General features: G+C 45.9%; 22 protein-coding genes, 1 long non-coding RNA gene and 1 pseudogene across 38 annotated transcripts; 16 read left to right on the top strand and 8 right to left on the bottom strand.

Moving 5' to 3' along the window:
• The first annotated feature begins 6976 nt into the window (after positions 1-6976).
• On the top strand, positions 6977-8140 carry LOC112893650. The gene is made up of 3 exons (XM_025961131.1): positions 6977-7162; positions 7285-7478; positions 7602-8140. Exons 1-3 carry the CDS (start codon positions 7067-7069, stop codon positions 7984-7986), a joined length of 675 nt encoding a protein of 224 aa, XP_025816916.1. The 5' UTR covers positions 6977-7066; the 3' UTR covers positions 7987-8140.
• Positions 8141-8809: 669 nt separating this feature from the next.
• On the top strand, positions 8810-10794 carry LOC112893577 (nucleolin 2-like). Its single transcript, XM_025961022.1, has one exon. It carries the CDS (start codon positions 8916-8918, stop codon positions 10167-10169), a length of 1254 nt encoding a protein of 417 aa, XP_025816807.1. The 5' UTR covers positions 8810-8915; the 3' UTR covers positions 10170-10794.
• A 710-nt stretch (positions 10795-11504) lies between these two features.
• Positions 11505-12883, top strand: LOC112900407. The gene is made up of 3 exons (XM_025969247.1): positions 11505-11850; positions 11978-12186; positions 12318-12883. Exons 1-3 carry the CDS (start codon positions 11755-11757, stop codon positions 12676-12678), a joined length of 666 nt encoding a protein of 221 aa, XP_025825032.1. The 5' UTR covers positions 11505-11754; the 3' UTR covers positions 12679-12883.
• Positions 12884-14326: 1443 nt separating this feature from the next.
• LOC112897970 lies at positions 14327-15192 on the top strand. The gene is made up of 3 exons (XM_025966380.1): positions 14327-14422; positions 14553-14752; positions 14832-15192. The coding sequence occupies exons 1-3, from the start codon at positions 14327-14329 to the stop codon at positions 15190-15192; spliced, it is 657 nt and encodes a 218-aa protein (XP_025822165.1).
• A 7053-nt stretch (positions 15193-22245) lies between these two features.
• Positions 22246-26752, top strand: LOC112903712 (protein FAR1-RELATED SEQUENCE 6-like). Its single transcript, XM_025972938.1, has 7 exons — positions 22246-22411; positions 23075-25099; positions 25204-25239; positions 25329-25442; positions 25796-25864; positions 25962-26115; positions 26202-26752. Exons 1-6 carry the CDS (start codon positions 22340-22342, stop codon positions 26088-26090), a joined length of 2445 nt encoding a protein of 814 aa, XP_025828723.1. The 5' UTR covers positions 22246-22339; the 3' UTR covers positions 26091-26115; positions 26202-26752.
• Positions 26753-27200: 448 nt separating this feature from the next.
• Positions 27201-35772, bottom strand: LOC112881737 (mitochondrial proton/calcium exchanger protein-like). 3 transcript variants are annotated; one of them, XM_025946575.1, is made up of 15 exons: positions 35575-35772; positions 33282-33924; positions 32871-33183; positions 32443-32589; positions 32260-32348; positions 32085-32177; positions 31468-31594; positions 30762-30826; positions 30511-30682; positions 29221-29439; positions 29037-29084; positions 28783-28929; positions 28293-28375; positions 27775-27890; positions 27201-27681 (listed from the first exon to the last, which is right to left on the bottom strand). In XM_025946575.1, the coding sequence occupies exons 2-15, from the start codon at positions 33872-33874 to the stop codon at positions 27599-27601; spliced, it is 2295 nt and encodes a 764-aa protein (XP_025802360.1). In that variant the 5' UTR covers positions 33875-33924; positions 35575-35772; the 3' UTR covers positions 27201-27598. The 3 variants fall into 3 exon arrangements, with proteins under 3 accessions (XP_025802360.1, XP_025802378.1, XP_025802370.1); XM_025946593.1 differs by having other exon boundaries at positions 33282-33965; XM_025946585.1 differs by lacking the exon at positions 35575-35772 and having other exon boundaries at positions 33282-35365.
• Positions 35773-36666: 894 nt separating this feature from the next.
• LOC112881752 (integrin-linked protein kinase 1-like) lies at positions 36667-41442 on the bottom strand. The gene is made up of 12 exons (XM_025946607.1): positions 40643-41442; positions 40185-40259; positions 39993-40097; positions 39623-39705; positions 39051-39171; positions 38814-38893; positions 38454-38516; positions 38236-38351; positions 37798-37883; positions 37524-37648; positions 37195-37326; positions 36667-36992 (listed from the first exon to the last, which is right to left on the bottom strand). Exons 1-12 carry the CDS (start codon positions 41087-41089, stop codon positions 36971-36973), a joined length of 1455 nt encoding a protein of 484 aa, XP_025802392.1. The 5' UTR covers positions 41090-41442; the 3' UTR covers positions 36667-36970.
• A 4885-nt stretch (positions 41443-46327) lies between these two features.
• LOC112897980 lies at positions 46328-47272 on the top strand. The gene is made up of 2 exons (XM_025966389.1): positions 46328-46621; positions 46700-47272. Exons 1-2 carry the CDS (start codon positions 46328-46330, stop codon positions 47270-47272), a joined length of 867 nt encoding a protein of 288 aa, XP_025822174.1.
• A 5933-nt stretch (positions 47273-53205) lies between these two features.
• On the top strand, positions 53206-58337 carry LOC112892295 (acetolactate synthase small subunit 2, chloroplastic-like). Its single transcript, XM_025959459.1, has 12 exons — positions 53206-53528; positions 53706-53919; positions 54770-54853; positions 54975-55043; positions 55143-55226; positions 55306-55461; positions 56236-56325; positions 56574-56678; positions 56757-56879; positions 56960-57112; positions 57408-57473; positions 57948-58337. Exons 1-12 carry the CDS (start codon positions 53302-53304, stop codon positions 58029-58031), a joined length of 1455 nt encoding a protein of 484 aa, XP_025815244.1. The 5' UTR covers positions 53206-53301; the 3' UTR covers positions 58032-58337.
• A 2736-nt stretch (positions 58338-61073) lies between these two features.
• LOC112888095 (outer envelope pore protein 37, chloroplastic-like) lies at positions 61074-64988 on the bottom strand. Its single transcript, XM_025954447.1, has 6 exons — positions 64204-64988; positions 63883-63972; positions 63407-63577; positions 63230-63324; positions 62317-62437; positions 61074-61632 (listed from the first exon to the last, which is right to left on the bottom strand). Exons 1-6 carry the CDS (start codon positions 64729-64731, stop codon positions 61501-61503), a joined length of 1137 nt encoding a protein of 378 aa, XP_025810232.1. The 5' UTR covers positions 64732-64988; the 3' UTR covers positions 61074-61500.
• A 2347-nt stretch (positions 64989-67335) lies between these two features.
• LOC112876768 lies at positions 67336-68472 on the top strand. The gene is made up of 3 exons (XM_025940948.1): positions 67336-67708; positions 67798-67955; positions 68090-68472. Exons 2-3 carry the CDS (start codon positions 67805-67807, stop codon positions 68236-68238), a joined length of 300 nt encoding a protein of 99 aa, XP_025796733.1. The 5' UTR covers positions 67336-67708; positions 67798-67804; the 3' UTR covers positions 68239-68472.
• A 1474-nt stretch (positions 68473-69946) lies between these two features.
• LOC112878821 lies at positions 69947-73700 on the top strand. 2 transcript variants are annotated; one of them, XM_025943050.1, is made up of 6 exons: positions 69947-70162; positions 71150-71181; positions 72083-72274; positions 72482-72532; positions 73163-73227; positions 73313-73700. In XM_025943050.1, exons 1-6 carry the CDS (start codon positions 70110-70112, stop codon positions 73331-73333), a joined length of 414 nt encoding a protein of 137 aa, XP_025798835.1. In that variant the 5' UTR covers positions 69947-70109; the 3' UTR covers positions 73334-73700. The 2 variants fall into 2 exon arrangements, with proteins under 2 accessions (XP_025798835.1, XP_025798834.1); XM_025943049.1 differs by having other exon boundaries at positions 69951-70162; positions 73320-73700.
• Positions 73701-74241: 541 nt separating this feature from the next.
• On the top strand, positions 74242-76680 carry LOC112890560. Its single transcript, XM_025957433.1, has 7 exons — positions 74242-74556; positions 74665-74759; positions 75017-75137; positions 75234-75352; positions 75437-75623; positions 75728-75874; positions 76206-76680. The coding sequence occupies exons 1-7, from the start codon at positions 74320-74322 to the stop codon at positions 76494-76496; spliced, it is 1197 nt and encodes a 398-aa protein (XP_025813218.1). The 5' UTR covers positions 74242-74319; the 3' UTR covers positions 76497-76680.
• A 2786-nt stretch (positions 76681-79466) lies between these two features.
• On the top strand, positions 79467-81214 carry LOC112890546 (LRR receptor-like serine/threonine-protein kinase FLS2). 2 transcript variants are annotated; one of them, XM_025957426.1, is made up of 2 exons: positions 79467-79583; positions 79705-81214. In XM_025957426.1, exons 1-2 carry the CDS (start codon positions 79581-79583, stop codon positions 80959-80961), a joined length of 1260 nt encoding a protein of 419 aa, XP_025813211.1. In that variant the 5' UTR covers positions 79467-79580; the 3' UTR covers positions 80962-81214. The 2 variants fall into 2 exon arrangements, with proteins under 2 accessions (XP_025813211.1, XP_025813208.1); XM_025957423.1 differs by having other exon boundaries at positions 79481-79558.
• Positions 81215-83931: 2717 nt separating this feature from the next.
• LOC112890569 (protein PIN-LIKES 2-like) lies at positions 83932-85010 on the bottom strand. Its single transcript, XM_025957440.1, has one exon. It carries the CDS (start codon positions 84993-84995, stop codon positions 84081-84083), a length of 915 nt encoding a protein of 304 aa, XP_025813225.1. The 5' UTR covers positions 84996-85010; the 3' UTR covers positions 83932-84080.
• A 2659-nt stretch (positions 85011-87669) lies between these two features.
• On the top strand, positions 87670-96207 carry LOC112890492 (receptor kinase-like protein Xa21). Of its 10 annotated transcripts, XR_003228313.1 has the most exons (4): positions 91960-92082; positions 93718-93979; positions 94054-94450; positions 94572-96207. XR_003228313.1 is itself a non-coding variant. In XM_025957399.1 (3 exons), exons 1-3 carry the CDS (start codon positions 87780-87782, stop codon positions 89739-89741), a joined length of 957 nt encoding a protein of 318 aa, XP_025813184.1. In that variant the 5' UTR covers positions 87670-87779; the 3' UTR covers positions 89742-89952. The 10 variants fall into 10 exon arrangements, 5 of the variants coding, with proteins under 5 accessions (XP_025813184.1, XP_025813163.1, XP_025813169.1 ...); XM_025957399.1 differs by lacking the exons at positions 91960-92082; positions 93718-93979; positions 94054-94450; positions 94572-96207 and adding exons at positions 87670-87824; positions 87960-88269; positions 89140-89952; XR_003228314.1 differs by lacking the exons at positions 93718-93979; positions 94054-94450 and adding an exon at positions 88133-88269 and having other exon boundaries at positions 90716-92082.
• Positions 96208-96278: 71 nt separating this feature from the next.
• LOC112890579 (protein PIN-LIKES 2-like) lies at positions 96279-97409 on the bottom strand. Its single transcript, XM_025957450.1, has one exon. It carries the CDS (start codon positions 97352-97354, stop codon positions 96515-96517), a length of 840 nt encoding a protein of 279 aa, XP_025813235.1. The 5' UTR covers positions 97355-97409; the 3' UTR covers positions 96279-96514.
• Positions 97410-101165: 3756 nt separating this feature from the next.
• On the top strand, positions 101166-104170 carry LOC112890590 (leucine-rich repeat receptor-like serine/threonine-protein kinase BAM2). The gene is made up of 3 exons (XM_025957456.1): positions 101166-101320; positions 101456-101765; positions 103511-104170. Exons 1-3 carry the CDS (start codon positions 101276-101278, stop codon positions 103720-103722), a joined length of 567 nt encoding a protein of 188 aa, XP_025813241.1. The 5' UTR covers positions 101166-101275; the 3' UTR covers positions 103723-104170.
• Positions 104171-104440: 270 nt separating this feature from the next.
• Positions 104441-106576, bottom strand: LOC112890536 (protein PIN-LIKES 2). The gene is made up of 2 exons (XM_025957415.1): positions 106434-106576; positions 104441-106169 (listed from the first exon to the last, which is right to left on the bottom strand). Exon 2 carries the CDS (start codon positions 106008-106010, stop codon positions 104655-104657), a length of 1356 nt encoding a protein of 451 aa, XP_025813200.1. The 5' UTR covers positions 106011-106169; positions 106434-106576; the 3' UTR covers positions 104441-104654.
• On the bottom strand, positions 106074-113077 carry LOC112897990 (wall-associated receptor kinase 2-like). Its single transcript, XM_025966397.1, has 5 exons — positions 111978-113077; positions 110317-110808; positions 109894-110049; positions 108414-109781; positions 106074-106210 (listed from the first exon to the last, which is right to left on the bottom strand). The coding sequence occupies exons 1-5, from the start codon at positions 112927-112929 to the stop codon at positions 106074-106076; spliced, it is 3105 nt and encodes a 1034-aa protein (XP_025822182.1). The 5' UTR covers positions 112930-113077.
• Positions 113078-115975: 2898 nt separating this feature from the next.
• Positions 115976-117797, bottom strand: LOC112897997 (annotated as a pseudogene).
• A 4195-nt stretch (positions 117798-121992) lies between these two features.
• LOC112895754 lies at positions 121993-122782 on the top strand. Its single transcript, XR_003229270.1, has 4 exons — positions 121993-122022; positions 122138-122200; positions 122300-122353; positions 122490-122782. It is a non-coding gene; the product is annotated as an uncharacterized LOC112895754 (long non-coding RNA).
• Positions 122783-125696: 2914 nt separating this feature from the next.
• On the top strand, positions 125697-128206 carry LOC112874702 (glutathione S-transferase T3-like). Of its 2 annotated transcripts, XM_025938195.1 has the most exons (4): positions 125697-126381; positions 126455-126777; positions 126950-127390; positions 127476-128206. In XM_025938195.1, the coding sequence occupies exons 2-4, from the start codon at positions 126769-126771 to the stop codon at positions 127752-127754; spliced, it is 729 nt and encodes a 242-aa protein (XP_025793980.1). In that variant the 5' UTR covers positions 125697-126381; positions 126455-126768; the 3' UTR covers positions 127755-128206. The 2 variants fall into 2 exon arrangements, with proteins under 2 accessions (XP_025793980.1, XP_025793971.1); XM_025938186.1 differs by having other exon boundaries at positions 125697-126777.
• Positions 128207-130453: 2247 nt separating this feature from the next.
• Positions 130454-133368, top strand: LOC112903070. 2 transcript variants are annotated; one of them, XM_025972291.1, is made up of 7 exons: positions 130454-130747; positions 130868-131182; positions 131320-131457; positions 131588-131674; positions 131751-131776; positions 131885-131959; positions 133027-133368. In XM_025972291.1, the coding sequence occupies exons 1-7, from the start codon at positions 130656-130658 to the stop codon at positions 133215-133217; spliced, it is 924 nt and encodes a 307-aa protein (XP_025828076.1). In that variant the 5' UTR covers positions 130454-130655; the 3' UTR covers positions 133218-133368. The 2 variants fall into 2 exon arrangements, with proteins under 2 accessions (XP_025828076.1, XP_025828069.1); XM_025972284.1 differs by having other exon boundaries at positions 130486-130747; positions 133024-133368.
• Positions 133369-134224: the final 856 nt, after the last annotated feature.

Consider the following 134224-nt stretch of genomic DNA (forward strand, 5'->3'; position numbering starts at 1 on the left):
ATAAAACCCAGGTGTTATAGTGAGAGGGGTGGGGGCCTTTATCCTTGGTCCAACATTCCCCCTACGGCATGCGAGCCCGGCGTAGCCCGCAGCAGGTCTCAGCACACGAGAGGCGCAGGGGAAATCGCGCAGCGGAAATGCGTGGCCGGGAGGGATCGAACCCAGGACCTCGGCTCTGGTACCAAGTTAGAACGCCCCATCTAGCCAACCCGACTGTAAAACCCAGGTGTTATAGTGGGAGGGGTGGGGGCCTTTATCCTTGGTCCAACAATTAGGAGTGATCAACCAAGGTTAACTCTTTATTTTTCCATGTTTCAATGAGGATATTACAGAGGAGTGAGCAGAATAGAAAATATATAACACTAATAATATCCTTAGTTCAGAATGATAGTGCATCTTGATTTTTTTACACCTATATTGACTGAAAACAATGGGTGGTACTTCTTTAAACATCATTGCATCTTGATCTTTTTTATACACCTTTATTGACTGAAACGATTGGACAGTACTACTTAAACATCATATCATCAATTGGGAATAGTCTTCAGGATAGCAAACTTTAGTATTATCTGTTTTTTAGAATTGATCCCATTTCTGCCCCTTATATGAGGTGTGCCTATCAACATTCTACATTGATCCAATTTTATCACATGTGAACTGTACAACTGAGGTTTTATTTATTCATTAAGTTCCTAATCGAATAAGTAGCACTGAGATTAGATGAATCGAGTCTGTAAACTTGTAATATGGCACTGCAACTGTGTGCCACTTAATGTTTATAATGCTGCAAAACAAGCAATGAACAGGACTAGAGGCTGCAGTGGAGGCAGCTATTGAGTTCTTGGAAAAGGTAGCAAAGACGTGACTACCCTGATCCCTCTGTCTATTAATGTATGGCTTGTGTAGTCATAAATAAGTTTGCAAGTAATTTTTGACATATAATTGCTCTTGCAATATATTGTGATTAGTTGCTAAAGATCAACATCATATTAAGAGAACTTCTATACAGGCAAGGAGGCAAGACAAGATACATGGCAAGGAGATGATCGATAGTTGATGGCAGCCATACCCAGCACACAACAGTGCCATGGGGAGCCATAAATAAACTTATATTTTTATTTTTTATAACTACTAGCATTAATTAAGGAACTAATTAAGGCATAGAGTACATCCATGAAGTCTAAGTCAACCCTGGTTACATTATGCAAGCCCTCTTTAACTGGGTAATTGTTGAGATGACTTACATGTGAGCATAAGGTACAATGTTAAAGGGTTTGTGTGGTTCCTTGTTCCTTGCTTGAGTGGATTCTGGATAGCCTATGAGTTTGTCTTGTACTTTGCTTGTACTGTCTACTGATTTTAGAGTGCTGGTATACTCTTTTACCTGAATTAAGTGAGAAGTACCTTGAGCCTCCACTTATATTTTACTTGAACATCCAATGGAAAGTATACTATAATCTTAAATTTGTATGCGTCTCACATTATAGCGAGGCTTTAGTTTGTGCCCACAATGAATTCAAGCCATGCTGACAGTCGTTTGTTCCAAAAGATATTGAAATAAAAGAATTGTTTTGGCTCCAAAAGATAAGATATTGAAAGAAAAGATTTATTTTAGCTTGTATATATGTACCAGAAAGTTCGTACATGATTTTAATTTGAATGTTGTTTTTTGGAAGAACTATTATCTTGCGTAAATATATGCCTGTTGCCACGCACGGGCCATTACCTAATAAGTAAGATAGTCATTTTATCCATCTCCTTAATTCTTGCGACCAACAAGGTTACATCAGGGGTAATATTCACTTTTTGACAAAAGAAATAAGAATTATTTTTTTCTCAGGAGAAATTAGATATCGTTGCATTAAAAGGTAGAAATATTTTGAAGAGTTTTCGGTTTAGTCTTGTATTATAGAACTCTCAAAGGAGAACACGCACGCCTCGCCCAAAAAAAAGAGAACACGCACAAAGAAAAAAAGAAGGCTGTTTTTTGTGCTGCCGACCTGGCGTTGTTCTTTTGCAGAAAAAAAAAGATAGATGGCTCCAGCATACGTTTTCTCATTGTTTCTTCCATACTGTACGACGGAGTTGCATACAATCTGGTCCTGCTCCAGAACGATGACTCGGATTCGCATCGCAGCCCTCGCTCCCCATCGGAGTATGGTATTCCCGTGTCAGGCCTGGCTCGTTTTCTTTTTGCGAAAAAGGCTCGCCGGCCCCAATCGTCTACACATACTGGGAACAAAATAAAAAATCATTGAAGCAGAAACGGTCGTGTCGTCGAGGCGGCGCTATGGGGCGCGGCGGTGGACACGCTGCCTCGCGTGCACGCGCTCGAGGATCGGAGGGTGATTTGCCCCTCGTCACCTCGGCGGCACACGGGTACGAACTCGCTTCCTTTTTTTTCTATTCGGGAAAGCTATAATTTTATTCGGGGGCTTCATTGGGCCGGTTGAGAACCCACCAGACCACCAGAGACCAGTAAGATTTAGCATAAAGTAACCAAAACTCAGCAGAATTGGAGATACAACTCCAAATACATCGTATCACAATCCAGTGTAAATACGCAAAGCTATTTTTTCTAGAGCGCGAGGAGTTTAAAAAAACAAATTAATGAACCTCGTTAAAAGGCTAGTCATTGTTCGGCAAAGTTCCATGTATTCAGATCGGCCGAGGCGATCTCGGCGTAATCAAGGACGACCGCAGCCATCAACCAACTTACCGTATGTGGCATTGATTACTGTTTTCTCTTTCCATTTTTGGTCAATGCATGCCTGCCGCATTCCATAAAAAATAGCTACCATTGGCTAGTATTTCCTACTGGTTTTCTCATAGAAGCCACAGAATGGCTATGTACCCTAGAATATCTATTAGTTTGTATGCAATGCCTCCATTGTGATTTCAAACAAACAACCTGTTCTGATCAGGGTTGAGGAGGTTGCCGCTGAGGTGAGCAGCAATGAGATTGGCCCTACAATTGCAGATATGTCGAAGTTGGAAACATTGTCGCTAAACGACTCATCCTCTACGCTCAACTCAACCGATGGGTAGGACACCATTACTATTTCTTTCATTCAAATCATGGCCTTTATGTTATTATAACTTCACGGCATCCTTGGATGTGGTTTGCACAAAGTTTACTCATCCAAGAGTTAGACTACTCTTGAAAACATAGTAGAGGAATCCATGTTCAGGAATTTTGGTTCCGCTGAATGCGTAATAGTGTGTTCGATTGTCCCCCCTTGAAAACTGTGGAAGTGCTCTCCTTTTTGCCTATCCCTCTAACCCTGGTCTGATGCTTAAGCTTTGTCTAGTAGTGTTGCCCTCTATTGGCCTAAATCCAGTTGTCACTGAGAAGTGCATTGCAAATTATAATTCATGAGCTTTATTTCCTGAAGGAACTATTCTGAGTTCTCTAGATGGACATGCAAATTGCTTCTTTTGTCTTGCCCACACTCATTTCCACTTGAGCACATCCCAACTCTTGTTTGCTATAATTATTTAGTGATAATTATTTGGTTTGATTGTTGGTTGGTTTGTTCTCTTAAGACCCCCCCCCCCCCCCCCAAAAAAACAAAAAACAAAAAATCTTCTACTCTGAATAGACATTGACTGACAGCGTGGTTGTAAATTGTTATGATTCAGGGTTGTGGTGTGTTTGGGTGACATGGGCAGCGCTGAGCATGAATCTACAACCAATGGACTGTGGGCATGTAAGAAAGCGTTGTCGCTGCTGCAAGTGTCGCGAAGCATGTCTTACTATGATGCTTGGTCATTTTTCTGTTCGGTTATTGCTTTGTTTGATTTCTTTAGAAATTCGTGCCTCTAGTGCTATCATTTAATAAGTATGTATCTCACTACCAGAAAGCTAGACTTCCTATTATTCATGTTTTGGGTGTTGTGCCTACTTGTTTATTTGTTTTAATTCTCATATAGTATCCTTCCGATCTTGTTTAGTGATAACATGACTGGATCACCCTGTCCCTCGTGACTATTTGCACCCTGACTTGTGGGAGGCCCTAGCTCTATTCAATAATATGCTTTTTGCAAAGCAAAAAAAATTGCACTTGCTTGGAAAAAGAAACTGACAAAGTAGGACTGTGAGGGTTAATTTGAGTTGAGGGCGAAACAAGGTGGAGTAATACCCTGAATTCCCCAAACCATTAACCAGCCACCATGAAAGCATGCACCTTCATCATTGTGATGGATGGTGGTGCTGGTGCTGACCGTGACCTGCCTAACCTAATAGAGGAATATTTGTTTGGGTACCGATAGAACCCATATAGTAAGTCTGTGCGTGTGCGTGGCATGAGTTGGAATCCTAGAAAAGATCGATTGAGATTCCCTCCCCAGTGCCACGCTCTCCACATCGTGCTCCATGCAACTAAGAAATAAAATGAAATGAATACGGAGAAGTGCATTATGATTGCATTTTACTAGCAATTCATGTTGAAAAAAACATTTCGAGATCTCTAGATTAACCAGCAAACTGCTACTTGAAAGCAATCGACGCTCGTAGTCTAAGAGGGGAGGGGGTGAATTAGGCAAACTTAAAACCTTATGACTCAAATTAAATTGCACAAAATATAATCTAGAACATGCTATCTAAATGTGCAACTACGGTTCATCTAGTGTGAAACCTTTATCCCAAAATAAGTTTTGCAACTTATCGCCAATCCTAACAAGATACTACGCTAAGAAAATAAAGATACACAAGTTGCAAGTATGAAATGCGGAGACTTAAAGGAGTGGATGAGAGGAAGCAAACTCTTGGCGTGAGGATTTATCCCGTGGTATTGGTAGGCACTAAGATATCCCTAGTTCACGTTGTTGAAGCACTCACGAAGAGTATTGCTTTCCGGTCACCAAATCTCTTCCGGGACAACTTTTGACTTGCCACAAAAGCTAGACCACTAAGGCTCACGTCAAGTTTCCTCATCACCTAGATGCTGCCTCACTACCGAGCTTCCCATGAAGGAGGGGTCTCCTCATCCCCGCACAAAATCGTCGTCGCCGTTCCACACCAAGCCGGAGGGTCGAAGACTTGCCGATGAATCACCAAGACTCCAAGGGGCCGGCATACCAAGATCACAACGGTGGTTCACTCTAGAACCAAACACAAGACAACTACGCCTTGCTTTCTCACTCTCTTGGTCTAATCTAGCACTAACACTCTCAAACCTTGTGCTAAAGCCTATGGATGTGATCGCTAAGCACTATGGTGGCTAGGATGTCCTCTTGAATGTATATGAGCTTCCTCTGGACTCCAGCAACCCCAAATGGGTGAGTAGAGAAGGTATAAATAGCCCAACAACTCAAAAGAGTCGTTGCTCCAACGGCTAGTAACGGCTAAGTAAAAGTACGATAGCACCGGTTTAAACTACGCTAGCGTCGGATCATCTGGTCCCTCCTATTTTGATTTCTACCGGTTTAAACTACGCTAGCGTCGGATCATCTGGTCCCTCCTATCTTGGTTTCTTCACGCAAACATGCTCTCTGGACGTTTGTCTGGCCAAAACACCAATGGTAGCGTCGGTTCAACTGACCCTTGTATTTTTTGCTGACCGGTTAAACATTTGAGTGCAGTTTAGTGTGCATCAACTTAAACTACGCAGGCGTCGGTTCAACCTACGTAGGCGTTGGATCAACCGGTCACTCACACGGATCAGCTTCATGATGCTTCGTATTTTGATCATAACTCTCTACTCCGAACTCCGATTTTGATGATCTTGTACTCTATAGAAAGCTTATAAGATGCTCTACAAGAATCTCCAGAAGCCCATCTCATTAGATCACATTTCGAGTACCGGTTAAATGCCAAAAGAATGACACTGTGTCGGTTGATCCGGTCACCTCTTTTCTCCCTTTAATGCTTTTGTGTTTTGATCATAACTTTTTACTCGGGACTTCGATTTTGATGATCTTGGACTCTATGGAAAACTTGTAAAGTGCTCTACAAGATTCTGCAGAAATATAACCTATTTGATCAGTCAAAATATAAATATCCATGGGACACTTCCAATTCATTCCTCTCATTGTTCCGGCTTTGGAGGTTTTCTTTGTGTTGCATCTTTGGAAGTTCTTGTATCTATACTTCTGTTTAAGTTCAAATTTTTATTAGATAAAGGAAGCTTTACACTATTATTAGTAGTTCGGTTTATAAAGTGTGATGGGACTACCTACCCACCATTACACTTTATTATACATGTACTTCCTCTGTTTTTATTTACATATCATATTAGGTGTGTACTAAATCAAAGTTAGCTAATTTTGACTAAATCTATAGAAAAATAGCAACAACTATACTACTCAACATATGCACTATTAACATATACGTCATGGCGGATTCAATGAAACCAATTTGGTATTGTAAATGTTATTAATTTTCTCTATAAATTTGATCAAAATTGTTCAAATTTAACTTAGGATAAATCTAATACTATATATAAATAAAAATAGAGGGAGTACTTGTGTTGCTAGTACTTACCTCCGTTTGGTTTTGTTTGCCATATTTGCTCTAACGAAGGAGCGCGCCCTCTGTTTTCTTTGAAACCAGGTTCCAGCTAAACTATCGTATCTTCATGTCCTATGTTCGCTGAAAATAAATATAATGGAATCCCGTGAAATTGACATGTCGTGTCTAGTCACATGTCGCTTAGTATTTTTACCCCTTGTATACAGTAATTTTCATTGTCAACTCTCAGGCCTCTGTTATTTGGTCGCAACTCAGCAAAGATACCCCCTTCCTTGACAAACTGGTTTGGAACACGTAAAGTTCAAAGAAACTTCATGCAGTTGACGAACGCCGGCCGTCTCCCATGCCGAGTCAAACTTAGCCGGAGAGATGGGCCCGTTCTCAATCTCGACAATAAATTAGTGTAGGGACACGCGTATGCTTCCGATGATGACGTGCCATGATGGCCACCCACCCTCCATTTGACTAGCTATAATTCCGGGTCTCGCCGTGGTACAAGTTGATTCCTGCCTGCAGATATTTCGTGGCCTCCCCCCTCCTTGTCTTCAAAAGCAGTTTCTTGGATAGGCACAACGGCCCGAGTGACATCGAAGGATGGAGAAACGCGTGGTGTTGGTAAGCGCGGCGGTGGCCGTGCTCGGCGTCGCCGCCGCCGTCTTGGGGTTCGTCGCGGAGGGCACCAAGTCCAAGGCAAGCGAAAGCTTCACGCTCCAATCCCGCCTCACCATCTCTGCTCTGCTTGGTGTTTGGACTAACTGTTCGTTCGTACCTGGCCCGATCGTGATCGATCGATCGATCCGCCGGATGCGCAGGCGTTCGTGAGCTTCGACGGGCAGCGCTGCGTGTACCGGCGCACGCCGGCGCTCGTCTTCGGCGTCGTCGCGGCGCTGCTCGCGCTGGCGGCGCTGGCCCTCGCCACCGCGGCCAGCGGCTGCTTCGGCCGCCGCGGCGCCCCCGCGACCGGCCGCAGGAGCGCCACCGCCTTCAGGCTGTCGACCGTCGCCTGGTACGTGCCTAGCTAGTCGCAGTCCGGAGGCGCCCGCCGTTCCGCGCGAGGCTTGTGCGCCGCTCAGTTCCATTCCATGTGGCTAGATAGACCATCTGATTGGCCGAGATGCCTGCTCGTCAGGGTGCTGGTGGCGGTGGCGGTGGTGATGTTCCTCTACGGCGCGGCGATGAACCGGGGCGGGACGCGGGGCCTCTCCACGAGCAGGCGGGGCCGGTACTACCGCCGCACCTACTACTACGGCTGCGCCGTGCTCAGGAACGGCATCTTCTCCACGGCGTCCATCCTGTCCGCCGCCGCCGCCGCGTGCGCGGTCACCGCCTACGTCTACCTCCAGCAGATGGACGCGCCGGCCGTGCCGGGCCAGTTCGCCGTGCCAGGAGTCGCGATGGGGCAGCCGCAGTGGGCGCAGCCGTACCCACCGCCGGCGTACCCGCCGCCCATGGGTTACCCTGCTCCTCCCCCGTACGGCGGCTACGGCGCCAAGCAACCTGCGGGGACAGCTTGAGCTTGACGTCAGTTCCAGCGCACCGTGTACGCTCACGGAATGTATGATCATATGTTGGAATCTATTACTCCCTTCATTTCGAAAGTATAAGGTATATATTTTGTTTATCAATACATGGCTTAATTACATTGCAATGCTGTTATGCTGGCTACAATTGGTGTTCATGTCATCTTCAGACAACACTTGGACAACCTCTCCAATCGATTAACTACTCTCCTAGTTTGATTCATGCATCTTGGGGAGCATGCTGTCAGCTAACTACTCCCTGCACTCACAATTAAGGATATTTCGGACATTGACAAAGTCTCCAACACACTTTTGAGCGGCACATTTTGTTACAGAAAATCTATAAAATATAGCAAAAGTATACTCGAATGAAACTACATTTACAGACGAATCAGCAACCTGTGCCATTTTTAAGTACCCAAACTTGACACTTAGAAATAATATGCAACCAAAATTTAGAATAGTTGACTTCGGACAACTTCTAAATTAAACTTTGCTTACTTGTGACTCCAAAGAGTAGTTAGTAGCTGTCATTCTTCTCTGCATTCTTAACTCTCCTCCATGTACGACAAATAAATAGCACGTACGACTTAGTACTTTGTTGGAAATATCCTAAGGACAAAATGTCGCCTCCTGGTGCTTGGAAAACAAGCAAGGCGCGCACCTGCTTCCTGTTTGTATTCTTGTCGGAAGCCGGAACCAACCGGGCGATCGGAAGCGCGTGATGGCGACCGTCTCCGACTCGAATCCCTTCCCCGGGGACGATTAATACCACTCCATGGCTCCATGCCGATCCCGTCTCGTTCCTCGATCCAGCATTCCAGATCCATCCTCCCACCCACCGGTCCTCCACTTCTCTCTCGCCCGGCGTTCGGTGAGACCCGAGAGAGTCTGCTCGCTCGATCGCCGTGCGGCGGCGAAACATGGGAGCCCTTCGTCGCGCCGCTCCCGTTCCCAGCGCCCGGCCGTCCTCCAAGCGTCCGCTGGGCGCCGCGCCCGCGGGTTGCGGCGCGGTGGCGCGGGAGACGTCGGCCCGCCGTGCCGTCGCCGACCAGAAGCCCTCCGCGCCCGGCGCGAAGCACACCAAGGTCGTCCGCAACGGCATCGTCGCTGAGATGGAGGTCACAGCTGTTGCCGGCGGCGCGATGCCACCCAACGGCCGCCGGTTCGCGAAGCGGCCGCAGGTCGTCGAACCTGCTGCTACTACCTGCTGCACGATGGCGCGGGAGAAGAAGTCGGCTCGCCGCGCCGGCGCTGGCGAGGAGTTCTCGGCGCCAAGTCCGAAGCGTGCCAAGGTGACCCGCAACGCCGTCAAGACGTCCGTCGACCCTGCACTGGGAACCCTCCGGAAGAGGATGGCCGCGGAGCTCGACGCCCTCCACGCGCTCCTGAGGAAGGCGGAGCTATTGTCCAGCGGCAAGAACGGCCGGTACATGGCCAACGCGGAACCACGATCTGAAGCGCCGGTGGAGGCTTCCATCAAGACGCCGCCGGCGAAGCGGACAAAGGTGTATGATCTTGCCAAGGTTGCTAAGATCGCGAGCCCTGAGGACGACAACGAGCTCATCGACATCTGCGGCGGCGTCTCACCCGTCGCCATCCTAAAAGCCTCCCCGATCGTTCCCCTTGAGAAGGAGGTCGAAACTGGCAACAGTGAGATCATGGATCCCCCGGAGGACGACAGCGAGATCATCGACATCTGCGGCGGCGTCTCCCCCGTCGCGATCCTGAAATCCTCCCCTGTTGTTTCCGTTGAGAAGGCCGGCGAAACCGGCAACAGTGAGAGCAAGGACATCCCGGAGGACGACAACGAGTTCGTCGACATCTGCGGCGGCGTCTCCCCTGTTGCTCCCGTCGAGAAGGCTTGCGAATCCGGCAACAGCACGAGCTCAAGCAGCGACTCCGGAAGCTCATCTTCGAGTGATTCAGATTCAGATAGCGACTCTGAGAGCGATCGCGACGAGACTGTCGACCTCCCAGTTCCACAGGCGGTCCTTCCCGAGGAGGACGGAACATCTGCGCAGCCAGCGCCGGAACCGGCATCGGAGGCGGCGCAGAGTACGGAACCAGAGAAGCTCCCAATGGCCACTCTGATCGCCAAGGCGAACGCCCGCCGGAAGCTGCTGGAGATGGAGAGGGCGCGGTGCCCGACGAGAGCATCCACCCACGAGACCTGAAGGATCTTTGCATCGCGGAGTATGGTCGTCCCGGCATCATGCGACAGCTCGGGCTCTTCCTCAAGGCCGACGCGTAGAGTGCTGCAGATGGAGCAGGAGTAGGATAGTTGTAGTTGTAGCCATGCAGTGATGGCTCCTCGGCTACGCATGTGTAACTGACATGTCTGAATTCTGATGTGGTATACTGCGTTGTTCTGTCAAGCATGTAACCTGAATCAAATGTCACCTGAGAGCAAATGTCTGGTCTGATTTATGTTGTGCCATGTAGCTTAGATCAGTTGTCACCTGACAGCAAATGTGCTTCAGGACTGAGCATGCCAAGTTATTTGTTTCAGCGCTGAACATGTCAGGTTCAGTTTTCTCTGGGCAAGTTTTGATGCTCTGTATCATCAAGTCATAGGCGGCATCTTTCGTTATGTATCGTCAGTTCATCACAGCGTCTCCGAATGTGTAATGGCATGTCTGATGTCACCAGACAGCAAATGTGTTTTCGGTATTCGATTATGGTTATAGGCCCGTGAACTTTACTAGTTTGTTTTTCTTTCAGTCCAAGACTTTTGGGCACGCTTTGATGGTTGTTCGGTGCTCTCATTGTCTAAACTTTTAGTTGTTCTTTCTTCATCCATATTCTCACACTGTACTTCTGTTTCAATTGAGGGAACAATGAGTCAACAGAATATGCTACCGTCACTTACCACAACGTATATTTTCGCAGCAGTTACCCAGGTCCAGCCTCTATCATGCCGTTGCTCCATTCAAGGTTTCAAATCCAAACTTCTGCTACAAGAACGAGCAGTCACTATTAGTCAGTCCCTTGAGGCCCTGGACCTGATCGAGCTCTTGCAAGTTGCAATCCTGGCTGACCACGCCGACTACGTGCAGAGACGCAGAGTGCAGCAGGGTGGGCAGGCCAGGCCATCGTCTGCGATCTCTCTCAGGTTCAGAATCCTCTTTCCCTTTGATGAGAGAGATGCCGTCTTAGGCTTGGAAAACTCTAGACGGGCCTGGCCTAAAGCCCAAATGACGGGTTTTTCCTGGACTCCCTGCGGTCTGCCTGCAAATACGGCCCGGCAGTCCTGCTGAACCGCTGCACAGGCTCTGATAAAGATGGCTACTAAAGGACGATGATGAGCCGGAGCAAGTGCCCCGGACCCGACGACGGAGTCGCTCTGCAGGCCGACATCGATTCGAACGGCCAACCACAGAGACATCTCCAGTGGCGCCACCAGGGAGCCCCACGCCACGTACGGCGCGGCGCGGCCACTCCGTGGCTCCGTCGAGGCATCGAAGGACGCCAGGTCGGCGGACCGCGAGGTGCAAACCCCACTTGCGCAAACGCACGCACCACTTGCACAAACAGGCTTATCCTCCTCCTCCGGTCGCAGCTGCAGCACGCATTGAAGGTAGACGACGCTGGTCGCTGGAGTGTGGAGTTATCTGCCCCAAGCCAGCTAGCTAGTCCTCTGCTGCGGCTAGATATTTCCTCTTCCGTGCATCCCTCACCAAGCACTGAGACTCTGAGAGCACCCGAGCTCCAGACTCGGACAGAGCGCGCGACCGGAGGGAAGCAGCCAGTCGACACGCGATGCAGAAACACGCGGTGGCGGTGATCGTGGCGGCCGTCGTGCTCGGCCTCGTCGCCCTCGTCCTGGGGTTCGCCGCGGAGTATGTCAACCAAAAGGCAAGCTAGCTAGCTAGCGGCGTGTTCCGCTTGCTCCGGCTCAAAGTTCGCACGTTCCTACTACTCCTCCTCTGTTTCCGCAACCTGATCCGACGATCATGGTCGGTCGCCCGGCCGCGCCGCGCAGGCTTTCGTGAGGTCCGACGTGTTCCGCTGCGAGTACCGGCGCACGCCGGCGCTGGGCTGGGGCATCCTCGCCGCGCTGCTCTCGCTGGCCGCCGTGACGCTCGTCACTGCGGCCAGCGGCTGCTTCGGCCGCTTCGGCGCCGCCGCCGCGCCCGCGGCAAGGAGACGGCGCGGCGGCTGCGCCAGGACGTCGTGCGCGGCAGTCGCGTGGTACGTTGTCCTCCCCCCTCCTCTTACACGGGCTACCGGCTACGGCCTGTTATACTACCTTGCTTCTCCGATGACACGCCGCGCCGCGGGTTATCGGTTTTTGATTCTTGCTTGCTGCCGAGCGCACGCAGGCTGGTGGTGGCGGCGGCGGCGGTGATGTTCCTGTATGGCGCGTCGAGGAACGCGGGAGGAACGGGGGGCTTCACCGCGATCAGGCGGCGGCCCGGGCGCAACAGCGACGGCGGCGTCAGCACCTTCGACTTCGTCTGCGACGAGCTCAGGGGAGTCTTCGTGTTGGCGTCCATCGCGGCCGTCGTCGCCGTCGCCTGCGCGATCACGGCCTACGTCGACACCCTCCAGCGGAGGAACCAGACGGCCACGCCGCCCACGCTGGGTGTCGCGATGGGGCAGCCAGACCCAGCTCCCGTGGCTTACCCGGCTCAACCGCCGTACGGTGGCTACGGCGCCAAGCAACCTGCGGGGACATCTTGAGCTTCATCGATGACGTCGGCTCCACCGTGTGTTTGCTTTTCTGCGTCGCAGTGCCACCACCTTCACGATTTGTGTATTGTTGTGGTATTTGCTAATTTGTAAGTGGGATTCACCACTTGGATATATGCTTGTGTTTTCAAGTTGTTAATAATAAGAAAAAACATAAGTTTGAGCCAACAAAATGCATACAAGAAATTTATAGTAACATAAACTCTCCAATAAATCAGTCTTCTACATATGTAAAATTTCAATGAACTAGTATTCTTGTTTCTTCTACAAATGCATTACCACATAAAAGTGTAAATTCATCCAATAAAATACAGTAAGCAACTAAGCAACAAGCAAATGGTCTACTGTAAAAAATTTTCAACTTTCCCATCCATCCATTCAAGCCCTAGAACTGGGATGGCCCAATTACCAAAAAACGATAATGAAAAGGAAAAGGACAGGGGGCAACGCAAACAAATGAATAATGCCCCCATTCCCTTTCTGAATGAAAGCGTCCTGCATGTCTATATCTAAGAGCGCAGTCCGTCGGCCCATTGGAACTGGCCCTAGGCGTTGGGCCAGCCCATCTCAGCCCTATTCACACAGTTGTATTGACAGGCACTGTTTGGCATGAAAGTCCATACAAAACTGGCATTGCATGTTGTTGCTATCTGAAGTATGTCTTGCCAATGCAACTTTCTTTCATCATTAGGATGGAAGTGCTAGGTCTAGAAGCGTGGCAAATACCCACAACCCATGAGATCATATGATATTTTCAAGCGTATGGGAAACATTAGAATGGTGCACTAGAAGTTATGAGTAAAACGGAAGCAAGACAAGCTGCTAGCGATAAGGATTTAGGATCAGATTCGCAAGCATTTATAGAAAACGATCAGAGTAGTGAACACAGAACACAGGCACAATAAGAATGCAATAGTGCCGGGCAAATAGCCAGTTCAGACACATGCTCATATAGACTCTATAATCCCGAGCCGTCAATTACACTAGTGGATAAATATAGAACAGAACGAAAGACTATGACTGAACAGAGAGTAGCAGATGAGAACGGTTACACTAGCTTTGGTGGAACGAGCGAGAGGATATGATAGGTGTGCCGTGTGCGCAGGGACAGATAACTCCGTTGAGGCGCTGAAGGAAGCCAGGTCGGGAGAGTTGCGAGGTGTAAACCCAGCCAGTTGCCGAAACGGACGAACCACTTCCACGAACAGCTGATTCCTTTTTTTTTTTTGAGGGCACCACGAACAGCTGATCCTCCTCCGGTCGCAACTGCACACACTCGTCTCAGACTAAGCTCCACATGACTGTACGGTGGTAGCTGAATGCTTGCGTCAATCCAGCGTGTCGTAGTATCCCCAAAGGCGGCTCATTTTTCTTTTTATCTTGTCGATGAAATCATCCGTTTGACTGATCGTGCTCACATGATGGTTACGATTTGAATGTTTCGTTGCAGGAGATGGATCAGGTCGTGCTACGATAGTGTTGGGTGCTGGATGGTCGACCAAATCCCGGAAACGCGTGGATCGGAGCACGCCCTTTTTATACCCCAAGCCAGCTAGTCCTCAGCTGCAGCTAGGCATTTCCCCTTTCGTGCATATCTCACTGAGCACCAGAGCTCCAGACTCAGAGAGAGAGAAACGCGATGCAGAAACGCGCGGTGGCGGTGGGCGCGGCGGCCGCCGTGCTCGGCCTCGCCGCGGCCGTCCTGGGGTTCGCCGCGGAGTATTTCAAGCACAAGGCAAGCTAGACACAGACACCCCGGCCGTCGATTACCATCTCCGCTCCTCGATCGATCCACCATCCGACGGCGAGGGCCTAACTGTTGCTTGTGCGGGTGTCTGTGACCTAATCTTATCGTGGCCGCGCAGGCTTTCGTGGGGTCCGACACGTTCCGCTGCGAGTACCGGCGCACGCCGGCGTTCGGCTGCGGCATCGCCGCCGCGCTGCTCTCGCTGGCCGGGGTGGCGCTCGTCACCGCGGCCAGCGGCTGCTTCGGCCGCTTCGGCGCCGCCGCCGTCGTCGCGCCCGCGCGCGGCACCGTCAGGAAGGTGTGCGCGGCGCTCGCGTGGTACGTTCTCCTCCTACGTCCACGCCGCGCTGCTGATTAGCTTCGATTATTCGCGCTAACTGGTGCTGCCGAGACGCAGGCTGCTGGTGGCGGCGGCGGCGGTTATGTTCATGTACGGCGCGTCGCGGAACGCGGGAGGGACGGGGGGCTTCACCGCGGTCGAGCGGCGGCCCGGGAGCAGCAGCGGCGGCCGCGCCTTCGACTTCGTCTGCACCGAGCTCAGGGACGGAGTCTTCAAGTCGGCGTCGCTCGCGGCCGCCGCCGGCATCGCCTGTGCGATCGCGGCCTACTTCGACGCCCTCCGGCAGAGGGACCAGACGGCCACGTTGGGCGTCGCAATGGGGCAGCCGCAGTGGTCGTCGCAGCCACCATACCCGGCTCCCGTGGCTTACCCTCCGTACGGTGGCTACGGCGCCAAGCAACCTGCAGGGGCAGCGTGAGCTTGATTGATGACGTCGGCTCCAGCGTGTGTTTGTTTTTGTGCGGCGATGTGCCCCCACTAGTTCACCGTTGTGTAGTTATGGGATACTCCCAGTGTCCCAAATTATTAATTATTTTAGTGTTTCTAAATATATAATTTTTACTATGCATCTACATATATATTTATATCTAGATACATATCAAAATCTGAATTTAAAAAATTAAAATAACTAATAATTTGAAACGGAATGAGCAGTAGTTTACTTGAGATTTGGCTTTGTTTATTTACCAAATTGTAAAGTGGGATTGCTCTTCCCTCGGATATATGCTACTAGGGATCCATGCTGCTATGTGTTTTCAAGTTGTTAATAAGAAAATCAATTGAACATCAAATTTATAATTTGATTATGTTTCTTGCGATGGAACTTTTTCAGCCTTGCTTGGTTTGAGTCTCCGATTTTCAGCTAATTATTCTTTTAGAGCTAACTAACGTAAGTGTTCCACCACCACTTATTTTAAAACAATGGATGTGATCATGTGAACAGTAAGACCAGTAGGTTGGTCTTTGACCGAAATATTTGAAAATTATAATGAAATTTAAAAATCTGAATGAATTTTATTCAAAGAATAATTGGTATTACTGGTATGGGCATTTATTGGTAGACCACCCATAGGACCAAAATTTTCGATTTTCGGTGAAATTCGGCCAGAATTCTGAACCTTAGTTGGCATACACAGTTACCCATAACTTCCTCGATCTGAAGATTCACAAGCTATTCATACGAGCAGATATGTGGTGTGTATATATGGGTGTAACAATGCGCCTTATGTTTGAGGGGGGAAAATGAATAAGGTCATATCTCTACGGTTCGAAACTGAGATCAAATAAAAAAATATGTGTCTATAATATTGGCCACAGTTCACCAAAAGTTTCATATGTCCCACCAGCTCAATCTAACCACAACCACTACTTTTTAAACGAAGCTACTACAGCCATGGATAATAATATAGATAGATGATTGCACGAACACAAGGCTCACCCGCAGCTCTGGCACGGACCAAAGATTGCAATAGATGGATGCTCAAATTTTTAGGTTTAGCGAAGCAAAGTTTTGGTCATCACAGTCTCACAGATCAGATCAGACCGGAAAGTTTTTAAAAAAAAACTGAAAAAGAAATTAAAGGGTCACACCAAACCACACGTGACATTTCTAAAGCTCATGTGACATCAACAAAAGCGTGCTGGTCGTCGCCGAACGGCGATATGCGCCCTCGCCGCGGTGCAGCTAGAACGAGTTCGTCGCCGACTCGCCGTACGTCACCCTCTGTCGTCCTAGTCGCGAATTCTTGTCTGGGCAAATAAAATCGTGTAGCAAGGCAGCTAGTTTCTCTATTTCTAGAGCACGCAAGCCAAAAAGCTTGCCGTGGGGCAAGCGCAACCCGGTGGCTTGTGGCACTCTTTTCCTCTAAACCCAAAATTACAGCACATGCTACAAGTCTAATTTCTTAGCGCACGTGCACTGATCGTATACCATCGGTTCTCTAATCTTTTTTTTTAAATGGGACCTGCAAAATCTTTTTTTTGGAAACTAAGGCCCGAAGAATCTTAGTCAGGAGCAACCAAGAGTCCAAAATACCTGCTCGGACGAAGCTTGGGCCGCTAAGCCCATTCAATTTTACCTAGGCTAGCGTCCCGGACACCTGTGCCAGCCCTGAGTGTTTTCACATTCACGCACGCAGGCCCACCTATTTCGGAGCTCAGAAAAAAAAACCCAGCGACTTTTCCATGGCTCTCTCTCTGTACCTCTCCCCGGCCCTGCTGCCGCCACAACTTGATGTGGCTATCATCGACGACCTCACCCCGGCGGCCGGCAACGGAAAACAGCAGGGGAGGCCTCCTACAGGGAAGCCATAGGGTATGTTTGGTTCAGTTGTGAGCTATAAAAAAGCTGATGTGAGCTATCAGCTGTGAAAAAGCTAAAAGTCGTTTGGTTCAATCTGCTGTGAAACTGTGGATTTGATAGAAATTGTCTGTAATACCCGCTAGGTCCTGATATGTTATTTATCGTAATAATGTAATATTTATATTGACTAACATGTTTTTTTACGAATTCATATAGTTCACAATAACAATGAGATTAGTTTGAATCAAATTGTACTTCGGATCACACAATTTTTTTAATATATATTATACTATTTCTTTGGTATTTAACGGAGAGAGAGAGAGAGAGCTCGGTGGTGAAGAATGGCAATACGCTTGAAGACAGCTGCCTCCACCATGGTCGCAGGAGAAACAGACAAGGCGAGCGCTTTGCTAGCTTCGTAGCACGAAGCTGCTACTGTCCCTGGTCGCGGCCGCGGCGCACCTGCAGCACGCTGCACCTGGCGGAGAATTGTGCGCCGGCATGTCTAAATTGCCACGTCCGACGGCGAATCCAATCCAATCAACCGTGAATCCAATTCAAACCATCCATTGCCTCCAGAAACGAGCACGACAGCCGGCAGTGAGGGCGACCAGGGGAAGGGAGCAAGCCACGGTGATGGGAAAGGAGTAGCGTCGGCGAGGGCCTGGGCAGGTAACGATGACGGGGAGGGAGTAGGCGAGGGCCTGGATGCGAGGATGCGACGGGAAGCTCCAGAGACTGGCGATGTCGAGATCCGACGGCCGGCAAGGGACGCCCGAGCTCCGGCGGCCGACGAGGGCAGGGCCGAGCTCCGGTGGCCAACCTAGCTGCGCTGTGATGTCTGCTCGGTTGGGGAAGAAACACGATGGGAGGAGAAAAGAATCGAACCGGTACGTAACTTGCCAGTGGCTGGCGGGTAAATTCTTCAACTTTCTTCGCCTCAAAACAGTAAAAGTAGGTGGTGGCCTGCTTTTCCATTTGCACTGCAAAACGCTGCCTGCGGTGAGATAAGCTATTGGGCTTTGCCCCCGTTTGGTTCGACTTCTACGTTTTGAAAGCAAACGCGGTCTGTGGACGCCGAACCAAACGCAGCCTCAGTATCCTCCTCTTCCCAGCCTTCTACCGCCACTGCCACTGGACTAGACTGGCGTGGGGCAAATCCTGGCTTGGTTCGAGGGGTTTCGCTGGAGCTCGGTGGAGCCTGGTTCTGGTTGCTGGCGATGGAGAGGGCGCTGAAGAATGCAGCCGGATCCCAGGTGGAGGACGACGAGGACGATGCAGCTGCACTGGGGAGACTGAATTGGTGCTGGGCCTTCATTGCCTGTTGTGGCTGAAAGGGCGGCTGGGGGCCCAGCACGCCTGCTCCAGGGCATAGGCCAGGCCTGTACCAGGCCGGTCCATGGGTTGTAGCCAGCGGCCCATGGCAAGCCAGTAGAGGGGGATTGCTGATGTTGACCCCCGCCGCTGTTGCCTTGGCCGCCGCCGCCGGTCCCAGTCCCGCCGTTCTGGCTACTGCTATATCCGCTGTTGTCGTTGGAGCCAGAGTCGGATCTGCGCTTCTTGTAGTGCGGTTTGTTGCGGGAGTTGCCGGAGTCGGAGTTGTCGGTGTTGGTGGTTCCGAAGTTGGAACCGTGGCTAGCGTGGTACGCCTGCCCGGACTCTGCCGAGGCTTCATGCTTGTCGCAGAGTTCTTCCAACAGGAGGTAGGAGCGGGCACTCATGAAGGTGTGGGGTGGACTCTTGGAGGTGATCACGGGCTTGAGATGGCGATACCTCGGATGGAGACCCCGAATGAGATTGAGCACCTGGCTGGGTTGGGAGACGGGCTGGCCGAGGTCGTGGAGGCTGTCGGCGGGGTGATGCTCATGTCACCTTGACGGAGGCTGCGGAACTCGGCCTCTAGGTACACGGCGCGCTGCATCTTGTTGTCGCGGAAGAGCCCTTCAATGTCCGCCCAGATGGTGAAGGCGGAGGCGCGCGGCTTGTAGATGATGTCGAAGACACGCTTGTGCAGCGTCGTGTACAACCAATTGACGATGCAGTGCTCGGTCTGTAGCCACTCGGCGTCGCGCTCGTCGAGAGGCGACGGGGACGAGACGTATGTCACCAAGCCGAACTTGCCGAGGACGGAGTCGAAGAAGCACCGCCACTGGCTCTAGTTGGACTCTTCGATGTCAAGCAGCACGGGGACGTGGGAACAGATGTTAACTTGCTAAACTACGGACGTAGGAGCGGGAGGAAGGACGATCTCGCCGGTGGTGGAGTCAGAGGAGGCAGTGGAATGGGAGGGTGAGGCCATGGCAGCGGAAGAGGAGGACGCGAACAGGTTAATAAGGGCAGATCGTTCGGTCATTGATACCATGGAGGAGGAGAAAATGAGAGAAAGAGAGAGATCAACCGCGCTTCTTATTGATCGATGAATGGTTACATATATACTTGCAGAGCTCTAACTAATAGCGAGATTACTAGCGGAGCGTGGCGTGCAATGCGGGCGAAGTGAGACGCGCAACGTGGGCGCGGATGACGTGGGCGCAGCGTAACTGCCGCGCGGACATTGGCGAGCACAGGGCTGAGCCGTTGTAGCGCCGAGCCACTGTACGTCTTGCTAACAAATATGTCGTAAAGGAGGATTCTTGTCATTCTAGCTATGCGTTAGTGTCAAGGTTCTACATAGCTATAGTTGCCCTATAGCTAATTTCTGAACTTGCCACAAAGTCAGAAACAGATAGCTTTTATATGGCCATGAGAACCGTGTGATTTTTATAACCTCGGTTAGCATCACCTACCAATATCCTGGGCTCAGCTATCCATTTGTCGTAATAGGTTTCCCTGTGTAAATTTCAGGTACAATGACTTTTCTGGCTCCAGTAACGACTGCCTGAAGTCCTGAACTAACCTGAGGATATATACGGAGGCTGTGGCGCTCTTGACGGCGAGAACTTGGCAGAGGGTCCAATGGATGCTAAAATTTTTGTTCTCTGGTACTGTTAGCTGCTGTGGCCAGGCTGAAATTTTCAAGCTGCATGTACATAACCATTAGCCCCGTGTGTAAATCGTCAAGCGCAATATATAGATTAGGTTATTAGAGGATTTTACGTGCCCCTGCAAAGTTTAGTGGTCAGAATGTTTCTGGATACGGCACTGCAACATGCAATTAGGAAAAGTAGGATTTCCCATTGCTCTCTGGCAGGCTGGCAGCTTCCTGTCGCAAAATTGTCAGTTTTTGAAGCTTGTCAGCATGTCACCGTACAAGGGTGCCTGTGCGTCCGGACATATATACTCCGGACTCTATGACACAGTACTCCTTCCGTTAAGATATCTATTATTTTTATGGCATATTTTCATGGCAGATCATGAAGATAAGAAAATAACAAATGTACTCCTATTTAATATCTTATTTGGTTGTCATTTATTGATTTTATGGTCGGTTGGGAATGATTAGTTTTCAAAACACTATAATATGCCTTATATTCGGGTACAAGTTTTGAACGCTTCAATGCCTTATATTTCAGGACGGGGAGAGTAATTGCCTAGTGCACGCCAGCTTTGATAATATGGTGGTGGATGTATTGTTAGTTAGGTACTTATTGGTTTAGCCTTGATATTACATGTTTGTGCGGTAGTGTTGGCAATTTTTTCGTTTAGCATATAGGACACAATTTAGTAATTCATTAAAGTATGGAAAAAATTTATATAACCTCCAACGTATTATGGGTCGACTATATGATCCCTTCAACTATGAAACCGGATTTTTAATCCCTTCATCTTTTGCAAAACCGTTAAAAGTACTCCCTGAGGCGGTTTTGCACGGTATTGCCACCCTGGTGCGCTGAGATGAACCAAAATGCTGATGTGGACCGACTGATAGGTGAGCCTAACTTGTAAGTGGTAGATCACATCCCTTCCCCCTCCTTGTCCTTTGATCACGGCCATCGCCGTCCCGTCGTGCTGCGAGCCGCGCCCACCAAGCTGGAGTGGCAGCGGCGCGCGGCGCAGTGCGTCGCAGGACCTACCTGGCACGCCCTGGAGCTCCGCGGGGCCCATGCAGTGATCTGTGTCGCGGGCGCTAGTGCGGGCTTGTGCAAGCGTGGGCTCCGACGGCGACGCGGAGCGGGTCGGGCGGCGTCAAGGAGCAGCAGATCGGGCGCCGGCTTGGGCCGGTGTAAGCGTGGGCTTCGGCGCTGTCGAGCGAAGCAGGTCGAGCGGCAGGTAGGAGGAGGAGCAGGTCGGGTACGGGCGCGGACCCGTGTGAGCGTCGGCTCCAGCGCCGTCAGGCGGAGCAGGTCAGGTGGAGGAGAGGAGGAGCAGGCCGGGCACTAGCGCAGGCCCGCGCGAGCGTCGGCTCTGGCACTGTCAGGCGGAGAAGGTCAGGTGGTGGGGATGAGGAGCAGGTTAGGCGTCGGGTGACCAGAGGATAAGGAGAAGGGGAAAACGAGATAGACCAACCTATCAGTCAGTCCACATCATCATCTCGTTCCACCTCAGCGCACCAGTGTGATAAATCACCGTGCAAAACCACTTTAGGGCGCTTTAAACGGTTTTGGAAAGATAAAGGGGTTAAAATCCGGTTTTATAGTTAAGTTATAATGTAGTCGACCCACAATATGTTGGGTGGTTACGTAGACTTTTTACTTAAAAGTATTTTACCAGCAAACTTTGGATTTCGAGAACAAGATGGTTTACCGAATTTAGCTCGGCTTGTTGCATTTTAAATACCCAAAAGCTACACCGAGATGCATCTCCATTTAAGAATATCTTAAGAGCCTTTTGTTCCTTTCTTAAGCCTACAGCAAATACAACCTTCTTTTTCCCGATTTAGATACCAGGCCTTCTCTATTAGGGAAAAGAATTGTATTTCCGAGTGACCCTTGTTATAGGCCCGTTGCATCAAATTCCTCTATTCATGCTACGCGTACGTAACAGAGAGACGCACCTACTGGTTTCCCATTGATTGGTTTCACTTCACTACAGGCACCTCCTCCTATGCCGCTCAATCCTTGGTTTCACTGCACTACAGGCACCCGCGCTGCCGCTGAATCGTGGATGGCTGGATCGCACCGGCGCGCAGATCGGACGGTTCGGAAAAGCTCCCCGGGAAGCGGCCCCGCCGGCCCGATTACGAATGGCTTACCTACGGGCCCCACCTCTCTCGGGCCCCCGTGCAGCCTCCCCAATAATTCATTTGTCACCAAACTTTGCACCCGCCTCCCTCTGTACCCGTCCGAAACCCTAGCCCACCTCGCCGGCGGCGGGCCCTCCGGCGATGGAGGTGGAGGAGCCGTTCCCGCAGTCCAAGAATCCCCGCAGGGCCCGGCGACGGGACCTCAACGCGCTGGTCCGGCTCGCTCCATCCCCTCTTTCCTTGTGTTGTTTCCCGATCCTTTTAGCGGCCTTGCGATCCTGAGCGCTCGATAGGCGCGTAGTGTGGGGGGAAATTTCCATGGCTTTCCTGGAATTCGTGGTTGGGGGAATGCGGAGGGAAGCTTCAGTTTTCATTTTCAACTTGAGGGCGCGTGGGCGGTAGTTTAAACTGAAGCTGGTTGTCATTTAGGGTTAGGATTTGATTAGTTCATTTGGTGGTTGTTTAGTCTTTAAACACTTTTTGTTGAACTGGATTAGCATTTGTTTTCGTGGGAAGCTGTCAAATGTCTGGTGATTCTGTATTTCTGTTCATCCCTGCGAGCTTGTGAGGTTCTAATTTGTGAACCATTTCTGTCCACATTAAGTTGCACCCTTTGCTTCAGATGCACTGATATTTGGCACACCTTAGTTGGATGGTTATTCGAGAATTTGCGAGCAGTTCAAGGCAAACTGTTAGTGTCATGCCGTCCTGAAATACCTACATTCAGGATGTGTTACATGCTCAAAGTCTCTTATGCCATTACTATGATCTCAAAAAGTTGCTCTCAAGTTGACTTCAATTTTTACCAGCTGGAAGAAACTTCAAATTCCAGTAGGTTGCAATATGAGTGGTGTCGTGATGAAGGTTTTGTTTCAGGATCCCAGCATGGAGGAGTCCGATGGGGAGGATATTGGTGTTCCAGAAGTTGGTATGGTGTTCAATAATCACACAGAAGTCAACCGATTCTACCGCAAGTATGCCCGTCGTGTTGGCTTTGGTGTCTCAGTAAGGAGGTCCTCATTTTCACAAGAAGGAACCTGCTTATATCTCGAGCTTATGTGCTGCAAAGGAGGGCGGCCACGTTATGAGCCGAAGTTCCGGAAACGGGCCTCATCGACCACTAACTGCCCAGCCAAGATCCGAGTGAAGTTGTGGGGAGACAAACTGTTGCATGTAGAGTTGGCAATCCTTGATCACAATCATCCAGTGAGCCCAGCAATGGCAAGATTCTTGAACTCTTATAAGCAGCTCTCTGGCCCTGCAAAGAGGCGGTTGCGTATGGGTGGCCCTGGGGCTATGCCTGTTGAAGAGCCAAGTAAGATGCCCATGGATAAGTTGGGGGAACTTGAGGAGCTTTTGTTTGGTGAGAGCAAGCACCACAGTTTTGTGGAGAGGGGCCGTTTGAAGCTCCAACCTGGAGATTCGGAGGCCCTTCGACTTTTCTTCACCCGGATGCAGGCCAAAAATGCTAATTTTTTCAATGTCATTGATTTGGATGATGAAGGCTGTATCAGGAATGTTTTCTGGGCAGATGCACGGTCAAGAGCCATGTATGAGTACTATAGTGATGTCATCACACTTGATACTTCCTATGTGGTTAGTAAACATGATATGCCTCTTGCAACATTCATCGGGGTGAATCATCATGGCCAATCTGTATTGATGGGGTGTGCCCTGCTTTCTGATGAAACAGCAGAAACCTATTCATGGCTACTTAAGGCTTGGATAGCATGCATGTCTGGCAATCTTCCGAAGGCCATTGTCACTGACTACTGTAGGGGCATCCAAAGTGCTGTAGCTGAGGTTATTCCTGGAGTCCGTCATAGAATGTGCTTGTTTCAGATAATGAGGAAGGCTGCAGAGCGGTTAAGTGGGCTGTCAGAGTACAGAGCTATTAACAAGGCAATGCATAAGGCTGTCTATGATTCTTTAACCATAGATGAGTTTGAAGGAGAATGGAATACTTTAATTTCATTTACTGGGCTTCAGGGCAATGACTGGTTAAGATCACTTTATGAATGTCGAGCTTCTTGGGTTCCTGTCTTCATTAAAGATACATTCTGGGCAGGAATGTCTGTTACACAAAGAAATGAAACTATCACTCCTTTTTTTGATGGATATGTGGATTTAAAAACCACCTTGAAGCAATTTCTTGTCAAGTATGAGATGGCTTTGCAGAGCAAATATGAGAAGGAGGTCCAAGCAGATTTTGAGACATTTCATAAGCAACGTCCACCAGTATCAAAATTCTATATGGAAGAGCAGCTCTCAAAGGTATACACCCATAATATGTTCAAGAAGTTCCAGGATGAGATTGAAGCCATAATGTACTGCCACGTATCTTTAATTGCTGTTGATGGTCCTGTCTCCACGTTCAATGTCAAGGAGTGTATTTTCCTTGAAGATGGTAAAAGGACTATGAGTAAGATTTTTGCAGTGACATACAATGCGGACGAAAAGGATATAACATGTATCTGTGGAGGTTTCCAATTCAGTGGGATCCTATGCCGGCATAGTCTCTCAATGCTCAAGTTTCAACTGGTTCGTGAAATTCCACCACAGTATATTCTTGATAGGTGGAAAAAGGATTTTAGGCAGTTGCACGTGATGGGACGCCCTCCAAGTGACCTTGTCCCCAACAACCGTGTGGATCGATACGACTATTTGTCAATGAGATGCCTGCAACTTGTTGACTCTGCAGTCCTATCAGATAAATATCGCCTTGCTTTGAGGTTGGTAAGGGAGATGGAGAAATTTCTGCTAAATAGCAATACACATGATGATACACAACCAAGGATCAAGTCTCGTGTTCCTAAAGTAAATAAGCCAAATACAGCGACTGGTCAAAATGTGGTGGATGCAGCTACTAACAATGGAAATGTTGGCCCCAAAGCACCAGAGGTAATACACATGTTTGTTTGCAAGCTTTATGTAAATTAATATCAACGGTGGATATGATTTGCTTAAATGGGTACCATGTAATGAATCTTTTCTGCAATATGCAGGCTCCTGCAGTCATGCAAGCATCACAGATCCAAAAGGTAGATTGCACTAAGCATTAGTTAATATTGTATCCTTAGTTGACACATGTAGCACTAAGGATATTGATTGATTGCTATTTCCTCCCCAGGGAGGAGCAGAAAGAGGAATAGTTCCTGCTGGCTACATTGGAGTGCCAGCTAATGTCCATCAATTTGGAGCCAATCAAGCAGCAATTCGTCCAAGCATTGTGTATATGGTACCGGTATGTCAAAGAATAGATGGCTATATCTTGTGACTCATATCTTTGATGAAATCCCAGAGGCACTAGAAACCAAATTTCTAGTATATTTGGAGACTTCTCTTGCATAAGCATCTGAGGCTTCGTTTTTTAAATCTGCTCTCATCAGTATCAGGAATAATTTGCAATAAGCAGTGGTTATTTGTTTTTATTTATAGTTAGTAAAAAATATTTGATTTTTCTAACAAAAATAAATCATACTAATTAGTCAGTAGGAGTTCTTGAATTTGAAGAATTTTTCGTTCTCAATTTTTACTTTGAGGCAAATTCCATTCAATAGGAGTATACTGCTGATTGTTGCTGATTGAAAATTTCAGAGTGGTGTTGACCCGCAGGCTTTTGGAAATGGTGTGTTGATGCCAGTGATGTACCAGCAGGTGTTCCAGGTTTGAGTTTATGTTTGTTTGTGAGTTCTTGCGTGCATCTTGCCAGGACAGTTTCCACATGAATTGATGGCATGCAATTGCACTGTGGTATGTCTAGGTACCACAGAAACCGAATGGAACTGTGCAAGATACTTCAGCAAATGGAAAAAAGAAGCGATCTCGTGGCCAGAAGCTGACAGAGACATCTCAACAGTCAAATGGAACCCCAGGTCCTTCATCTGGCTAGGGGTGACTCCTGATATTTAGAACAGGTTCTCCTGATTTACTCCTCATACTTGGATGTGCTTTTGCTCAACTATATTTGCCTGTGTAATGACAGCCATATCGCTCTTCCCAGGTTTTCTGTACATACAAGGACTTGCTGCAGTGACAAATTTTACATAGGGATGCCGGCACTAACAATTACTTCTTTGTGTGGTCCTAGTCTCTGCACCAGCAATGAAAATGAAGCTGGGGAAAAGCACTGGTCTTCATTTTGATCTTCCTGGAGTTCTGAGTGTAGAACTCAGTAACTGTTCTTTTTTCATTCTTTCTTTTAGCTGATTCCAGCAAAGACTGGCTGCATCTAATTTCCTCAGCCACGTCACCAGTGTAATGTACGAGTCCCTGTGTCTTTTCCCTTGTGTAAATTAATTTTTGTTGGATTAGCTCTATCATGGCTCATGAGCACATCGTCAGATGCCTCTTAATTTTGTTGGATTAGAATGTTGGGTACTTGGGCATCGCATCAACCCTGACCAAGGCATGTCAAAGGAGGTCACTATTGGAATTTCACTTGCAGTTTACTCTTCTAGGATCTTGCAACATGTATTCCTAGGTCTAGGAGTTCTGAAGAAACAATCAGCAGTGGCATGGAGTCTTTTGAAGTAAAAGGTGCATAACGAAGTTGCAACGTGTTGCTCGAGAAAAACACCAATCATTTGAACATTCATACTCCTAAGTTTTTGACAAGCTACTTTACGTGACATTCGATTACTTAAATAGATGCGAGCACTATTCTTTGTACTAGCAACATGAATGACAGCTTGTATGTTTAGGGTTACTTGTAGAACCCAGCTCCAATTGCAAGTCCATTCGCATGCAGAGTTCTAAAACGGCTCCTGATCCCATCTCCAGATAAAACCTGAAGGGCTTGTTCGGTTTAGAGGGACTTAATCCCCTCCAGTCCCCTTATGGAGGGGATTAACCGAACAAGCCCGAACTAGAAACATTTAGGTATAGATTTGCAATTTTAAATTTAAACATGCGCAAAATTATTTGAAGTAGAACAATTCAGGAACCACGTCCACCTGTAGGCGAGTCAGAATCGGCCACAATAAAGCAGCTAAAACCATAATCCATAAACTGATCATGCATTACCCGAACATCCACACTGTTACTTAAGAATTTAAAGTAGATCCAATATGTCGATATTGGATGATACCATAAGAGGATCTGTATTTCCACTTCCATAGCAACCAGTTGAGATTTTGGTTGTGATTTACCTGCCGAACCACAGCACTGCAACCATACGCATGTCAACATCTTTACAGCAACTCTATACTACTAATTGGAAGTCACCCTATCGAAGTCAGCCCAGAGGCGCAAAAAATGGATGTAATGCTTTTCAATTTGCACATAGCACGCTGCAATTAGTAGCTGAGATCTCTTGAACTTTCTGCCTGATGAAATAGTATATATACGCCACCTATCTAAATAAGATTGATGTTTCCAAATGCTTGACGCCTCTACCAGCTACTGCCGTGCTTCCTCTTCCTCTTCATTGTTCTCTGTTTGTGATGCTAGCTTCACAATGTCTTCGACATGGATCTTTCCTTCTGTAGGTGTATAAGAAGAAAATGGTCAGAAAGATAAGAAAATTGGCCGGATGCTACAATGAAACAGCACGTAGATGTTATGGGTGAACGAACCTTTGTCTTTAGAAAGGTTGCTGATGAGCTCTTGGACTCCTTCCTTTCCTATTGTGTCCTTGAGATAAGCTGCCGCTGCTGCCACCTCTTCAGGGGTCACCTTGCCATCATGGTCCCTGCAAATCACAGTGCAAATTAGATCAGAATGCTGAGGACCTACATGCAAAATGATTATGGTGGCGTATTACAAATGACTTCTCTGCTTGATAAAGTAATCTATCCCACATGGCCACATATTTTTGCTACTGGGATCAGAAATACCATGCTTTTACAGTTACTTCCGCATGGAAGCTATGAGTTATCGCAGCAGCGTATTTCATGAAACAATCTTCGGAATCATTGTCAGGTAAATCACAGAAAAGATGGAATAGAACTGTGCGGTGCAAGGCAATCGAGTTACCACTGACCATAACTTAAAACAAAATAAGTTTCCCTGTGAGTAAAAATTTACCAACAACAAAATGCACTGCTGACAAGCATGCAACATAAAACAACTCTATACATAGAAGAGACTTTACCTATCAAGAAGTTGCCAACGGTTTCCTATTTGTGCGTCCACATCATCGATCTCCTTTTCTAATTCTTGAAGCATAGCATCAACCTGAATGCAGCAAAGGTCAAAGCTATATGTGATTCATGTGAATAATGAACCCCTCAAATCATAAATATATATTAAAAAAGAGTATAAAAACATACAGATGCCAACAACATACTGAAGGTACAAATGCATGCAGATGGTTGTTTCCTTTGCAGCCTTTTTCAAATTTCAAAAAAAAAGATGTTTAATTCAGGTAGACTTAAAATTCAGAGGTCATTTAGTTGACAAGTCAGCAAAGAACAGTTTGCACTCTTTATCTCAGTCTTTTCAGATATTTGTTTATAGTTTTCATTGTCAATATTCAAGGCTATTTAGGCAGCAGAGTTCCAAAAAGATACGGGAAATATAAACATATTTTAGCAAGAGAGTGCTCAACTAATGGCTATAGAATGCACGGAAGGATTTCTTACCTTCTCAATCAGTGCTGATGAGACTTTTTCTTCAGCAGCCTCCTCAGCCTGGTGGTCTGACTCCTCTCTGGCAGCTATGTATGCTCTCTTAACTTCTTCTTCACCCTCTGTGCCCTCCTTTTCGAGCATGGAGTTATATAGTTCTATCTGCAGTAGCACAAAAAGTCCTACTAAAGCTCAAGGATACATCTTATATATGCAGTACAATGGAAGAGGCTGCATGAGTATTTGTTCTCATCCGCTTCACATTATACCTCCTTGTTGACAAGGCCCAGGAACTCTTGGCGCTCCTTACTTACAGACTGAAATAGAAGGAAGTTAGAAAAAGGTCAGATAGAGAGGAAGGGAGAGATACTAGTGTTACAGAATTACATTGATATTACTGTCAGCGTGTATAGTTACTAAACGAAAAAAAATAAAGGCCGACTAGGAGCATACGGATGCAGATGCGAGCACTGCCAATGCTTGGCTAATATTACAGAGTTTCTCCTTGTCATGCTGTTTTTCCTTTTGCAGTTCTTCTTCTTCCCTAGCAGTAGCTTCAGTCATTTCCTTCAAAGCTAAATCTTCAGAGGCACCATCTGGTTCTTTGAGCTTTGCCTTCTCTTCTTTCTCTTGTTTTGCTTTTTCTTCTTTCTCCTTCTTTTTCTCTTCCTCCTGAACGTGTTTGGGATTCAAAAGCATCAATAACAGAGTTGGATCATTGCATTAAAAAATAAAATAATCAAGTTAAAGCTAAATAAATGCCACTGCGAATATTGGATAATTATCAAGTAAACTGCGTTATCAGATTCGTGAAAGAGAATATAATCAACAATAATTACAGTATGAATCTTGAAGTAGGTTAGACAAGATGACAGCATTCGGATTAGAGACTACACAAAATGGGAGCACGCCTCAGATAGTAATACAGATAGGGGGCGGAGTGTTGGCCTAAATGCAAAGCAGTCGGTCACCTATCGTTTGGCTATTTATTTTGGCTGAACGGCCATTTAAACAGGCTAAACGGTCATTAAACAGGATAAATGGCTGATTAAACGGACACGGCAAGCCACTGTGTAGCGTTTACACAACGTGCAAACGAGCTAAATGGCCATGTAGTCAAACAGTTAGGGAAATAAATTGCCGAGTTTCATTTACAATAACATTTCCATTAAGGTTCTCTCAATTGAATATCTTCTGGCTTACCATGGAATTGCATATTACCTTTAAATATCGATTTCCCTACCAATCCCAAGGGATTATAATCCCTATCATCCAAACAAAGGCTAAGAAATTGTGCTCATCTGAACATCTATCACATGAAAAGATATGAACAGGAACTCCTATGAGGTTTAAGCATAAAATCTAACTAGAGGTTCAAGCATGAGAAATAACTAGGGTGCAGCAGGGTATGCAATATTGGTGCACAAAAGTAGTCATTTCAAAATCCGAGACAGTGCATTGAGCCATCAAATAAAACTAAAATCTGTGGCTTCACTCTTTAAGAAATATGTTCTAGACCAATAATAAAACATAAGTTATAAAACTATGAGACAACACAAGCCCAGTCCCGCCAATTCAATGGAGGGAGGTTCTCTATCAACTTATCAATACAGTGGTTTTATATTCCAAAATATTATAGCTGCATTAGCAGAATAGGAGGTTAAAAACCAAATTGTTTAATTGTTATAATCTATGTGTTATCTCTAATGACAATAAAAAAAGATCATCCTATGTATACATCACCTTGATAAGTTCTTCCTGCATCTCAAGGAATTCCAGTTTTCTCCTCCTCTCTGAAACAGAATCTTCAGATGGCAGTACTGTCCCAACTGTATCCACAACTTCATCTGGTAGTGACGATAGTGTTGCTACAACAGCCTCCTCAGGTTTCACTTTACCGGATACAGTAAAAGCTCTGACAGCATTTTCAAACATAAGAATGCAAGCACAAACAGAAATAGCATGACAACTGGGAAAATGCCTACTAAACTTACCTTGAAAGTATGAGAAGTGAAGATGGCACAGAATGATTTAGTGAGAGATCCAACCAGTCTCGGAGCTGGGCAAAACAAAGATGCAATGAATGTTACTAGCATAGTTTTGTATGCATTTACATGGTCCCTCCCTCCCTCCCTAAATAGCTGTCTTGAACTTGTGGTTAAACCCAGAAGGCCATGTAACCCAACTTCAGCTGTGTTTAATTCAAAGTGCAAGCTAAGTGCTGTAGTGACATTCCTTTGACAGTACTCAGACTTGAACGGGCATGCAATAAGGCCATAAAAAATGTCAACTAACAAAGACTAAAGGAAAATATAATAGCTACTAGAACAAGTAAACATGGCATCACATTATTCGGAAGAACAGAAATCAGGACCTACATGGAAATGGATGGAGTATGGCCCAAGTCTATTGTAGGAATCCAGGATGACTACATTTCATAGTAGTTCCAGTTCTAGGCACAAGTGTTAAGTCTGTCTCAAAATGATCAATGTTAGCTTTGCTTAAAGTGTCTTGGCAGATTTGGAATCATTAACTAAAATTCTATAAAAAGTGCTGCAAATCTGGCTCCGAAAGACAGGAGTCGTGGAGTTAAACAAGAATGGACAGCATAATAAAATAGCCAAAAAAAGAAAATAATTGAATTATTTGAGGCCATAAAGTGCAAAATTAAGGGCATATCATCAGAATAAGTGAGATAACCTGTTGTCGCATCTCTTCGGTTGACAGCAAACCTAGGAGACCACGTTCCCGGCAGGCTTGCCGAAGCTCCTCTTCAGAAAGAGACTCAACACCCTCAGCTTGAATCATCTTATCATCCTTCTTAATGCTGCAATCGTAAGTACCATTACCAAAAGAAAAGACAGCATTTTAAAAAGACAGTTCGAATGGCAGTGTATTAAATCGAACAGAAACTGGACAAAGGGACAAAGAACTAGCAAATTGTGTAAACAAGAAAAGGAATCATGACACTGTCTCATATATATAGAACACAAATCTAGTGCTGAACCTAGACTATTATTCGACCCAAACACAATTTAAATCCACTAGAAGGCAGAGAGTCAACATGACTTAGAAAGCCTACTAAGCTTGCACGTCCATTAAAAGTACTGCAGATTCTCTTGGTGAACGAAATAAGATTTCAATTTGATAATTGTCAAATAAGCTTTCTGAATGACAGACCATAGACACTATTTGATCTCCAAAATTGGTCATTTCAGTTCTATTGGCATTAGGTAGATAAGATCATAAGAATATATAGATGCTCCAGATGCAAACTAAATCAGCATTAAGTTATGGTTTTCAATTTAAATACTTACTCTTGCAGTTTTTTGCGAAGCATGAACCTCAAGTAGTTGTCTGTACCAAAAGGTCGGATACCCATATATTTGCACATATTTACCAGGCGTGGTCTGCAGAAAAAACATGAGTCAACTGTTTAGTCCTAGCGTAATTTTGATGATCAATTTACACAGATGGTAAGGAATGTCTAACCTGCTCATATTATCCAAAGTAAGTTCATCATTGAAAAGCTTCGCGAAGCTCAAGATTTCGTCATTCGAGACATGTTCACCTCTCCTAACCTAATTCAATTTAACTATATTATCCAATCAAAAATAGCAGAGGCAGTTTACCTCACATAACGAGTAATGATTGGATCACAGAAAGAATTTATACCTTGTTCAAAAACTCATCTAGATCTTCAGCTGTCTGTTTTATGTCTCCACTACGTGATGTTTGAACTTCCTTTGCCATTTCTTTTGCTGTATCTTGCAAAAATTTTGCATATTCCATCCTTGCTTTTAGTTTCCTTTTCAATGCTTCCTGCACAAGAAAATGAACTGATCTGATCAGTTCACACAGCAGTGCTGCCTATAATTACGATACAAATGGCAGAGGAGTGATTCAAACATGAGATGCAAAAAAATGATTAATCTCGTTACAGAAATGAGAGCGACAGTAGGGTATGCTGCTCCATGGAACTAATGTACTGATACCACATGTGTGACAGTGAGTTTCATACATTGTTGGTAGCATTCACATGCATAAAAATGTAACATCAGACCAATATAATCTCAGGTTGTTAAAACCAGTCAAACACATACCTCTTCTTTCATTTTGTCCTGGAAAGTTGATGGCAGCATGTTTGGAAATAACTTGAGGAACACTGGCAGTAAGAATTCCATGAAAGGAACAATTATGAACACAGCAAATGGTACCAGCCTGAAGATATCAGCTGTTGTGCGTGTCAGCTGTCGCCTCTCTCTTCTAGAAAGGCTTTTTCCACCAGCAAGTTTCACCAGCAATCTTGATGAGATCCTAACATCGGCCCAGAGTAGTTTTGTCCCTAACCAATAATGCTGCAGTGTAGAAACAAATTCATCCTTCCAATGCTTAAGCTTTGCAGCCCAATCAGCCCTTGACAAACAAAGAAGAGTTTCATAAGTTAAGAAAGAAAAATACCAATCATTCTTCTTATATCTATGCATTTAGGTACAAATGAAAAGAACTGAGACCTGCTCATTGAAGCAATAGCTCGCAGAGCAGGGCCAATACCCAGAAGCCTTGCCCAGAATTTCTGTACGACTGATTGGCTAGCCTTCAGAGATTCTGGTACCTGCTTAGCTTTGGCTTTAGCTTTTACAGTGCTAAGACCTTCCACAGCTTGATCACATTCTTCTGGGGATGCCTTTTTTTTCTTTGTATTTTGCTTTTGATCCTCACTATGTTCACTATCAATATCCAACTTCGGTTGCCCTGCAGTTGCAGTTGATGATGTGTGGAATGACTGCAGCATAGATCTAGCTCTCAACGGCAACCCGAAGTCATTGTTTCCAATTCCACAATAAGAAAGAGATATCCCATGAGCTGGGCGTCGCAGAAACCCATTAGCAAGACCTGCCAAGTTCCTCTTAGTCAAATTCACACTATATTGGCCCTTCTCAGATTTTGAGTCCCCAGAGCTTTGATCCAGAAATTGCTGTGATGTTCTTGGCTCAGCCTCCAAACCAATTCTTCCATGTTGGAAAGTAGAGGAAGATGAGAGGATAGGTGTGTTAACATGTTCCAAAAGATATTTCCTTCTCCTAGCGATTGCTCGTGAAGCCATCTTCTCACTTTCCAGATGGAAAGGCCAAGTTCATGCCTTAGGGTATCATTCTGAAGTAATCCCATTGTTGAAACAGAAGTATAAGCTTTGACTATTGACAAAAAGGAAGAAGATAATGGTAAAGAACAAAGATGCATAGTGAAAATAAGACTTAAAACCATAACAACAATTTGATAGTTCGAAAACAGGTGAAAGTCAATTATTTTCAAGGAATCTTAGGATGTTGTGCCAATAGAACTCTCCTAAATTTTCTGAAAACATAATCATTAAAAGAAACACAAAACAATACTGCACAGATTTCCACATATAAAGCAACTAGCAACTAATTTTACACCCAAAGTCAGCTTTTCAAACCGTAAGAAGAACCACTAGGCCCGGAGCCTTAGTTCTGATATATTGTGATTAGACCAAGCTTGGCATATTCTGTCCAATCGAATAGGCATTACAACAAGCAACTTTACAATGTTGTTTTCTTTTGGGGGGTAATGTGACCTCAGCATTTAGTGCATGTCCTCTGCTGGAAAAATATCTAGAGTCTTCTGGCAGATGCTGGTAAGAAGTTAAATAAGAATCATACTTATTCCATGTCTCAATTGTCCAGTTTTATCACTACTAACTAGTCCCTGCATTTCAAATCGTAGGTCGTTTTGACTTTTCTAGATACATAGTTTTTCCTATGTATCTAGAAAAGCCAAAACGACCAACAATTTGGAACAGAGGGAGTATCCATAGAAGGTGATGAAACTTTGATAGAGGGTTCTGAATGAATCACGAGTCAGTAGTAGACCAATTTTGACACCAAGCACCTTCTCTAACAGTTTGTGAATATCAGTAACAGATGGACTACAAATCAGTACCCAATCATTCCAAGCAATTCCTACTTCCCTGTTACAAATCCCTTATATTTTGCCAAACTGTTGATGTGTTTTTATGATTTCAATCAAGGGTCTGAAGATTATCCACATATCAACAGAAAAACTACACATATCTGTTAGGATGTAATCAAACTATACCCACACTTCTACAATGTGGAACAGTTCAATTCAGATCTCAGTTTGTTAAGCTCCATGCTACAATCGCAATCCACATCAATGCACCCATTCTAAGCGACTGAACAGCATATGGACAGATGGGTGGGTCTTCTTAATTGAATTTGTTTGTGGAATCCATTCATCATAATTGAAGTACATGGTCAAGTAGAATGTCAATACCCTCTATTTACCATCATCCATCATAATTGAAGTTCATGTGCATGAAAGGATGGATGGATGGATGGAAGCACAAACCACCAATAATTACGACAATAGAGGGCAACAAGGAGCCAAACGAAGCGTATCACTAGTACGTCACTGCAACCTTAAAAAGGTAAATAATCGACTCATTGGGCTCGATAACCAGTTAGGCGCAGTTGAAATCGGTCCCTTTAGCTACCGCAAAGACCCCGAAATGCCCAAAACTCATCGATCGCCAGCACTGAAAAAATCCCCCTAAAAATCGCAAAATAAAAAAAAATACAATGAGCCGCGCGTGGAGCCACTGGTTGGCGATCGCGCTGATCAAACCATCCCAGGGTCATCACCAAACACCGAAGGAATCGGAGAGCAAACCCTAGTCTCACCAAACAGAACCATAAATCAATGCCGACCAAAAGTAATCAGGGAGGGAAAGGGTCGCCTCGAGCGAGACGACGGGGCGCTCACCGGGCGAGGGACGCGGCGCCGAGCGGAGGCGGGTGGATGGGCTGTCCCGGGCAGCGGCGAGGGGTAGGGTTTTAGGGCTTTGGATGAGTGGAGTAGAGGGAGGGGAGGGGAAGGGAAAGAGGCAGAGAGGGAGAGGAAGGACTGTTGGAGCCTTGGACTTTGGAGGGAGGGAGTCGGATGAACCAGCCGTGCGGAAGAAGAAAGAAAAAAAAAGGAGGGACTGGACAGTGGACACTGGAGCGGCCGCGAGCCGCCGTACATGTCTTGCCGAGGATGGCCAGCGGGGCCAGCCCTCTGCTGCTGGAGTGGACAGCATTTTGAACGGGAGGTTATCGTGTGCTAGTTTGCTTGCGAACGATACAGTTGTTTCCTGACTCCCATTGGACGTCTCTTATTTCAAAATTCAAATTTGCAAATTTGAAATTTCTGAAGTTGTTGTCGAGTAAGCAGTCCCAATCTTTTTGGCAGTCCAGTTTTTTAAAAAAGAAACACGTGAACTGACTTTGGCTCTGTTTATTTACGATTATAATCAGCTTATCGGTGGAAATAAGCAATAATCCTACCAAACATCTTATTTATTTTCGTTTTTGTGATAATCTGTTTCAAAAATTTAAACTGCAAGAAGCGAGAAAATTTTCGCTTAGCATACCTAAACGAGTCTGAGAAAAGCGTAAAGCCTTTGAAAATCGCCAGGAATCTTTACCAGTCGTGATTCGTGGCGGTTCTGCGGACTTCCAATTGGATGCCCTGCCCCTGGCAGGCTCACCGCGACACTTGTCAGCTGCGAAAGCGTCTCTTCGCTTCGCTTGCTTCCCCGCTCGCTCGCTGAAAGTGCAGCATATTTCTCAGGCATATGCTTCGTTTCCTCTCTTCAGCACGCGCAGTCCAAGCATGTTCCACCCCCACCCGTGCCTTGCCGTTCCGTATCAAGTTTTCAACTCATCCCCAGCCCCTTATAAAAGATAAAAATCCCCAGCTGGTCTGCTCGCATCTGTGTTTTTTCTTTCCTTCTCAAGACGCGAATTCGTACATGACAACCGTCCAAATAAAGGGAAGGAACCTGTGTAGAATTTTCGATGTTCACATGTCGTATGGGAGTTCAGAAAAGAAAGTGGTACGTATTGAATGTTCGGAATAAATAATACACTGTTCGGGGTGTTCCAGTTTGGATGAAGACAGCTCAAGAGAAATTGGGCCGGAGGCATAAGCCTAGACGCAGTCGTACAGGCTACGCAAACTGTATTCTCCTTTTGGGAGCGTACAGAACCTGAAAAGGAACGGCTTCTATTTCGTAACTCGGTGCGATTTCTCACTCGTGTTTACTCACATTTGCTTTTGCTAAAGGGAAGGGAGGAAATCTTTGACGACGGCCTCGCAGAAATTTATGTCTTTACAGCTATCTTTCTCCAGCATGTTTCCTGCGTCAGGTAAAACGCGAGAGTATAAGACCCACGGCAAGACAGATTCTGATGCCACATCAATTAGCCATCAGAATGGACAGGCATAAGTTGACGACTATCAAGCTTGCAGCTTGCAGGAAACGGCTAACACTACTTCAGGCAGGAATTGAATTTGGGGTTGATAGATGAATTGGTATGATAAGATCAGCCAGAGACGTACCATGGAAGTTTGAAGGTGTCTCTCCAGCGAGCCTGCTTAGCGCAGCTCGCGTGTATCTTGTTCAGCCGCACAATTATCTCCGCGAAGGTTGGCCTCACGGAAGGCGTCGGATCCCAGCATTCTTGAATCAGCCTGCAGCGTGCCAAAGAAACATCATGAGCAGTCAAATGGCACGACGCTAGACAAAGCCTTTCACCTATGCAAATATCCTCTGTGAGTGACCCTGAGCCGAATGGTTTCATTCTGCTAGTGTGGCCGAGATCGAGTTGGCGACAGGGAAACTTGTTTGATCAAAGTGAAAGCAAAGCTAGAGCCTGTGATTCACTTACTCTTTCACATCACTGGGATAGTTTTTGGGTTTATTCTTGAATGGTGGCCTCAGCCCCTCCAAACAGATCATTTTAGCTGCTTCCTCTTGTGACTTCGGGTGGAAAGCATGAGTTCCTTCGACCATCTGAACCACCAATAGAACGAGCAAGTAATGTAAACGTGGATATTGCCAAGCCAACTCAGAATTTCATCTCAACTGAATGACGTATTGCCCTAGATGCAACAAATGATAACCTGGATTCCTTGCATGTAAGATTGGATAGATTTGTGTACCTCATAAAGAATGAGACCGAATGCAAATACATCTACACTTCTGTCAAATGGTTCATTTCTGTAGATCTCTGGAGCAGTGTATACACCTACGCATATTGAGAAAAAAATTTCAAAAGTTTGATCAGACATTCAGACCTATAGCCCAAAACACCTATCAAGTATCTCTAATCATGGAGCATAAAAAAAATTTGGCATGAGATTGATTATAGGAACAAACTAATACTGCATCCACAAAGAAGGCACTAATGAAAACGAAACTCATGGACTTACATTTCAACAACAAAGGCGTAGTAAATAAAGAGGACTGATTAAGGACTAACATCAGTAGCATAACATATTTATTGGACTAATTTTTCCGAGATGGTGACAACTTGGTCCATAAAAAAATCCAGTTTTTTTTTGCAAAAGCAAAAATAAATGTGAATAAGTGCAACGTACTGTCTAATTGTGTTACTGGCTGAGCCATTTGTAGTTTATCTTCGGAGACTTTAGTCAAATTCAGTGATCCATAACCAGCCACCTTAAGTTGTCCTTCATCGTCCCGCACAATGTTTCTGCAACCTTACCAAAGTATCATAGCGTACAGTGTACATGTAGCCACTTGTATTTAAAGTCTTGAACAAATTCAATGATGAAATAATGCTTAATCAGCTTACTTTGGTGACAAATTTCCATGAATGATTGGCTCAGGTTTGCACTCGTGGAGATAATTCAGTCCCCTGAACAAGAAGAAAGAAATCTTGAAGAATTTTTTTTCCAGTTCAATGGTAGAGCTACCAGAAACAAGCTTCATAGTGTTATTTTAACTGTATTCAACTGAAGCACACACAAAATTAAAATCTGAGAACACGGATCTATGCTGCCACAACTAAAAATACTAACTATCCTGACATTCTGATCAATAAGCTGGAAACGAGTATCTTGTTTCCAGGTGAATAATGAGTATCTGCTACGCTTCAATCAGCGTAAGGACAAATATATACAGAAGAAGATAGATATCATTAATACTCACATACCTCGCAATGTCAAGAGCAAATCTTATAGCTTTGTGAGACTTCAGGCGACCTTTGATCTCAAGATAACTCGCTAAATCACCCTAATCATTAATCAGGAAAAACAGATATAGTCATCAATGTCAAAAGAGTCATATGCTTTATGTGGGAAAGAGCGCTACTTGAAAGAGAATGGCTTTGCAAATAATAAAACTGAATACATGCATTTGTCATCTTAAATCAGCCATAGTTATTACTTACCTTTTGATGATACTCGGAAACAATCATCATTGGTACATTTTGTGTGACAGCTCCCACAAATTGGACCAAATTTGGGTGTCGTGCTTTTTCAAGTAAGGTAAGCTCGTGTTTGAATGCATTTCTGAATTGACATAATGACAGAACTTAGAAAATATTGCATGGAAAAAGAAACAGGAAGCTCAAAAGTTAATTAATAGGTTAATCGCTGTGGAAAAGAATAAAAAATAGCAACACTTCAGATTTCTTTTAGATTAGTTACAGTTTAATTATGTGGCAAACTCCCTTGTAGTATCATTTATTAAACAAATGGATAACAAGACCGAATACACATTATGCTCTCTACATGACCATGACAGCCCAACCCAAAATCTCAAATTTGGATATGCCTCCATAACAAAAACTTAAATCTGCTGAAATTGTGGTACACGTGAAAGATAGGTTCAGAGTGAACGAGAAAGAATAAATGATGGTAGTGATTATTCAGCACCATTTGACACAAAGCAATGTACGAAAGAATGAACACTGTAATTAATATCGAAGGTTACTAAAGAGTTCGTGGAGGACTCTATTACATGCTATCTGCATCCGAGAAGCTGTCTTTGTCAAGGATCTTAACAAACACTTTTGAGCCATACCATTTCGCCAGATAGGTACCCTGTAAAAATAGTATGGCAAGTAGCACTGTCAACATTCTCTCCAAAGTTTAATTCAAAGCATTGTGCATTTGCATGAATGTATAGACAAGGCATAAACCATAATTTAACAAAAGTAATACATATACTGAGAACGTATATATACGAAATTATGGAATTATCCCTTGAGTAGCAATGTGGAAGTAAAACCTATCAGAAGTCGATGAATAACCAAAACCCAAAGCTCGTGAGAACATGGAGAACAGAGCAAAATGAAAAATAAATGGAGCAAGTTAATAAAAACACATGCCTTTGTGACCTCCTCCCCTCTTCGGAACTCAAGTTCAAGTGGGTTCAGTTCGTACTCTGGAACCTCTTTAGGATTTGACACGGCCATTGGAGTCTTTTTAGTTTTCTAGTAGGGAGTAAAAACAAGCACATGTTAAATTTACACGTATATGTGAAATCAAAGCTCCATTTTTGCGCAAGCGAAATATAGTACCGGAACTTTTGCTCCTCTTGCTCTCAGAAGGTTATATACTTCAAAGTGGCCGTAATGTTTCGCGTCTGCTGCTGGCTGAAAAACGTGCATAAAAATGCAGTCAGGCAGAGATCCAGTTCAATTAGATAAGCCCATAAAAAAAGCTCAGTTAGATAAGTACTTCCTCTTATCATGCAGGTCTAATCAAACTCGTTGACTATTCTCTGTCAATACCCGTCTCCACGGGTTAAACCATAAAGTTCGTTCAGTTCGCGTTGCATTGATCTAGCATTGCTCTGTAGCCGTACTTTCAGTATGAACTGAAGTAGTGCAGCGAAAGTAAAAGGTCTATGTATGCATAGGCTCCGGTTCAGAGAACTGAACAGGACACCACAACTAGAACGATCGCGTTCGCGTAAGAGGAGAGGAACAGAGAGAGCTAGCAATTCATTAATGAAGTGCCGGTACAGTTCACGCACCGTGCTTCCCCATCGGTCGCGGGCGTTGATGTTGGCCTTCCAGTCGAGCAGCAGCCGCACGACCTCCCCCTGTCCCTCGCAGGCGGCGATGTGCAGCGCCGTGCGGCCGTCGAGGTCGATGTTGTCGACGTCCACCCCGCCCCTGAGCAGCTCCTCCACCCCGGCGGCGTCCCCCTGGCACGCCGCGAAGAGCAGCCGCATGGTGGCGTCCAGGTTCTCCGGCACCGCGAGCTGCTGGTGCGCCGACGACCCGTCCGGCCCGCCCCGCGGCGTCGGGTCGAGCGATGACTGCCTCGCGATCGCGAACCGCGTCGGCCCGGCCCCCGCGCCCGGACCTCCGCGCCGCGGTGTGTGCGGGTCCAGCGACAGCTGGCGCCACAGCCGCGCCGCCCCCGACGAGAGCTGCCGCGAGATGCCCCGCGTCATCTTCTTCGCCGCCGCGTCCATCGCTCGCTCGCGCCGGCCTCCACCGGAGGCCACCACCGCGGGAGGAGGAGGGAATCCGCGGGGGGACGGTGCGCGTGGGATCTCGCGCGACCGCGAGAGGGGTGGGTGCTTTTGGGGATTGGGGTCGGATGATTGGGCGTGGGCGATGCTCTGCCCCCACGAATAACCAATTGGCCGACGACTCGATCGCTGGGTTTTGGCTGTACTTCTACTTCTACTTCTACTGGTAGTAGTAGCAGTTGAGCTCGAGCTGCAACAGGATGATGGGATGCGTTGGAGAGAGCAGCGCGGCGCGGCGTGGGGAATAAAGACGACCGGCGAGCGAGTGGCGAGTAACCGCTCGGGTGCGGAGGAAAAGCGCGGTGAGGTGAGGTGGGAGGGGTTTTTAAAACGCGGCCTCGTGTGACCTACTGAGATGCTGGGATGCCGGGTGTCACTGGAAAGCGGGGCCGGAGCGGGGACGGGCACGTTTGTCAGTGAGAGTGGGTGAGGAGGGTGGGGCGTGGGTGGTGTTCGTGTTGTCGCTTCGTGAGAACGCTTGCCGACGACTTCTTTTCTCCTCTTTTGTTTGCTTCGCGGTTCGCACTCTAGTTTTTCTTTTGTTTATTACTAATTTATTTATTTATTTATATACTGCCAACCTGGAACGCTGGATGGGCTAATGGGCTATCGGATCAGCAGCCAACGACTTGTCTGCGTTGAATTTTCTTGGCGTGCTACCCGGTTTGGCCTGGCTCCGGCGTTCCACAGAGCCAGAGGAGCCAGGAAATGCAGTTGCGGCTGCTCCTTCCGTTGCCCAGGCAAATGTAGCAGGATGCCGAAGCTATTTTTTCCATCGCTACAGTGAGGTACAGTGGCGATCCCTGTAGCACGGAGCCGGAACCCCTCCGGGCGGAGCCATCCTAAGGTTTCGTTCGGCAGCGGGCAGACTAGGTTTCGATCCTGACCAGAACACTATAATTTTCAATACAGACTGCTCCGTTCCACCCGAAACGGTCCGTTCCGAGAAAACCGAACGACGCAAGAGTCCAACAGTTCTCTCCTGCAATCTACGAGACAACTTTTAAAATGGCAATGATTAAATGTAGTCTTTGAAATACTACTCGTATCACGCGAGCAGTTGCTAAAGTAATTGAAATGATAATGCGCTCGGTTTTATCTCCTGGTGAAAACGTCGATTTATTTGGGAGGGAAAAAAACACCGGTGAAAACGAAGTCCTCTTCTGAGTGCCATCACTTTACTGTTGGTATTGTGATTTGGTGGCTTCGCCGTAGCGGCGTCATGGTTTTCGGTGGCGTTCTTACCGCTTCTGTGCTATCACAGACGAGATGTGGACAGCAGCTATTGGAGTATTGGTCCTCCTTTTTCATGGAACCATCAGAAAAAGGTGGGATGGTGTGCAGCACGACGCACGTAGCGCTTCTGGATCGACCGGCGCCTCATCTTTTGTTTTTCCGAAGATTGCTTTTGTTTTCGGCGTCGAATCAAAAGTGGCTGCCGACTTGCCGTGTCGGGATCGGGGGATCTGTGTCGTGGGTGATGGATATGGCCCGAGCAAACTTAATAATACAGCCGGTTGCTGTCTGCTGATGGTAACCATCTTTGTCTATCTTTCAACATGTTCATGCAATAGTTAGCTTTTTACCATTAATATATGGTCTATTTATTTTTTTATAAAAAAATTTGTTCTTATATCGAAGCCGGCTATAATCTTACAGTCCACTTTTTCTCTCTCCTTCACATCAGCGTTCAATCTGCTTAGAGCTTTTTATACTATTATATTACTTCTTGGCTGAGGTGGTATTTTCTCAACCTGCCGTGTCTGGGATCGGGGGATCTCTGTGATCTCTGTCAGTGGGGTGCTCTATCTGGTTAGCTGACGAGGCATTCTCTCCTGAATATCTGGGGCGTGATTGGTTACCTGGTTATAGGCCAACCAGGTTCGCGCGATGCGGGCTCCCGACGATTGGTTATCTGGTTGGGCCTCCGAACCAGGCTCGCGCGATGCATACCTCCCCTCCCACCCAGGTCCCCGCGATGCAGAAATGAAACCCGTTTTCCCCGAACCTGGTGGCGGCGATGCGAGGGCGGGCGGGCCGAGGCAGGCGGCGGTGGTCGCGGGTGTCCAGGCGCGCGCTCCCGCCATGGGCTAGGGTTACCGCTCCCCCCCTTTCGCGCCATTTCCATCCTCGCGCCATTTCCATCCTCGCGCGTTCGCGCGTGCGGCAAGGGCTAGGGTTTGCGCGCCGTTCGCCTCCGCTATAAGACACCCCCGACGCCGCCCCCCGCGCGCTGCCATTTCCGCCGCTTGAGCTCCAGGTGAATCTCTCTGCTCTCATCCTCTTCTCTCCCTATGGTTGCCGAGATCTGACTTGTTTCCTCCCTATCCTCTCTGTAGCTGCGATTGCTGGGCGAATCTCTGTTCGTCGAGGCAAGTATTCCCCCCTCAATCGCCGAGATGTGGCGTTCCCTCTTCGATCTGTCCCCCCCCCCCTCTGTATCTATCTTCCCCTCTCCTTCCTTCGATTTGTGTAAGCTAATCCCTGTTTTGGTTGCAGCATCGCAGATCTGTGCTCCCTGTCTTCCCCCTTTCGATCTGTGTGTGTGCTCTCTGCCTGGTTGCTGCAAGGTGTCTGGTACCCCTTCCTCTGCAACTGTGATTCTTTGTGCTAGCTACTTATCTGAGCTATGTGCATGTGGCCGTGATGTTTAGTTCTATATGCTTGTTTACTTTTGCTACATATCTGAGTTATGTGCTTGTGGATGTGATGTTTAATGCTATATGCTTGTTTCCTATTGCTTCTTATCTGAGCTATGTCCCTGTGGCTGTGATGTTTAGAGGTATATGCTTCTTTGCTACTACTTAACTGAGTTATCTGTTGTGGCTATCTTGTTTACTGTTACTTATCTGAGCTCTATTCCCTTGGAGTCTTGCCTATGATGACTTTGGGTTTGATTATTTACAGTCCTATTTAACTGAGCTATGTGCTATGTGTCTGTGATGTTTAGTGCATAAACTGAGCCGTGTGCCCTTGCCTATGATGCCTATGATGATGAGTGCTTTAGCTGAGCAGTGTGCTGTTGTCTATGATGTAGAGTTACTATACTGTGCTAAGTGTTGTTACATGTTATTTGCTTATAGATGGATAATGGAGAAATGAGGCGCAAGCTTATCATTCAGGCTGCTGCTTTAGTAGCTGCCATTCATGCATTCATGTTTAGTCGGTTCTTGTGTGGCCAACAGTCTCGCCCTAGTATTAGTTATGCACCTCTTAGTGCCATGGACGAGGAGAGGAGGAGGAACTTGAACTTGATTTATAACTGCAATGATGTGGAGTGTGTAAACATGCTTCGCATGAGAAGAGCACCCTTTTTTCAGCTTTGTAACCTGTTTAGAGAGAGACACCTACTTAGGGATAGCCTACATAGTTGTGTAGAAGAACAAGTTGCAATGTTTCTCCATGTTGTGGGACATAACCAGCGATTTAGAGTCATCCACCAAAATTGGAGAAGGTCTGTAGAGACTGTTAGCAGATATTTTAAAGAGGTTTTGTATGCAATTGGGGAACTAAGAGAAGAGATGATTAAGCCTCCCACCAATGCTACTCCACTTAAGATCAGGAACAGCCATAGGTGGTATCCATATTTTAAGGTATATAACATATTTATTTACATATAACAAATCAATGGTTGTTATCTCAACTAATCCAAACAACAACTGAGTTTGTAGGACTGTATTGGGGCAATAGATGGCACCCATATCCTGGCTAAGGTGCCACAAAGAATTCAAGCTGCATTTAGGGGAAGAAAACATCAAACAACTCAAAATGTACTTGCTGCAGTTGATTTCGATTTAAAGTTCACCTATGTCCTAGCTGGCTGGGAGGGGTCTGCACATGATGCCACCATCCTTGCTGATGCTCTAGAGAGGCAGGATGGGTTAGTTGTCCCACAAGGTATAATATGAAGTCATATTAATTAAAATGACACAACTAATACAATAGTACTAATACTTATATTATTTTTAGGTAAATTCTATCTAGTTGATGCTGGTTATGCATGCCGCCCTGGATTCCTTCCTCCCTTCAGAGGCACTAGGTACCATCTCAATGAATATGGTGGTAGAAACTATCCAACCAATGCAAGGGAATTGTTCAACCTTAGGCATTCAAGCTTAAGAGTCACAGTTGAGAGGGCTTTTGGGGCAATAAAAAATAGGTTTAGGATCCTGGACAACAAACCCTTTCACCCCTTCAAGACACAAGTGAAATTGGTGCTAGCATGCTGCATTTTACATAATTGGATCCTGAACTATGGTGTAGATGAAGTGGTTCCCCTTGAGGAGGCTTGGGCTCCTAATAGCATTGGTTCCAATGTTGGTGGTGTTCAAGTAGAAGATAATAGTGACTGGGCATCTATTAGGGATGAAATAGCTAATCTCATGTGGGCTAACAGGGGGCACTGTCATATATGAAGACATGGATTTGTGTTGTATGTGTACTGTAATAACACTGCTATGGTGTTTATTATTTGTATCTTTTCTGAGGCAATGGCACATTGCTATAATGTTGTTTGTACTTTGTTCTGAGGCAATGGCACACTGCCATGATGTTTCATTTTTACTTGTTTTGAGGCAATGGCACACTGCTATGATGTTTCTTTTTTACTTGTTCTGAGGCAATTAGCACACTGCTATGATGTTGTTTCTTTTTACTTGTTCTGAGGTAATTGGCAGACTGTTGTGATGTCTTTTTTCTGTACATCTTCTAAGCCACATGCAGACTACTATGATGCTGGTTTTTTTACATGATTCTAGCCACAGGGACACTGCTGTGATGTTTATACATGATTTTGTATATGATCTGAGCCACATGCACACTGCTATGATGTTGTTTTTTACAATAACTGAGGCAATATATATATGCTATGATGTTGTTTTGTTTATAATAACTGAGGCAATAGATATATGCTATGATGTTGTTTTGTTTATAATAACTGAGGCAATAGATATATGCTATGATGTTTGTCTTATATACTGTTGTCAAATATTGGTACTAGGGCATGGATGTTCAAGAGGAAAGAGTTTATGGAGCTATTCCAATGCCCTAGTTGTTGCTAATTCTGCTCCTAATCCTTCTGGTGGTCCTGCCCCTCCTCCTGCTGTTGTTGCCCCTGCTGTTGCTGCTGTTGCCCCTCCTCCTCGTGCTGCCCCTCGAGCCAGGCAGCAAAGGAATTCTATGAGGTGGACTAGTGTCACATCCTCCTTTATCTTGCGCCGGTTCTGTGAACTCATTTCCACTGGGGTTAGAACAGATAAGGGGTTCAAGGAGGTTCATTTGAACAAAGTTGCTAGGGACCTTCAGGAGTTCACAGGGAACAATGTAACCTCTACTCAAGTGTATAACCACTTGCGCACATGGAGGAAAAAATGGATGAGAGTGACCAAGCTGAGAGAGCTTAGTGGAGCTTTATGGGATGAGGAGACCTTCATGATTTCCTTGGAGGATGAGCACTATAATGGTCATGTAAAGGTGTTAGCTATAGTGCATATCATTTTCACCTTCTTCTCTTAAATATTAGCTAATTTCTAAAATTGCATTGCATTTTAGGCTCACCCTGAAGATGCTGACCTTCTGAACAAGCCAATAGAGAACTACCAGCAAATGGAGATCATATTTGACAATGGCTGTGCCACAGGCAAGTTTGCCATGGGTTCTAGCCAGCCTTTGGGTTCTCCATCTGACTGGGCTGAGAGTTCTCAAAAAATTGATGAGCCTGCCAAAGAGTTTGAGGAGGTAGCTAAGCAGGATGCTGGGGGCAGTAGCAGCAAGCACCAGGAGGCTAGTAGCAAGCAGCAAGAGCCTAATGGCAGTGGAGTGGGCAGCAAGAGGAAGAGGGCAATGCTCTCTGATGAGGATATCACTGTCCTGTCTGGGATGACAACTGCTGTGAACAATGTGACTGATGCTATCAGAGAAACAAAGACTGAAGTTGTCCCTGCTGACCTCTACTCTGCTGTGATGTTTGTCCCTGGCTTCACTGATGAAGCTCTGATTGTGGCCTACTCCCATCTGGCAGACAACAATGCTCTTGGGGCTGCATACCTGCTAATGTCTGATGCTCATCGTGTGCTGTGGCTGAGGACCTTCTTAGCTAAGCACTACAACAACAACAACAACTAGTATCTGATAGTTTTCTTATTGCTGGTTGATCCTTTGTCCAGTAGGACCTCCTTTTGCTAACCTATTTTGCGCAGAGGTACTGACCCTGCATTCTTTTGTGCAGCTGGTCACATCTTTCCATTTCTTCTATGTGGTTGATGTGATCCTGCTATAACTAGATAGAGACTCATATATATAGTAACAAGTCTCTATCTTCTTACTATAATGTAGTGAATGTATTGGATCAACCACTTTGATGTTGGACTCTAATCTGAGCATATATCTATTGCCAATGATGTATTATTATTCGAGTTATGCTATTGTATTGAACTATACCTAAACTGAGCATCTATCTATTGCCAATGATGTTATTATTTTGTTGATGCTACACATTCTGAGGTGTATAGCTATTGCCAATGATGTTCTATGATGTACTTCATACTTCTTTTCTTCTATTTTCCTATCTGTCACCTGCTAATTGATTCATTCTTTGTCATGTGAGGTTGCTGGATCCTCACTCTCAACTGAGGCTGATGGCATCTGCTATGATGATGAGTTTGCTATTTTTGTTGCCCTACTATGTAAAGGCATGCTCTACTCTTGTGCTTACTTATCTGTTGATTGAATCCTCACTGTAAATTGAGGCTGATGGCATAATGCTATGATGATGGATGCTTTTCTGTTGTGTTCTCTTGTCTTCACCCGTGGTCTGTTGTGTTTTGCTGGACAATGCTTCTATATGTGGTCTGATTGGTTACCTGGTTACTCAATTTCACAGTTCCTATTCCTATTGATTTTAACTCAATATGTTTAAGTCTGAGCACATGCCATCAGCCAATGATGCTTCTTTTATACATATTGCTCCCCAGTGTGTGTAATGGATATTTTTTTTACTAAATTTCTCAGATTCAGCTTGTCATTAATTAACTGATTTGGGCACCTAGTTATTTCTTCTCAGTTATTGTTGATTTTAACTGAATATAACTAAGACCGAGCATATGCCATCAGCCAATGATGCCTTTGTGATACAAATTGCTTCCAGTGTGTGTGCGCTATGGTGGTAACCTCACCACTGCCTGATTGTGATCATGGTGTTCAACCTTGTGTGCTTCGGGTGCTGGTAACCTCACCATCACCTGGTTCTGGTGATGGGATTTACGTGCGATGCAGGCAACCAATCACCATTCTTGCATCTAGTTTTTTGAATCTGGGATGCAACCAGGTAACCAATCATCGTCTCTGCTCATCCAGTTCGGTGGGAACCAGGCAACCAATCAACCCAGGTTGCATGGCTTAAACCTGGTTGAAGGGAACCTGGTTCCTTGGTGCCACCCAGGCTAGTGGCAACCAGGTAACCAATCACGCCCCTGATTATCCGGCGGGGGCACTGAAAAAGGCGATGTTATGGCACGTATGCCTGACTTTTTTTTTCAAGTGACATATCCTAGGGCCTGTTTAGATGCATCCAAATGTTATAAACTTTACACTCTCTCTCCATCACATCAATTTTGGAAACACATGCATGGAGCAGTAAACGTATGTAAAAAAAATAACTAATTGCACAGTTTAATTGTACATCACGAGACGAATCTTTTAAGCCTAATTAGTCCATAATTAGATAAAATTTATCAAATACAAACGAAAGTGCTACAGTGTCACTGTTGCAAATTTTTTGCAATCTAAACGCACCCCTAGTCATTGGATCAAGAACTGTACGGCTCATGCACTTCTTCCGTCGGATCGGTGACTGTTCATTTCCTCTGTGTTCTCCCATCTCTTCTTCGTATGCTCCCTCACCTCCGCCTCCAGAACACGTCACACTCAATTCTTTCCAGCCCCAGTGGTGGCGTCGTCACAGCCGGGGCTGTGCTCTGGCATCCCCGTCATGCTAACAATCCGATGGCCGCCATTGCCACCACCTTGGCACGTCCGTTCATCGGGCAGTCTGACACCACCCATGGCCGTGACGTCCTCACTGTCTCGTGGTCCCATCTCAGATGCCACTACCGCTATGAACTACAAGCTCTCCTAGATTTGAGGCAACCGAAATCTAAGGCCGTCTTCAATAAAAATAGACAGCTGCTAGCTATTACGTGCCATCTCAGATTATAGGTTCCACATGTAAAATATTATTTATTTAAAGTTTTCTCTCTCCTTATCATTATGGGCCATGCTCATTGGATTTTTTTCTTATCACAGCTAGGTCCATCTTTGCTGGAGACCAATGGCACGGGAGAGAGGAGAGCGGCATGCCTGCTAGCATCCTCGTTTCACGCGCAGGCACCCCCTAGCTTAGCGACGAGTGAAGCGTTTTAGCTATTTGCTTTTTTCACTCTCTCCTCCATGTCACTTCTAATCCTAGTCAGCTAGCTACGGAGAAAGCTGTTGGAGAAGCCGGTGCGAATAAGAAAAGAAATCTCAATTCTGCATCTAAACGGGGCATTTGATTCCACACATGTCTTAGTAAGGTCATATTTCTTCCTTCCAGGTTCTAAACTTATACCCTATTTAGTTGTTGGGACTAAAGTTATTTAATGTGGTGTGTAAAGATTTTTATATCCTGACCATTTATTGGAGGGGAAGGTTGGGACTTGGGAGGGGTGGGTGCGGAAGGAAGGGGGACGAGAAGAGCTGAAGCAGCAATAAATGAAGAGTACCTCCTATTAAAAGTATATTTTAGCTCCTATAAACTATAACTTTAAGATTTATGGACCTTTAGTCCTAATAACTCATCATGTTTGGCACTTTAGGAACTTATTAGAACTAAACTTTAAGTCCCTAAGCATAAACAAGTGCAAACCAAACAGAACCTAGATCGGTAGAAGCTAAATGTGGAAATAAATGACCTAACCAACGAACGTGCCCTTGACTCCCTGCTGGTCATGCGAGCTGAGCAGGTGTTTAGTTTCAGAGGGCTAAAATTTTAGCCCTATCACATCAAAAAAATCTTGTTATTTAGAAGCATCAAATAAAATTTAATTACAAAACTATTTGTAGAATTCTTAGCTAATTTACAAGAAGAATCTAACAAGGTATATTAATACATGATTAGCAGATAGTTATTGCAAGTAAATTATAAATTAATTAGGCTCACTAAATTCGTCTCGCGAATTAGCATATATCTGTGCTAAAAGTTTTATAAACAGATTTTATTAATACTTCTAAATAGCAATATTCTTATTTGATGTGGTAGAACTAAACTTTAGTTTAGCCCCTGGAAAATCAAACGGGCCTGAGACCGAGTCCTCCAGTAGTAGCAGCAGCAGGTCACTGGTACTCTACTTGCTTGCGACAAGGCGGGTGGGGTCCGATGGTGGGTACGGTGGCAGCTCCCTTGCCGTCGACGCTAGCAGCGCACCCGATCGTATTCGTTCGTCGGTGTCTTCTGGCAGATGAAGTGATAAAGATGATTAGGCCAGAAACGTCGCATGTGGTTTGGACTTCCTCGTCATCATCATAATGGAGCGGAACCCGATCGACCAACCAATTATCCCTTGCCGGGAGCCATGTCGGCAGCGCGCGTCGCCGTCGCGCGCGACCGCGAGCCACCGCCGGGGCTGGGCGGGCTCGGCGAAAGCGCCAGTTGAGTTGAGTCAGCCGAGCTTAGCGTACACCAGCCAGCCACGTGTTCCCCTCGCTCTCGCTGTCTCGCAGGAATCCCGGCAAGCGAGGAGCCCATGGACCATGGGAGCGTGCGGCCTGGGCGCTCGGCTCTGCCGCCCGTCGTCCGCCGCCACCGGCACAGTTCCATCGGCCCGGCGAGTCCACTTCTGCCCCGTCCTTCCTTCGTCCTCTACAAAGCGAGGAGTATTGATATGGATAGTTGGATATTGTTCACTGCTGCAGAATTTGTCTTTACAAATGAAGACTTCACCGCCGGTTCATATTATAAATCGGTGATGGGTTTAAATAATATTATCGTCAGGTCGTAACATGATCCGACGGTGATGACTCCTCTTCCCATATACTTTCCTGCACCTTATCTCTTGCTCTCCCGTGTGCTATCTATGAGCTCACTTCCTCTTTTTCTCCCTCTCCCTCTCTCCCTTATCCTATCCCGTACTCCATCCGTGCTCTCTCCCTCTCGCGAGGGGCTGCCGCGGCCGCCGTAGGGAGCCACGTCTAGCACGCGGAGCAGCCGGGAGCCGCAACGGGCAGCCACGGCTGACGAGGCACCTGCAGAAGCGTCCGGCGCAAGGAGCCGCGGCCCGCGCGCGGGGTCAGCGGTGACGGGATGCAGATACAGCGGTGTTGGGGACAGGGCCGCGGCTAGCACGCGTGGGGACACAGGCGCAGAGGCGCCCAGGGGCATGTGCCAGGCGCGGAGCAGGAGACGGGGCGGGGTGAAGCAGCAGACGGTGCGGTGCGCCATGCGTGGGACGGCGGCGTGGAGCAGCAGACGGCGGGTGGAGCAGGAGCTGCATTTTTTTTTCCTAAAAATAGACAACACCGCCGGTTCTACACCCGACGGTAGTAGTCCAACCAATTACTGTTGAGTTAAATCCAATAGGAATTGAAACAGGCGATGATGGCCCTTCCGAACCGGCGGTGATAACTTATAGCGGTTATTGGCAGGTACGAGCTAACGAGCACGAGTGGTGTGGGATGATGATGCGTTGGTGGGGACGTGGTTGTCCGTTGTTGCAAATTGGGACGCGCGAGTAGACTGGAGGGCAACGGACTGAGACTTCGTTATCCAGATTATCCGATCCGATATTCGATATCCAACGGATATTACTTTTCTTGTATCCGAATCTGATATTCGATATCTGAAAAGAGTATCCGAATTCAATCCAATATCTGAGAAAATAACCAAATATCCGAAAATAATATCCAAATCACTATCCGACTGGTCTCAATATTTACATTTAAGCCTAAATGGAACCAAGACATTCCTTACAATGGCGTAGCTTTTTTTTTAGAGAGGACAACGGCGTAGCTAGTTGGCTTCGGGCCTAGACGTGGCTGCCTAAGCTGGTCCAACAAGAGCGTATTGGGCTCGTATTTTCTTTTGGGCTGGGCTTCCCCTCGAAGCTATTTCTTTTTTTCTTCGTGGACTGGACTAAACTTTGTATTTGCGTGGACGCCGATGGCATGCATTTTGGAGGAATAAAACATGTAGGAAGATGCTGACAACGTACAAACAAAAAGCTAAAAGGTTCGCCCGTCCCCGCCCTACCATAATTTTTTTTCACGAGGAAGAAATGTATCCTCCCATAGCTCCGCAGAGTCACGTTGGCACGTGGAGACATGTCCCGACTTCCACGAGTAAGCATGCCAAAAAAAAAATTACAAACCTCCATAGACGGATAAAGAAAATCACGGTGCGCGTAACAAAAGGCAATCCACGTAGCGCATGACTTGCATGCAGAAAAGAGTATCATACACTATAACAAACCGCCGATCATGTGACAGCAACCTTTGTTGGCGAGTCCGTCAGAGACACCTAACACGAGTACACGACATAAAAATGTCCAGGCGCGATGCGATAGGATATGATGATGAAGAGCCAGCACGATGCCGTGCGCGCGACCGGAGAACGACGGATCAGCCACCGCGGCACACCTATCCGCCACTCCTCTCGAGTTCAACGAGTTGGCGCCTTGGGTGGCCGACGAGCGTGAGACGAGCGCGCGAGCGTGCAGAGCCCGCGGCCGCGCGGCCGCGTCAGTCGTCGCCCCGCTTGGCGGTTCGGGCGCTCGGCTCACGCTCGACGTCAACCAGATACCGGATGGGAATCCGCGCGGCGCGCGCGCACCCGGTCCGACGCGACAGTAGGTCACACCACCCGTGACGTGACCCCATCGGAGGGAGATGCGCGCGCCGCTCGCGGATCGCACGCGCAGCGACAGGCTCCCCGGCTGGGCGGCGCCACTGCGGGGGCAGGCTCGTAATTTCGCGAGACGCCCCTTCATAAACCCTACGGCTAAACCAGCCCACCAACCACTAGTCCGCCACTGCTCCATCCGGCCACCACCCAGCTCCGAGAGAAGTCCCTGCCAAGTGCCACTGCCCCCGGCGAGCCCCTCGCCACCTCCGGGCCCGAGGGCATGTCCGTCGCCTCGTCCCACCACCTGCGCCCGGCGCCGGCCGGCCCGGCGCGGCGCCCTGGCTGCGCGGCCGCCGTGGCGCTGCGGCCCGGCGGTGCCTGGCCCCCGTCACGCGGCCGCTGCGCCGTCGCGGCGGCGGCGGCGGGCGCTGGGGGCGAGGCGGCTTCCGCCCCCGCCGCCGCCGCGGTGTCGGCGGTCGCCCCCGCGGCGGCCGCCGCCAGGGACAGGTAAGCGCCCCGCCCGCCCCCCCCCCCCCCCCCCCCGCGCGCCCGAAATGTGGCGTCCTTGTTTATAATTTATTCTCGCGCCGCGCGGTGGTGGCTCGGTTAGTGTTCGTGGACCCTCCGCTGCTGTTTTTTGATTTGTTCTAATTGGGCCGGTCGGGTTTCTGGCGGCAAATGCAGGGTGCGGCGCCACACGATCTCGGTGTTCGTCGGGGACGAGAGCGGCATGATCAACCGGATCGCCGGGGTGTTCGCCAGGAGAGGGTACAACATCGAGTCGCTCGCCGTGGGGCTCAACAAGGACAAGGCCCTCTTCACCATCGTCGTCTCCGGGACTGACAGGGTGCTCAACCAAGTCATCGAGCAGCTCAATAAGCTTGTCAACGTCCTCAGCGTGAGTTCGCCACCCTGAAATTTCAGCAATGCCATGCGAATTCATACTTGATTTACTTGAAATTCCCTTTTATTTTGGTGGTCTCGGTTCGAGCACCTGGTGACATTTTGCTGATACGCTCAAATTTTAGTTGTCTATGTTTAGCTCGCTGAATGTCCGTCCCCTTTAGTCTGTTAAGATAATTTCCACTTTCGTGGAGCATCTTCTGTATATGGTATAATAGACAAAAACCTTTTGCTTTCCTGATTCAGAGACAATCCTTTTTTGATATTCTGTTACTTTTCCCCATAGAATCACTGCTTGACAGTCATGTCAACATCAGGGACATACTTCTTTCTAGGTGATACCTCAAATGTGCATTGATATTTTACGCACTGTCATGCACTTTCTTTGCGTGAACATGCTCCTTTTGGTTGTGTAATGCCTCAACAGTGACATTGTCACATCACATTTGCTTTGGTTAATCATCGCCAAAAAAACGTAGCTCCATTATTTTGATCATGCGGTAGTTAATTAGTTCAAATTTAATGCTATACTGTTGACAAGTCTATATTCTATAATACAAAGCAGCCTTTCAGTTAGAAATGGGATGTTTCTGAATTTTCTTGGTTCGTGGTGATGTTGATTTCTTAGGTAAAAATCTCTGAAAAATACTATGCAGATATTACATAGATGAGTTAAATGTGCTTCATGGATCATATCATTCCTGCACTGTTTATCTCAATTTCCATTCAGATGGGCTTTAATTCTGTGATATTTTCTTTTAGAAAATATTTACTACTGTTGTTATGTTGCAATGATATGCCACTAAATATTTATTTATTTTTTGTTTGGACCTAATTAATTACAGGTCGAAGATCTATCTAAAGAACCTCAGGTTGAAAGAGAGCTGATGCTTATAAAATTAAACGTTGAACCTGATCAGCGCCCTGAGGTATGGTATGGTGTTGACAAGTCTTTGTAGTTTGTAATCCAAAAGTTGAATAGCATCCTGTATTTATGATACTCAATTACATGGTTAGTCTTACTTCAGTGCTTCTTGTGATGACTGACAGGTCATGGTTTTAGTTGATATTTTCAGAGCAAAAGTTGTTGATATATCTGATAACACACTTACCATGGAGGTAAAAAAAACTCAAATCTCTAACCAGTGTTCACATTTTGATCGGTATCCCTTTTCCTGCGCTGAACGATGTGTTTGATGGTTATTTAACCAATGTTAGGTAGCTGGAGATCCTGGAAAAATTGCTGCAGTGCAGAGGAACCTTAGGAAGTTTGGAATCAAAGAAATTTGCCGAACGGGAAAAGTAATTTCTGAATATTCTTTCGTACATCGATGCGAATATTGTTTTCATAGTACTAATTCTTGATGCTCTACCTTCTTAGATTGCTTTGAGACGTGAGAAGATTGGTGCGACTGCCCGTTTCTGGCGATTTTCTGCTGCTTCTTACCCAGACCTTATAGAGGCATTGCCGAAAAATCCACTTACATCTGTAAATAAGACAGTTAATGGTAGTTTTGATCAACCATCCAGTGCTGGGGTATGTTCCCTTTGCCTTTTCCCTTTTATTATGTCCTCTGTTTATAATTTATAATACTTAGTTATGTTGAGAAGATGCACTTTTTTCTTGAACAATGAATATAAGCAATTTGAAGTGGACGATTTAAATTAGAAACCTGTGATATTAGGAATACCTTTTAACTTAACCAAATGTATTTGAACTTCTATGTAAATGGATAAAAGAGCTGATAATCACCTGTGTTTAAGGAATTACCTGCAGTGATGCGGGGATATTAGTTTACTGAACCTAATGTATTTGAATAATTACCTTGATTCATGTGTGGGAGTTAGGGTTAGTTCACCAAATATAGTACATTTTTTTCGTGCATGACACTATTTTCAGAAGTCACAAAATGCACTATAAAAATGCTCTTTTGTGTTATCAAGCAGTAATTGAAGGTACATATTTCATATTTGCATGCATAAACAGCTCTCCTAATGGGCAAGTTGTTGCAGTACCATGACAATTGGTACATTAAACTTGTGTGGTGTGGACTGCACATATTTTCTATTATGTTAATGCGGGAACATATTGTTGGGTGTTGCCCACCATAGTGCACAAGCATACATAAACAGCACTCCTAATGGGCTAGCCATTGCAGTCCAAGTCGTAGTTCACATCTTCCCTACATGTGAAACTCAGACTGATACTAAATCATTAATGAAATTGTTCAGCCATTGAATTTATGTGATGCAAATAGGACAATATATATGTCTTTATAACATGTGTTGTTTTGACTTTTGAATTGTTCAGGGTGATGTTTATCCTGTGGAACCTTATGAGAGCTCATCGATGAACCAAGTACTTGATGCCCATTGGGGTGTTCTTGATGATGAGGATGATGTAAGTTTAGAGATTTCCATCATGTGATTAGTATTTACTGATATGGACTGTATTGCTGTATGCATAATTGCATCCTCAATCTAACTGGAGTGAGTTCTCATTTACCACTTTCATGATTTTTGCAAGAAGTCAATCATAGGCAAAGCCTATATAGATTTAAGTAATGCTAAAACTGCCTAATCTGCATGTTTATATATACTGTAGTTATGGTGCAGCCGCTAAACTAGTGCTGATTTTGTTTGGTACAGTCAACTGGACTTCGCTCACATACCCTCTCCATCCTTGTGAATGATTGTCCTGGTGTCCTTAACATAGTAACAGGGGTATTTGCTCGCAGGGGCTACAACATACAGGTTTTCCTTATTGATAAGTTATCTTTCTTCTTGTTATAGTGCCAGGCTAGTTATTAATGAGAGCATACTTCTTGTCAGAGCCTTGCTGTTGGCCCAGCTGAGAAGGAAGGCATTTCACGTATTACAACAGTTGTCCCTGGTACTGATGAATCCATTGAGAAGTTAGTTCAGCAGCTTTACAAGCTTATTGATGTGCATGAAGTAAGCTGCATGTAACTTTTGCCGAAATCATCTGCGATTGCAATTTTATTATGTTAACATAAACACATAACCCCCTGCAGGTTCATGACATTACTCACTTACCTTTTTCTGAAAGGGAGCTGATGCTTATTAAGGTTTCTGTAAACACTGCTGCTCGGAGGGAGATCCTAGATATTGCTGAAATCTTCCGAGCAAAACCTGTCGATGTTTCTGACCACACAGTTACACTGCAGGTTAGCTTCCTAACATTTTTTTGTATTTCTTCCAGATTTACTTCACTGGCTTTACCAACATGATCATAGTAGAGTCGGTGTTAGAACAAGGTTTGCATGCAATCAACAAATTAATCATGGTGTGCTTTTACTATTTTCTTTGGCATAGCACTCTTGTAGTAGCATTAACATTACCATATAGGAACGGTGAATGTGATGCCACTACTATTCTTCACTGTGCGTTATCTCACTGCTTCCAATTTATTTACGTATTGCAAAACTCTTATATAAAGAAGTTCTTATTGATAATTTTCAGCTCAGTGGGGATCTTGACAAGATGGTTGCATTGCAAAGGTTATTGGAGCCTTATGGCATCTGTGAGGTATGTGTGCTTTTTATTTGGCCACGTTTGTTACTTTATTATGTAGTTATGAACAGACATTCCTTTCAAAGATTGGTTCTGAAACAGAATCCAACTACTCTAATAATGTCAATCAAAGCATTGTGCACAACATTGCACGTGTTTAATAACACTGTTCCAAATACTCAGAGACATTTTTTAGCAGCCAATTGATTCATCTGCATCCAAACAGGATCATTTCTAGGTTTTCTTAGGACTGCTTATATAATCTGACTGATTCATCTGCAGTTAGAGAAAAGGGAAAATCTCGTAGCAGCTACTAAAGCATTCCCAATCAGCTGCACATCTTGTTTATCATGTTAGATTGATACTTTAGCTTTCCTTTTCTCCGCGAACCAATTGCTCTATGCTCTCTCATCGATTTACACCAAAAATCTTAATATATGTTTTCTCCTCACCTCCTCGGTCCTCACCTTTGTGTTGCACACATGACAGGTCGCCAGAACAGGCCGTGTGGCACTGATCCGCGAATCCGGAGTGGACTCCAAGTACCTCCGCGGCTACTCTCTTCCGTTGTAGCCTGTGGCGTTTGTGATGATGGCCCAGGAAAAAGTGCATGCCTGGTTGCTAGAGCAGAATGTGTAGGGCTCCCTTGTTAGGTTGTGTGTATCTTCAAGACTCGTTTCCTCCATCTCGTGGACTCCTTGACTTGCTTGCTTAATAATATGCTCCTTGGTGGATGCAAGCTGAAGTTGCATATGTATCCGGTTGACAGTCATAATAAGATGCATGTGCATCCTCTTAGTTCAGTCAATCAGTGGGGACTTGGGAGAGATGTAGCCAGCATCCAAAGTTAACTGGCCCGCATTTACCTATTTTTCCTTATGTCCGTGGTGATTTGGCCAGGAGAAATTGTACATCTGAAGGAGAAAAGGAGGGTGTCTGTTCCATGAAAAAAAGAAAAATAAAAAAAAGGATGGTGGCTGCTCTGCCTCTGGCCAACAGCGTGGACCACTGCTGCACTGGAGCAGACAGAGCTGTTGGCAAGTGGAGGCGGATCCGTCGGGCTGCTGCCGGTACGTCTTTGATCGCTCTCTGTTGTCTGTAGTAGTCTGTACCGTGGCTTGCGCATTTGTAGGCCGTGATTGGTTTCCCGCGTCAGCCTCGAGCCAAGCCCGCGGGATTCAGTTTCAGTCCGTTTGGTTAGTTGCACAAGTACCGAGCCTGGCTCCGGCGATGGAAAAAAGGCTCACGAGCCTGGCTCTGGAGACTGGAGGAACGCAAAAATCGGCCGTAGCTGGCGAGCCTTAACTGAGGCGGTGCAGGACGAGCGCTCACCATGCGCGCCGACGGGTAAAAAGCAGGTGCGCGCGCTAGCTGTGCAGGCATCCAAACAACTTCACTAGCTGGCCTGGCTGGGTAAAAACGGAAACCAAACAAACAGCTCTGCACCTGAGAAGCCTGGCCGGCGGGAGCCTGCTTCGCTGGGTACGAGCCAGGCTACAGGCGCAAGGAAACCAATCACGCCCGTAGTCGCTCTCGACGGCGCGGGAACCGAAACGAATGAGCGCGGGCCAAGGAATCGCACGCCATCTTGGGCCGATCGGCCCGGATGCGTGGCCTGCAAAGAGAAAGGAGCCCAGTAGCCCGCCACAGCGCGGAGACGGCGTGGCATCCCCGCGGTCCGCCCACCGGCCGGTTCGGGAAGGTAAAGCGAGGAAGAATCCAGACTCTCCCTTGACGGGCCAGGGCGGGCGCCGATCGGAATCCGATCGCCGGAGAGTGAGAAGGAGACCACCGGCGACTGAGAGGGTAGCGGCGGCGGAGGGATGACCCGCGGTAAGCAGAAGATCGACGCGCAGAGGCGTAACGCTGAGCGGAACCAGAAAGCCAAGGGGTCCCAGCTCGAGGCCCGCGCCGTCGGCCTCAAGGTCGTCTGCCCCATCTGCAAGGTAAAGCCCCTCCGATCAGCCCAGCCATCGTCGCGCTTCGCCGCCTGTATGGTAGATCCAGTCCATCCGTCCGATTCCCCCGTTTTCGTGTTTTTACCCAATTCAGGAGATAGAACATAATCTACCGCACCGCCAGGGAAGACCAAAGTAGCCGCCCTGTATCAGTAAAATCAGTACTACGAAGTTGAAATGTTACCTGCTGATTACTATCGTTATTGCCCCATGCCGGGTTTGGATAGTAACCAGCCAGTTCGTAGGCCAACCATCGACATGTATTCTTCTGATACTAAGACACAGTAACTAGGACGATGCGTACTCAGAAGTGTCTGACTCTTTGCTACAGCAGTTGCTAGCTGCTAGTTAGTAGCGAAGGTGCTACATGAGCTTCTCCTGCAGCACGGCGTGAATTGATCCCATGACGAAAAGACTTTTTATCACCTCTTTTCCCTAAAAGTAGAGCTGAAATACGTCCTGTTGCTGAACGTTTTGTGGGTTTGTCTATACTTGTTTGTCTATACTTGTTTCAGACGTACTCTTTCATCATCGAGTAATTTCTTCATATTATAACACACGGGTTATTATTGCATATTGGCTCTCATCATCCATATTATCTGAATTCCATTGAACTCATAAGTAATATTGTTGGTTCATTATGTGGTTGGCTGGTAGCCATGCTTTTTACATGGGTAGTTCTTGCACTTGAGGAACGTGCCCACTTATGCAGTGTTGCTATTTGTGTAGGTACAATTGGCAAATGAAAAACAGCTGACTGATCACTATGGATCAAAACATCCCAAGGAGAAACCTCCAAGCACATCAAATACACAATAACCACTGCTGGCGGTGATGCAGAAGCATATATTCTCCGTTGGCTGGTTTGAGGATCTTCAATCCTCTCCATGCTTGGGCCTCAACGTCAATTCTTCTCCATAGTGTGTGCATTTCCTCTTGTTTCAGACGAGAGCCTTGATAAGCATGTGTTTTCCTACAAGTACATTGTGTTGTCATACTATCAGTGTATCTCCAAACTGTTGGTACCTTGGTTAAGAGAATGGTAATATGTCATGGTCACTGCTGTTACCCTGGAAGCTTGATGTTCCTCCTGTTGCTCGGTTCCATGTTATAGGCGCCAGAACATTCATATAACTTTCAAAAGACTTAGATTTAGCACATACTAATTGGGGAATGTTGCACTAAATGTGATGGTTTTTCTTTTGGAAATGTTTTCTTCTCATGCTAACTTATCACATTCATAAAAGGTGCTAGGACCTTTGGTGCAGATCGATGTTTGTTTTGAGTCTGTTGGTGTGTTTCTCATTGCGAGCTGGTTAATTTTCACCATATTTTGATTTCTGTTCAAGGGCATGTTTTGATGAACCAATATTTGAGCCTGCTAGGTAGGAAAAAGATGTCTACATGTGAACTAATTTCTAAACATGAACATAGAACAAATCCAGTTGGTTAATCCTGCGAGTAACTTGGATATTAGATAATTCTTTTAGGACGAGTGATGGAAAATGCTGTATAATTTTCTTGATGGGCGTCGCTCATTTCTGGGCGACGTGAAAATAGACCGACAATGAACAAGAGAACATGCTCCATATTTTTCCCCTAATTTCTTCAGGAATTAATTTACTTCAGTTGAAATTCCTGCATTGCAAACAGGCTATTGACAATTTAACATAGCATTACGAGTAATGTAAGAATCATGTGACATTTGTTGTGTATGAAACAATCATCTAACACAACTCTTACATAAATTCCCAAATTCCGAATCTAAACAGAGCCCCACTGCTGCAGCTTCTGAGCTCTACAAATTAAGCCATCAAAGAATGAAGTACAATCTCCCTGTGGTCAAGACTCTGATCCCATTAAATGAAGAGGTAATGCTCACCGCAAACTTCGGTTAACCTTAATTTTGAGTACACTTACTTAAATTTGGATTGCTTCTGGACCTGAATACTATGTACAATAGTTGAAAGTAGTAAATAGAAAGAGCTCTTGGAATGTTTGACATTGTGCCATTGTTGACCTACTACAACAAAAGGTTGGCCGAAGCCTTCTAAATCCCCATATAAATTGGTAGCTTTACCAGGTTACAGATCCCATTGTTTCTTCACATTAAAGAGGAAATCAGGATTTCGGAAATTATCCTGATGTACTTGAAGCATAAGCTGAAGTTTTGTTTTCATTGGCGCAGTCTTCACTTTGCCCTCTTCTTCTCCAACCTAACATCAAAGGCATGCCATAAGAACAGATTCATGTATTGCTCAGGCAGGTCATATGCAATTCAAGCTGTCAGAAGGCAATGATAAGTTCAGTGTAGATATCACAGTCATAGATGTGATGTCTGGGTTTGCAAGCATCAGCTATAAAGTTCGAAACGATTGGCGATATTCTCAAATAGCCATTTCAGCAAAGGCCTCAACAAGAAGAGATCAATCATATTTCCAAAGCTTTAAACATGTGCAAAACAAGCTGATATTTTCTGTACCTGTATACTGTATTTGCGTATTACCAAAAAAAACATACATTGCAAAGTGCAAAAGCTGGCTTTAAGTGACAAAAGTACAGGTGGTCACCAGACAAATTGAGAAACAGCAATATCGTAGGGCTTCGGACTACTGACGGAAATCTACCACCTTAGCAAGTATACAGCCTAGGACAAGCATAGATGACAAAGTCTTTCATATAGCAAAATACACTCCATTTAGCAGATTTCCATAAGGATGCCACGTTTGATTTATTATCACCTTGAACACGTTGTAACAAAGGGTGCAACCACTAATAAGGAATAAAGGGTGAAATGCTTCTAATTTTCAAATTCTCTGCTCCAGTAGAGATATTTCCAAATTCATCCGCTCGATTGCTCCACAACTTATAACTGAACACAGTAACTGTAATGTACGTACCCAAAGGGAAGTCCATACAACTTGCACCTCAGAATCATAACCAGCTTTCACTTTGAAATTTTTACCCACTGTATGCTTATAGACAGCATTCCAGGCATCAGTGTCAAAGTTGTAATGATAGCTGAAAAGAGGGGGAATCAACTTTTTAAAGATCCAGTGGAAAACAAGCCAATTGTTGAAATAATCATAAGATAATGCAAGCATATGCAGTAATCCATCAAACCCTAGAAATATTTTCAAATTTAGCATTGCCAATACGGATGTCCCTAAGTGCTAGCAACTGTTTACATTGTAATGTTAACTCAAAACATAGTAAGCAAATGATCAACAAAATGAAAAAAAAATAGTAAGCAAATGATCAACAAAAGGGGAAAATGATGGTCGAGAAGCCAGTTATGTTTGTACTTGCTTAATTATGCTTTGCATGTTCATAACAAGATAGTTGGCAAACAGAACACTGCAGACTTATGATCCATGAACACCACTAACATACAAGCAGACAATGTTGCTGACAGACATCCAAGAATTTGAATAGAAGCTTAAAACGTGTTGAACACAAGTAAATATGATCTTCAATAAAATAAATCTACTCAGAAGATGATGCTTATGCAGAAATTGCAAAATGCAAGCGTGCTTTTTGTCAATTGTTCAAATCCTTCAGGTTTAGTGAAGTAATTTTTCCGTGCAGATAAAGTAATTCAATTTTCCTTTCTTTGCTGAAATCTTCAATGAACATATCATCGAAAGCTTTGTTAAATTTGCGGTGAAACGGAAAGAACACAAATACAATTTACATAATATTTAATATGTACTGAAAGCAACTAGAGAAATTAAAGACCTAGAGCATTAACAGTGCAGAATGTTTAGCTGACGCATTTATTAATAGGCATGAGAAAAATGATTGTAGCATCACCTCAACTTATCAGAAGGACCAAAACGCGTTTTGAAGTCTATGGATACTGCATTGGAAGGCAACGAGACACTTGGAACCAAAGTCAATTCACTGTCCTGCCACAGAAAAGGTATGAACAAAATCAAATAAAGCAGAAAGCTTGAAAAATAGAACAAAGGAAAGGATGAGATAGATCACCTTATAACAATATCTTAGATTAAGATTATTTTTATCGTACTGAGCAGTAAGAACACCGTCCAAGAAATCAGATTTCGCAATCCCATTTACAGACAACAGTTTCTCCTCCTCTTCATTTCTACTCTCTTCCACTGAAACTTGACCAATAGGAAAATGGAATGTTGCGCTCGGCTGCCATATAAAAACGACAAATCTTTTACATCTAATGGGGATATATTAGCCATGAGAGAAATGGATGAATCCTTGCTCCTAAAGCATAAATATCTCCTAATTGCAATTGCTAATAGTAGCATTTATAGTAGTTCTCAAGGATACCAATTTTATTCCATAACTACAGAAGATCAAAGATTTTGGTCTGAATGTATAACAATGGCAGCAAACTAATAGGATATATCTGAATCTCGTTGGAATTTCTTAGTCTATTTGATAAATGAAAATAAAAAAGGTGTCACCTGTGCAGGAACGTAAATACTCACCAGACCACTGTAAGGCACCAAAGATGATAGCTCGAGTTTATACAATGGGTCACCCAACCTAGTGATCACCGAAATTTCCCCTTGTTGCAGCTGAGAAATCAAGGAAATGGAGATTCGAACAGATGAAACGAAGATATGGGCAACTCAATTGAACAGAGTGTAAGCATGACCTACCTGAAAGATATTAAGCAAAATATGAATTTTATATGCAGGTAATATGCCAAATAAAAATGCATATATATGACTACACAAAACAAGTGCATATATGATTGCCCGACCACTTTCTAAAAGACATTTTGATTCAAAATAGGGGCGCAATACCTTGACATCGTGCGAGGCACGGAGCCGGACTGCGCCGCCGGGGAGCGAGGCGTCGCCGCTGAGCAGCGCGTTGCGTTCCTCGACGTCGTAGCGTACGGAGAAGTGCTTGGTGATGAACTCCACCAGCGGCCTGGCGAAGAGCTGCTGCAGCGGGTCCCCTTCCTCCCCGCCCCCCTGCCCCTGCCACTGCCCCTGCGGGTCGCTCTGGAAGGAGAGCCGCAGCTTGGCGAGGCCCCCCGGGAGCTTGCACGACACCTTGTTCGCGAACACGCCCTGCTCGCTGTCGTACTCCGTGGTCACCCGCAGGCTCGGCAGCCTCCGGGACCGCGCAACCACAGGCTCCGGCTGCGGAGGAGGAGGCGGCGGGGGCGGAGGAGGAGGCGGGGGCGGGCAGGGGAAGGTGAAGGGGCAGCGCAGCCCGCGCAGCCATGGGGGCAGGTTGATGTTGAGGTTGAGGGGGTTGGGGTTCTGGGAGGAGGTGGTGGTGGAGGCGGATGAGGAAGTGGTGGCGGCGGCGGCGGTCGCCATGGAAGGCGGCGGAGGAAGCGAGGAGAAGCGGCGGACTCGGAAGGATCGAATGGAGGACGAGGGAAGTGGAAAAAATTTCGGGGGTGGGGTTCAGGAGGCCTTGGAATCCTGGCCTCCTGGGTCAGAGGTTTTCGATTTAGGACCCTAGACTGTTGGGTTATTCTGGAGGACTTCCTTTTTGAAATTATAAGGCACTGCTTGCTGACAGCCTGACAGGTACTCCGTGCTCCTGACATTTGCTCACGGCGCTTGCGTGACTCGTTGTACATGGGCTTTTTTAAAAAAAGCGAAGTACATGCCTTTTTTAAAAAAAACGCAAAGTACATGGCCTTTTCTAAAAAAAAGCAAAGTACATGGCCTTTTTCAAACGCGATAAAACGTGAATTGGTAGTTTGGTACCACAGATTTGCACGAGCACAAAAGGTTGAACGGTACTGACCTTGTACCACAGATAAATTGGCTGGCCGTTGTTTCGATCCAAGCTGTCGACAGCTGATAAATTGGCTGCCAGGAATTGGAACTGCAATTCAGCATACAGAAACCGCTGGCCACTTGACGCAAAGGAAGTTTGGTTTTTAGTCAGTACCTGGGTAGGAGGCTTTTGGTGAAAGTGCCAGATGCAGACGAGCTAGAAGTTGAGGTCTGGTGGTCTAGCGGTTTAAACCCTCTTCCAAAGAAGCAGAGAAGATCGACGGCGTCAATTTTGATGTACACAGCTTGGAACATTTGGAAGGAGCGCAACTGACGAGTTCTTGAAGGGAAGACCTTGCAACCAAACCAGGTGTTGGTCTTTGATTCAGGAGGGCATCAACTTACGTATGGTCAGTTTGATGCATCAACGATTCCTGGAGGGCCATTTCATGTGACCTTGTCGCTGTTGCATATTTTTCGGATAATACAGCTCAGTTACAAAAGAAAAGTGTCAAAAAAGTTCCGCGTCGAGAAATTAAAACTGTTGGGAAAGTATTTCTGACAACAAAGCATTACTGGTGCACTGTGGTGATGTCTACTTTTAGGATGACTCATTGTTCTTCGGTTTAGATAAAATTTCATTTATCTCAACGGGATTGGCATTATCAACACACTTCAAAAATTGGCTTACACTAACGCAAAAATAACAAATTCGATGCATTTATGATGCATCGATGCCATCCTTTCCTAGTAAGAGGCGGATGGGGCAGTAACTGAGAGAGAGATTATTATACGGAAAAAATTGCATTCAGGTTCAAACTCTTCTAAAGCACTTCTTCTGTGTTACTGCGAGCTGACTGCATATGACTGTAGCATGAGAACTGCATCCGCATCGCAGCTTGAGCACAGCAGTACAGAGCGTGGAACCTCTGACATAGGGATGTGGCGTATGCTCATGATCAGTTCGTCACCAAATCCTGTAGGGGGATCAAATAGCTCTGGGAGCAATTAGGGGAGCAGAAGCTGTCTCTCAAATGATGAAGCGACGAACAATTTTCCACGGAGTGAAGAGCGTGCAAGCGTCAGAACAATCGCACTCGGATCTCCACGAAACACGCACTGCATCTGCACTTCTGCACACAACACACGAAACCGAGCAGCAAAAATGTAACCGATGGCAGAAGCACGCAAAGAGAAGCCGTACAGCCACCTTTAACTTCTTGGAAGGAACTCGAAGCACGCCATGCCTCTTCGTGAAGCTTCTTCATTCGGCGAGGTCGCCGTGGCCGACGGTGCTGTGGTAGTTTCTGATCGGTAGCGAGCAGTTTGCTTCTGCATGCCTCATGAACATGTTTGCTGATGGTCATCTAACCATGCTGTGTTCACAGCGCCGGTGACAGTGCCATGTCCATCCCAATCCCCATCCATGATCCATGCACTGATCGAATTAAAAGCATGGTTAGATGACAACCAACAAAACAAGTTCGGAGCTGCATTCGCTATCTAGGAAGCCTCGCCAAGGAGCGAGAAAGCAGGAATGGCGGGTAGCTATGAAGAAAAGGCAGCTGGCTTCTGCTTGGAGTTGGAGGGATGGAGAAAGAAAGCGTCGCGGTCGGCGCCTATCCGAACCGAGGTGGAAGACGAAGACGAGCGAGACCGCGGGGATATATGCTGCGGTCTGCGGATGGTGCCAGCGGAGTGAGGGCATATTCCCGGGGAATAAACCCTCCTACAATGATAGAGGGGGGGTCGCCGAGCTGACGGGCACGAGCTTGCTTCTTCAGCTCTGCTCAGCAAGCAGCATCAGATGGAGTCATCTGAAAAAATTAAATTAAATAGGAAAAAAAAAGGAAATTTGAAGCGAGTACTAGCAGTACTAGGTCGATGGAGATGCCCTGTCTCTTAACTGTTGACCGTGTCGGAGATTTTATTTAGCCGGGCGGATAGCTGGGCGCGGTGCCGCTGCTGCTGGTGTACGAGACTGGCTTTGATTGTGGGGGCGGCGCGTGCAGGCCGCCAGACGGAAGACGGCGGTGGCGCCGCGCTCCCGAGCCACCCACTGCGAGCGGGCAGCACTCGTCAGAAATCGCCACTTCGCAAGCCGTAAGGTTCGGCGGCCGGACCCCGCCCGACGACGGCGTCCGGCCGCGCCGTACGCTGCGTGCGGGTGGAATTGCGACCGAGCGTGCATCCGGCCGGGGCATCCCTGTTCCTTCGCTGCTTCGGAGTTCAGCCAGCGCTCGCAGTCAGCGTCGCACTCCGTCGAGGCACTCCTCGTGCCACTGCGGACAGAGTCAAAGCAGGGTGGATCGTGGCCGAGCAGGAACGAACGGTGAGGATACTGCTCTGGCACGTAACGTACGAGCAACGACAGAGTGGTCGAGGACGATGGCAATTGAAACAACTAAGAAGTTTGTTAGCGATCGATCGATGTGCGTGGACTCGTGGTAGACACTTTGTTTATCCGCGATACAGCGGGCGCCCCCCGGTTTCGTTCCTGGGACGGTTCAAAAGCGGCATCATCAGCAACAGGGTGTCAACTGTATCCATACAACATCAGCATCAGGTACCGTTCCAGTATACTAATGATGATCCAGTAAGTCGCTTCCAAAACCAAATATGATAACGGCAGCTTGTCCTGCTAGCTGTTACTAGTATAAAGATGCCTGCCCGTGGGCTTATTACCAGGGTCAAGAACTCAGAAGCAAGGCTCATCTACATGGCCACCAAGTACATCGTCGGATCGGTGGCGGCCTCCTTCGCCTTCGCCTACGCCTGCGGCGTCTACCTCGCCGACAGGAAGGTCCTCGGAGGTGAGATGCCACGCACCACTGTGTCTGTGGCGGCGCCTCTCCTTCAATTCGCCAGAGGAATGAAGCAGAACAGGGCAGTATCTGACTGACCTCTCGCTCGCTGCTGCTTTGCTTCTTGGCAATTAAACCTGCAGGCACGACGCCTCGCACCGTGGCGACGAGCGAGTGGTGGCAGGAGACGGACAGGAAGTTCCAGGCGTGGCCGCGCACCGCCGGCCCGCCGGTCGCCATGAACCCCATCAGCCGCCAGAACTTCGTCGTCAAGCCGTCCTCCGAGACCTGATGAAGGCGTCCCAACGAAGATCGATGATGACAGGGCGCTGCCCTGCTACACCGATCTGCGTCTCGTTTTCCGGTTCCAAACAAATCGACAAGCAAACGTGCATCGTCGATCTCTTGCTGTGTTATGACGATGCCGTGTAGTGCTGACATGTTGCAGTAGCTTTATGTTTCAGCAAGGACTTGTCGATCGAAGCACTAGACACGCGTTATTGAACCTTGCATTCTGTTCTGAGAATCATCTGTGTGCCTTGTTCTTCGGCTACGAACATGACAGAATGCTAAACTCAGAATTTTTGAAGCACCACCTGATGAGTGTTTTAGTCGCTCACAAAGTCTATGCAAGCCTCAACTTGGTTTTGTTAATTGGTGCTATCTGAGAACAAGAGATCCGAACATCGGAAGACGGAAGCAGTGGCTCGGATCTGAAATACTTTGCACGCAATAGGACCATTCCATAGATTTTCTAGATCTGTTGGTGGAAGTCAACTGGATTACCTTTTGTTATTGTTGAGTTGGTCACCATTCCTTAAGCTGAATATCTACTTTGATAAAAATGTTAGATACCATTCAGATATGTGATTGCAGGTAAAGATAAATGAGTCATTCAAAGGGCGAGGCATGAGAGATTGTACTTTTACACTACTTACACATATGTGACACCCTTCCTCCCTCTTCATTGTAGACTAAAGCGTGCTTGGTTCACCTTAGCCACACCACAACTATGGCAGCGCCATAAATCTGCAGCCCACCACTTAGTTGGTAAGACAGCTTTGACACACCGCTGCAGCAGATTTCTGGTGCCACGAACTATGACACCACACCACCACAGATGCGCAGGTGGTAATTGGTGGGCAGCTACCAAGCAGACCCTAACACTCTAACAAGGGCATGATTCCAGTCCCCTTATCTAATTGCCGGTGGTCGTGTTACTTTTTGTGGCCAGTGTTAGACAACTATAGGCACTGATCATCTCTTGCACCTTTTAATTCGTTCTACTCACAATTGTCCCCACCCTATGGCTAAGCCGGTGTTATGATAACATAAAAGTCTAATTTATCCAATTATCTTTTTACTAGACCTTGTCCAATTATGATAACAAATATTCAAGGTTTCATGGAAGATGAGGCTTAGTCTGAAGCACAATCTATGCTACATCCGAGCATATGGCGAGAGACAAGTGTTTTCCAAAAATTTTCTTTTGTTGAAATAATATTTTCCAAAAATCTTAGCTTATGGACTATGGAGGTACCAATACCAATAGATGCTTATTGCCCTATATCTTTGCTAACTCCAAACGTTATACGTCCTCCATATACGTAGAATAGAAGACGGATGTACGTAATGGCACAATGCTACTGTTGCGTAACGCCCTCCGTATACGTAGAATGGAAGATGGATGTACATAATGGCACAATATTACTGTTGCGTAACATCCTCCGTATACGTAGAATAGAAGACGGATGTACATAATAGCACAATACTACTGTTGCGAAACGTTCACAAAACTTTGCAGCATATATATATTTGACTATTTTTTTATCGGACCACCGTTAAAAACCGGTACACTCCACGGCAATGCAACCCTTTGGGCCCATTCGTCGGTCATTGCAGTTCCCTCGACAGTGACATCGGCGAGCAGAGCACTTCCCGTTACCACACCCAACACTCCGGGCCCACGCATCAGCGCCCCATCTCAGCCCTTGGTCATCCACCTGACCTCCTCCACTTTCCTCCCTCTTGCGACTCTCATCGGGGGCAACAGGAGAGGCGGCAGGGGCGCAGGGCAAGGAGGAAGGCGCCGCACCCGCCACCGACGGGTCCTTCCTCTCTTCCCCTCCGCCTGCCCCCTGCTACCTAGGCGCCCTCGCTGGGATGGCGGACACCAACCCGGACGCCATCAAGAGATACACCCCGCCCGTGCACAGGTGAGCTCGCGTCGCGTCACCATGGGCTGGCTGGGTTTCCCGCAAGATGCAAGCTGAGCTGATTTGCGGGGGCATTTCTTGGTAGCTTGGCATGGCTGCGGAGAGGGTAGGCTTCCGTTGGATCCGACCAGTTCTTGGCATTTCTTGGGCCGTTATGCATAGATTTGAGCGGTCGGCGGTCTTCTGGGCTCTGGCTTCTAATGTTGAGCAGCTTTGATGGCCTCGATCTGAGACAGCACCTGAGAAAGTGTGCGTTGTGAATAATTGCTGTCACATAGACTCCATAGATCAAAATCCTCTCTTTTTTCTTTTTCTTTTTTGCCTTTTTTATTGTTAGTACCTTCCCCCCGTCTTTCTGTTAGCTCGGGGAGGATGTAGTACGAAAGGGGCTTTTGCAAACGTGCAATCTTTGTCACTAGCAAGCTACTGTTTTCAGTTTTCTGGTTATCCTTTGGCATGCTGATCTAGCCTAGCAATTGAGAGTGAATAAAGGAGCAAGGGTGACTTTGATCCCCACAGGCAACTTTTTTCAGCTTTGCTCAATCCGTTCAGTTTGCAGTTCATGCATCTGTTACTAGATCTGATTTCTGGCTTCAAAGGCACCATCTTATATTTTCTTGTCAACGTAAACTGCTACATGTTGTCATCGTCCATGTATTAGTGATCTTGCATAGCCAGAGTTAGAAGTGGAGTTAAGTGTGAAGAGCAAGTCGATTTTTTGTAGAAATTTTGTGCATTCGCTGATCACTCAGTTGTCAGTTGATATAGCCTCTTAGTTCTTTTCGTAGGAGTTAGGATTTCTGATCTAATAATGCGATGTCTGCATTGCTGCTCATTATCTGTATGTTGTTTGAATGTATACCATCAAATCAATACTTGGAACCTTATTTTGTTGTATAGATCCACATTTCGTTAGCTTTATATCTTGGTAGATGTCTCTGCTTATGATCAAAGCTTATGGCTGTCTTTATTCTCATTATTGTTCAGGAATCGTGCAAACAATCGGCGGAAGTCTGGAGGTACATTCCTTCCAATGCAGTTAGTTAAGTTTTGTTATGCTTTTCAGGCACTTGTTCTGAATAATTTTCGACTAATTTAGTTGATATGATCTGATTCATTTACTGGGTTTTATGGTGCATTTCTTTAAATGCAACCAGTTGGATTTGCAGATGATTTTAGGCACATGCAATTTTGCTTTGTGGTCTGTTGGTTTGATGCATAAGGTCCCACTGTTGACCAATTTAGTCAATATGATCTGATCCAATAGCTGGGTGATACAATTACTGTACTTCTAAGTTAGTCCAGGAATATGTTTATAAATCTCCACATAGTCCAACATCTGTGTTCGCTCTGCTGCAAATGGACAGCCCATTACCATAGTTTCAGCTTCATAATTCATAATAACAGAAGGATCCTTTAACAAACTAACATTCTTCTGTGAACCTTACACACCAACAAATTAGCCAATGCATTGTGTGAACCTTACACATTCTTCTGTGAACTTTACAACAGTCAACAGTAAAAAAAAAAGTAAGTTGAAGTCACCCGCACCAATAGTGTCTATAGTTACCATTTTAAGAATAAAGTTGTTATTGTTGTCTTGTGTGAACCTGCACACACCAACAAATTAGCCAATACATTTCTTTACAACAGAAAAAAAAATGTAAACTGAAAAGTCACCTGCAACAGTAGTAACTATTGTTAATATTTTAAGAGTAAAAGTTGTTACTTCTGTTGTACTGAATGGTCATTACTGGTAGCTTTTCAGAAACCGTAAGTTTGCATTTTAGACTTTTTCTGTTTCCTGTAATTTTTGTATTAGTTATCTTGTCTCTTAATATGCTACTGCTCAATGTTAAGTTGTTAGGCAGTTCTGTTCAGGTTACTTATTATGATACTAGTTGTCATTCCACCAAACAGATAGGGCTGATAAGGCTAATTACTCCTACAACAATGATGGAGAGAAGAGCCATGTTCCTTCATTAAAGAACCTTCCTCCAATTGTTCCTCACGAAACATTCTTCAGCAATGTTCAGAATGACTTCAATCAAACAAGATTAGTGCCTTTGGAGGGATGTTCAGCCAGTGAGGCATCACAGCTTCTCAATGACCGTATGTTTCTCTGCAAAACTTCACATTCTTAGTAGAAAACTTCTGTGGTACAAGTTCTTACTTTTTGGCTGCTCATAGTTGCTGCATGCTGCTGTGTAATACATGTATTTAGGGGTGGATACTAAGAAAGTTTGAGTGGTATATTGTTTCCCTTTGCTTCTGTGTTGAACCTAGGAGGGTGCCTAAACTTTCATTCTGATTATGTAGGTTGGACTGTTGCAATGAACTTGTACAATGATCAAACAATTGACTCCTCTGGTGAGTCCTTATGTTGCTATGAACTTTACATTTCTTGATGGTAACTGATAATGCAAATACTTGAGTCTTTAGTGTTGAAGAACCACTGTGGCAGTGAGAAAATTAGGACTTCACTAGTGATGCATAACAACTTGAAAGTAGACATTATTTTTATGTTACGATATGTTGGTATCATAGCTCCATGCATCAATAATATTTATGTTCTTGTATCTTGCCTCAACCTATTGCAGCGGTCCTTAAGAATTGAGAAATTCATATTGTGTAGAAGTGTATGTGCATATACTTTGTGGCAACTCTTAGAATTTACATATTTGGTAAATAACTAGAGAATAGAGATGCTATGGTGTTATATATAATACCATGCTCTGCAAAATTAAACAACAGTAGTCAAGCAAAGTTGGGAATACAGTTCTTTTAGGGCATGCACTTGCTACCTGGAAAAGTGCCTCTTGATGAACTGGGGATTTTAATAGCATTTTAGGCCCATTATAAATACTATATTCTAATGAACTCAGGGTATCAACTTGACACCTCAATTAGATATCCATGTCAGTGGTGCCAATATGAAACAATAAAACAAAAGGTGCACCTGTCAATACTGTTAACTTCGCTATCTTGACGTTTGTCCAGAGAAACCAGTAATGTATTCTGGATCTACTGGTTCATCATGGGGTCACCTGAAGCTTCCTCATCAGGTATGAATTGGAGTAAAATCCTTGCCGTGATTTCCTCCTACATTTCATTTTGCTATATCCTAATTGCTTGCTGGGGGTTGTTGAGGTCATAGATGAACTTCCTTGAAGAGTTGCGTCGTGCAGTTGACGCTCATACAGAAATTGCATCGCCTGTCGACTCCTGGAACTAACGGAAGTCAACATCCGCATCATTACGGGTTATGACTAGTTTATGGAAGGCAGTCTATTCGTCAGTTCAATGTATGTGTATCTCAGGCACTCACGCTGTGCCAAAATGCTTTCGTCTAACCTGTAGCTATTGGGCTTCTTCTGGAATCAGCATTTGTAAGATTGTACCACTATATCCTGGCCCTATGGATGAAAAGCAGCTTGTTGCATCAGGTAAATGACACACCGGGTACTCACACCATCGCAACAGCTTGGTTGTTGTATGCTACTTGAAGAATCTGTGGTTATCATCCATTTTCTCGACATCTGAGTTTTTGCCCTTCTCTAGAATTTGTAGAAGGCAACGCTTATTGAAAACCTCAGCTTCAACTTTCAAGTTTATTAATGGTGCTTTTCTCTGCACTAAACCACTCAACCTTCATATCTCAAGGTCGGCGCATGGTTAAGCATTAGTGGCAAGTATATGTTAACTCAGGGGCCTTTGGCTTACAACCTTGGCCGTCTGAGGAGCGGGGAATTTTGTAGTGCATTTAATGCACCTTCAATCCAACATTAAAGTTAGCACGATAGCTATAAGATTATTCACGTCAAGAATAGATGACATATTAGGATTTAGAGTAATATGATATAGATTGGCATTCAATATTTTATTCTACACATCTTAGATGATTTTGTCACCATGCATTTTTGAATCCAAATTTACATCTTCCATGGGAGTACGAAATCTCAATCAAGGCCCACGAAGTACGTTTTCCAGGAAATTGTAGGACGCGAAATGCGTGTTCCAGGTAAAGTGACGCCTGGCGTATAATAAACAACAAGACTAAAAGAAGATTCCGTCTTCATCGTCCCGTGGCCCTTGGTGGACGATAAGGCTTAACGGAAAACAACAGCAGAGCACTCCCGCTTCCCACCCCACTCGCCATGGCCGAAACCTTCGCGGGCCTCCGCATCGTCGCCTCCGCCGTCCCTCAGCCTCAAACCCTCCACCGCCGCCTTCTCCGCGCCGCGCTCCGCGAAAGCCCGTTCCGGGGCGGCCGGCTGCGCGCCCGGGCCGCGGTCGCGGGGCCGCCGGAGGTGGACGACGACGATGCGATGAGCATCGACAACCTGCACCGCTTCTTCGACCTCAACATTGGGAGATGGAACGGATCCTTCTACGTACGCTCCTCTCCCCCGCCGCTCCCCTGAACTTCAAGCCTGGCTTCCTGTTTCCCGATTCGTGATTGCGCTGAATGTCGCTTGCGCGTGCGCTTTTGTTTTTCTTAGCAATTCGACGCGCATGGGAGGGTGCTGCAGGATATCAGCACCCGGTTGTCCGTGAGCACGTATGGGGAGGACGACCTCATCAGCCTCCTGCAATCGTAATGCTCCCTCCCAGTGATATTTATTTACCTATTTTGAGGGGACCCAGTGATATTTATGACTACATAATCATATCTTCAACTTGTTTGTTTCGAATTTCTATTGCCGTAATTCAATTCGATAAACATACGCTGAGGTTTTGATCTTAATTGTGCATACATTTCCATGGTTATGTCGGTTCTTTGAGCAATAATAATTATTCAGTTGATGTGCTCTGAGGCCGAAAATGATATATTTTCAATTGTGTGATTTTTAGGCTGTATATCAAGCAGGCTTCCTCTAAGATATCAGTTGTTGATGAGGATGATTCTGAACCAGAATGGGTGGAGTACAAAATCAAAGAGACGAACATGTTCACTGTGGACAAGTATCAGCAGGTGCACTGAAATTTGTAGGCTTCTCATCCTTTCTTATCTTGTAAATTCTGTACATCTCTGAGCTTAGATAACGATTGATATTTTTTTAATGTACAGATAGGGTTCTTTCCTGAAGAGAAGGCATTTGCTCTGAGGTACCAGACTGCGGGAATGCTGGAGACTGTCCTTCGGGTTGGTGTGCTTGGAGAAGATGATACTGGTGAAGAATCCCCCAAGTAAACATTACTGGCCACAAACTTAGGTGTTTACTGAGTTGTGAAGCTCTTATATGTGTAACATATCTGTTTTATCTTCATCAGAAACTTGAAGATACCTTCTCGTAAGCCATCTATTGTATGTGAGAATTGTCTTTACTCCCTTGAAGGCAATGGTCGAGTGAGGGCTTTCCACATAATGGACCCGAACGGAGTGCTAGACACACTTCTTGTTTTCCATGAAAAGCAGGGAGTGCCACAGGCACTTATTGACTCTTCAATTGATCCTGAGGTAGGTCCTTTTAGTCCACTGCTGAAATATTTGTGAAGAACAATCTTATGATGGGACACAGGATTGTGCTGAATGAAGCCAACATTTTATTCCTTTGTCGCTAGAGTGCCAGCAGTGATAGGATGAATGCACTACTTGGAAGATGGAAGGGGCGTTCTGTGACCAAGAGGAGTGGGGTGTATGGAGCAACTCTCGCTGAGGCAGATACAGTTGTTGTCCTTGAAATGGACAACAATGGCCAGCTGATTCAGGTACACTTCATAGCTTTGGTCTGATATATATATATACTTATGCACTTTGTACATACTCTCATTGTTTGAATCGTAAAACGGCGTCAACCTAATGTTTTGGTGAAATGGACCTAATCAACTGACCTGTACCATTTTCTGCATCAGCATGCTTCTGCTCTTTCCTTTATGTTAGTCATATCCGTGTTTACAAGGAGCATGCAAGCATTTAGTCGGACACAGCTTATGCTGCGTGCCGTATTTTTTCAGCATCAGAAAAGGCTCTTAAAGAATAGAAATGGTCGCTTACATTATTGCTACACTATTGCGAATATTTTGCTACTTCTGTTCATAGGACACTATATCAACAAAATCTGGAACTAGCACGACAACAACGGTCAACTGGACAGGATCAGCAAGCAATAACTTGCTTCAGTTTGACGGAGGATACGAAATGACACTGCTACCTGGTGGAATGTACATGGGATACCCATCAGACATCAGCAAATGTGTCGCCCAGTTAGACTCTTTCCATCTGGAGTTCTGTTGGATGGAATCGCCAGGAAAGAGGCAGCGGCTTGTGCGCACTTACGACTCTGCTGGTCTGGCTGTTTCATCAACCTACTTTCTGGAGAGCAAAGTATGAATCACACCTTCCACACCCATACCGAGTAGCAACGGTTTTGTAAGTTCCCTAGCAACCTCATTGATTAGTTTTGCTGTATGTTGCTCGGTACATGACAATTGAGTATATATTGCCACTTGTCAGACATCATTGTCTACGCAGAACACAGAATCAAACGAGTGCTTCATTCTTCGTTTCGCTCGCATTCTACCAGTGTTTCATGCATCCTCCTTATACTTCATTTTGTGTGGGCATAGATAGTAAGGTTCAAATTTGGAGTTTGCCTCTACCTTTTCAAGTGCCCATGTGGTCGAAACTGAATATTAAAGCATCCTTCAATCTACATGAACTCTCGGCTTCTGCCTGCCGCACTTATCGGAGCCACTCTACCGCTTATGCCAGGTAGTGTATGCAGTATTGCAGACTTGCAGTAAACTGGTTGGTCAGGCGCTCTGCTGCTGAGATGGGACAATATCGTTTAAGAGCGGGCGGGCATTGCATCCGCACACTAGCCATTCGTTTGTGACCTTGACTCATGGGTCAGGGTTGGCGTTCGGTCTTTAAATCATTTGAAGACTTCGGTTAGCTGGAAATGACAACAAAAATTTAGTACAAAATTGTCAAGACTGAACAATTCACTTGCACTCAGTTCGTGCTCGGGGTCAGTCTCGACCAAACTAACCGATCATAAAATCATAAAAAAATAAAATCAACCACTACCAGACGTGCCACTGCATACAACCCGCTAACTCTCTCTCTCTCTCTCTCAAAGAGAAGAAAAACAAAAGAAGGGTCAACAGGATCCACATAATTAAAATACAACCCGGTTTCTTAAAAACAAAGAAATAGGAAGCAAAAGCTTACCAAGTCTACGAGTCAAGGTCACCGCTGCATACAACAGTGGCATTGTGACTCATGGGGTTGGCGTTCGGTCACATCGTTTCGGTCTTTAAATCATTTGAATAGTTCGGTTGGGTGGAAATGACAACCAATTTTGGTACAAAATTGTCAAGACCGGTCAGTTCGTTCTCGGGTCACTCTTGACAAAACAAACCGATCGTATATTTAAAAAATAAAATAAAATCAAGCATCACCAGTCACTCTCGATCGTCAAAATATACTAGAAATATAGCAGGGTAATTAGAATTGTCAGACTTTTTTATCTTTTATTTATTGTTTATTTTCTCCTAAAATTCAATCGCTTATATTAATGTGGCACCCTATCTCTAGAATAATGGGAGTAAAGTAAATATCCACGTATTTAAAATACAACAACAACAACAACAACAACTTAGCCTTTTGTCCCAAGCAAGTTGCGGTAGGCTAGAGATGAAACCCACAGAAAACAAGAATAAGAAACACAGAAAGGGTACAAACCAAAGGAACAGTTAGGGGTTTAATAAAAAGTAACAAACGTCACGGTTCAGGTACGCTAATTGCTAATCTCCAAGCGCTCCTATCCAATGCTAATTTCTTAGCGATATTCCACTCCTTAAGGTCTCTCTTGACCGTCTCGTCCCAAGTTAGTCTAGGTCTACCTCTACCTCTCCTTACATTATCTCCCCGTTTTAAAACTCCACTACGCACCGGCGCCTCGGGAGGCCTCCGTTGTACATGTCCAAACCATCTCAACCGATGTTGAATCAACTTCTCCTCGATAGGTGCCACCCCGACCCTATCTCGAATCTCTTCGTTCCGGACTCTATCCCTTCTTGTATGCCCGCAGAACCAACGCAGCATACGCATCTCCGCTACACTCAGTTGCGGACATATCTCCTTTTTGTAGGCCAACATTCAGCACCGTATAGCATCGCCGGGTGAATCGCCGTCCTATAGAACTTACCTTTTAGCCTCTGTGGCACCTTCTTGTCACAGAGGACGCCAGAAGCCTGCCGCCACTTCAACCAACCGGCTGAAATTTTATGCCTAACATCTTCATCAATGTCTCCATCTTTCTGAAGCATGTATCCTAGATACCGAAAAGTATCCTTCTTGGCCACCACTTGACCTTCGAGGCTAACATCCCCATCCTCATGCCTAGTCGGGCTAAAGTCGCACATCATATACTCGGTCTTGGTCCTACTCAGTCTGAACCCCCTCGACTCTAACGTGTGTCTCCACAGCTCCAACTTCATATTAACCCCTGCCCTACTCACGTCAACTAGCACCACATCATCAGCAAAGAGCATACACCAAGGGATATCACCCTGTATGTCCCTTGTGACCTCATCCATCACCAAAGCAAATAGATAAGGGCTCAATGCTGACCCCTGATGTAGTCCTATTTTAATTGGAAAGTCACTGGTATCGCCATCACATGTTCGAACACAAGTCATCGCATCCTTGTACATATCCTTTAAAAAACAACGCGGTTTCTAAAAAAGAAAAAGCAAAAGCTTGCAAAGTTACTTGTGATTGAACCTTTGCTTTTTTAAAAAAGAAAAAGCAAAAGCTTGCAAAGTTTCATGATGTTCGTATTTTTCTAGATTTATTGCAGGATCTAAACGACGTTATTGTTTCAGTGGTAACCGGTCCTATTTTTTCAGTGGTAACTGGCTCTATTTCTTTCAGTGGTCGGTGACGTGCCCGTCAACAACGAGTCGTCTGTGATGACTTCGTCAATCTTAAAGATCTGCCAGTTCAGTCTCTCGAGGGTACTTGTAAGAGTAGAGCTGCGTATGTGTATTCATAAATATGCGTACATGTATATGAGTGTCTGCGTGTGCATTGTGTTTCGGAGAAAAAACTTACTAAGTCTACGAGTCAGGGTGACGTGATCGAGCGATTGGAAAGTGTGTGCATGCAACGAGCACAGAGAAACAACTGAGGTGAAATCAAACGGGACGAGCTAATATTAATACACAACTAAAGTCCTTCTAACTATTTAAATAACATCTATCCAAATAATTAATTTAACCAGCAAATGGATTAGCTGGTCCACAAACGATATTATACGGTGGCGACTCGAGCCTTTGAGCGAGCAAGCATCCCATTTGTGGCGAGCACACATACTTCGTCTTCTCGCTCGGCAGAGAGATATGAGAGATACAGAGTGTTGCCGGAGATATAATAGACAAAAGCAGGTGTGGATCGCTTGGACCAGGAATGGTTGTTCTTTTCGTTCAATTTACTCCTGGCACACCGCTGTTCGATTTTCTTCTTTCTTTCTTTTGGTTTCTTGATATATTCGTATTGACCCGTCTGTGCTCGCCGTGTTTTGGTTTCACAGGTCTTAGCTAGATACCTCACAACACGAGGCTCTGCTCGGCGTGTCAAGTGGGAGATGCTCGTGCTGCTTGGACTATTGCTTCTTTGCCGTGGAATCGGCAGCACCCATGGCTCACCGGACGACCACGCCGGCGACGGCGACATGATGTCGCTGCTGGATTTCAAGAGGGCCATCACCAGCGACCCAAAGCGAGCTCTAGCCACATGGAACACAAGCAACCCCTTGTGCAGGTGGGCTGGGGTCGCGTGCGGCCGGGCGCACCGGGGGCGTGTGATCACATCGCTGGGACTCGCAGGCCAGGACCTCGAAGGTGAAATCACCTCCTCTCTTGGAAATCTCACGTTTCTGAAGACGCTGAACCTGTCCGAGAACAGCTTCTCAGGCCGCTTGCCTCCTCTGGGCCGTCTCGGCAAACTGGAGGTCCTTGATCTGAGCCGGAACTCGTTGCGCGATGCTATCCCAGATGGAATCGCCAATTGCTCCAGCCTTCGTATACTTGACCTCTCTGAAAACTCTCTAGTCGGTGAACTCCACCCTAAACTCGGCTTACTTTCTGGTCTCTCAGCTTTAGATCTACACGGGAATAGACTCAGAGGAACCATCCCACCGTCCCTCGACAATATGACTCACCTAAAAGTACTCGGTCTAGAAAATAATAGCCTGTCAGGAAGTATCCCTGCTGAGCTTGGAAAATTATCGAATTTGTGGATCTTGTCTCTAGGTGAAAATATATTATCAGGCGGCATACCACGTTGCTTGGGAAATCTCCAACAACTCAGGTGGATGGAACTTGATAACAACAATCTCAGGGGTAAAATACCAGTTACCTTGGGGAATCTCCAACAGCTCAAATTGATGGATCTTAGTCACAGCAATCTCAGTGGTAAAATACCACGTACCTTGGGGAATCTCCAACAACTCATAATGATGAACCTCAGTAACAACAATCTCAGGGGTAAAATACCAGTTACCTTGGGGAATCTCCAACAGCTCCAATTGATGGATCTTAGTCACAACAATCTCAGTGGTAAAATACCGCGTACTTTGGAGAATCTCCAACAACTCATGTGGATGGACCTTAATAACAATAATCTCCGTGGTAAAATACCACGTACATTGGGGAATCTCCAACAGCTCTTATCCATGGATCTTAGTCACAACAATCTCGAAGGTGATATACCATCCAATTTGGGTGACCTTGGTCAACTCTACCACCTGGATCTTAGCGACAACAAACTTAAAGGTATCATACCTTAGGAAGTCATTCTGTACTTGCACAGTATTCAGCCGCACCATCCTGTAATAGTACTCGTTTCAAGGTTCAATACGCGTAGATCGCAAGTTTGCTCCAGCAATCTCACCGCACCACGGTGGACTGGAAGCGAGCCTCACTTGAGAAATACATGTAATTCACTGTGAGCTGATTCGTCTGATGAAAAGATCCCATGATCTCATTTTTGTGGTACACCTTCCTGGTATATGTTAATGACACGAAAAGTGTTTCCTGTTTGCTACTGGCATAAACTTGATCTCTTTTTTTCCAACCTTCGCACGTCAATTTTTCATAGTCGTACGAGTGCAGAGAGAAAAGGCTACGTAAAGTGTCACAAGAAAGTGGATGCACGAACGGAATTACGGCTGTTTAACTATCACTATCAGTTGGAGTGGCTTCAATCGGCATGACGGCAAACCGAGCGCCAAAGGCCGCCGCCGCACTCGATCGCCGAAGCCGGCCGACTTCAGTTGGACGGGTTGCCGGTTCCTGCAGCTACATCTGCAGACCTGTCGGACACGGGGGACAGTTCTTCAGTTCAACTTGCATCCTGGCAAAGCCATCAAACTCGTATGTTCTTTTTTTTTCGTTTTATTTGTGTACTCGTGTGCTGACATGACATCTTCATGCGTGGCACCTTGCAGAGATATCGAGCTTCTGAGGTGAACGAAGGGAAGCACACCATGCCTGTAACACTGCCGCTGCTGCTGCTGTTCTGCATCGGGCGTGTATGCAGTATTGCACACAGGTTGCAGTAATAAATACAATCCGGTTTCTCAAAAACAAAAAGCAAAAGCTTACCAAGTCTACGAGTCTTTCGAAAAAATAATCTACGAGTCAAGGTCACCGCAGCATGCAACAACAGCGTGATTGAGCGATCGGAAAGTGTGTGGATGCAACGAGCACCAAGGAATAGATTTATACGGGCACGCATACTTCGTCTTCTCGCTTGGCAGAAAGCTAGATAGGGTAGATACAGTTCCGAGTGTTGCCGGAGTTCAAATAAACCAAAGCGGGTGCGGATCGCTTGGACCAGAAATGGTTGTTCTTTTCGTTCAATTTACCCCTGGCATAGCGCTCTTCGATTTTCTTCTTTCTTTCTTTTGGTTTCTTGATATACTCGTATTGACCCGTCTGTGCTCGCCGTGTTTTGGTTTCACAGGTCTTAGCTAGATACCTCACAACACGAGGCTCTGCTTGGCGTGTCAAGTGGGAGATGCTCGTGCTGCTTGCACTATTGCTTCTTTGCCGTGGAATCGGCAGCACCCATGGCTCACCGGACGACCACGCCGGCGACGGCGACATGATGTCGCTGCTGGATTTCAAGAGGGCCATCACCAGCGACCCAAAGCGAGCTCTAGCCTCATGGAACACAAGCAACCCCTTGTGCAGGTGGGCTGGGGTCGCGTGCGGCCGGGCGCACCGGGGGCGTGTGATCTCGTTGGGACTCTTAGATCAAGGCCTCGAAGGTGAAATCACCTCCTCTCTTGGAAATCTCACGTTTCTGAGGACGCTGAACCTGTCCGAGAACAGCTTCTCCGGTCGATTGCCTCCTCTGGCTCATCTCGGCAAACTGAAGGTCCTTGATCTGAGCCAGAACTCGTTGCGCGATGCTATCCCAGATGGATTGGCCAATTGCTCCAGCCTTCGTATACTTAACCTCTCTTACAACTCTCTAGTCGGTGAACTTCACCCTAAACTTGGCTTAATTTCTGGTCTCTCAGCTTTATTTCTACGTCAGAATAGACTCACAGAAATCATCCCACCGTCCCTCGACAATATGACTCACCTAGAAATACTCGATCTAGGAAACAATAGGCTGTCAGGAAGTATCCCTGCTGAGCTTGGAATATTATCGAATTTGTAGAATTTGTATCTGTTTGAAAATAGTTTATCAGGCGGCATACCACAGTCCTTGCTTAATCTGTCCTCTCTACAGATTCTAGCTTTGGGTCAGAATATGCTAGGGGGAGTGTTGCCGCCAAACATTGGTGATGCGCTCCCTAATCTCCGATGATTTTCTTTATACGACAACATGTTTGGTGGTCACATCCCAGCTTCCATAGGCAACTGCTCAAAGATAGAGTCTATCTATTTAGGATCTAACAATTTCTCTGGTCTAGTTCCTCGTTCTTTCGGCAAGCTTACCTGTTCTTTGACAAGTTTCTTCTAGAGATTGCACCATGCTTGCCTGCTTGGTGAACTTGAAGCAAACCTTCCAAAAGAAAATACAATATTTACATGTCAGCGGAGTTGTCTAATGTAAATATTGCAGAATCCCTGGTACACTTTCCAGTGATATGTTAAAACAACTGACGAAAAATTCTTTTCTTTTTGTTATTTGCATAAACCTGTTCTCCCAGAAACACTCAAGTGCTATATGATACTGTATTACGCAAATCAGAACACCTGCAGCACTGCAAAGAAATCTGTTTTGCCTTTGAAGGTCGAAACTGTATACACATATATAATTTTCGAGTTCCAATCCATTTTTTCAAAGAAAACAAGATGATGTATAGCATGCTTCTGATAACCATGATGCTGTACAAACAATTGCAACTAGCGCATGTATCGTGGCAACTTTAATCAAAAGAAAAATAGAGAAATCTCCCATGCTACAGTGGACGGGATCTTTGCTCCTCTGAGGCAAAACGGGTAATCCTACCTACAGGCTGGGAGGATGGCTCCCCAGAACAATAGAGAAATCTCACCATTGTTGTCAGATAGCAAGGTCGTCTGATGGTTTTCAGTCTTTAACAAGAAGCACGAACACCAATCATCTTTGTTTATTAAGCATCGGACAAAAATGTAATTCACTACTATATAGTTCTATTAATATTATCCAGGCAATAATTTGTATGCAGCAATAGTATCATGAAACTCACAGCAGTATATTGACCAAAATGAACTGACAATAAATGTATCTCCTGTTCTCAAACGATACATGTAATTGAAATATAGATAACTACCAAACTATAAACACTTTTCACTGATACGAGACAAGGCTGAAAAAAAAAATTCTTCTAGCACTCCTTTTCCAAGCCATCATTGCCCCAAGATGGTTGCTATATATATGCCAGATTAGGATGGATGGCCATTGTCTTCAAATGAAAGACATCAACTTGAAGTATACAATCAGGTAGAGAGAAAGAGAGAACACTGCACAAATATGCTGCCAGAATAGAAGAGCCGATGCTTCCTTAACACCATATCCTCTCAGGCTGGCAATTGCTCCAAGCAGGATAGCGCTTGGCGTGGAGTACTGAAGCGAAAGAACAAAGCGGTACATATGGTCTTGCTCAACAAGTAGATTCAATTTGTCTGCTAGCGTCACAACACCAATGCCAATGCATGGGAGCACCAAAAGCCTTGCCACAATTATACCGACGATAGTCCTGATGCCCAAGGCATTATCCTTTGGGCCTTCCGCAAGCATGCCTCCGAGAATTAACATCACCGAGGGAACCACTGCAGCAGCTAGGATATCCAAACTATCAGTGAAGAACGAGAGTGGTGCATCAGCCCCGAACACAAAATCTTTCAAGACAGGAACCATGCCGATGATAATGGCAAGCAAAGAGGCAATTGTCGGTGGCTGAAGGACGTGCTGGATTGGAGTCTTTTCAGCTACAACCCTGATCCTTCTGACCATTATTGGCTCTGCCAAACATCTGAGCGACTTAGGACTGCTCGGTCCAGCACCAGAAGTTCCCTCTTCAGTAAAATCAATATCAGGAAATGTATTCTGCGAGGAACCTGAAATGCTCATGAAAACTCTGGCGATGAATGGTGTCTTTGAGTGCTCTGTTACTTTATCAACCATCCCTGGCCATTCCGCCTCATGAAGCAGAGACCTACTGTAGTTGCTGATCTGCTCAGGTTCTTCCTGTATCTCATTACCCTCACCCACAATCTCATAGAACTGCATAGGTGGCTCCATCATGTGGTAGACCAAAGTGTAGACAAGGATAACCGCAACCCACTGAGCAAATGAGACATAAGCGTGTGGTGACTTCATCAATCTTAAAGATCTGCCAGTTCAGTCTCTCGAGGGTGCTCGTAAGAGTAGCTGCGTATGTATGTTCATAAATATGTGTACATGTATATGAGTGTCTGCGTGTGCATTGTGTTTCGGAAAAAAAAACTTACTAAGTTTATGAGTCAAGGTCACGTGATCGAGCGATTGGAAAGTGTGTGCATGCAACGAGCACAGAGAAACAACTGAGGTGGAATCAAACGGGACCAGCTTTGGTCTGATATATATATATGTCATTGGTACATACTCTCATTGGTTGAATCGTAAAACGGCGTCAACCTAATGTTTTGGTGAAATGGACCTAATCAACTGACCTGTACCATTTTCTGCATCAGCATGCTTCTGCTCTTTCCTTTATGTTAGTCATATCCGTGTTTACAAGGAGCATGCAAACATTTAGTCGGACACAGCTTATGCTGCGTGCCGTATTTTTTCAGCATCAGAAAAGGCTCTTAAAGACTAGAAATGGTCGCTTACATTATTGCTACACTATTGCGAATATTTGCTACTTCTGTTCATAGGACACTATATCAACAAAATCTGGAACTAGCACGACAACAACGGTCAACTGGACAGGATCAGCAAGCAATAACTTGCTTCAGTTTGACGGAGGATACGAAATGACACTGCTACCTGGTGGAATGTACATGGGATACCCATCAGACATCAGCAAGTGTGTCGCCCAGTTAGACTCTTTCCATCTGGAGTTCTGTTGGATGGAATCGCCAGGAAAGAGGCAGCGTCTTGTGCGCACTTACGACTCTGCTGGTCTGGCTGTTTCATCAACCTACTTTCTGGAGAGCAAAGTATGAATCACACCTTCCACACCCAAACCCCGAGTAGCAACGGTTTTGTAAGTTCCCTAGCTTCCTCATTGATTAGTTTTGCTGTATGTTGCTCGGTACATGACAATTGAGTATATATTGCCACTTGTCAGACATCATTGTCTACGCAGAACACAGAATCAAACGAGTGCTTCATGCTTCGTTTCGCTCGCATTCTACCAGTGTTTCATGCATCCTCCTTATACTTCATTTTGTGTGGGCATAGATAGTAAGGTTCAAATTTGGAGTTTGCCTCTACCTTTTCAAGTGCCCATGTGGTCGAAACTGAATATTAAAGCATCCTTCAATCTACATGAACTCTCGGCTTTTGCCTGCCGCACTTATCGGAGCCGCTCTACCGCTTATGCCAGGTAGTGTATGCAGTATTGCAGGTTGCAGTAAACTGGTTGGTCAGGCGCTCTGCTGCTGAGATGGGACGGTATCGTTTAAGAGCGGACGGGCATTGCATCCGCACACTAGCCATTCATTTGTGGTCGCTTGTGCTGAGCGCAACTCGAGAGACGACGGCCTTGACTCATGGGTCAGGGTTGGCGTTCGGTCATATCAGTTCGGTCTTTAAATCATTTGAAGATTTCGGTTAGCTGGAAATGACAACAAAAATTTGGTGCAAAATTGTCAAGACTGAACAATTCACTTGCACTCAGTTCGTGCTCGGGGTCAGTCTCGACCAAACTAACCGATCATAAAATCATAAAAAAATAAAATCAAGCACTACCAGACGTGCCACTGCATACAACCCACTAACTCTCTCTCTCTCTCAAAGAGAAGAAAAACAAAAGAAGGGTCAACAGGATCCACATAATTAAAATACAACCCGGTTTCTTAAAAGAAAAGAAAAAGGAAGCAAAAGCTTACCAAGTCTACGAGTCAAGGTCACCGCTGCATACAACAGTGGCATTGTGACTCATTGGGTTGGCGCTCGGTCACATCGTTTCGGTCTTTAAATCATTTGAATAGTTCGGTTGGGTGGAAATGACAACCAATTTTGGTACAAAATTGTCAAGACCGGTCAGTGCGTTCTCGGGTCACTCTTGACAAAACAAACCGATCATATATTAGAAAAAAAATCAAGCATCACCAGTCTCGACTCTCGATCGTCAAAATATACTAGAAATATAGCAGGGTAATTAGAATTGCCAGACTTTTTTTATCTTTTCTTTATTGTTTATTTTCTCCTAAAATTCAATCGCTTATATTAATGTGGCATCCTATCTCTAGAATAATGGGAGTAAAGTAATATATCCACGTAATTAAAATACAATGCGGTTTCTAAAAGAAAAAGCAAAAGCTTGCAAAGTTCCTTGTGGTTGAACCTTTGCTTTTTTCTAAAAAAGAAAAAGCAAAAGCTTGCAAAGTTTCTTAGTGTTTGTATTTTTCTAGATTTATTGCAGGATCTAAACGACGTTATTCTTTCAGTGGTAATTGGTCCTATTTTTACAGTGGTAAATGGCTCTATTTCTTTCAGTGGTCAGAATAACGAGGCGTGTGTGGTGACTTCGTCAATCTTAAAATCTGCCAGTTCAGTCTCTCGAGGGTGCTCGTAAGAGTAGAGCTGCGTATGTATATTCATAAATGTGCGTACATGTATATGAGTGTCTGCGTGTGCATTGTGTTTCGGAAAAAAAAAAACTTACTAAGTCTACGAGTCAAGGTCACGTGATCGAGCGATTGGAAAGTGTGTGCACGCAACGAGCACGGAGAAACAACTGAGGTGGAATCAAACGGGACCAGCTAATATTAATACACAACTAAAGTCCTTCTAACTATTTAAACAACATCTATCTAAATAATTAGTTTAACCAGCAAATGGATTAGCTGGTCCACACAGGATCTTATACGGTGGCGACTCGAGCCTTTGAGCGAGCAAGCATCCCATTTGTGGCGAGCACACATACTTCGTCTTCTCGCTCGGCAGAGAGATATGAGAGATACAGAGTGCTGCCGGAGATATAATAGACAAAAGCAGGTGCGGATCGCTTGCACCAGGAATGGTTGTTCTTTTCGTTCCATTTACCCCTGGCACAGCGCTCTTCGATTTTCTTCTGGTTTCTTGATATATTCGTATTGACCCGTCCGTGCTCGCCGTGTTTTGGTTTCGCAGGTCTTAGCTAGATACCTCACAACACGATGCTCTGCTCGGCGTGTCAAGTGGGAGATGCTCGTGCTGCTTGCACTATTGCTTCTTTGCCGTGGAATCGGAAGCACCCATGGCTCACCGGACGACCACGCCGGCGACAGCGACATGATGTCGCTGCTGGATTTCAAGAGGGCCATCACCAGCGACCCAAAGCGAGCTCTGGCCTCATGGAACACAAGCAACCCCCTGTGCAGGTGGGCGGGGGTCACGTGCGGCCGGGCGCACCAGGGGCGTGTGATCACATCGCTGGAACTCGCAGGCCAGGGCCTCGAAGGTGAAATCACCTCCTCTCTTGGAAATCTAACGTTTTTGAGGACGCTGAACCTGTCCGCGAACAGCTTCTCCGGCCGCTTGCCTCCTCTGGGCCGTCTTAGCAAACTGGAGGTCCTTGATCTGAGCCAGAACTTCTTGTACGATACTATCCCAGACGGAATCGCCAATTGCTCCAGCCTTCGTATACTTGACCTCTCTAAAAACTTTCTAGTCGGTGAACTCCATCCTAAAGTTGGCTTAATTTCTGATCTCTCAGCTTTAAATCTATATCGGAATATACTCACAGGAACCATCCCACCGTCCCTCGGCAATATGACTCACCTAGAAAACCTCAATCTAGGAGGTAATAATCTGTCGGGAAGTATCCCAGCTGAACTTGGAAAATTATCGAATTTGTCGATCTTGTTTCTAGGTGAAAATAGATTATCAGGCGGCATACCACAGTCCTTGTTTAATCTGTCCTCTCTACATGCCCTAGCCTTGGATGGGAATACGCTACGAGGAGTGTTGCCGCCAAACATTGGTGATGCGCTCCCTAATCTCCGAGGGTTGTTTTTAGACAACAACATGTTTGGTGGTCACATCCCAGCTTCCATAGGCAACTGCTCAAAGATAGAGGATATATATTTAGGATCTAACAATTTCTCTGGTCCCGTTCCTCGTTCTTTCGGCAAGCTTTCAAAATTGATTAGCCTTCTCCTCCATGAAAACATGATTGAAGCAAGCAACGATGAAAGTTGGGGATTCTTACATGCAATGGGAAACTGTACTCTTCTACAAACGATTTTCCTAGATTATAATCAGCTACAGGGAGGCATACCGAGTTCAATTGGCAACATGTCTGTTAATCTTCAATATTTGGCATTGTCAGGAAACCGCCTCTCAGGAACAGTTCCCCCAAGCATAGGGAACCTTCATGGCCTAATATATCTGTCGCTAGGTAACGATCTTGCTGGTACAATTGAAGGAAGGTTTGAAAAGATGACGCATTTACAACATTTGTATCTCGAGGCAAACAATTTCACTGGGGCCATTCCACCATCTATTGGGAATCTTACTAACTTGACAGAACTCAGACTATCAGAGAATGCATTCAGCGGCCACATACCAGCTAGCTTGGGAAATCTTCAATTCCTTGCTTCTCTTAACATTAGTAACAACAATCTCAGTGGTAAAATACCAGTTACCTTGGGGAATCTCCAACAGCTCACATTCATGGATCTTGGTAACAATAATCTCGGTGGTAAAATACCACGTACCTTGGGGAATCTCCAACAACTCATAGAGATGGACCTTGGCAACAATAATCTCAGTGGTAAAATACCAGTTACCTTGGGGAATCTCCAACAGCTTATAGTAATGGACCTTAGTCACAACAACCTCGAAGGTGATATACCATCCAATTTGGGAGATCTTGTTCAACTCCAACACCTGGATCTTAGCGACAACAAACTTAAAGGTATCATACCTTAGGAAGTCATTCTGTACACGCACAATATTCAGCTGCACCATCCTGTAATAGTACTTGTTTCAAGGGTCAATACGCGTAGATCGCAAGTTTGCTCCACCAATCTCACCGTCCCACGGTGGACTAATAGCGAACCTTACATGAGATGTACATGTAATTCACTGTGAGCCGATTGCTCCGATGTAAACATCCCATAATCTCATTTTTGTGGTACAACTTCCTGGTATGTTAATGGCATGAAAATCGTTTCTTGAAACTCCATTGTTGGGAGATAACCGGCCATGTTATTTGACGGGCCAAGCCAGCAGCCCTGCTTTAGGCTTTAGCATCCTTCTTCTTTCTTTCACCCTTCGCACGTCAATCTTCATAGGACTGCAGAGAAACACGGGTATGTAGAGTGTCACAAGTTCTATTTTTTAAGAAAAAAGTGTCACAAGTGAAGTGGATGCACGAATGGAACCAGGTTCTGTTTAGCTATCACTATCAGCGATCTGGAGATTGAGAGAAAAACCTGCCTCCGCACCATTATCGGTCTCGCCTGCCCTTACCAGCTCACGGAATTTGACGGGTCAGGGCCAACCCTGCTGCCGCTGTTGCGGTGATTCCGAGCGCTCTTAAACGGCATCGTCCCGAGGCAGCCGATCAAGAGCAACTTATCGCCCGGCCGGGATGAGGATCAGCTGAGCGGCTTCAATCGGTACGGGCGTACGGCAAACCGACAACCGAGGGCCAAAGGTCGCCGCCGGACTCGATCGCCGTGTGCTCCGGCGTACTCCCTTGACCCTTGCCGGCCGGTTCGCCGCGTCTGGAAATCTGTCCGATCCAACCTGGTAATAATCTCCCAGACGGGGACAGTTCTTCAGTAGTTCAGCTCAACTTGCATCCTGGCAAAGCCATCAAACTCGTATGTTCTTTCTTTTTTCGTTTTATTTGTGTACCCGTGTGCTGACATGACATCTTCATGCGTGGCACCTTGCAGAGATATCGAGCTCCTGAGGTGAACGAAGGGAAGCCCACCATGCCTGTAACACTGCCGCTGCTGCTGCTGCTGTGCATCGGACGTGTATGCAGTATTGCACGCAGGTTGCAGACTTGCAGTAAACTGGTTGGTCAGGCGCTCTGCTGCTGCGATGGGACGATATCGTTTAAGAGCGGGCGGGCATTGCATCCGCACATTAGCCATTCATTTGCGATCGCTCGTGCTGAGCGCAACTCGAGGGGCGACGACCTTGACTCATGGGTTGGTGTTCGGTCGTATCGGTTCGGTCTTTAAATCATTTGAAGAGTTCGGTTACCTGGAAATGAAACAAAAAATTGGCACAAAACTGTCAGGACTGAACAATTCAGTTTCGGTCAGTTCGTGCACAGGTCAGTTTTGACCGAACTAACCGATCATAATTTATATGAAAAAAGATAAAATCAAGCCCCATCAGTCTCGATCGTCAAAATGTACTAGAAATAGCTTTTCGTAAAAAATATACCAGAAATATAGCAGGGTAATTAGGATAGCCAAGCTTTTTTTTATCTTGTACTTATTGTTTCTTTCCTCCTAAAGTTCAGTCGCTTATATTTATTTGACATCTTATATCCCTTAGAAGGTAATCGAAGTAAAGTAACAGGTCCACACATACTTAAAATACAACCCGGTTTCTCAAAAGCAAAAAGCAAAAGCTTACCGAGTCTACGAGTCTTTCGAAAAAAACAGTCTAATACGAGTCAAGGTCACCGCAGCATGCAACAGCAGCGTGATTGAGCGATCGGAAAGTGTGTGGATGCAACGAGCACAAAGGAATAGATTTATACGGGCACGCATACTTCGTCTTCTCGCTTGGCAGAAAGATAGGGGAGATACAGTTCCGAGTGTTGCCGGAGTTCAAATAAACCAAAGCGGGCGCGGATCGCTTGGACCAGGAATGGTTGTTCTTTTCGTTCAATTTACCCCTGGCACAGCGCTCTTCGATTTTCTTCTTCCTTTCTTTTGGTTTCTTGATATATTCGTATTGACCCGTCTGTGCTCGCCGTGTTTTGGTTTCACAGGTCTTAGCTAGATACCTCCTAACACGAGGCTCCGCTCGGCGTGTCAAGTGGGAGATGCTCGTGCTGCTTGGACTATTGCTTCTTTGCCGTGGAACCGGCAGCACCCATGGCTCACCGGACGACCACGCCGGCGACGGCGACATGATGTCGCTGCTGGATTTCAAGAGGGCCATCACCAGCGACCCAAAGCGAGCTCTGGCCTCATGGAACACAAGCAACCTCCTGTGCAGCTGGGCGGGGTCACGTGCGGCCGGCCGCACCGGGGGCGTGTGATCACATCGCTGGGACTCGCAGGCCAGGGCCTCGAAGGTGAAATCACCTCCTCTCTTGAAAATCTCACGTTTCTGAGGACGCTGAACCTGTCCGAGAACAGCTTCTCCGGCCGCTTGCCTCCTCTAGGCCGTCTCGGCAAACTGGAGGTCCTTGATCTGAGCCGGAACTCGTTGCGCGATGCTATCCCAGATGGAATCGCCAATTGCTCCAGCCTTCGTATACTTGACCTCTCTGACAACTCTCTAGTCGGTGAACTCCACCTAAAACTTGGCTTAATTTCTGATTTCTCAGTTTTAAATTTATATCAGAATAGACTCACAGGAACCATCCCACCGTCCCTCGGCAATATGACTCACCTAGAAGAACTCTATCTAGGAAATAATAGCCTGTCAGGAAGTATCCCTGCTGAGCTTGGAAAATTATCGAATTTGTCGATCTTGTTTCTAGATAAAAATAGTTTATCAGGCGGCATACCGCAGTCCTTGCTTAATCTGTCCTCTCTACGGCATCTAGTTTTGGGTCATAATAAGCTAGGGGGAGTGTTGCTGCCAAACATTGGTGATGCGCTCCCTAATCTCCGATGGTTGATTTTACACGACAACTCTCTAGTCGGTGAACTCCACCCTAAACTCGGCTTACTTTCTGGTCTCTCAGCTTTAGATCTACACGGGAATAGACTCAGAGGAACCATCCCACCGTCCCTCGACAATATGACTCACCTAAAAGTACTCGGTCTAGAAAATAATAGCCTGTCAGGAAGTATCCCTGCTGAGCTTGGAAAATTATCGAATTTGTCGATCTTATCTCTAGGTAAAAATAGATTATCAGGCGGCATACCACGTTACTTGGGAAATCTCCAACAACTCAGGTGGATGGAACTTGATAACAACAATCTCAGGGGTAAAATACCAGTTACCTTGGGGAATCTCCAACAGCTCAGATTGATGGATTTTAGTCACAGCAATCTCAGTGGTAAAATACCACGTACCTTGGGGAATCTCCAGCAACTCATAATGATGAACCTCAGTAACAACAATCTTAGAGGTAAAATACCAGTTACCTTGGGGAATCTCCAACAGCTTACATTGATGGATCTTAGTCACAACAATCTCAGTGGTAAAATACCACGTACTTTGGGGAATCTCCAACAACTCATGTGGATGGACCTTAATAACAATAATCTCCGTGGTAAAATACCACGTACATTGGGGAATCTCCAACAGCTCTCATCCATGGATCTTAGTCACAACAATCTCGAAGGTGATATACCATCCAATTTGGGTGACCTTGGTCTACTCTACCACCTGGATCTTAGCGACAACAAACTTAAAGGTATCATACCTTAGGAAGTCATTCTGTAATTGCACACTATTCAGCCGCACCATCCTGTAATAGTACTCGTTTCAAGGTTCAATACGCGTAGATCGCAAGTTTGCTCCAGCAATCTCACCGCGCCACGGTGGACTGGAAGCGAGCCTCACTTGAGAAATACATGTAATTCACTGTGAGCTGATTCGTCTGATGAAAAGATCCCATGATCTCATTTTTGTGGTACACCTTCCTGGTATATGTTAATGACACGAAAAGTGTTTCCTGTTTGCTACTGGCATAAACTTGATCTCTTTTTTTCCAACCTTCGCACGTCAATTTTTCATAGTCGTACGAGTGCAGAGAGAAAAGGCTACGTAAAGTGTCACAAGAAAGTGGATGCACGAACGGAATTACGGCTGTTTAACTATCACTATCAGTTGGAGTGGCTTCAATCGGCACGACGGCAAACCGAGCGCCAAAGGCCGCCGCCGCACTCGATCGCCGAAGCCGGCCGACTTCAGTTGGACGGGTTGCCGGTTCGCTGCAGCTACATCTGCAGACCTGTCGGACACGGGGGACAGTTCTTCAGTTCAACTTGCATCCTGGCAAAGCCATCAAACTCGTATGTTCTTTTTTTTTCGTTTTATTTGTGTACTCGTGTGCTGACATGACATCTTCATGCGTGGCACCTTGCAGAGATATCGAGCTTCTGAGGTGAACGAAGGGAAGCACACCATGCCTGTAACACTGCCGCTGCTGCTGCTGTTCTGCATCGGGCGTGTATGCAGTATTGCACACAGGTTGCAGTAATAAATACAATCCGGTTTCTCAAAAACAAAAAGCAAAAGCTTACCAAGTCTACGAGTCTTTCGAAAAAATAATCTACGAGTCAAGGTCACCGCAGCATGCAACAACAGCGTGATTGAGCGATCGGAAAGTGTGTGGATGCAACGAGCACCAAGGAATAGATTTATACGGGCACGCATACTTCGTCTTCTCGCTTGGCAGAAAGCTAGATAGGGTAGATACAGTTCCGAGTGTTGCCGGAGTTCAAATAAACCAAAGCGGGTGCGGATCGCTTGGACCAGAAATGGTTGTTCTTTTCGTTCAATTTACCCCTGGCATAGCGCTCTTCGATTTTCTTCTTTCTTTCTTTTGGTTTCTTGATATACTCGTATTGACCCGTCTGTGCTCGCCGTGTTTTGGTTTCACAGGTCTTAGCTAGATACCTCACAACACGAGGCTCTGCTTGGCGTGTCAAGTGGGAGATGCTCGTGCTGCTTGCACTATTGCTTCTTTGCCGTGGAATCGGCAGCACCCATGGCTCACCGGACGACCACGCCGGCGACGGCGACATGATGTCGCTGCTGGATTTCAAGAGGGCCATCACCAGCGACCCAAAGCGAGCTCTAGCCTCATGGAACACAAGCAACCCCTTGTGGAGGTGAGCTGGGGTCGCGTGCGGCCGGGCGCACCGGGGGCGTGTGATCTCGTTGGGACTCTTAGATCAAGGCCTCGAAGGTGAAATCACCTCCTCTCTTGAAAATCTCACGTTTCTGAGGACGCTGAACCTGTCCGAGAACAGCTTCTCCGGTCGATTGCCTCCTCTGGGTCGTCTCGGCAAGCTGAAGGTCTTTGATCTGAGCCGGAACTCGTTGCGCGATGCTATCCCAGATGGATTGGCCAATCGCTCCAGCCTTCGTATACTTGACCTGTCTTACAACTCTCTAGTCGGTGAACTTCATCCTAAACTTGGCTTAATTTCTAGTCTCTCAGCTTTATTTCTACGTCAGAATAGACTCACAGAAACCATCCCACCGTCCCTCGGCAATACGACTCACCTAGAAATACACGATCTAGGAAATAATAGGCTGTCAGGAAGTATCCCTGCTGAGCTTGGAAAATTATCGAATTTGTCGATCTTGTTTCTAGATAAAAATAGTTTATCAGGCGGCATACCGCAGTCCTTGCTTAATCTATCCTCTCTACGGCATCTAGTTTTGGGTCGGAATAAGCTAGGGGGAGTGGTACCACCAAACATTGGTGATGCTCTCCCTAATCTCCGATGATTTTCTTTATACGACAACATGTTTGGTAGTCACATCCCAGCTTCCATTGGCAACTGCTCAAAGATAGAGTCTATCTATTTAGGATCTAACAATTTCTCTGGTCCAGTTCCTCGTTCTTTCGGCAAGCTTACCTGTTCTTTGACAAGTTTCTTCTAGAGATTGCACCATGCTTGCCTGCTTGGTGAACTTGAAGCAAACCTTCCAAAAGAAAATACAATATTTACTTGTCAGCGGAGTTGTCTAATGTAAATATTTCAGAATCCCTGGTACACTTTCCAGTGATATGTTAAAACAACTGACGAAAAAATTCTTTTGTTTTTGTTATTTGCATCAACCTGTTCTCCCAGAAACACTCAAGTGCTATATGATACTGTATTACGCAAATCAGAACACCTGCAGCACTGCAAAGAAATCTGTTTTGCCTTTGAAGGTCGAAACTGTATACACATATATAATTTTCGAGTTCCAATCCATTTTTTCAAAGAAAATAAGATGATGTATAGCATGCTTCTGATAACCATGATGCTGTACAAAAAAATTGCAACTAGCGCATGTATCATGGCAACTTTAATCAAAAGAAAAATAGAGAAATCTCCCATGCTACAGTGGACGGGATCTTTGCTCCTCTGAGGCAAAACGGGTAATCCTACCTACAGGCTGGGAGGATGGCTCCCCAGAACAATAGAGAAATCTCACCATTGTTGTCAGATAGCAAGGTCGTCTGATGGTTTTCAGTCTTTCACAAGAAGCACGAACACCAATCATCTTTGTTTATTAAGCATCGGACAAAAATGTAATTCACCACTATATAGTACTATTAATATTATACAGTCAATAATTTGTATGCAGCAATAGTATCATGAAACTCACAGCAATATATTGACCAAAATGAACTGACAATAAATGTATCTCCTGTTCTCAAACGATACATGTAATTGAAATATAGATAACTACCAAACTATAAACACTTTTCACTGATACGAGACAAGGCTGAAAAAAATAATTCTTCTAGTACTCCTTTTCCAAGCCATCATTGCCCCAAGATGGTTGCAATATATATGCCAGATTAGGATGGATGGCCATTGTCTTCAAATGAAAGACATCAACTTGAAGTACACAATCAGGTAGAGAGAAAGGGAGAACACTGCACAAATATGCTGCCAGAATAGAAGAGCCGATGCTTCCTTAACACCATATCCTCTCAGGCTGGCAATTGCTCCAAGCAGGATAGCGCTTGGCGTGGAGTACTGAAGCGAAAGAACAAAGCGGTGCGTATGGTCTTGCTCAACAAGTAGATTCAATTTGTCTGCTAGCGTCACAACACCAATGCCAATGCATGGGAGCACCAAAAGCCTTGCCACAATTATACCGACGATAGTCCTGATGCCCAAGGCATTATCCTTTGGGCCTTCCGCAAGCATGCCTCCGAGAATTAACATCACCGAGGGAACCACTGCAGCAGCTAGGATATCCAAACTATCAGTGAAGAACGAGAGTGGTGCATCAGCCCCGAACACAAAATCTTTCAAGACAGGAACCATGCCGATGATAATGGCAAGCAAAGAGGCAATTGTCGGTGGCTGAAGGACGTGCTGGGTTGGAGTCTTTTCAGCTACAACCCTGATCCTTCTGACCATTCTTGGCTCTGCCAAACATCTGAGCGACTTAGGACTGCTTGGTCCAGCACCAGAAGTTCCCTCTTCAGTAAAATCAATATCAGGAAATGTATTCTGCGAGGAACCTGAAATGCTCATGAAAACTCTGGCGATGAATGGTGTCTTTGAGTGCTCTGTTACTTTATCAACCATCCCTGGCCATTCCGCCTCATGAAGCAGAGACCTACTGTAGTTGCTGATCTGCTCAGGTTCTTCCTGTATCTCATTACCCTCACCAACAATCTCATAGAACTGCATAGGTGGCTCCATCATGTGGTAGACCAAAGTGTAGACAAGAATAACCGCAACCCACTGAGCAAATGAGGCATAAGCGTGTGGTGACTTCATCAATCTTAGAGATATGCCAGTTCAGTCTCTCGAGGGTGCTCGTAAGAGTAGCTGCGTATGTATGTTCATAAATATGCGTAGTGTTTGTGTGTGCATTGTGTTTCGGGAAAAAAAACTTACTAAGTCTACGAGTCAAGGTCACGTGATCGAGCGATTGGAAAGTGTGTGCATGCAACGAGCACAGAGAAACAACTGAGGTGGAATCAAACGGGACCAGCTTTGGTCTGATATATATATACTTATGCACTTTGTACATACTCTCATTGTTTGAATCGTAAAACGGCGTCAACCTAATGTTTTGGTGAAATGGACCTAATCAACTGACCTGTACCATTTTCTGCATCAGCATGCTTCTGCTCTTTGCTTTATGTTAGTCATATCCGTGTTTACAAGGAGCATGCAAGCATTTAGTCGGACACAGCTTATGCTGCGTGCCGTATTTTTTCAGCATCAGAAAAGGCTCTTAAAGAATAGAAATGGTTGCTTACATTATTGCTACACTATTGCGAATATTTAGCTGCTACTGTTCATAGGACACTATATCAACAAAATCTGGAACTAGCACGACAACAACGGTCAACTGGACAGGATCAGCAAGCAATAACTTGCTTCAGTTTGACGGAGGATACGAAATGACACTGCTACCTGGTGGAATGTACATGGGATACCCATCAGACATCAGCAAATGTGTCGCCCAGTTAGACTCTTTCCACCTGGAGTTCTGTTGGATGGAATCGCCAGGGAAGAGGCAGCGGCTCGTGCGCACTTACGACCAGTGGCGGAGGACGCCGAAAATTTTAGGTGTGGCGGACGGGGCTGCGGGCGGCGGCGCGCGGGGCCTGCGGCGGCGGGGCAGCGGGCGCGGGAGCCTGCGGCTGCAGGGCGGCGGGCGCGGGGCCTGCGCGGCGGGAGCCTGGGGCTGCGGACTGGCGGTGGATTACTAGATTATGTTTAAATATTATACGGAAATAAAGGTTCACAATAAAAATATGGTTTAGAAGTACCTCAAATGAAGAAAAACACGTAAAGTACGCATCAAATCAACAATTGGACCAAAGAAGCTGTCAAACAAAGAGAAAACATAAATTAGTAACGAAATATTAGAGTTAAAATATTAAATGTAATACAAGATACACAATGCTAATTACTTTAGCAAACAGCCAAGATACTGGTGAATGGTGCCCAAATGAGAACGATGCAGATTGCAGAACATATAGTTTCATAGATTACACATCTACAGATATACTCAATGACAAAGATGAAAAAACATAGTTACGCATATACTTACCGGCTACCGCACGTAAAGCCTTTGCCCTTATTACAGGAGAATTTTCTCTCAAGCTAGCCTGAAAAAACACTGGGTATTAACTCTAGAACATCTAGACTAAAATGATATGTCAGGAATCAACCACGTACCAAAAGAAGGGCAAGAATTTGGCATTGATACAATTTAGCAATATAGAAATTAGCTACCAGCAATTGATACAAACATTATAATGGCGACACATGATCACCTAAGGTCCACAATTCATAATGATCAGATTGTATAATTAGGTGCATACAGTTTTCTTCTCATAAGAATTGAGTGACCTAAAGAACTGATTGTAAACCACCCAGACTCAAATGTTCACCAATCAAATAGTGATTGACATGGCACATTACTTGTAAAACCGAGTAAAGGCAAACACTACTCTACACGCATAATATTCAGACTACATATGATGTTCAGAAATTATAGACCAGACAAATTCCACCCAAAATCATTATCCTGTCTGCAATCAATAAAAGAACAGAGCCACAACCTAGGATAGATTTTATGTGCCAAGTAGTAACTCATACATCTTATACAAAAAGAAATTGCTGTAGAGAGACAGAGAGAGTGACACACATATAGAGAGGGATGCAAACGACGCTTGGCCAGGGAGAGTTGGGGCACATAATGTGATTATTGTGATAGGAAAAAGGTTTGAGTCATTGAGTGCCTGGTGAAGAAGATGACCTGATGCGTCGGACAGCAGGAGGCGGTGCAGGCGTGCAGCCGATTGACTCCAACCTGCGGCTGCGGGCGGCGGCCGGCAGCGCGCGGGGGCGGGGGCGCGGGGCCGCGGGCGGCGGGCGGCGGCCGGCGGCGCGCGGGGGCGGGGCTGCGGGCGGCGGGGGCGGGGGCGCGGGGCCGCGGGCGGCGGGCGGCGGCCGGCGGCGCGCGGGGCGGGGCTGCGGGCGGCGGGCGCGGGGCCGCGGGGCCGCGGGCGGCGGGCGGCGGCCGGCGGCGCGCGGGGGCGGGGCTGCGGGCGGCGGGCGCGGGGCCGCGGGGCCGCGGGCGGCGGCCGGCGGGCGGCGGCGCGCGGGGGCGGGGTCCTGCGGGCGGCGGGCGGGCGGGGGCGGGGGTGCGGGAGGGCATTGCAGGCGGCGGGCGGGTGGGGAATGGATAGGGTAAAATTTTTCTGTTGGGCTGGGCCGGGCCGAGGTATGGCGAACGCCATACCTCGCCACATTGGGCCCTCCGCCCCTGCTTACGACTCTGCTGGTCTGGCTGTTTCATCAACCTACTTCCTGGAGAGCAAAGTATGAATCGCACCTTCCACACCCAAACCCCGAGTAGCAACGGTTTTGTAAGTTCCCTAGCAACCTCATTGATTAGTTTTGCTGTATGTTGCTCGGTACATGACAATTGAGTATATATTGCCACTTGTCAGACATCATTGTCTACGCAGAACACAGAATCAAACGAGTGCTTCATTCTTCGTTTCGCTCGCATTCTACCAGTGTTTCATGCATCCTCCTTATACTTCATTTTGTGTGGGCATAGATAGTAAGGTTCAAATTTGGAGTTTGCCTCTACCTTTTCAAGTGCCCATGTGGTCGAAACTGAATATTAATGCATCCTTCAATCTACATGAACTCTCGGCTTCTGCCTGCCTCACTTATCGGAGCCGCTCTACCGCTTATGCCAGGTAGTGTATGCAGTATTGCAGGTTGCAGTAAACTGGTTGGTCAGGCGCTCTGCTGCTGAGATGGGACGATATCGTTTAAGAGCGGACGGGCATTGCATCCGCACACTAGCCATTCATTTGTGACCTTGACTCATGGGTCAGGGTTGGCGTTCGGGCTTTAAATCATTTGAAGAGTTCGGTTAGCTGGAAATGACAACAAAAATTTAGTACAAAATTGTCAAGACTGAACAATTCACTTGCACTCAGTTCGTGCTCGGGGTCAGTCTCGACCAAACTAACCGATCATAAAATCATAAAAAAATAAAATCAAGCACTACCAGACGTGCCACTGCATACAACCCACTAACTCTCTCTCTCTCAAAGAGAAGAAAAACAAAAGAAGGGTCAACAGGATCCACATAATTAAAATACAACCCGGTTTCTTAAAAACAAAGAAAAAGGAAGCAAAAGCTTACCAAGTCTACGAGTCAAGGTCACCGATGCATACAACAGTGGCACTGTGACTCATGGGGTTGGCGTTCGGTCACATCGTTTCGGTCTTTAAATCATTTGAATAGTTCGGTTGGGTGGAAATCACAACCAATTTTGGTACAAAATTGTCAAGACCGGTCAGTTCGTTCTCGGGTCACTCTTGACAAAACAAACCGATCGTATATTAAAAAAATAAAATCAAATCAAGCATCACCAGTCTCGACTCTCGATCGTCAAAATATACTAGAAATATAGCAGGGTAATTAGAATTGCCAGGCTTTTTTTATCTTTTATTTAAACCAGCAAATGGATTAGCTGGTCCACACAGGATCTTATACGGTGGCGACTCGAGCCTTTGAGCGAGCAAGCATCCCATTTGTGGCGAGCACACATACTTCGTCTTCTCGCTCGGCAGAGAGATATGAGAGATACAGAGTGCTGCCGGAGATATAATAGACAAAAGCAGGTGCGGATCGCTTGGACCAGGAATGGTTGTTCTTTTCGTTCAATTTACCCCTGGCACAGCGCTCTTCGATTTTCTTCTGGTTTCTTGATATATTCGTATTGACCCGTCTGTGCTCGCCATGTTTTGGTTTCTCAGGTCTTAGCTAGATACCTCACAACACGAGGCTCTGCTCGGCGTGTCAAGTGGGAGATGCTCGTGCTGCTTGCACTATTGCTTCTTTGCCGTGGAATCGGCAGCACCCATGGCTCACCGGACGACCACGCCGGCGACGGCGACATGATGTCGCTGCTGGATTTCAAGAGGGCCATCACCAGCGACCCAAAGCGAGCTCTAGCCTCATGGAACACAAGCAACCCCCTGTGCAGGTGGGCGGGGGTCACGTGCGGCCGGGCGCACCGGGGGCGTGTGATCACATCGCTGGAACTCGCAGGCCAGGGCCTCGAAGGTGAAATCACCTCCTCTGTTAGAAATCTAACGTTTCTGAGGACGCTGAACCTGTCCGCGAACAGTTTCTCCGGTCGATTGCCTCCTCTCGGCCGTCTCGGCAAACTGGAGGTCCTTGATCTGAGCCGGAACTCGTTGCGCGATGCTATCCCAGATGGAATCGCCAATTGCTCCAGCCTTCGTATACTTGACCTCTCTAACAACTCTCTAGTCGGTGAACTCCATCCAAAACTTGGCTTACTTTCTGGTCTTTCAGCTTTAAATCTATATGAGAATAGACTCACAGGAACCATCCCACCGTCCCTCGGCAATATGACTCACCTAGAAGAACTCCATCTACGAAATAATAGCCTGTCAGGAAGTATCCCTGCTGAGCTTGGAAAATTATCGAATTTGTCGATCTTGTTTCTAAGTAAAAATAGTTTATCAGGCGGCATACCGCAGTCCTTGCTTAATCTGTCCTCTCTATGGCATCTAGCTTTGGATCACAATATGCTAGGGGGAGTGTTGCCGCCAAACATTGGTGATGCGCTCCCTAATCTCCGATGGTTTTTTTTACACCACAACATGTTTGGTGGTCACATCCCAGCTTCCATAGGCAACTGCTCAAAGATAGAGGATATAGTGTTAGCAAGTAATAATTTCTCTGGTCCCGTTCCTGGTTCCTTCGGCAAGCTTTCAAAATTGTCTTTTCTTGTCCTCGATGAAAACATGATTGAAGCAAGCAACGATGAAAGTTGGGGATTCTTACATGCAATGGGAAACTGTACTCTTCTACAAATGATTTCACTAGAAGATAATCAGCTACAGGGAGGCATACCGAGTTCAATTGGCAACATGTCTGTTAATCTTCAATATTTGGCATTGTCAGGAAACCGCCTCTCAGGAACAGTTCCCCCAAGCATAGGGAACCTTCATGGCCTAATATATCTGTTTCTAACCGGTAACGATCTTGCTGGTACAATTGAAGGAAGGTTTGAAAAGATGACGCATTTATGGTATTTGCATCTCCAAGCAAATTATTTCACTGGGGCTATTCCACCATCTATTGGTAATCTTACTAACTTGATACATCTCCTACTGTCAGAGAATGCATTCAGCAGCCACATACCAGCTAGCTTGGAAAATCTTCAATTCCTTCTCTCTCTCAACATTAGTGACAACAATCTCAGCGGTAAAATACCACGTACCTTGGGGAATCTCCAACAACTCATGGTGATGGACCTTGGTAACAATGATCTCAGTGGTAAAATACCACGTACCTTGGGGAATCTCCAACAACTCATAATTATGGAACTTGGTAACAACAATCTCAGTGGTAAAATACCACGTACCTTGGGGAATCTCCAACAGCTCACATTCATGGACCTTAGTCACAACAATCTCGAAGGTGATATACCATCCAATTTGAGTGACCTTGGTCAACTCTACCACCTGGATCTTAGCGACAACAAACTTAAAGGTATCATACCTTAGGAAGTCATTCTGTACTTGCACACTATTTAGCTGCACCATCCTGTAATACTAGTTTCAAGGGTCAATGCGTAGATCGCAAGTTTGCTCCAGCAATCTCACCGCGCCACGGTGGACTAGAAGCAAACCTCACATGAGAAATACATGTAATTCACTGTGAGCTGATTGGTCTAATGTAAAGATCCAGTAATCTCATTTTTGTGGTACACCTTCCTTGTACGTTAATGACACGTTTCCTGTTTGCTATTGGCATTGAAACTCTATTGTTGGCAGATAACCCGGCCATGTTATTTGACGGGCCAAGCCAGCAGCCATGCATCAGCATCTATTCATCCACGGTCAACTCAATCGCTTGGATCTTAGCTCCAATAATCTCTGAGGTCTCATACCTTAAGAAGCCATTACAGTATGTCCTTAGTATTGACCTGTGTCATCGTAGTGTGGTTTTGAAGCCCCAATGCACAAAGATGACAAGTTTCTTCTAGAGATTGCACCATGCTTGCCTGCTTGGTGAACTTGAAGCAAACCTTCCAAAAGAAAATACAATATTTACTTGTCAGCGGAGTTGTCTAATGTAAATATTGCAGAATCCCTGGTACACTTTCCAGTGATATGTTAAAACAACTGACGAAAAAATTCTTTTCTTTTTGTTATTTGCATAAACCTGTCCTCCCAGAAACACTCAAGTGCTATATTATACTGCATTACGCAAATCAGAACACCTGCAGCACTGCAAAGAAATCTGTTTTGCCTTTGAAGGTCGAAACTGTATACACATATATAATTTTCGAGTTCCAATCCATTTTTTCAAAGAAAATAAGATGATGTATAGCAAGCTTCTGATAACCATGATGCTGTACAAACAATTGCAACTAGCGCATGTATCGTGGCAACTTTAATCAAAAGAAAAATAGAGAAATCTCCCATGCTACAGTGGACGGGATCTTTGCTCCTCTGAGGCAAAACGGGTAATCCTACCTACAGGCTGGGAGGATGGCTCCCCAGAACAATAGAGAAATCTCACCATTGTTGTCAGATAGCAAGGTCGTCTGATGGTTTTCAGTCTTTCACAAGAAGCATGAACACCAATCATCTTTGTTCATTAAGCATCGGACAAAAATGTAATTCACTACTATATAGTTCTATTAATATTATCCAGGCAATAATTTGTATGCAGCAATAGTATCATGAAACTCACAGCAATATATTGACCAAAATGAACTGACAATAAATGTATCTCCTGTTCTCAAACGATACATGTAATTGAAATATAGATAACTACCAAACTATAAACACTTTTCACTGATACGAGAAAAGGCTGAAAAAAAATAATTCTTCTAGTACTCCTTTTCCAAGCCATCATTGCCCCAAGATTGTTGCTATATATATGCCAGATTAGGATGGATGGCCATTGTCTTCAAATGAAAGACATCAACTTGAAGTACACAATCAGGTAGAGAGAAAGGGAGAACACTGCACAAATATGCTGCCAGAATAGAAGAGCCGATGCTTCCTTAACACCATATCCTCTCAGGCTGGCAATTGCTCCAAGCAGGATAGCGCTTGGCGTGGAGTACTGAAGCGAAAGAACAAAGCGGTACATATGGTCCTGCTCAACAAGTAGATTCAATTTGTCTGCTAGCGTCACAACACCAATGCCAATGCATGGGAGCACCAAAAGCCTTGCCACAATTATACCGACGATAGTCCTGATGCCCAAGGCATTATCCTTTGGGCCTTCCGCAAGCATGCCTCCGAGAATTAACATCACTGAGGGAACCACTGCAGCAGCTAGGATATCCAAACTATCAGTGAAGAACGAGAGTGGTGCATCAGCCCCAAACACAAAATCTTTCAAGACAGGAACCATGCCGATGATAATGGCAAGCAAAGAGGCAATTGTCGGTGGCTGAAGGACGTGCTGGATTGGAGTCTTTTCAGCTACAACCCTGATCCTTCTGACCATTCTTGGCTCTGCCAAACATCTGAGCGACTTAGGACTGCTCGGTCCAGCACCAGAAGTTCCCTCTTCAGTAAAATCAATATCAGGAAATGTATTCTGCGAGGAACCTGAAATGCTCATGAAAACTCTGGCGATGAATGGTGTCTTTGAGTGCTCTGTTACTTTATCAACCATCCCTGGCCATTCCGCCTCATGAAGCAGAGACCTACTGTAGTTGCTGATCTGCTCAGGTTCTTCCTGTATCTCATTACCCTCACCCACAATCTCATAGAACTGCATAGGTGGCTCCATCATGTGGTAGACCAAAGTGTAGACAAGGATAACCGCAACCCACTGAGCAAATGAGACATAAGCGATGCCCTTGGTGTCGCATGCAGGACCAAAAGGGTGATCACTGGTATGGCAGACCGATCCAATGATCGCAATTGGGAGATTCCCTGTGTTACCAAACCCAGTCATGATCACCGTGAACCGGAACAAGTGTGGTGGCGGGCGGCAGATCAGGGCCACTATGTACCCAAGAATGCACCCAATCGCAGTGCTGATTAGCACGTTGACCGGGATGAACCACCAGTGCAGGACGTTGTCAATGGTGACCGACTTGCCGAGGTGGACAAAGATCAGGCAGGGGAGGAAGAGCGCGAAGACGAGTTTGCTCAGGAGCTTGAAGGTGGCCCTAGGCACGACCTGGACCCGCGGGTTGGCGAGGAGCAGACCGATAACTGTCAGGCACAGCAGCTTCAACAGCGGCGCCACGGCCGACACCCAGTCGCCATGGATGGTCACCTGCGGGTCCATTGACCAAAACATTGCCGCCGCTAAAGCTTCTTGCCTTTCTCCCACTTCAGTTCTCAAAACAGATATTCCCTTATTTTAAACTCTGAAAAATACTCCCCTTTTTGTCTGCACAACCAAACTATCTTTCTCGCGCAGATACAGCGCCCAATCAGATGCAAAAGTCTGATATTTCTGCATACCAATTAATGGAAATGATTCAGCAACGGAGAAAACTACGAAATGGCATTAGACAGGATTACTAGCAGGTAAGAATAAATCTAGCCAGGAACCGGTGGGATCTTGCGAAACACTCGGTCCTCAACTCGTGTTCTGAGCTTCCTACTCTCAAATTTCAGGTATCGCCAAGATTCAGGCAATCAATCAGCAAGAAAATCAGAAACGGCAAAAGATCACGGCGACGGAACCGGACTCTGCAAGATTCACGGCAATACTTACACGGAGTTCCGATTCGGGAATGGACGAGAGGGGGGTAGGTGACGCGCTGTGGTCTCCCTCTCCGCGACGCGCCGAGGCAGCTCCGAAGCGAGAGCAACGAGCCGAGAAGGAAGCGAGAGAGAGAGAGAGAGGGAGGGAGAGAGAGAGACGGCGGAGTTGCGGCGTGAAAGGGGTTCTTGCCTTCTTGGTTGCTGAGGGTGCGCTTGGTATTTCCCCGTGGCTTTGTGATAATTGGTGGGGTGGGGCCCAGCAGTAAGGAACCCAGGTCGAGGCGCGATGTGATCTAGCGATTTTCTTTATTTTTTTCCTCCAGAAGGCACGTGAATTTTGGGGCCGTGATGGGGACAGGAGATAAGCATGTGGCCCTGATCAGAATCAGATCGGTGATTCCGTTGCTCCCATGTTACTTGGCCAAGATGAGCAGGCTGCGTTTGGATCTCGGATGGGGAGGGCGAATTGATTTGGACCTCTGATTCAAATCAAGGGAAGCTGAACTGGTATCCCAAATTATTTAAATTTTGCATTTTGTTGAGAAAAACTGTAAAGTGTAAACACGGAAATAGAGTGGATATTCCACGTGTACCACCCAAGTCAGCACCGAATCTGACACGGTTGGTTCCTCTACCAGCCGCCGTGGCTACCCCAACCAAGCTCGAGTGAACTCAAGCGTCACTATTGGCTCTGCAACCTATTAGAGGCGGTTTGATCCACGGCCTAATTTTTAGTCCGGATCAATATCGGATATTTTATGGAGACTAATTCATAAGATGAATCTATTAAGTCTAATTAATCCATCGTTACTATATGCTTACGGTAGTACAATATTGCCAAGTCACGGACTAATTAGGTTTAATAAATTCGTCTCGCGAATTAGCCTCCATTTATGCAATTAGATTTGTAATTAGCTTTGCTTATAGTTAGTGTCCAAATATCCTATATGATATGGACTAAAGTTTAGCCCGGGGTATCAAACACCCCCATAGAAAAACCTCATGTTGATCTCTCCACCATGAATTCGTGAAACATACCTTGCCCAATTGATCAAACCCATTCCATATCAGTATGTCACCTTTTCCTTGCCCAATTGGTCAAACTAAACCTGATGATAGGTGGAGCAGCCGTAAATGCTTGATCTATGCATGTGTTCTGACTTCTGATGATAGGCGCTTTGGTCTACTTGGGTTTGCCTGGCCTCGCTCCTTGTCAAGCAGGTCTATTCCAGACCTGTTTTGGCAGATGATCGCGCAACTGATAAAAGGCGAGAAAGGGCTCTTGCTTTGCCGGTCCCGGTCACGGAGGCGGCGCTACGGGTGGTCGGTCAGGGGACGAGATGATGGTACCCGGAGGCCGGAGGGAGATGTGGCGGCCGCCGCTTCGCGCGAGCCAAGAGCTGATTTGGCTGCTGCCTAGTGGTGCTTGAGACCGCCACCGTGACGCCGTGTCGCGAGCGACAGTGTGAGAGCGACGTCGCGCAAGCAAGCAACCAGCCACGGGCCACGGCCAGGCCGGGTCCGCGGAAGCATCGCCACGGGCCGGGTGGGAGAGCACGGGTGGGCTCAGTGCCTCTGCGTTGTCTGGCGTGCCGGTCTGCATCGCCGGCCTGGTATGGCAAACCTCCTAACAAAAAGACCCGTGATCCTGGGCGCTAGTCTGATCAGCGTTCTGACGGCCCGCGTATAGTTTTTGGGTCTGGAATGGTCTCACCAGTCATCACACAACCGGACCAGTGGCTGAATGTGTTCTGAAAAGGTATTCTCAGCACCTCGCTGGCATGTCCATCACAGAGAACACAAGCATAGCAGAAGTGAGATGGTTTGCCATGCAAATCCCCAAGCCCAAACACAACGGTCCAGGGTATCATCTGCAGCTAGCGAACTTATTCATCACAAAATTCTAAGCTTGAACAAAAGTAGACCAAATGTATATATATTGCAACCAAATAGCATAATCTGATACTCAAGTCTAAAGGAACAATATTACATATTTCTCTGTGGAAAATAGACAGCAGCTCAGGTGTTTCCAAGACAGCAACCGCCTCTGTTATTGACCATGCGTATGCTATAGTTAGCGTGGCAAACTGATTGAGGATGCAAATTCTTTCTCTAGGCTGGGGCAAACTGATTGAGGATGCAAATTCTTTCTCTAGGCTGTAGCCCCGAGAGGTCTCTTCAGAAGGCAAACGGGTAGTAGCATTTACAAGGTGAAGCTGTGTGTCAGAGTTTCTAGCTTGTGGGCAGAACAAAAGCTCAATCTCACCATTAATTTCTGGAAAATGGTGTATTTTCCTCATCCTCTTAGTTCTTAGGAACTGCAATCTCATCTCAACTTCTTTCATAGTTGGTCTTTCTGCTCCTTTGGTCTTTAGGCATGCTTGTGCGAGTGAAGCAATATCATGAATTTCTCCTTGCTCCGCTCCTTCCACAATCTGTGGATCTATTATTTCCATAAGATCACCTTCTTGAAGTCCTTCAACGAAGTAATGTGATAAGCTTTGTTTCATGCCAGAACGGTTGATAAAAATCGGCTTCTTTCTTGTTAAAAGTTCCACAAGTATCACTCCAAAACTATAGACATCACTCTTCTCGGTTAGTTGGCTGGTGTTATAATACTCTGGATCTAAGTAGCCGAAAGTTCCTTGGATAATGGTTACCACATGAGACTCATCAAGTGAAATGGATCTTGAAGCCCCAAAGTCGGAAACCTTTGTAGTGAAGGTGGCATCTAAGAGTATGTTAGAAGATTTAACATCTCTATGGTATATTGGTATTGTAGCAGCCGAGTGAAGATAAGCCAATGCTCCTGCTGCTTCTACCGCTATTCTAATGCGATCATCCCATGACAGCAAGCATTTAGCATTAACATTGGCATGAAGAAGATCATATAGTGTACCATTGGATATGAACTCGTATACTAGTAAGGGCACTTCAGTTTCCAAACAACAGCCGAAAAGCTTCACCACATTACGATGGATGATTTGAGATAGGATAGCAACCTCATTGATAAACTGGTTTATCTCATTTTGCTCCACAATTTTGGATATTTTGATTGCCACCACATTTTGATCAGATAGAATTCCTTTATAAACCGTGCCATGTCCTCCACAACCAATAACACGAGTAGTATCGAAGTTGTTGGTTGCTTTCTCTAGTTCTTCTAGGGAGAATATCTTGGTTTTGTTTGTGGTGTTTTCATTTGAGATTAGCTGCTGTAATAGTAGGCCTTGATTTTTCTTGAAGTATGCTCTTCGAATCTTCTTTTGTATGCCTTTCTTCCACTTGTTGACAAGTATAATTGCACAAAGTGCAATAATTATGGAGCCAAGACCACAGCCAATTCCGATTGTAATACCTGCATGCCCAAGATTAATTCCATTTTGCATATCCAATATCATTAACTTTTCGCAGCCAAATCATTGTTCGTCTTGATAACAAAAAATGTAGATATGTGGGGTATAACTCACCTAACAGAAGATTGTGTTGCTTAGCTGATGTGACACATTTCCCATTTGTTGGCTCATATACTTTACCATGGGTACAATTTGTACAATAGTATCCTCCTGGAGTATTATAGCATACTCCATTGCAATCATTTGGCTGCTCAATGCACTCATCAATGTCTGCAAATAAACTTGAATGATGTGAGCCATCATCAGGTTTAATTTTTTTGATATCATTGTAATGGGGCTATGCAAATAGTTGGTTAGAGATACATGCGTATGTAAATTGTTCAATATCTGGATTTTTCATGTTGCCCTAGCATTTGCTTAGAGAGGTCGGGATTCAATCAGGCAGTACGAGAAATGCAATGTGGTAGTGAAGGTTTCTGGATTCTAACTCAAAAACTATTTGAGAGAGAAAGAGATCAGAGAGGGACAGAGAGAGACCTTTACAACCATCTGGGACGTATGGATTCCCATAAAAACCATTCAAGCACTTACAGCGATACCCTACGTATTGCATTCCATGGGTGACATTAATACACTCGCTGTAGGCGCTGATGCATGCATAAGTTGCGGGCCTTTGCGAGGCTGATCTGCAGGTTAAGTTGGTGACAGCCCACCTCATCCGGATGTCGAATTCTTGAGAGAACTCACTAAAACCATTGATGGTATGCGCCATTGCCAACCCGTCGTCGCTGCTGCTCGAATCATTCAGCATGCCGGCTATATCCAAGTATCCACCTTCTACCGACAAATTGGTGATATGATATTTTGCGCGGCGGTCAAGAACATGGTCGAGAACAGTGAACTTATTATCCACACAAGCAAGCCGGAATTTCTCATGAGCAAAGCAACCTTCTTCCAACCCAAAAGGGAAAGGGATGGACATGTTTCCGCACCACCTCGTACAATTTCCCCTAGGATTGGGATTGTAACCTGCACGCTCCAGGAATAAATAACGTGTGGCACAACAAAATTATGAGGGTCAGAGAAGATATGGAAAACTTTTCTTTGCGAACAAGGTAAGGAAAAATACAAAAGCACTACGTATACAGCTATCATATAGTCATAGGTACTATTGGAATGCACGGGGGCGGCATAAAACCTAGGTAAAATATCGATTAAGCAAAACTACAATCTAAATAGATTACTAGTAGATCAAGACATGTGTTAGAAAAAAATCATATAAATTCTCATAAAGTTACAAATGCATGGGCATCAATCTTACTATTACTAATTAGATACTTCATTTGGAGGCTTAACGTTCATCCTCATAGGTTCAAAAAAAATGATGCATCCAAAACTTTTCACGAAATTCACAAAATCCTCATAGATCAGGCAATTAGTTTGGTAGACTCTAATCATCATTGGCAATAATAGCCATTCATTATATTTTGTTTTTTCTAAAAATTACCCACTTCACCATTATGAAAAAGTACTCTAAAATAATCCACTAAAGCTATACATAAATTGTCGACTGATGCCATTACAAAAAAGCTAAATTAACCATGTAATCTTCATCTAAATATGCTATTACACAAAATAACCTAAAGTAATTGCTTAAATTTTATCTAAATTACACTCACCAGTATTATTAAAAATAATATAAAGTAGCCCTTAAATCTACAAGTCGTATGCCACTTTTTTTAAAAAAACTATCAAAGTACTTCTACTTGTGCTACTTAAATATATAATGGTAACTAAAGTCTATCCCCACCGGATAAATATGTAAGAGATCATGTGCATGACTATTATGTTAGAATATTAGAAAGTGAGAGGTGGCAAAGATAAGCATTTGAGGGGCCTCAAAAACATAAATTTCTGACACTTATAACTCTCAAAATTAGTACTAGTTAGTGTAGGAGCACGGGTTCATGCATGCATGATGGGCTAGTTATTAACTAATTATTTTGTTCCTTGTAGATGCTAGTAGCTGTGATAATTGAAGAACAGGGTCATACACATAAGAAGACGAACAACCTCTCGAAGTTCCAGTCACCTTAAATTTATGCACTAAAGTAATATCCAGCCCTGGTAATATATAAACTCCTAGTAGGAACGTAGGATATGTTAGAACAGAGGGTTGGTGGGGCAGTGTCACGGACCTTCGATGCAGCCATCCAAAATGTAGGGATTATTGCCCCCTACGCTAGTAGGATCATCATTGCAGTAGCAGGAGTAACCTGCCCCCGACTTTCGCATCCCGCATGAGCTACCAGGGCTGCATGCATATGTTCCTTTATTTGCAGATGCGACTTCACAACTTGGCTGGTCCGTGATGAAAACTATCAGCTTTACCGGAAAATTCCCGATTATCCAGCTCGAGTAGAGGTCTCTGGTGTCAAAGAAATAATCTTGTTCCGTTAAGAAAACCTTGACGATGGAGGGCTCTGCATCTGATGATCGTGATCGTGTTTTGACGCCGTCCCGCCTGCGGGACAGCGTGAAGCGGAAGCCTCTCATATATGCCGACAAACCGATGCTGCAGCAGCCCAAGCCGTTGCACTGCCCATGCACAGCTACGTCCACTTTACCCATGAGGGCCTTGTTGTCTAAGCACATACTTATGCAAGAACCAATGGTCAGGTTCGTCCCAGAATCGAACAGGACGACCTCGATGTCGCAGCCAACAACATACATGTAGCTGCCAAAATCGATGTTCAAGCCCTCGGCAGGCGACTCCCATGACCCGGTGTAGGTGGTCTTGCCTGGCGTCAAGGTGATGTTGAAGGCGATCGAAGCATAGGCCGAGTTGACGTCCGCGGCAAGGATCTCAGTGGTGTTGTTGGTCAAGAAGAGCCTGGTGCTGTGGTCGCAGGTGAGCTCGAAGCCTTGCCGGAAGCAGCCGGGCGCGGTCCCGAACGGGTAGGAGATGCCGGCCTCTCCGCACCTAGTGGGACAGTGCGCCAGGGAGGCCGCGGAAGGGATAGACAGGATCCCTCCTCGGCCGCCGTCGTCGGCGACTCCAGAAACGAGCCAGGGCACTCGCGGCGCAGCACCCATGAAGCACATCACCAAGAGCTGCATGCCAGTGAGTATTGCCGCCACAGAGCTCATCCTAGCTAGCTAGGCTGTGTGTTCGTTGTGCTTGGAGCTATGTTCCAGTACGTTACATTCGTTGTTGCATTGCCGCCACTGGATGCATGCATAGATACAGCAGAATGCGCGCCCCACCGCCACCATTAAGCAGAGTTTGGTAATTAAGGTCATGGTCATCACGCGCTGCGGACCTACGCGGTCGTTGCCGGGGTCTCTTGCCGCGTTAATTTCCTATTTTATGCAGTGTTAAATAAACTAGTGATCGTGATCATGACTGGAAGAACCAGCTAGCAGATCAGCTGTGGTCCTTGACAATGCGCGCTCGGTTCTGATCGAACTGCCATGCATGATTCTGGTAGCCGATTTCATCTCCTCGTTGCTTTATCTCAGTTCTGTAAGTTTAGCCAGTTATAAGCTAGGCTTAAATCATACTACTAATTAGTAATAATGTTGGTCAGAAATTTCCATACGGATACAATGACTTGTCCACAGTCAAGTGCTCTGCTCCTACTGGAGTTTTTTACATAGTGTTTCTAGAGTGGTCGAGTTAGGCATCTCGTTTTGGCCAGTTCGTCTAGAGTTCAAACAAAGCCTGTTTCGATACTTAGCCTTGTAACTTGTAAGAGGTTGTAACCGTAGCAAAAACACTTTTACTTTCAATAAAGTAGGGCTAAATAGCCTTTGGTCTAAAGGAAAATTTTCCATCTTGATACGATGACACAGCTCTTTTTATATGTGTCACTTTGAAGTGACTTGGTGTTGGAAATGTCTTAAGTCACTAAAGTTTGCGATACTTTTCACGTCAATCAATCAACCTAGGAGTAATATACATGCCAAGTTGCCCTTTTTGGACCAAAGACTTGGTTTTACTTTACCGAAAGCAAAAGTGAGTTGGGATACCTTCATATATAGTATGAGGGCACAATGAGGTGCAGGGAAGCAGCTAACGAGTCCGCCATATATTGCCAAAGAGAAAGGGTAGAGAAAAAACAAACTAATCCACCGTCAATATTAGGATAACTCTTGCATGTAAAAGAACTTTTTAGAACCTTGTTAAACAATTTTTTACTCTATATGAGCAAGTGTAGCACTGTTAGTTAATTTTTTTAATGGAACTTGCCCACTCGGAACATTTGTAGCAGTAGCAGTGCGATTTCATCTGAAGCTTTTTTAGGACCTGATACTCGAACCAGCCGCCATGCATGGCTACCCCAACCAAGCTCGAGTGCGAAGTCAAACGCGGTATTGGCTCAGCACGTATTAGCAAAAACCTCATGTTGATCTCTCCACCATGAATTCGTGAAACTAAAGCTCTCAAAACAAACCTTGCCCAATTGATCAAACCCATTCCATGGCAGTATGTCACATTTTCCTTGCCCAATTGGTCAAACTAATCAGTGCCTGATGATAGGAGGAGCAGCCATAAATGCGTGATCTACGCATGTGTTCTGAACGAATGTAGGAATTTCGAACGAAAAAAAAAACTCCTTTGCCCTAATCGAACGAAGCAGGCAACCACGGCCAGGCCGGGTGGGGGGCTATCTAACTTCTGGAAGTTGATTTAGCTAATCATCTTTAGGAGCATCTCCAAGAGATTTTTTATATCTTTAGAAGAAATAGAGATTTTGGTTAAGAAAAGCTCTCCAACGGCCTCTTCAATTAGATATCTAAATATAGAACTCCTCTATTCCGAATTTCTCGTTAGCCAGAGATGGAGAGCGAGAATGGCTCTCTAGACTAAGCACAAAATATAGAAAAGCTGTTGGAGAGTATAAAGATATACAAAATAATTTTTACTCAAATGACTCTCTAAATGATGATTTAGAGAGTGGATTTTAGAAAGGCTCATGGAGATGCTAAGACCCACCAGGCCCAAGTAGCATTCCCCTCCTTCTTATTAATCATCTGCCGTCCTCCACCGCCGCCCCTCGTCGGGTTTACATGGAAGTTCTAGTCGGGTACAAGCTCAGAAGTCCTACCCGAGTAATTCTCGGGTAGTTTCCTACCGTGTCCGACTAGTTTCACAACTGTATGAGTAATCCTACTGCATTACGAGTAGTTACAACAGATATAGGGCGTGGGCCATGTCCCATCCAGTAGGCCATGTGGATAGTCCCGTGTGCCCGGGTCTCACACCCAGCCGGCCGGTGGCGTTCCCGCACCGTCTCGTCTCCGCCGGCCGAAACGCCACCACCGACGGGCCGCCGCCGCCGCCGACCGATTCCTCTAAGGCTGGTGACCATTGGATCCTTGGAAAGCCGAAACCCTAACCTGCGCTGCCTCGACTACACCCTCGGCCGCCGGCGGCCGCTCCCCCCACCTCCCACCCCTCGCCGGCGGCCGCTCCACCCCCTCCCCCTCCCCTAGCTCGCACTCCTTTGGCCAGCGCGCGCGAGCGGCGGCACGAGACGGACAGCGGCGGGCGCGAGACGGAGGAGGAAGAAGGAGATCGTGCGCCCCCGTGGGTCGCACAAATCTCAAACAGTGGAAGGTGTGGAAGAAAATATTTTCCAGAAGATGTATAGGATCCACGAGACGGGTGCGCAAAAGCATCGCCATGGGCCAGGTCGGAGCGCACAGGTGAGTGGGGTGGGCTCTGCGTTGTCGGCCTGGCATGGCAAACCTCCTAACAAAAAGGCCCGTGATCCTGGGCCTTAGTCTGATCAGTTTTCTGATGGCCCTGTATAGTTTCTGGGTCTGGAATGGTCTCACCAGTCATCACGCAACCAGACTGGTGGCTGAATTTGTCCTAAAATTCTGAACACCTCGCAGTCGCAGGCATATCCATCACAGATAACACAAGCATAGCAGAAGTGAGAAGGTCTTCCATGCAAATCCCCAAAGCCCAAACACAACGGTCCAGGGTATCATCTGCAGCTAGCGAACTTATTCATCACAAAATTCTAAGCTTGAACAAAAGTAGACCAAATGTATATATATTGCAATCAAATAGCATACTCCAGTCTAAAGGAACAATATTACATATTTCTCTGTGGAAAATATACAGCAATTCAGGTGTTTCCAAGACAGCACTTGCCTCTGTTAGTTATTGACCACGTGTATGCTAGCGTGGCAAACTGATTGAGGAAGCAAATTCTTTCTCTAGGTTGTATCCCCGAGAGGTCTCTTCAGAAGGCAAACAGGTAGTAGCATTTACAAGATGAAGCTGTGCGTCAGAGTTTCTAGCTTGTGGGCAGAACAAAAGCTCAATCTCGCCATTAATTTCTGGTAAATGGTGTATTTTCCTTAGCCTCTTAGTTCTTAGGAACTGCAACCTCATCTCTACTTCTTTCATGGTTGGTCTCTCTGATCCTTTGGTCTTCAGGCATGCTTGTGCGAGTGAAGCAATATCATCAATTTCTCCTTGGTCAGCCTCTTCCACGATCTGTGGATCTATTATTCCCATAAGAGCTCCTTCTTCAAGTCCTTCAACGAAAGGAGTGAGACAAGTTTTGTTTCTTATCAGAATCATTGATGAAAATTGGCTTCTTTCTTGTCACAAGCTCCACGAGTATAACACCAAAACTGTACACATCACTCTTTTCGGTAAGCTGGCCAGTATGGTAATACTCTGGATCTAAGTACCCAAATGTTCCTTGTACAATGGTCACCACATGAGTCTCATCAAGTGAAACAGATGTTGAAGCACCAAAGTTAGAAACCTTTGTGGTGAAGGTGGCATCTAAGAGTATGTCAGAAGATTTCACATCTCTATGATAAATTGGTATTGCAGCTGCTGAATGCAAATAAGAAAGTGCCTCTGCTGCTTCTACCGCTATCCTAATGCGATCATCCCATGACAGCAAGCATTTAGCACTAATATAAGCATGAAGAAGGCCATATAGTGTGCCATTGGATATGAACTCGTAGACAAGCAAGGGCACCTCAGTTTCCAAGCAACGGTCAAAAAGCTTCACCACATTGCGGTGGATGATTTGGGACAAGACGGCAACCTCATTGATAAACTGGTCTATCTCATTTTGCTCCACAATTTTGGATCTTTTAACTGCTACCACATTCTGATCGGATAGAATTCCTTTATAAACTGTGCCATGTCCTCCACGGCCAAGAACAAGAGTAGCATCAAAGTTATTGGTCGCTTTCTCTAGTTCCTCTAAGGAGAATATCTTTATTTTGTTTGTGCCACTTTCATCTGAGATTAGCTGCTCTAACAGTAGGCCTTGATTTTTCTTGAAATATGCTCTTCGAATGAACTAGAATGAAGTCAGCCAACATCAGGTTTTTTTGAAATCACTGTGCTGGTGCTGTACAAATCTTTGGTTAAAGATACAAGCCTACGTGGACTGCTCGAGCAAAAAAAAATTATATATATATTTTTTTGTGATTTCTCTAGACTCTAGCATTTACTTAAGGGTGAAGTCCGTTTTTCCACCTGAACTATCGCGATCGTCCGATTTTAAACCCTAAACTACAAACTACAAAATCAGATATTCTGCACCAGCGAACTAATAAAACTGTGCAAATTACCCCTCTGAGCCGAAACCATCCCGGTTTTGAGCCACGTCACCCGTGCGACGTGGCACTACTTGCCCAGTCAGCACCAACAAATCGAGCTAGTTGAGAAGAGGACTAGAGGTAGAGGAGCAGCTCAACCCAGGATCAAGAGGCGGCGGCGGCAAGACCAATCTAGAGGGAGCAGAGGCCTGGCGCGTGTAGGGATGGGCACGCCGGTGCACGGTGCCCTTCTCCTCTTCCTCCTGCTCCTGGCGGGGAAGGGAACGGCCAAGGACGCGGCGCTGCAGGAACCCATATTGCCCGCCGCGGGTGCGGCAGCGGTGACGGGGCGGCGGTGGGGTCAACTCCAATCGGAGGGGTAGCAGTGGCGGGTGGCTCGAGGAAACCGTCGGGAGGCACAACGTCACCATCTTCGCGCCATGGAACGAGGTGCTGGAGCGGGACCTCGACCCGGAGTTCAGGCGCTGCTGCTCTACCATGTCTTCCCCGCGCACCTCCCCTCCGACTCCTGGCCTGCCGCCTCCCACGCCACGCTCTCCGGCGAGGAGCTCGCCGCCGCGCTCGATGGCACAGCTGGCATGCGCATGGGCCACGCCGCCGTCACGTGCCCAGACGTGGTGCTCCGCCCCGACGGTGTCATCCACGGCATTGAGCGCCTCCTTTAGCCCTTCTCCGTGCAGGAGGACTTCAACAGCCGCCGCAGCCGACGCCATCAACTGCGCGGCCGCCACCGCCTCCCGCAGCGCCGCGCACCCCTTCGCCGCGTCCACCCATGCCGCCGCGGACTCCCCCCTCGCCCTCGTCGAGCCATCCTAGCAGGCCGCAGATCTCAGCGGCGGTGAGGCGCAGGGCGGGGTGGTAAGGGTGTTCCTCGGCGAGACGCAACAGGCCATCGAGCGCGTCCTCAAAGCAGCCTTCCTCCGCGTCGAGGAGGGCCATGAGCTGGCGCCCAACCTTGACGCCCTCGTGGTCCCCCACGGCCGCCTGTAGCTTCGGGGTTGTTGGCGGGCGAGCACGCCATGGAGGAGGAGGCTGGGGACGCCGCTGCGAGGAGGTGCGGCAGGCACAGCACCACCGCCGCGGCCGATGTCGAGGCCGGCGGCGCCGACGCGTGCAGGCGCGCAGTGGCGGTAAGAGGAGCAGAGACGAGAGGAATAGAGGATAAGGGGCAATTTGGTAATTTCCAGTGGCCGAAGATACGTGGGAGTGTCAAACTGCCAGCCACATCAGAAAACAGCTGCCGTGTCATAGCAAAACCGGGGTGGTTTCAGTTTAGAGGGGCAATTTGCACGGTTTTGTTAGTTCGCTAGTGCAGGATATCTAGTTTTGTAGTTTAGGGTTCAAAATCGGACGATCCTGATAGTTTAGGGTTATTTTTAACTAAAATATTATAAAATTGTAACGTACCACTAGTGACGAAGTTACAAAACATCGTTAAAAACTACCACCGTATCACGAGCGACGGCATGAGAGCGACGCCGCGAAGCGAGACGGTCCGTGAAGGAGCGAGCCAGCCAGCTACGGGTGCGCCGTGCGGAGAGACATCGCCACGGGCCCACCGCTTGGAGTCGGGTGGGTCAAGGGGCGCAAGTGGAGTGGGCTCTGCGGCTGGCTGGATTAGGCTCGGGTTGCGCGATATCTGCGTTGCCGGCCTGGCAAACGTAACTAAAAAGGCCAGTCAGAGCCCGCCTAGCCTGATCAACATTTTGGCGGCCCGTATATAGTTTTCGAGCCTGGAATGATCTCATCAGTATCACATCACAGCCACGAGTCATCACATGAAGCAAAGCCTATTTTTATCAATGATTCTGATATGCATTTGGCGTGGCAACCTTATTGGGGATGCAATTTCTTGCGTCCCCTTCGACACCACCACCACCACAACCGCCGTCTTCTATTCTTCCCGACTAGTACGGCGCTAGCTCCTCCAGCAGCAGCCTCGCGATGCCCACGCCCCACACTCCCGGCCTAACGACACGGCCACGGCCACCACGTTCACGAGGAACCTGCGAGGCCTGCGCAAGGCGGAGCTCCTGTCCCGTCGGCCGTCGCGCGTCGACGAGAGCCTCTCCTTCACCGTTGGCGTCGGCCTCTTCAACTGCTCGACGGGGCAGGAACTGCGGCGGGGCCAGCAACACGTGGTTCGCGGCGAGCATCAACAACGTCTGCACTACGACGGCGCGCCGGGCGTCTTCATCGCCGACTTCCCCGCCAACCCGCCGGTGCAGTTCGACCACACGGCGTCGGCGCAGAACGTCAGCCGCGCGCTGTGGCAGCCCGTGCCGGGCACCAAGGTGTACACGCTCAAGCACGGCGCCGCCGTGCAGCTGGTGCACCAGACCTGCCACCACTCTGCTGACGGGCTCAGAGCCAGTGGCGCCGCCGTGCAGTGGGGGAGGAGTTGATCTAAAGTCTTACCGTTGGTGGCCAAATTCTAGTCTCATCTTCAAAAGATTTCAAAGGATTAGGAGCCGGAGCCTAGTTTGGACTCCACTAAGGTCCGCCTCTGCTCAGAGTATCAACACTTGCAGTTTCAAGTTTTGGCCATTCATCTGCTTACCTGATGCTGATTATTTGGAATATTCATGTACCAATTCACACTCGTTATCATCACGCCTAGCTGTCCAAATCCGATTCTTCAAAAACAATGTCAAAGTCATTAGTCAGACGAGGAGATAGCAAAGGCAATTTTAGCGGTCGTTTGGCCGGAAAAATGGAAACACTTTTTTTGACAACTAATAAGGAGTTTTTTTAAAACAACTAACAAGGAGATTGGTAACCTTGAAGTAGTAATAATCAACATACGTCAGGAACAACTGAAGGTTTGAATGAAGTCTAAATAGCAAAAATAACACAGAATGCATCAGAGTGATTTATTTATGGGCTCTGCTGTGGTTATTGGGCAGAAAACAGAGCAGACACCCAAGTAAAGTGGGCCGGGCCGGATTCTAGCCACTAGCCAGCGCCAGCTGTCAAGCAGCAACGGCTGCATGTTAAATGACAGCGGAGGCCGACGGGGGACGCTGCGGCCTAAACCCCTCCTCCTCTGCTCCCTCCCTCTCGCTTCCTTCTCCATCCCAGGCAAAACACCAAGTTGATCGAGGACGCGCGCGATTCCTCTCCTCTCCTTTCAGCGGCGGCGGAGGCGGCGGCTGGCGGAGGTGCTGATGTCGGGCGGAGGCAGCGCGGGCGCAGCCAGCGGGGGCGGGGGCGGAGGCAGCGCGGGCGGAGGCAGCGGGGGCGGGGGCGGAGGCAGCGCGGGCGGAGGCAGCGCGGGCGGAGGCAGCGCGGGCGCAGGCAGCAGGGGCGGAGGCAGTGCGGGCGCAGTCAGCGCGGGCGGAGGCAGCGCGAGCGCAGGCAGCAGGGGCGGAGGCAGCGCGGGCGGAGGCAGTGCGGGCGCAGTCAGCGGGGGCGGAGGCAGCGCGAGCGCAGGCAGCAGGGGCGGAGGCAGCGCGGGCGGAGGCAGTGCGGGCGCAGTCAGCGGGGGCGGAGGCAGCGCGTGCGCCTCCCGTCGCGACGAAGCGGCGGTCGGCGACGCCACCCAAGCAGAGTTCGCTCTTCTACTTTCTCTATCTAATTTTCCCTTGCTTCCTGCTGCTGGTCGTCGTTCGAATGGTCTCTGCTGCTTTCTGGTGGACAATCGTAGTCGCGGCATCATTTTATCTTATTATGGACGTGCCGTATTACGCCTACTTCTGGATTTGGATATATTGCATGCTAGCTAGCTTATTACTAGCTAGGGTTTGTATGGCATAACCACGGGATGGATTTCATTTTGAAATTATGGACTGGAATGGATTCTCTTTCGAAACAAGTGGATAACCGTGGATTATCATCACTGGAGTTTATGTTGAGACCACGGATCGGATTCTCTTTTGGAACAAGTGTATGGATCGGATTAATTAATTATTATTGGAATTCAGTTCCTTTTGGAACAAATAGACGTGGATTATTACTGGATTGTTACTGGAGTTTCATGAAACAAGTCATATACCCTTGATTTGCCGGCTGGAATTAACACAACGTGAGTATTGTTGTAGTTACTTGTGTATTAGTTTACCCATACCCAGGGTGCACAGATAGCAGATATTACATTGATGAACAAATTAAATAATGTGTACACTCTGTTGAAAACACACAATCTCCATTGACAAGCAACACCATGCAGAGCGGAGCTTTTCCAGGAGGCCGGGCCGGAGCAAGTGGCTCCCGCGAGCAGTCCAAACCCTGATGAAGAAAAGTAAGTCCAACAAGTTGAACCGATCTTATCACCATTGCTTCTGAATCTGATTGGTGCATAACAGCAGCAGATTTGTATTTCACTGATGCATGGTATACATACAGTTCATGTATATACTTTCCCTTACAGATCCAACTTCCAACTTGTGCTTTCCCCTTGATTAGTTCAGCATTCTGCGTGTGTAGTTAGAGGATTTAACTGCATTTTAGTTCATAAACTTTCTCAGTCTGGAGACATGATTTTGTTTGAGCGATTTGATCATCCACCAATTCCATGTAGTAATTAACTTCAATCATGCTTGTCATATTATATATATGTAGGCCGCCACCACCAGAAGCAGACACTACAATCTATGAACATCTGGAGGAGTTATTGAGTAATGACGAAATTGAGCAGTAAGTTAATATTGTTCTATTGATTAATTGAGGCCGTTCCATTTTGGCGCACTACAGTATATAACAATCAATCCATTTGCATTGATGGATGTCCTGCATCACGCATATATTACAGGAAGATAGCACTCCCACCTGAGGAAGTTGATGCGTACGCAGCTAGGCTTCAAGCTGAGATCGAGTATTCTCCTGTGCTAGTACCTAGCTGCTCGCAACTATGCATATTAGTAGTAACCTGTATGTAATGATAATATAATTAAGCAGAGTTATATATTATCAGGGCGCCGCCACCGGCAGGTAATGCAGTTGAGGCTACCGAGATCCAGTCCAAGCGGTGGGTGTTTCTTTTCTAATACTACTACTATAGTTTTGCACTGATAGGATATATGTTTCCTTGCTCCTGGTGATCTGATCGACTACGAGTCTGCGACTAACTACTAATGCTACCCTGCTGGTCATTTCATTGGAAGGTTGGAGCATGCCACGGGATCGGGGCTGTTCGTCCCCGAGGTGGTGGATACACTGGTACAAAATAACAGGTGGACCGACCTGGTGGACTACTTGAAGAAGTGTGTGACGCGCTATGCAGCTGATTCTGTGATTCCAGATAATGGCGCAACGGGCGATGGGCTCGTGCTGGTACATGCCGAGCTTTTCCTGTCAGCTCACAAGCCGCATGTGCTAGATCTTCTTGCTCTACACCAGGACGGGGGCGATGCCCGTCTCTACTACGACATGCACATCAGGCCACTCGGCCTATCTGTCTCCCAACAAGACCGCCGCTGGCTCTGGAATCGCTTCAGTGACCTGGATCAGATTGTGAAGGGGCTGCTTCCTTTACCAGCGTATGTAACATCTCTTCTGTCTCCAGTGTCGTGTTTTACTGCAGCAGGTCTACTAATAATTTGTCTAATCTGCCTGCCTGCCTGCATGTTGATCCATCAGCCTGGACGAGAGCAGACAAGAAGCTGGTACTGAAATCAAAGACTACATGTTCCTATACTTTCCTGAGCTGAGGTATGGTATTAAAGTGCTGATCCCTAGACTCGTGCCTACTCCTACAGCTATATTAGGATAGGAGCATTGTCAATCAGTTACAATTACAAGTTGCCTTGCAGGCCAGCGGTTGCACCTGTCCGTGGCAAGCCACTGAGCCCGGTGTGGAGGTACGGGGAAAAGGTGCGGCGGGCCGACGGCACAACAGGCTTCAGGTGTTTCTCTTGCCACAGGGTGTTCTGGAGCAGCGGCGTCAACCGCCTGCGCGTACACCTAGAAGGTGGCTCTGCTCATCAGGGCAGCTGCCCAGCCGTGCTGCCATGCACGCTCGAAAGCTTAGCGCGAATCCCTCGCGCGTGATCTGGAGTAGCTCCTCATGGATTGAGTCGATAGCCCAAGATTGATCGATCGGTCACAGGACATGTACAGTACAGCCTCAGTACGTAGTACCAGTTTCCTCTGCATTTTTCATGCTGATGAAGCAGTGAGCCATTGTGACCCGTCCGTCATCAGGTCATGGGTTTATGATAGAGAGGAGATGACAGCTGACAGTTTCTTCTTTGGTTTCCTGCTAGCATAGAGCAATTGCGGAATTAATTGTACTGTCGATGATGCGTCCTCATTTTTTTTAACTACTACGTACGTACTTGAATCGTTCATCGTCATTGAATCATATTTTTGTTCGTGTCTGCAGCTTAATTTTAGCATCGACTGAGACCTGTGTTTATATATGTAAACAGAGCACCCTCTTGCTAACGTGCTGTAGATTCATGTTTTCACGCAAAATAATAATTTAGAAAAAAAAAGCACAAAAACATAAAGCCCAGTGTCTCTTCTCAACTTCATTGATCATATTTTTTTTTGAGATGTCAACTTTATTTATCTGACTTATACAGCTCCTCTCCCTCGTTATATACTCGGTGAATTATTCAAATATTTTACATAAATAAGCAATACATGACTAAGAAGCTTCATACGCATTCGTCTGCTTATGCATTTGTCATGGAATAGTGGCTCGTTTAGAGATAAATGTTCACCGTTAACCTTATAGCATATACATGTGTCATAATATCAAAACATTTGAATCCATATTGTCTACCCTCATAATGTTTTACTGAAGAAATCTACTAGGTCATTAAACGACAAACAGTTACTTTTGCGCTTTCTTATTAGGACGATGAAAAAATATTAATAGCAAGTCCACCGTGACCACCAGCCCAAACAATGGAAAAATGATCGAACGAATCAACAGTTGCACAGGAAAAGCCATAAACCTGCAACCACAGCATATTCCGCATCATGTTGGGCTTAATCTGCGGCATTGGGCTGTAACCACCTCACCAACGTTTCAGTTTTGGTCATAAAAGAAAAAATAGACCGGACTGCAAGGTCAACAGGAGAAACTGTGAACCGACATCTTGATTGGCCCAGTTCATCTAAAATACCGGTTAATAGAACAAACCATACGTGTACAACGTACTCCCTCCGTTTCATGAAGAGCACAATTTGTTTTTCCACACAAAATTAATGGTGAAATGACCTTCATACCCTTATTTATTGACTACATGCACCTAACCAGACTTACTAAAATTCTGATTAGAATTCAATTAATTAGGCACTGTCATTGTCCAATCTTTAGGATTGCACTCTTTTATGGATTTTTTTCTCCAAATGCTAGATTGCAATTTTTTTTATAGGATGAAGGGAGTATTCCACAAAGTACTGGGCTGTAAGTCGGCCCAAACTGACCATCGGGAGGCCCAAAGAAACTCAATGAAAATAATTATCAAAAAATTCAATGAAAATGTGAAGAAGATCTGGAGAAATAGGGATTTTAACTGGGGTCTGCAGCCTGCAGGTTGAATGCCATTGGTAGACTTGTTGGACCATTGAACTAGCGAACCCGCCACCTCACCAGCTTAATAACCAATCCAGTTTTTCTTTTTACTAGCAAAGATCTACGTGCGTCACACACGTAGTTTTTTTAAAAATATAGTAAATAGAATTTTAGTGCTAAACTATATGTGCGAATAAATACTCATTCAACTTCTTATGTTATGCAATACATTGCAAATTTCCATCATAAATATTCAGCTTGGCCTAATTGCAGGGACCTCATTTATAGTGCTTGAAAACTACCAAAAGATAGAAAATGATTAATAGAATAATAACCTAGTCACCCAGCTAACAGGCAAGCATCTTCAATTGAACCCGTATTGAATGTTAGAAAAAAATTCAGAGGGTAACAATGAAAGGCTTAGCTCTTACTCCCTCCGTTCCAAATCATAGGTCGTTTTGGTATTTGTAGATGTATAGTTTTTACTATGCATCCAGATATGCGACAAAAGATATATTTAAAAAATAATAATCTAGCTAGAGCAAAATTCCATAAATAATTCAATACGAGGGTTCAGAGTACATTTACAGTCACACATATTCTATTGAAAGCAATACATCATTTTAATTCCCCAAAAGCTCTCCTTGTTGACTGAAACTCTCAGGTCATGTAACCTCCTAACAGTTCCCCAGCCTCTGTAATAAAAACAAAAGTTGGTTTCATATGAAGTTAGTAGCAAGAAAATATTATAATTAGGTGATTGTAGATGTCCCTCACAAGGCCATTTATAGAAAATGTACTAATACCTAGAAAATGAAGTGATAAAGGCAACATTTGCCCATTTGGTAGTGTGAGAACTACAAACTACTTTTATACTCTCTTGAAGTCTGTTAACTAGAGGCTTCTCACCCATGCTCCTACCCACCTGAGTGCGGCTTGATTTTTAGCTCCTAGCGTGCTACTCCACATGCATTTGGTTACAAAATCCTGTCCGATGGCAAAAATTATCATGATAATGTGTAAGATGATCATTGCCGGCATTTCATCAAGCATGTGGTGAGCATGCAAGGAGCAGGCGGCGGCAGGGATGGAACGGACTTCAGATAGCTAGCTGCAGAGTCATTCCAACGGAGGAGAGGAGGGGAACCATTGCTTCAGCCGGGGCACCTCAAGGCCATTATGATGGTTCACCATCAGAGCCGTAGCATCGTATGCACAAAGGAGCAGGCTTCCGTTCATGCGCCTAGGGAGCAGCAGGGCAAGCCTGACAGCTGCCTAGGCCGCCTCGCCATCCAAAAGCAAATCGCGCCGGCGGCCACCGCTCACCGTGCTGACCCCAGAGCCGAGTGCTGTCTCCACCGAGGTGAGATCGCAGTCGAGTGAGCCGCCGCCCCGGCCGCCCTCCTACGTGCGGCCCATGGTGGCTACTGTTGCCGCCGGGTATCGCAGGAAGGAGGTACTCGATGCGGATGGTGATGGGAGGCGCCGCCTGGTCCACCTCCAGCACCCATGGATCTGCGGCGAGAGAGGTGAGCGCTGCACCCGCTCTCCCTCGAGAATGGCACCGCGTTCACCGGAGCTGCCGTCTCTCTGCCCATGAAGGTTGGTGAAGCCGGCCGCGACCGCAGTCAACACCGAGGCGATATGGATGGGAAGGAGAGGAGGACAAAGAGAGGGAGGACCAGCCCGCTCGCAGACGTCACTTCTGCTGCCTCCCGCTGGCGCACGGTCGGCCTGCCCCCACGCGGCCACGCCGCTGCTGCCTGCCGCGGCCGGCCTGACCCCACGTGGCGACGCCGCCTGCTCCCTGCCGCGGGCTCGCGGCCGGCCTGCCCCCACGCGGCCATGCCGCCTGATGCCTGGCGCGGCCTGCCCCGACGCCGCCTGATGCTTGCTTCTTGAAGATGCAGAGATAGATGGTTGAGGTAGAGTGTGTGGGGATAGAGAACAGAGGAGGATTCTGCAGATTCTTTTTAGATAATGAGAAGACAATGTAGATGCAGAGATAGATGACAGTATTGCTCAATTATATTTTGTTCATTCCATGTGATAGGATTCTGCTGCTGTTTTATTCATGTTATTCATGCTCAACTGCAGGAGGTTGAAATACAAAGCTGGGTGGAATTGGTGGAGAACAATGTTGGAAGCAGTGAGCTTGATGCTGATGAGTTTAATTTTGGAGTATTGCCTAACGAACAAACATGTACAGATGCAACTACAGATGCTTCTCCCCCATTGAAGATAGGAAACAAGAACAAGAAGAGAACCAGAAATTTCAGCAAGCAGAAGGATATTTTGTTGGCATCGGCATGGTTAGAAGTAAGCATGGATCCCGTTCAAGGTGTTGATCAAACTCGCAGTACTTATTGGCAGCGAATTAATGAGTTCTGCAACATGCACAAGACCTTTGAATCTGATCGTAATATTTGTTCTCTCACACACCGTTGGGGTATCATTCAAGGAAGTGTTAGCAGATTTTGTTCATGGTATAGTCAAGTACTCCGTTCAAATCAAAGCGGTGTCACAGAGCAAGACAGGGTATAAAGTCTTTTCCTTGGACTTGTTTTGAAATGTATATGTATGTTGTGTGTATGGTTACTAACACACATTGTGATCTGTGTAGATTCAACAAGCATGTGTGTTACACAAGGATGCAAACTCAGATAAGAGGTCATTTGGTTTAATGCATTATTGTAACCTTCTGCTGCAGCATGCCCAGAAGTGGAAGGACCTTCCTTGTAACAGCAACAACAAAAAACAGAAAACATCTAATACAACAAATCCAAGGTCAGCTACTCTTGGAACACATGAAAATCGCCATGTTGATGAAGAGGAGGGTCCAAGTCATACTTCACCAAGGAAAGGTAGGCCAGATGATCAGAAGAAGGAGAAAGAAAGGTGAGGTAAAAATCCTATAGCTCATGGTGAAACTCTTTACCTGGAAGCAGTAGAACATAGTTGGTCTAAGAGACAAAAGGCTGATGAGTTAAAAGAGCTTAGGAAAAAAGAGCGCACTGATGAGAGACTTGCTGTAGAAACTAGAAGAATTTAAATAAAGCAAGAAGTGGAGACTAGGAGACTTGATATCAAGGAACAAGTAGAGAATAAACGCATTGATCTCCAACAACAAGAAATGTTGTTGAAACAAAGGATGGATGATGAGAAAATAATGAACATGGATCTAAGTAAAATGAGTGAGCTGCAACAAATATTCTATAGTGGGCTGCAAAAAGAGATCATTGCTCGACGTTTGGGTAGCGGCAATATTTGAGACTATGGGTTTTTGTCTGTTATGTATGAATAATTTCTGTTAATTTGTGGTATGTATGTGGAATATTTATATTAATTTGTAGTATGTTTGTGGACTATTTCTATTAATTTGTGGTATGTATGTGGACTATTAAATTAACTAGGAAGTATATGAATTAGAAACACATATTATATTAAATAGAAGGTACAGGAATTAGAAATACACACTACATGAAATCGGAAATACCTAGTACTTAGTACATGATAAAAAAAAAGTCTGCATGGTATTGCCAGAAGTGCTCGATTAGATCTTCCTGAAGTTGTTGGTGTGTTTCCCTATTTCTGATATCACAATGAGCTTGAATGAAATTACAAAACTCACGCGTACGGTTGCGTTGTTCAGGTGCCGTAGCGCTTACAAGCTGGCCAACCCCCTCGTAGTGGATGCCAACATCTTCATCTTCATTTCGCTCATCTTCTATTGTCATATTATGCATTATAAAACAAGCAGTCATGATTTCTCTGAGTGTATTCTTATCCCATAAATGAGCTGGCCCACGAACTCCAAGGCTCGTTCAACATCTTTTCTAACTGCTTCTTATGCCTTGGCTAAGTATTTCCGCTTATTGCCTAGTGGAGATTGTATGGTCTTCACAAATGTTGCCTATTGAGGATAGATGCCATCAGTAGGGTAATAGCCCATATTGTAATTATGGCCATTGATGATAAAATCAACTTTGGGAGCTTGCCCATCCGCTATCCTTGCAAACATTGCAAACAGGTGCGATAGATGGAGCAAATTGATATTATTATGAGAGCCTGGTAATCCAAAGAAAATATGCCAAATCCAAAGATCTTTAGAAGCAACGGCTTCAAGAATAATTGTAGGCTCATGCACATGCCCCGTACACTGACCTTTCCATGTTGTAGGGCAGTTCCTCCACTGGCAATGCATACAATCTAGGCACCCAAGCATTCCCGGAAAACCCCTACGCTCTGCACTTGCAAGCAATCTCGCCGTGTCTTGCTCGTTTGGAGATCTGAAGTAATCATCCCCAAACACTTCAATAATATCGCTAACTAGCCTTCTAAGACTCTGTGACGGTACTTTTACCAATATGAAAATATTGGTCCATAAAATCTGCAGGTACTTCATAACTTATCATCATGTATGTTGCACATATTTTATGCAGACATGATAATCCAACCCTTCCACATATGTCTCTTTTTTGCACAAAGTAATTATCATGCTCCTCTACAGCATGTGCTATGCGAAGAAATAGAGGATGAGCCATTCTAAACTTGAGTCGAAGAAACAAGAATAAGAAATATGTAGGAGCTTCATATCGATGGTTGGAGAAGACGAGGAAAAAAAAGAATAATTTTATATACCTGCGTCGAAATATAGAAGCGTTAGGTATATAAAATTGTCAACCCCCCTCACCCCCATTGTGGACTAAGCATAGCCAGGTATCTCGTATGAGCTTGATGTAGTGCACCAAGGATGAGTTCGGGCTCGTCATCATCATCCGACGAGGACAACGAGTCTAAGCGAGAGAGTCTACTCATTTTTAGGTGGAGAAGCAACAATGAAATGAATGGCTCATTGCAGAACGAGGTGAATGAGCCTGTATATATATAGAGATGAAAGATACTACCGTTGCAAATATAGCCATTTGAAATATAGCTATTCGAAATATAGCCGTTTGAAATATAGCTGTTGGAATATAGTCGTTGCAAATGTAGTCGTTGCTCAAATAGTCGTTAGCTGGCAAATTATTTTAAAAAACTAATGGTTATAAAAAATTCGGTTAAAATATTATTAGTACGAAATGTATTCATTCATAAAATTATTGTTGGTAATAAACACCGCTTGCATATATAATGCTTATATTGTTAGTTACATGATATCAATAAAGAAAGAGGTGCACAAGATATAAGGAGATATACGAGAGTTCAGTTGGAGTGCGAAGGAAAGTAGGGGGCTGAAATCTGGATGAGAGATCATCATTGAGGGGAATAGGGCTTAAATTTGAGAGTTTTATTGGAGTTACCCTGATGGGCAAGATTGAAAGCGATCACGCGGGTATAGCGGGCGGGTGAGGGGAGATCGCCTTGAAAAAACAATCTGGTTTTAGCAAAAAATATCTCCTAACTCGGGATTACCATGGGTCTACCTTTTCTCCTACCTCCCTCAATCTTAACAGGTGGGTCCAACATGAGAGTCCGGCGGACCCGATCTAGGTAAGAAATATTTTCAAAAATTTCGTTCTTTATTATAGTATATATATTATAGATAATTTTGGTTAATGAAAGGAAGTATAAACACAGTATATAAAAATAAACCACGGTCGGCCCCCTCACGAGTCGGAACGCCCAACTAACAAATCAGCACCCTCATCGGTTCGAAACCGGAACGGGGTTTTGGTTCTATGGTCCAGACTCCAGAGTCCAGCAGTCCGCTACCCGCCCGCCCCACCGCCACCGGTAAGTTATATAGGTAGGGGGTGGCCTGCCCCCCTGGCTTCGGCTCTCCGTCCCAACTCCCGCCGCCATGTTCGCTTGGAACACCGTCGGCCAGAGGCTCTGCGCCCGCCGCATCCTCTGCTTCCTCAGAGCCCGCTGCCTTCAAGGCGCCGCCCATCAGTAGTCCTCCGATCCCATCCCCCTCTGCATTCAATTCTCCCTCCCTCCCTCCCTCCCTCCCTCCCCCAATTGACTGAATAAGTAATAGATTAATGCTGAATGACTGATTGGTTGTTGCAGGCTGGAGAAGGGTACGGCGGTGTTCTTCGATGTGTCCCACCTCGGGCACCTGGCCAGATCCGCGCGCTGGGACGAGCTCACCTCCTACGTCGGCCGTTTCATGCCCTTCCACTCGGGGCCGCCATCTCCTCAGGCCTCGAGATTCTTGCGCTGCCTCCACGTCTATACCGTGCTCGGCAGGATCGCTGCCGGCGGCAAGCACGCGGAAGGCGTCCGCACTATGTTCCCGCTCCTCGACGCCGCCGCGGCCGCGGCCAATCCCCGAACGGCCGCTTTGCACGCCTTCTTCCACCGCGTGCTACAAAGCCCACCCAGGTCAGTCAGTCACACCAGGTTCCTTATTGTATATCCTGCTCCAACAACACTTAGATTTCGGTGTCGCTAGCTTGCTGGTATCATATAGTTAGCAAATAAATTCCTTTTACCAAATAAATTCTTCTCTCATCTTCTAGAGATTTCGCTGATCTGATGCGGATCTGGGCGGTGGCCGCAGAAAGGCTAAAGGATTTGGCCCTTGAGTGCCCAGAACTGAAAGGGAAGCTACACTTGCCAAACACTGCTCCAAAGTCTTGGCAGATTAATCTGTCTGGGTGGGTTCCATGTTCTTGCCTGGCCAACTATTGCTCGAGTAGTGTTCTTCATTTTGCCTTTTCTTTTCTTACAAAAATCTATTATTGACAAGCGCCTTTCCATGTTTTTGCACATGGTGCGGCTTAACAGAGTGCCTCGGCCAGTTCTAAGGCCTTATACAAAGAAAGTCAATAAACAAAAAGCGCGTGATCTCGCTTGTTTAATTGAGGAAAAGAGGTAAGTAATGAATGGCTTATTGTGCTTCCTTCTACTTGTACCTTTGAAACTTACATGAACTTATTGAATTGTACAGACAAGAGATACTAGGAAACCTTTCAGGTGCGCCTTTCTACCTAGTTCATTCATTCAATGTGTTGTTTATTATATTTGTACGATGAACATCGACATTACTAATGGTTCCCGATAACCGTCACTTGTTAAACACAGCGGTTTCCAGTGATGAAACCTTTGATTCTATGCGATATGGCATGCAAGTTGCACCAGCACCACCACTTGTTCAAAGTAAGATGACTGTGTCTCTTCCTTTCCTATCTATCGCTGCTTCATATTCTGAATCACATACTACTGATGCTATTTGTTGCTATAAAGATTATACATCGAACAATTGCCCAGTCTTTGCTTAGGTTTCATGGAATTAGCACACAGGTTGTTCCTTTGTTTCAAGAAAGTCATCATGAATCTATGCATGAAAACAATTGATATTAGTCAGTTCTATTTAGGGACAGTAATCGGAAGAATTGAACGGTCTGCTGAAATTAAGTATTTTCAGAGGATTTTTATGTCCAGTCATGAATATCCACTTGAACAGTCTTGGAATGAAATTCGCTTGACAATCACACATATGCAGTACATATGCGTGCCTCTTTTCTTACTTCTTGGAAGAATATCTCTGCATTCCATTCCTTATTACAGCCACCTTCTTGAATCTAATAATATGTTTGTGATTTTTGTTCTCATACTGGTTTAATTTGTGTAAGCCTAAGTACCAGTTTCTATTGAATTATCCATTGACAAATTTGGATCCAGATTCCAGCATTACATTAACTACTGCAGCTGTTCCATTTGCTCTGTTATTTACTTGCATATTGTTTATTATCACTTGGAAAGTAGAAAATTTGTTTTCCAACAGTAACAATCTGAAATACCCCGGAAGGTCTTTCTTTCTCCAGCTGCTAAAAAGCAGTTGCCCTCGTGAGCAGCAACTATCCTATCATAGGTAAAACCAAACGATGTTAAACTTTTCCGACTTGATAAACTGGGAGCACAATAGGGGATTTGTTGCTCCTGACAAAAGGGTGAGGTGTCGAACTAAAAGTTGCTGATGTGGTGTCGAACCAACACCAATAAGACTATGGTTGCATAACAGGGACACAGAGATCTGTGAATGTAAACTTCAGTTCCTTTTTGTGTTTGTATATCATTGAGCTTTCAGAAAGACGCAAGGCACAAACACAGTTGGGGGCAGTCGAGTCATAGGATCCAGTCATCTTATGAGCACAAATGTACACTGCTATGATCGGCATTTCCTTGAGGCGTTGATAAAGTGGGTTTTTTTCGTCATGCAGCAGCGCCAGGAGTGGATGCAACTGCTGCTGCAGGAACATTGGGACGAGGGGATGGGAGCCGCGAAGAAGCTGGAGAAGATGCAAGCAAGTGGGAGAAGAAGCGCAAGATGAGCTCGACTGCGACGCCAGAGATGACACAAGATGCCAGTAGCACGCCTAGTACAAGATCGATGAAGGTGGCTAGGAAAGATTAATAACCGATCTCCCCTCTGAACTTTGCTGCGTGGATGTATAGAATAGGGTAGGATAGGTTTGGACCGTCCAACCAAGCATCACCTGCCAATGCAAAAAGGTTTATACTTGCCTCTGATGCATTCTGAAAGCCAAACAGCTGGTTTAATTTCAGCGTTCTCTGTTACCAGAGCTGCTTCAGTTGCCTGAAATAACTTCCCTTCCCGCCGAAAGAGCTTTTTATATACTAAATTAATCTGTATATATCGGGCTTCATTTTGTTCACAGCGCAATCAAAACTTGCATCATTAGGCTGCTTCTATTCTATGGGCTGGCTGTTATTGTGGCCCACAATCCACATTAGGCCTAACATGCATGTACTCTCCTCCAACACAACCTTAGGTGTTGTTGATCAGGAAGTTATAGCAAGGACTTGCCTGGTCACATATGGCCAAACGACGTGCGGCACGGCATGGCCCGTGCTAGGCTGCTAGCCCACGGGCTGGCAAGGCGGCCTAGGAATTCAAATGGCCCGTGCTGTGCCGGCCCAATAGCCCGTCAAGGCCCATATGCACGTGCCCGTCTGGTGACCCGGCACCAAAGGAATTCAAATTTTACAATTTCAAAGTCAGATACTTCACAATACTCAGATAATTACGGATCACGTCACTAATTCTCACATGCATAAACTCTTGGGGATTAAAAAAATGCAAATATTATTACGAGCTGTTTTTTATGCTAGCTCATTAAAAACCTTTATATGTAAAAACTCACCCCTTTGAGAAAACCGTACAAATGAAAAAAAAGTAAAACCACCTTAATCATAGTTCAGATACATAGATTAAAAAAATATATCTAGATGCATAGTAAAATCTACGTATCTAGATTTGCAAAAATAACTTATATTTTGGAACAGATGGAGTACATCATAGTTCCACGTGCACTGCAATTTCTCCACCTCATCTGGCATTTAGCATAGGAAAGCACAAAGAATGAACCAATTCATTGTATGAAACTATTTCAACTATAA

This window comes from Panicum hallii, chromosome 1 (genome assembly GCF_002211085.1).
Source record: "Panicum hallii strain FIL2 chromosome 1, PHallii_v3.1, whole genome shotgun sequence".
Classification (NCBI taxonomy): Eukaryota; Viridiplantae; Streptophyta; class Magnoliopsida; order Poales; family Poaceae; genus Panicum; species Panicum hallii.

Bases quoted from the DNA above. Each gene is read 5' to 3' on its own strand.
- LOC112874702 (XM_025938186.1), top strand. The intron at 127,391-127,475 runs GTATAAAGTCTT...TGATCTGTGTAG, and splicing joins GTGTCACAGAGCAAGACAGG to ATTCAACAAGCATGTGTGTT.
- LOC112878821 (XM_025943049.1), top strand. From the start codon at position 70,110: ATGGCGGACACCAACCCGGACGCCATCAAGAGATACACCCCGCCCGTG. The intron at 70,163-71,149 runs GTGAGCTCGCGT...ATTATTGTTCAG, and splicing joins TACACCCCGCCCGTGCACAG to GAATCGTGCAAACAATCGGC. The intron at 72,275-72,481 runs GTATGTTTCTCT...CTGATTATGTAG, and splicing joins ATCACAGCTTCTCAATGACC to GTTGGACTGTTGCAATGAAC.
- LOC112876768 (XM_025940948.1), top strand. From the start codon at position 67,805: ATGCCTGCCCGTGGGCTTATTACCAGGGTCAAGAACTCAGAAGCAAGG. The intron at 67,956-68,089 runs GTGAGATGCCAC...TTAAACCTGCAG, and splicing joins CGACAGGAAGGTCCTCGGAG to GCACGACGCCTCGCACCGTG.
- LOC112890492 (XM_025957378.1), top strand. From the start codon at position 87,780: ATGAGAGATACAGAGTGCTGCCGGAGATATAATAGACAAAAGCAG. The intron at 87,825-87,959 runs GTGCGGATCGCT...TTGGTTTCGCAG, and splicing joins GATATAATAGACAAAAGCAG to GTCTTAGCTAGATACCTCAC.
- LOC112890560 (XM_025957433.1), top strand. From the start codon at position 74,320: ATGGCCGAAACCTTCGCGGGCCTCCGCATCGTCGCCTCCGCCGTCCCT. The intron at 74,557-74,664 runs GTACGCTCCTCT...TGTTTTTCTTAG, and splicing joins GATGGAACGGATCCTTCTAC to CAATTCGACGCGCATGGGAG. The intron at 75,353-75,436 runs GTAAACATTACT...TATCTTCATCAG, and splicing joins ACTGGTGAAGAATCCCCCAA to AAACTTGAAGATACCTTCTC.
- LOC112888095 (XM_025954447.1), bottom strand. From the start codon at position 64,731: ATGGCGACCGCCGCCGCCGCCACCACTTCCTCATCCGCCTCCACCACC. The intron at 63,973-64,203 runs GTATTGCGCCCC...TTGATTTCTCAG, and splicing joins GTGCCTCGCACGATGTCAAG to CTGCAACAAGGGGAAATTTC. The intron at 62,438-63,229 runs GTGATGCTACAA...CCCTCTTTTCAG, and splicing joins GGTCCTTCTGATAAGTTGAG to CTATCATTACAACTTTGACA.
- LOC112881752 (XM_025946607.1), bottom strand. From the start codon at position 41,089: ATGGACGCGGCGGCGAAGAAGATGACGCGGGGCATCTCGCGGCAGCTC. The intron at 40,098-40,184 runs GTACTATATTTC...ACTCCCTACTAG, and splicing joins CAAGAGGAGCAAAAGTTCCG to AAAACTAAAAAGACTCCAAT. The intron at 38,352-38,453 runs GTAAGCTGATTA...GTAAGGTTGCAG, and splicing joins CATGGAAATTTGTCACCAAA to AAACATTGTGCGGGACGATG.
- LOC112890569 (XM_025957440.1), bottom strand. From the start codon at position 84,995: ATGAAGTCACCACACGCTTATGTCTCATTTGCTCAGTGGGTTGCGGTT.
- LOC112890546 (XM_025957423.1), top strand. From the start codon at position 79,514: ATGAGAGATACAGAGTGTTGCCGGAGATATAATAGACAAAAGCAG. The intron at 79,559-79,704 runs GTGTGGATCGCT...TTGGTTTCACAG, and splicing joins GATATAATAGACAAAAGCAG to GTCTTAGCTAGATACCTCAC.
- LOC112881737 (XM_025946575.1), bottom strand. From the start codon at position 33,874: ATGGCTTCACGAGCAATCGCTAGGAGAAGGAAATATCTTTTGGAACAT. The intron at 31,595-32,084 runs GTAAGTATTTAA...TTACGATTGCAG, and splicing joins CTTCGCAAAAAACTGCAAGA to CATTAAGAAGGATGATAAGA. The intron at 30,827-31,467 runs GTTATCTCACTT...TGTTTTGCCCAG, and splicing joins CCGAAGAGATGCGACAACAG to CTCCGAGACTGGTTGGATCT.
- LOC112900407 (XM_025969247.1), top strand. From the start codon at position 11,755: ATGCAGAAACACGCGGTGGCGGTGATCGTGGCGGCCGTCGTGCTCGGC. The intron at 11,851-11,977 runs GCAAGCTAGCTA...CGCGCCGCGCAG, and splicing joins CGGAGTATGTCAACCAAAAG to GCTTTCGTGAGGTCCGACGT. The intron at 12,187-12,317 runs GTACGTTGTCCT...GAGCGCACGCAG, and splicing joins TCGTGCGCGGCAGTCGCGTG to GCTGGTGGTGGCGGCGGCGG.
- LOC112890590 (XM_025957456.1), top strand. From the start codon at position 101,276: ATGAGAGATACAGAGTGCTGCCGGAGATATAATAGACAAAAGCAG. The intron at 101,321-101,455 runs GTGCGGATCGCT...TTGGTTTCTCAG, and splicing joins GATATAATAGACAAAAGCAG to GTCTTAGCTAGATACCTCAC. The intron at 101,766-103,510 runs GTGAAATCACCT...TATTGTTGGCAG, and splicing joins CGCAGGCCAGGGCCTCGAAG to ATAACCCGGCCATGTTATTT.
- LOC112897970 (XM_025966380.1), top strand. From the start codon at position 14,327: ATGCAGAAACGCGCGGTGGCGGTGGGCGCGGCGGCCGCCGTGCTCGGC. The intron at 14,423-14,552 runs GCAAGCTAGACA...GTGGCCGCGCAG, and splicing joins CGGAGTATTTCAAGCACAAG to GCTTTCGTGGGGTCCGACAC. The intron at 14,753-14,831 runs GTACGTTCTCCT...GCCGAGACGCAG, and splicing joins GTGTGCGCGGCGCTCGCGTG to GCTGCTGGTGGCGGCGGCGG.
- LOC112893577 (XM_025961022.1), top strand. From the start codon at position 8,916: ATGGGAGCCCTTCGTCGCGCCGCTCCCGTTCCCAGCGCCCGGCCGTCC.
- LOC112893650 (XM_025961131.1), top strand. From the start codon at position 7,067: ATGGAGAAACGCGTGGTGTTGGTAAGCGCGGCGGTGGCCGTGCTCGGC. The intron at 7,163-7,284 runs GCAAGCGAAAGC...CCGGATGCGCAG, and splicing joins CGGAGGGCACCAAGTCCAAG to GCGTTCGTGAGCTTCGACGG. The intron at 7,479-7,601 runs GTACGTGCCTAG...CCTGCTCGTCAG, and splicing joins AGGCTGTCGACCGTCGCCTG to GGTGCTGGTGGCGGTGGCGG.
- LOC112903712 (XM_025972938.1), top strand. From the start codon at position 22,340: ATGGAGGTGGAGGAGCCGTTCCCGCAGTCCAAGAATCCCCGCAGGGCC. The intron at 22,412-23,074 runs GTCCGGCTCGCT...GTTTTGTTTCAG, and splicing joins GACGGGACCTCAACGCGCTG to GATCCCAGCATGGAGGAGTC. The intron at 25,443-25,795 runs GTATGTCAAAGA...TGAAAATTTCAG, and splicing joins GCATTGTGTATATGGTACCG to AGTGGTGTTGACCCGCAGGC.
- LOC112897990 (XM_025966397.1), bottom strand. From the start codon at position 112,929: ATGAGCTCTGTGGCGGCAATACTCACTGGCATGCAGCTCTTGGTGATG. The intron at 110,809-111,977 runs GTCCGTGACACT...TGGAGCGTGCAG, and splicing joins TTTGGATGGCTGCATCGAAG to GTTACAATCCCAATCCTAGG. The intron at 106,211-108,413 runs GTAATATTGTTC...GCCATTTCGTAG, and splicing joins TATTTTCCACAGAGAAATAT to TTTTCTCCGTTGCTGAATCA.
- LOC112903070 (XM_025972284.1), top strand. From the start codon at position 130,656: ATGTTCGCTTGGAACACCGTCGGCCAGAGGCTCTGCGCCCGCCGCATC. The intron at 131,458-131,587 runs GTGGGTTCCATG...GCGGCTTAACAG, and splicing joins TGGCAGATTAATCTGTCTGG to AGTGCCTCGGCCAGTTCTAA. The intron at 131,777-131,884 runs GTGCGCCTTTCT...TGTTAAACACAG, and splicing joins GATACTAGGAAACCTTTCAG to CGGTTTCCAGTGATGAAACC.
- LOC112897980 (XM_025966389.1), top strand. From the start codon at position 46,328: ATGAGGTGGACTAGTGTCACATCCTCCTTTATCTTGCGCCGGTTCTGT. The intron at 46,622-46,699 runs GTGTTAGCTATA...ATTGCATTTTAG, and splicing joins ACTATAATGGTCATGTAAAG to GCTCACCCTGAAGATGCTGA.
- LOC112890579 (XM_025957450.1), bottom strand. From the start codon at position 97,354: ATGATGGAGCCACCTATGCAGTTCTATGAGATTGTTGGTGAGGGTAAT.
- LOC112890536 (XM_025957415.1), bottom strand. From the start codon at position 106,010: ATGTTTTGGTCAATGGACCCGCAGGTGACCATCCATGGCGACTGGGTG.
- LOC112892295 (XM_025959459.1), top strand. From the start codon at position 53,302: ATGTCCGTCGCCTCGTCCCACCACCTGCGCCCGGCGCCGGCCGGCCCG. The intron at 55,462-56,235 runs GTATGTTCCCTT...TGAATTGTTCAG, and splicing joins ATCAACCATCCAGTGCTGGG to GGTGATGTTTATCCTGTGGA. The intron at 57,474-57,947 runs GTATGTGTGCTT...CACACATGACAG, and splicing joins AGCCTTATGGCATCTGTGAG to GTCGCCAGAACAGGCCGTGT.